This window comes from Hibiscus syriacus, unplaced genomic scaffold (assembly GCF_006381635.1).
Source record: "Hibiscus syriacus cultivar Baekdansim isolate YM2019G1 unplaced genomic scaffold, ASM638163v2 tig00111745_pilon, whole genome shotgun sequence".
Taxonomy (NCBI): Eukaryota; Viridiplantae; Streptophyta; class Magnoliopsida; order Malvales; family Malvaceae; genus Hibiscus; species Hibiscus syriacus.
The window spans coordinates 910,593-1,054,771 of record NW_024063168.1 but is presented as its reverse complement, the minus strand read 5'-3'; the positions used below and the strand labels follow the sequence as shown (position 1 = coordinate 1,054,771).

Sequence of the window (144,179 nt, the reverse complement as noted above, 5' to 3'; positions counted from 1 at the left end):
TGATACCCTCTCACAATCGATAAGAATATCCCGATGTCTCCCCAAGATTATGGGTGCCGTGGAATCAACCTCTCAATCCAATATTCAAAATTCTACTGGAAACACAAATTTGTGCACCTTTACAATGACATCGTCGACTCGCCCCTCAAGACGAACATGGGAGTGGTCGGCTAGTTGCAAGATAACAGAGGTAGGTCTCGTATTTCCTATTCCAAGCTTTACGAAGATTGACTGAAGCATTAAGTTCACGCTTGAGCCAAGGTCATATAGTGCCTTCCCAACATAATTTTCTCCTATCGAACATGGAATGATAAAGTTGCCTGGATCTTGTCGCTTTGGCGGCAGCTTGCTTAAGGAAGAGCAATATGCTTTTACTGTGGCAACTATCTCGTACTTCTCATATTTTTCTTTCTTGGTAACAATCTCTTTGAGGAATTTAGCATATATCAGCATTTGTTCTATAGCTTCAAGAAAAGGAACATTGATGTGGAGTTGGTCTAGAATGTCGATAAACTTCTTGAATTGAATTTTATCATTATGCTTCTTCAATCTGTATGGGAAATGAGGTGGGGGTCTAACTTTCTTTAATGAAGGGATGGGAACAACATTTGTCGTGGCATTTTTGTTTTCTCCTTCATTTGCTTATCTGGATGAACCCTCATCCGTATCTTCCTTCACTTGTGTCTCTTCTAGCATTTCACGCTCAACTTGCACGATTATATGGGTAAATCATTCTTTGGTCTTCCCCCAAACTTGTCTTATACATTGATTTGGGTGCCACTCCATAGAGTGAGTGCACTATATTGCTCATTTCTATGAAGTTTTGTGACTTCAGTGTCACTCGGCAGATAACCTGGTTGACGTTCTTGTAATGTCGTGGCAATTTGACCAACTTGACTCTCCAAAACCCTTAGAGATGAGCTATGGCTTTTAAGAAAAACTCTTGGTTTTTTATATAGGTCGCATGGTCTTGCAGTATGGTCTTCGTGGTTGCTATAAAATCTTGCATTATGGTGTTCAAAAAACTTATGTTGGATGAAGATGGCATTCCCTTGTTAGAATTATGTCATGGAATATTCGTTTGAAAACCTTAGGATTCATTGAAATTCTACTGCTAAATGGGTTGATTAGTATTAATGATTCCTTGATTTTCCCATGATAAGTTTGGATGTTGATACCACCCAAGATTATATGTGTTAGAATAGGGGTTGTTGTTGCCTCAATTATAGATGATTCCTGATTGGTCGGGAACTCGCTCTCATGGTGATTGCCATGGCATAATAAACATGCTAAATTGGTTGCCTTTACTTCTTTCACCTTACTTGGTCTTTGCAAATTCTTCAACATATTGGTGATAGCAACGAGTTGGGCTAACACATAATCCTTAGTATCTAACTTAAATGCCCCATGTGATTTTCACCCAATTTCAAGCCTTGTGGATGGGAATTGATAATCATTATTGGCAATCCTATCTAGAATATCGAATTCCTATGCATGTGATTTATCGAGGAATGTCCCATTTACCGAGGCAAATAGCATCATCCTCGTGGGCGCATTTACTCCATTATAGAACATTACCACTTGAGTTTAATCCTGAAAACCATGATTTAAGCTTTTGTGAAGCAACCTTTATACTAATCCCAACATTCATACATTGATTCATCATCAGTTTGACGAAAATAAGCAATGTTGTTCCTCAGTTAGGTGTTCATGTTTGGCGGATTATACCGCAGAAAAAACCTTTTGTAGTGCCACAATTCTTGGATTTATGTCATCCAAGATAGGATTTAACTGATCATAAATGGCACGAGGTCTAGCTCCATTCCCAGCATTCGAAATACCTCGACATTATGATATTCTTCATGACCAGTACCTTGATTTCTATTTTTATACATGTTTGGACATTGAAAACATCTTCTTCGCCTAAACAACCTCTTAATCTGAGGTTCAATTAGTTTTAATGGCTCGTCAGAGTGTCTTCTGGTCATACACAAAGAAAAACCTGAAAAAAGATAAGGAAAATATAAGTAAAACTTTATATAACAAATCAAAAAGTAAAATAAAAATACTATGACAAAACTAATCAACTTCCAATTGTCAATCCCCAGCAACGGTGCCAAAAACTTGCCTGCGATTTGTGACTACTAAATATGGTCTTGAAAATATGTGCAAGAATACACAATCGAACAAGTAATACAGTGCTGAGTGAGTATTGTATCCACAGGGATTGGAGGAAATTTATAAGTTCAATCAAAGCAATTATCTAATTTACCTAAATATAATTAGTAATGATATACACAAATGAGAATGTTGTGGCAAAATGAAATGGATTTTGGTGGGAATAGAATGATGTTGTAATGTAATATGGTAGCAAATGGAGATGTTGTGGAAAGGTGGATGGAATGTCTTGGCAAAACTAAATTGAGTGTAGTGGAATCAATTGAAAACGCAAAGGCAAAGCGAAATGTAAACACTAGATTTGATTAAAATGACTTTAGAATCCTCACACAACAAGCTACTATGGGAATGAATAATAGGGTCTAACTTCTATGCCTTATTTACCCGACAAAGTTTACTAAAGGTGCCCTATGCTATCTCTAGTCAAGGGACTCGATAGGTTGAGGATGCCATGGCAATACCTCTCGGCGTTAGCAGGTGTAGGGATCCTATTAGTTCAGATAATAAATTATGTCACGGTAATAACACTCAGTGTCAGCACTAGCATCTAACCTCTCGACCGAGCACTACTTTTAATCGATTGAAATCCTAGCCTTATGTCTAAGGTTGGATTAGGTCTAGTTACTATCTAGAACCATTTTTTATATGGATCCTCCCTAGTTTCTCTCGAACACTAAAGATATGTTAGTTAGTCATTCTCTCGAACACTAAGCATTCTCCTAAGAAATGGCTACTCTTATAGCTCCTAAAACCTTAAGACATTAAGTATCATAAGCAAAACAAATAACAGCATACAAAAACAACCATCCATTAAAATAGAACTTAAATATCCATAAGGAACTCCCACCAAATAAGACTAGTTCATGGTGTGGTTTGAATATTCCAAGCAACAATGCATGAAATTTAATCTATTCCATGCAACCCAACTAAGATAAATGAAAGCAAACAGCAAAGCAACGAAGGAAAAGCCTTCGACGTGCACTGTCAGAGCTCTCCTCGGCCACAACGAACTGCCCCAGGTCGCTAGCTCCTGTTGGACGCCTAGCTCGCCACTCCCTCTAGCTTGTTAATGGAAGAGTGCCACAGAAAAATGATTGAATGAAAAATGATAGACCTTTTTCTCTTTGAAATTAAGCTCAAATGGCTTTATCTCCTATTTATAGTGGGGAATAAACCTAGAAATTTGTGTTAAAATCCTACGATACCCTAAGCTGATTTGTTTAAAGTGAAGGGTAAGGTAGATGCAATAGTGGTCCCCTCCTAGGAAGCTGGTACTGGTCCTCTCCTGGGCAGTTTGCAACTGGACGTACGTATCGACAGGATCAGTCGACCCAGATGGCAGATGTTCCCTCCTAGATTTCTGGTAGCTGAAGACACGTGAAGACAGGGATGACTAGTTCTTGAAAACATATTCTTTTGTCTTTTTATTCTCTGAATTGACATCCAAGTTGGCATTTGCATTCTGCTTAGCATTCCCAGCATGTCATGGCAATTCTCCTCGCTTATCCTTGCTCTCAAATCTTGCACATCATTCGATAAAACACCTTCCCCATAACGCAACACCGTTTACAAAATAAAATGCCATGGCAAAATATATTTCCACCACATGGTATTATATGCTCCTAAATGATCTATATAATCCTATAAGAGAACTTAAAGATCAATAACTTAAGTGAAAAAAGCCCTAAATATGGCCTTTTTCAGATTTATCAAAAGACTAGTCACCCAGACTTGATGAAACCCTATGGGCTTATCGAACTACTTTTAAAACACCACTAGAAATGTATCCATTCAAGCTAGTTTATGTCAATTCATGTCATATTCTTGTAAAGGTTGAACACAAAGCATATTCGGAAATAAAGAAGCTCAACCTAGATGCCTAACTAGCTGGAGAAAGAAGTCTGATAGAGTTGAACGAGTTAGAGGAATTATACACCCAAGTCTATGAGAATACAAGGTATACAAGGAAAATACTAAGAGGTGGCATGAAAAACACCTTTTGCCACAACAATTCTTCAAAGGACAACAAGTGCTTCTTTATAACTCAAGGCTTAAGTTATTCCCCGAGAAACCTAAATCAAGATGGTTTGATCCACTCGTTGTAAACAAAGTCTGCCCTCATGGAGTTGTGGAGAATAATAATATTGATGATTGAACCGTATATTAAAGTTAATGGCCAAATATTGAAGACATACAATGGTGCTCCCATCCTACGAGACAAGTCTACTTTGACCCTCAACGATGCCTAACAGTTTGCTTATTTTTACCTTTATTTGTTTTGCTATAACATTTTATTATTTCCTGCTTACATAAATATTATTACTTACATTTCGTTCTTTTTGTCATAAAGTTCTTTATTTTATGCACTTTTTTATTTCATGTCTTTTTTTTTTCCTAAACACAATGTGCTAGAATATTTTAATTATAGGTGTCTCGCATGGGAAGTGTTTAAGGGTTAAGAAGTTTCTATCTCGGGTTAGGGTTTTATCTCAATACTGAAGAAGGAAGTCGAAATGGGTTCAAATTTTTTCCAACCCTTTTGGCAGTATAAATTAGGAAAAAGAAAAATTGTTTGATTTTAATATTTTAAAACCTCAATATCAAATCCACTTTTCAGATTCTCTTTCTTACTTTTTCCCTAAGCATTAACTCCCCATGACATTTTTTCTCTTCCCAACACCCTACAAACCATCAGCCCATTAACTGTTAGGATCGTCGACGCACCCCACGGCGCATCGGAAACAAAACTCGACGGTTTAACCAGTGATCCAAGTACACAAAACTGCAATTAGGAGGAAAGGATACAAATACTTACAATGGGTTCCTTGAAAAAAAATAAAGACAGCAGCGAGAAATGGTGATCACGAACGGTTCGAATCGTAAGCCTCCACGAAAACACGACTTGGCCTCTATTTAGTTTACCCAATTGAGAGCAAATTTTCTTTCCCAAAATCGGTTTTGAGAAAAATGGCTGAAGTAAAACGACTGCTAGACCTTACCTCATTTAAATATATCAATTACCTTACAATCTTAGGGGTTTTTAAAGTTATTTCGAATTATTAAATAAAATATTATTTAATTAATTCAAATTAAATATACATTAAAACTTATAATGTGAATTACAATATTTAATGTTTATTTTAAAAAAAAACTTATTTAATCATTTCGAATTAAATATCAATTAAAAGAGTTGTAATCTAAATTACATTCTTTTAATGCTTACTTACTATATTCGGGATAATTAAAATCATATGTATATCAAATATACATATTTTAACTCTAGATATATTTTAGTAACATACAACAAATTGTACATCTTTGCTCATTTCAATCCTAGGGTGTGACCCTGTAGCTTCTTGTAACGTTAGTAGCAAATATTAGAACAATTCTAATATTACATACAATGAGTGACATCTAGCAATATATCATTGTCACCTAAGTTACAAGAAATTATGATTCGACATATCATCTTCGTGATTAACTCTTTTATGTATTACATCCTTTTGTTTCTTGATATCTAGAATAGGCACAAGTCTTAGAATAATCACACTTGTATATCGCATCTATTGTTTCTTGATATCTAGAGTAGACTATAATTAATTAATAATTTATGGTAACACATATCAATTTATTTGAGGACGGCCATGCGTTTCTAGTCTCACTCAATTAAGTGGCCTGTGATATATTTCCTATTATGTAGGAAGGATAAATCCTATCTTAACCATACACACCCCACTACATATATCGAGATATATTCAATAACAGTCTTTATAGTGCAACCAGTTACGGAGCATGTTTAACTATATCAAAACATACAACAATATATGTTGGGACGACATTGATCTCAAGTCTTAGGATCATACATATAGTCATCACCATGAGCAATGTTATGACTGTTACATAATAATCCAAGACATATGCTCATGATGGGTCAATCCAATACATTGTTCTCTAACAATATAATCATTTATCAATTCTGACATCTCTATGTCAATGAACTCCTTGTCATCAATCAATAACATGTTAGTCTTAAGCGTATTATTATTGTCCATGACCAATAATAATACTTGACTATGGATATTTTAATAATGTTATTATATGGACTTTATTATCTTTCAGTTTATGTTAAACAAAGACATATAACTGAAAATAATATTGGCAATACCTTTATTCAATAAATTCGGTAAATAAATATATTATTACAATCATCATATGATTGGTCTTTGGGCATACTCTAACAATCTACCACTAGCACTAAGACCAATCACTCACATATCTAAAATCGAGCGACTCAGTGTGACGATCATGCCTCTGTTGTGTAAGAGGTTTCATCAAGGGATCAGCAATGTTGTCATCCGTGTGTACTCCACATATTTCCACATGTCCTCAATCTATGATATCTCTAATGAGATGAGAGCACCTAAGAGTATGTTTGGATCGTTCATGAGATATGGGTTCCTTTTCTTGTGAAATGGCTCCATTATTGTCACAACGAGTTCTACAGCATCTGATATACTGGGAACAACCCCTAATTACAATATAAACTTATTAATCCAAACAACCTCTTTTGTTGCTTCACTGGTGCAATGTATTCAGCCTCTGTTGTAGAATCAAGTTATTGTGTCTTAATTCGAAGTTTTCCAGCTCACAGCACCTTTATTAAGACAAAACACAAAACCCAATTTCGATCGTGAGTCATCCTTGTCAGTTTGGAAGCTGGCAGCAATATAACCTTTTACACTAAGCTCTTTCTCCCCTCTATAGACAAGAAATTTATCCTTAGTTCTTCTTAAGTACTTAAGGATATTTTTTAACAGCAACCATTGCTTGATACTGACTCGTCATGCTTAAAGCATATGATACATCTGGTTGAGAAAATATAATGGCATACATGATAGAACCAATAGCCAAAACATATGGAATCTTATTCATCCATTTTCTTTCTTGTGGAGTTGAAGGACAGGTTTCCTTCGAAAGAGAAATGACATGCCTCATAGCCAAAAATCCTTTCTTGGATTCTTCCATAGTGAACCTTTTCAACACTTTATCTATATATGTACTTTGACTCAGGCCTAGAAGTTGTCTTGATCTATCTCTATAGATCTTAACTCCTAAGATATACGCTGCCTCACCCAAATATTTCATAGAAAAACAACTACCTAACCAAGTCTTAACAGACTGTAAAGTAGGTATATCATTTCCTATGATGAGTATTTCATCTACATACAAGATTAGGAAAGAAACAATGCTCCCACTAGCCTTCTTATAAACACAAGGCTCATCTTAATTTCTGATAAAACCAAACTCTTTGATTGTATCATTGAAACGAAGATTCCAGCTTCGAGAAGCTTGATTTAGTCCATAAATAGACCTATCTAGCTTACAAAACTTTACAACATTTCCTGGAATGACAAAACCTTCTGGTTGTGTCATATACACATCCTCTTCAAGTTTTTCCATTAAGGAAAGTGGTTTTGGCATCCATTTGCTAGATTTCATAATCATGGAATGCAACTATTGCGAGCAAGATCCGGATGGACTTAAACATAGCTACAGGGGAGAATGTTTCGTCATAGTCTACACCATGAACTTGTCAAAAACCTTTAATGAGTAATCACCCCTTGTATGTTTGTACATTACCATCCATGTCAATTTTCTTCTTGAAAACCCATTTACACCCTATAGGTTTAACCCCTTCAGGTGGTTCAACCAAAGTCCATACTTGGTTTACTGACATAGAATCCATCTCAGATCTCATGGCTTCAAGCCATTTCTCAGCGTCTGCGCTAGACACTTCCTGTTGATAAGTCCTTGGCTCATCTTAATCCATAAGAAGAACATCTCCATGTGCAGTAATAAGAAATCCAAATCTCTCATGTGCACAGCGTTCTCTAGTGGATTTGCACAGTGGTTGTGTTTCTAAATATGTTGAATACTCCTCAACAACTTGTGAAACATGTTGAACTTCAGGTTCATTGATATTTTGTTCTTAAACTTCTCCAAGTTCAATATTTCTACCCTTCCCTTTCTTTGAGAGAAATTCTCTTTCGAGAAAAACTCATGTTTGAGCAACAAACACTTTGTTCTCGTTAGGGTTGAAGAAGTAGTATCCTTTAGTTTCTTTAGGATATCCAAAAAGATATACACTTATGAAATTTAGGTTTGAGCTTTGTAGACATTTGATGTTTTAAACAAGCTTCACAACCTTAAATCTTCATAAAAGGCATACTAGGACGCTTCCCAGTCCATATCTCGTATGGTGTCTTTTGAATCGATTAGATGGAACAAGATTTAGTGTGAAAACGGTTGTTTCAAGTACATGTCCCAAAAAAGAAGTCGAAATATCAATATGACTCATCATCGATCGAACCATGTCTAACAATGTTCGATTCCTTCTTTCAGAAACTCCATTCCATTGTTGTGTACCAGGTGGTATAAATTATGAGATAACCCCACATTCTTTTAGGAGTTCATCAAACTCTATGCTTAAGTATTCTCCACCTCGATCTCATCGAAGTGCCTTAATACTCTTGCCTGGTTAATTTTGTACTTCATTTTTAAATTCCTTAAACTTTTCAAGGGCTTTAGATTTATGGCGCATAAGATAAATATACTCATACCGAATGAAGACATCGGTGAAAGTAATGAAGTAATAGAATACACCTCTGGGTTGTGTATTCATCGGTCCACATACATCACTATGTATTAGCTCCCAATAAATCACTTGCTCGCTCACCTTTACTAATAAAAGAAGCTTTATCTATTTTCCAAATAAGCAAGATTCGTAAACATCATATTGTTTGAAAACAAATAAATCTAAGAATTCATCTTTATGGAGTTTTGATATGTGTTTCTCACTTATATGGCCTAAACGACAATGTCAAAGATAAGTTTGATTTGAGTAATTTTTTTTGATCTCTTAGTATTTATATTATAAATGGTTTTTTCTTGATCCAAATTATAGAGACCATTAACCAATTGTGTCGAACCATAAAAAAAATTATCAAGATAAAAAGAACAACAATTATTCTTAATAATAATCTCAAAACAAATCTTGTCCAAACAAGAAATAGAAATAATGTTCTTAGTCAAACTAGGCACAAAATAACAATCCTCTAAATTTAAATCAAGTCCGCTAGGCAAAGATAAAACACATGTCCCTATAGCTAATGCAGAAACTCTTGCTCCATTTCCCACTCGTAGGTTTACGTCTCCTTTAGCCAGATTCCTTCTCTTTTGCAGTATCTGAACGAAAGTACAAATATGATAACCATAACTGGTATCTCATACCCAAGAAGTAGATGTTAACAAATTAACATCAATAACATAAATACCTGAAACAAACGTTCCGTTTGTTTTTGCCTTCTTGACCTCTTCAAGGAAAAAGGGCAGTTTCTCTTCCAGTGTCCGATTTTATCGTAACGGAAACATTTTCCTTCCTTGGTAACTCCCTCTTTGGATTTCAATGTATTTTCCCCTTTCGGTTTGGTTACCATTGCCCTTAGACTTTTCCACTACCTTTTTCTTTCCCTTCCCTTTATCCTTGTGGACCATCAGAATGGGCTTAGGTCCAACATTTTTCATGTTACTTTCAGCAGTTCGTAACATGCCAAGTAACTGTGACAAAGTCTTGTTAATTTCATTCATGTTAAAATTAAGGACAAATTGGCTAAAGCTATCTGGCAACGATTGCAGGATAACATAAGTAGCCAATTCATCTTTGAGAGAAAATCCCAACTTTTTTAACGTTTGGATGTACCCCATCATCTTGATGACATGAGCTCCTACAGGAGTTCCCTCTGTAATTTTGCATTAAAATAGAGCTTTAGAGGTCTCATATCTCTCTTGACGTGCTTGCCCTTTATATATTTCTTTGAGATTTTGAATCATCTCATATACAACCATTTCCTCATGTTGCTTGTGAAGCGCAGGAGTCATGGATGCAAGCATTAGACATCCAACATCTAACATATCATCCATATGTTTCTTGAATTTGTCTTTGTCAGCTCTTGAAGCATTAGTTGCTGGTTCATCAGGAACAGGTTCTTCAATGACATATTCCTTCCTTTCCTATTTGAGAACAATTCCCAAATTACGAAACCAGTCAAGAAAGTTTATGCCATTAAGTTTATCCTTCTCAAGGAGTGATCGCAGTGATAAAGTGTTTTTTGCCATTAAATCTACAACAATGGAAATATTAAAGTAAGTAAATTTACCAAATTAAAATTTATAAATAGGTCTTTATTTACAAATTACTCCCATTATTTTATTCATTCTTATTTTATCATTTGATGCATTGCATACATAACAGATATAGCAATAAATAAGATGCAATGGTTATAACCCCAAAAAAAAATGACTAAGGTGGCCCATCCCAGGCCAATAGAAGAACCAAAAAACCCTAAAGCCTAAGACTGCTCTCTAGGTATCTTCTCGCCATTCTTCTGCTCCTTTTGAATCTTCATAGGATTACAATTTTAAAAAAACTTGTTTTACATACAAGGGAGTAAGATGAGAAGAGAAATACAAATGAGATATAGAAAGACATGGCTCGCAGACAGTATTTCAAATAAACATTATAAATTGAATATGGGATATAACCATGCATGTCGAACACTGTGCAAAACAAACATATCATATATATATACACGTTGTTACGCCTTTGTTAAAAATATTAATATGGTCCTTCAATTGTACTGTGATGAAGGGTCAAGGGGCGATCTGCTATCGCACTCCCATGATTTGACAACAGTACTTCCGTTTCTATAGAAAAACCTCAAAAACATATTAACAAATTAACATATTAATCGTGGCAGTTATTAATTCGAACAAATTAACAAATTAGCATATTTTCCAAAAAGATAAAACTAGAACATGCATCACATACATATCGCATCAACCAAGAATTTAACCCGAATTCGGATTGTACAAGTGGGTCTGACACAACTTTTGGGACCGTTGGTTCACCCTACGATGTAGCGGACACAAAACTCGACGATCTCACCAGCGATCCAAGTACGTAAAACTGAAATCGGGAGAAGATACAAATACTTACAATGGGTTCCTTGAAAAATAGCAAAAACAACAGCAAGAAGTAGTGCTCACAAATGGTTCGAATCGTAATCCTCCACAAAACACGACTTGGCCTCTATTTAGTTTACCCAATTAAGAGCAACTTTTCTTTTCCCAAAATCGGTTTTGAGAAAAACGGCTGAAATAAAACGACTACTAGACCTTACCTCATTTAAATATATCAATTACCTTACAATCTTAGGGTTTTTTAAAGTTATTTCAAATTATTAAATAAAATATTATTTCATAATTCAAATTAAATATACATTAAAGACTTATAATGTGAATTACAATCTTTAATGTTTATTTTAAAAAAAACTTATTTAATCATTTCGAATTAAATATAAATTAAAAGAGTTGTAATCTAAATTACATTCTTTTAATGCGTACTTACTATATTCGAGATAATTAAAACCATATGTATATCAAATATACATATCTTAACTCTAGATATATTTTAGTAACATAACAAATTGTACATCTTTGCTCATTTCAATCCTAGGGTATGACCTTGTAGGTTCTTGTAACGTTAGTAGTAAATATTAGAACAATTCTAATATTACATACAATGAGTGACATCTAGCAATATATCATTATCACCTAAGTTACAAGAAATTATGATTTGACATATCATCTTCGTGATTAACTCTTTTATATATTACATCCTTTTGTCTTTATATCTAGAATAGGCACACAAGTCTTAGAATAGTCACACTTGTATAGCCCATCTATTGTTTCTTGATATCTAGAGTAGACTATAATTAACGAATAATTTGTGATATCACATATCAACTTATTCGAGCATGGCCATGTATTTCTAGTCTCACTCAATCAAGTGGCTTGTGATATATTTTTTATTATGTAGGAAGGACAAATCATATCTTAACCATACACAGCCTACTACATATATCAAGATATATTCAATAACAGTCTTTATAGTCCACCAATTACGGAGCATGTTTAACTGTATCAAAACATACAACAATATATGTTGGTAAGACATTGATCTCAAGTCTGATGATCATACATATAGTCATCACCATGAGCAATGTTATGACTGTTACATAATAATCCAAGACATATGCTCAAGATGGGTCAATTCAATACATTGTTCTCTAACAATATAATCATGTATCAATTCTGACATCTCTATGTCAATGACAACTTGACAGCAATCAATAACATGTTAGTCTTAAGCGTATTATTATTGTCCATGCCCATAATAATACTTGACTATGGATCTTTTAATAATGTTATTATATGGACTTTATTATCTTTCAGTTTATGTTAAACACATACATATAACTGAAAATAATATTGGCAATGCCTTTATTCAATAAAATTGGTAAATAAATATATTATTACAATCATCATATGATTGGTCTTTGGGCATACTCTAACATTAACTCCATAGTCACTTTTTAGTTTTTTCACCATAACACTCCATTGTTTTATTTTTTTTCCTTATTTCTCTTTCATTAAAGATGTCCTCTCCTTTTTCTTCCTCTATACTTTTCAAACCAAAACCTCAAACCACATTTAAAGCTTCTTTTTCTTAACAATGGTGTGATGCAAGAATGTTACTAAAGTGTTAAGCAACTAACAAGCACAACCACCCTTCCAAATAAACAAGTTCAAATCCAAAACCGCAAAATAACACTTCCAAAAAATCAAGGAACGACGTGTTTATCCGGAGTAAGGATTGGTTTTTCCAATCGAGATAAACTCCTACACCAACACCACCTCATGATGCTTCAGTGAGGACAAGGCTTCGCATGAAGAGGACTTTTGGCATCTGATGACAAGGATACACTACCATAGGTCATTAAAGCATTGTGAAGACTTTCTCTAACTATGTAAGATATATATTTCATATTCTTTTCAAATTATAATGTTATTTAATATGTCAAATACAATCTAAAAATATAAAATATATTAATAATATTATATATTAAAGAATGTATTTTGATAGTAAAGATATTGATGAATGTGTAAAGGAGTCAAGGAATTGATGGGAAGAAAGAATTTACAAACAATTACAATCAAAATATCAAATTGAGTAAAATGCAAAATTAAGGGACTAAATAAAAGAGAGTACGCTTTTAGTAAAACAAAATAAGAATTGAAGTTACATAAGTATTCTATAGGGGTATATGAGCATGTGGTTTAAATTTCGTGAAAACGAACTTAAAATACATGATGAATTTAAGAAATAAGGAAATTATGAAGAAAAAAAGAGAAACTAAATTGAAAAATAGAAAACATGTTATCAAAAATGAGAAATTGAAAGTACATATGTATTCTCTAATGGTTTAGGGGAATGGGGTTCAAATTTGAAAAATAATTACTTAAAATAAAGGAGAAATTGATGGAATAATTAAAATCATGGACTAAATCATAAAAGTCAAAATACTTAGTCAATTTTTATATATTTTGAGTAACACGAAAATTCAAAAATTCAACTCGAATCAAACACAAAAACTGAATTGATAATTCGAGTTTACTCGAATAACTTGAATAACTCAAAATTGAAAAAAAAATCGATTATTTCGAGTCGAGTTTTGCTCACTCTTACGGGTGATATTGCATAAGGCTTTAAATTGATTTACATTATAGAACTACATTAAAGAACATCTACCTTCAACTCTTATCCAATGAACGCTCAACTTCCCTGGTGATGTCTGTGCTCGAATTCGGAACCTCTAAGAATAACAACCATTTCTTTAACCATTGAGGTAATTTGATTTATGCATATCAAGAATTTTTTTATTATCCATGCAATCTAGAAAACATGAAATGAATCACCTTGTCAACATCTTCATTGATGGGAGAAAAATGGATGATCCTTCAAGTAAACAAGATCACAATAGTATTTGTCTGGAATCAACAAAATAATTGTTTTACCACCGAACAATTTGTTATCAAATCTACAACTGTGAATCAAAAGATATCAATGTTAGAGCATGCCCAAAGACCAATCATATGATGATTGTAATAATACATTTATATACCGATTTTATTGAATAAAGGCATTGCCGCTACTATTTTAAGTTATATATATGTGTTTAACATAAAATGAAGATAATAAAGTCCATATAATAACATAATTGTTATTATTAAAAGATCCCTAGTCAAGTATTATTATGGGAATGGACAATAATAATACGTTTAAGACTAACATGTTATTGATTGATGACGAGTTATTCAGAATTGATACATGATTATATTGTTAGAGAACAATGTATTGGATTGACCCACCATGAGTATATGTCTTGGATTATTATGTGACAGTCATAACATTGCTCATGGTGATGACTATATGTATGATCCTCATACTTGAGACCAATACAATCCACATATATTTTTGTATGTTTTGATGTAGTTAAACAAGCTTCGTAACTGGTTGCTCTATAAAGACTGTTATTGAATATATCTCAATATATGGAGTGGGTTTGTATATTAAGATAAGATTTGTCCTTTCTACATAATAGAAATATATCACATGCCACATGATTGAGTGAGACTCGAAACGCATGGCCATGCTCGAATAAATTGATATGAGATATCACAAACTATTCGTTAATTAAAGTCTACTCCAGATATCAAGAAACAATAGATGGACTATACAAGTGTGAGATTCCAAGACTTGAGCCTATTTTAGATATAAAGGACAAAATGATGTAATACATAAAAGAGTTAATCACGAAGATGATATGTCAAATCATAATTTCTTGTAACTGAGGTGACAATGATATATTGCTTGATGTCACTCATTGTATGTAAATTAAAATTGTTCTACTAATTACTACTAACGATACAAGAACCTACAGGATCAAACCCTAGGATTGAAATGAGCAAAGATGTACAATTTTTTGTATGTTACTAAAATATATCTAGAATTAATATATGTATATTTGATATACATATGATTTTAATTGTCCCGAATATAGTAAGTAAACATTAAAAGAATGTAATTTAGATTACAACTCTTTTAATTGATATTTAATTCGGAATAATTAAATAAGATTTTAAATAAACATTAAAGATAGTAATTCAGATTATAAGTCTTTAATGTATATTTAATTTGAATTAATTAAATAATATTTTTGTAATTCGAAATAATTTAAAATCCCTAAGATGTTAGGGTAACTGATAAATTTAAGTGAGGTAAGGTCTAGCAGCCGTTTTAACTTCAACCATTTTTCTCAAAATTGATTTTGGGAAAAGAAAATTTTGCTCTCAATCGGGTGAACTAAGTAGAGACCGAGACGTGTTCTCATGGAGGCTTACAATTCGAACCGTTAGTGATGACCACTAGTCGTTGTTATATTTGTTGTTTTTCAAGGAACCCATTGTAAGTATTCACATAATTTCCTCCGGATTTCGGTTTTGGGTACTTGGATCGCTGTTGAGATCATCATGTTTTTGTTTATGCTACACCGTGGGGTGCATCAACAATCCTAACAGTGGTATCAGAGCCACTTGTACGATCTGAATTCAGGTTTAATTCTTTGTTGAAACGATATGTATGAGATGCATGTTCTAGTTTTATCGTTTTCGACAAATATGCATGATATCATTATTCGATTCGATAACCGCAACGATTAATATGTTAATTAGTTAATCTGATTTTACAATTTATGTGTTGTTGCAAGGATTTTACGAAATCCATATGTCAATTTTTGACATGATGATCCGTGGGTGTGCGATAACATATCGCGTTTGGTAGTGGAACAATAGTTGTTCCGATGCAGAAAACCTTCGAGATTAAAAATCCCAAAAACATGATTTTGTTGATAAGTGTTATCAAATCGTGAGGTTTTTCTATAGAAACGGAAGTACTATTTTGAAAAAGCCCACCGGTTGTACCGTGACGGCCGATGCGCGCTAGGGGCTCCGCCCCTTGACCCTTCATTAGTAGTATAGATTGTAGGCCCATATTAATATTTTTAACAAATGTGTAAAAATGTGTATATATGATATGTTTGTTTTGCACGGTGTTTGACATGCATGGTTATAACCCTTTTTACAATTTACAATGGTTGAATTTTAAAATACAGCTTGTGTGTCGTGTCTTTCTATACTTTAGTTGAATTTATCTTTCATCTTATTCCCTTGTATGTAAAACGAGTTTCTTTTAAATTGTAATCCTATGAAGATTCAAAAGGAGTATAAGAACGGATTGAGCTAAAGGTGAGAAGATACCTAGAGAGTAGTCTTAAGTTTTAAGGTTTTGGTTCTCCCGTTGGCTTGGGATGGGCCACCTTAGTTATTATTTTTGGGCTATAACCATTGCATCTTATTTATTGCTTATATTTGTTATGTGAGTAATGCAACAAATACTAAAATAAGAATGAATATTGATGAGATCAATAAGGGGTTAATATTAAAATGAAAATGATGAGATATTTACACAAATCTCTCTTTATAATCTAAGTTAACTTAATCATCCAATATTTACCCTCGTTAAGGCTTCGATCGATATTGTGTGGGCACATAAATCTATCTTGGTTAAACGTGAAGAATAAGCAAGTGATATTCACCGGTTGAGATATTCGTAATAACTTAGCTAGGTTATTCTAATAGGATTAGAAACCTAGAGGTTAAGTATTTGGATAAGTCATTAGATGATTTGAAGAAGAGTTGTTCACCAAAAGGAGTTACATGAGATGTAACTAGTAAGGTGTTACTTACCTAAATAATCATATCCTAAAACAAAAACCAAAGCTGATTTAGGAAATTGATGTATTATGGATCCTCACCCATTAGAAAAAAATTCGATGAATTTTTTTCGAAATTAAAGCAGAGAGGGTTTTTAATTTTGAATAAAATAGTATGAGTAATTTGTAAATAAAAACCTATTTATAAATTTTAATTCGTTATATTTACTTACTTTAATATTTCCATTGTTGTAGATTTAATGGCAAACAACACTTTATCTCTGCGATCACTCCTTGAGAAGGAGAAGCTTAATGGCATAAACTTCCTTGACTGGTTTCATAATTTGAGAATTGTTCTCAAACAGGAAATAAAGGAATATATCATTGAAGAATATGTTCCTGATGAACCAGTAGTTAATTCTTCAAGAGCTGACAAAGACAAATTCAAGAAACATATGGATGATATGTTAGACGTTGGATGTCTAATGCTTTCCACCATTACTCCTGAGCTTCAGAAGCAATATGAGGACATGGTTGCATATGAGATGATTCAAATTTCAAAGAAATATATAAAGGGCAAGCACATCAAGAGATATATGAGACCTCTAAGGCTCTATTTCAATGCAAAATGGTAGAGGGAACTCTTGTAGGAGCTCATGTCATCAAGATATGGGCTACATCCAAATTTTGGAAAAGTTGGGATTTCCTCTCAAAGATGAATTGGTTACCGATGTTATCCTACAATCGTTTCCAGGTAGCTTTAGCCAATTTTTCCTTAATTTCAACATGAATGAAATTAACAAGACTTTGCCATAGTTACTTGGTGTGTTATGAACTGCTGAAAGTAACATGAAAAAGGTTGGACCTAATCTCATTCTGATGGTCCATAAGGACAAAGGAAAGGGAAGAAAAAGGTAGCGTCAAAGTCTAAGGGTAATGGTAAGGCCAAACAGAAAGGCAAAAATGCATTGAAACCCAAAGGGTGAGTTAGAAAGGAAGGAAAATGTTTCTATTGTGATAAGACCAGACACTAGAAGATAAATTGTTCTGTTTACCTTGAAGAGGTCAAGAAGGAAAAAGCAAACGGAACGTTTGTTTCAGGTATTTATGTTATTGATGTTAATTTGTTAACATCTACTTTTTGGGTATTAGATACTGGTTGTGGTTCTTATATTTTTACTTCTGTACAGGGACTGCAAAAGAGAAAAAATCTGGCTAAAGGAGACATACACCTACGAGTGGGAAATAGAGAAAGAGTTATTGCATTACCTATAGGGACATATGTTTTATCTTTGCCTAGTGGACTTGATTTAAATTTAGAGGATTGTTATTTTGTGCCTAGTTTGACTAAGAACTTTATTTCTATTTCTTGTTTGGACAAGATTGGTTTTGAGATTATTATTAAGAATAATTGTTGTTCTTTTTATCTCAATAATTTTTTTATGGTTCAACACAATTGGTTAATGATCTCTATATTTTGGATCAAGAAAACACCATTTATAACATAAATACTAAAAGATCAGAAACAAATAACTTGAATCAAACTTATCTTTGGCATTGTTATTTAGGCCATATAAGTGAGAAACACATATCAAAACTCCCTAAAGATGTATTCTTAGATTCATTTGTTTTTGAACAATATGATGTATACGAATCTTGCTTGTTGGGAAAAATGACTAAAGCTCCTTTTAATAGTAAGGGTGAGCGAGCAAGTGATTTATTGGGGTTAATACATTGTGATGTATGTAGACCGATGAATACACAAGCCAGAGATGGATTCCATTACTTCATTACTTTCATCGATGACTTCAGTCGGTATGGGTATATTTATCTTATGCGCCATAAATATGACGCCCTTGAAAAGTTTAAGGAATTTAAAAATGAAGTACATAATCAACTAGGCAAGAGTATTAAAATACTTTGATCAGATTCGAGGTGGAGAATACTTAAGCATAGAGTTTGATGAACTCCTAAAAGAATGTGGGATTGTTTCACTGCTTACACCACCTGGTGCCAGGGATTTAAATAGCATTTTTGGTAGCTTCGCGTTTATCGCGGTTGCAGACATAACGGATGTCATCGCAGTCACTGCAAGTGTCGCGATCTTGAATTATTTTAAATTCCGTACAACTTATCATAAAACATAAAAATTATAATTATAAGGAGTAATTTTTAATGATTTTTAGAATTTTTTCTTAGCTAAAATGACATATATATATATATATAATAGTTTAACCATATAGAAGACTTTAAAACTCTGGTAATATGATAAGATAATTAATTCAGGATAACATTGTGAACACATTATTATTTAAATTACTGAAATTAGGAATAAATTAAACAAAAATTAAAGTTTACAATCTAAACTATAGATTAAATTATAAATTTTAAAAATTGGAAGGATAGCAAATTAATATATCCTAAACTCTATTCCCCCCCCCCCACGTTCTCTCCTTTCTTCCTCATTTCTTTTCTCAACACTCAAGTATCAAAACCAAGTAAAAAAAACTCCAAAACCATAACATGTTCTAGCCTAAATCCAAAGCGTGAATGCTTTTCTCTTTTTCTTCAACAATCTTAAGCTCCGACAAAGATTCTTTTCTCCGATTACAGTGAATTTCACTCCGGCGAGACCCACAAAAAAGGTTTGTTCTTCCTTTTTCTTTTCCATTTTCTTTTTCCTTTTCCTTTTAAATCTCCGCATACATATATAAAAATGTGAATTTGAAAAGAAAGAAAAAAAGAGCTTGGTGACGATGAACACAAAAAAAATCATCTTTCCTTAAGTTTTTTTTCAGTAACAGTTGGAATAACTATGATTGTGTCCCGTTAACGGCGCAATCGTCCATTTTAAATTGCGGGCGCAATCGGTGTGAATCCGTGACCCATAAAAAAAACCCTGAATAGCGGTTTCAAACGGTGGCGCGAACACAATATCACGGCCGCTATAGCGTTTTCGGAACGCTATTTGATACCCTGCCTAGTACACCATAATAGAATGGAGTTTCTGAAATAAGGAATCAAACATTGTTAGACATGGTTTGATTGATAATATGTCATAGTGATCTTTCGACTTTTTTTGGGGACATTCACTTGAAACAGTCGCTTTCACACTAAATCATGATCCATTTAAATTGGTTCAAAAGACACCATACAAGATATGGACTGGGAAGCGTCCAAGTATGACTTTTATGAAGATTTGGGGTTGTTAAGCTTATGTAAAACATCAGATGTCTACAAAGCTCAAACCTAAATCTCATAAGTGTATATTTGTTAGATATCCTAAAGAAACTAAGGGATATTATTTCTTCAACCCTAATGAGAATAGAGTGTTTGTTGCTCGAACATGAGTTTTTCTCAAAAGAGAATTTATCTCAAAAAAAGGAAGGGTATAAATATTTAACTTGGGGAAGTTCAAGAACAACATATCAATGATCCTAAAGTTGAGCATGTCTCACAAGTTGTTGAGGATCAATTAACAGATTTAGAAACACAACCACTGCGTATATCAATAAGAGAATGTCGTGCACCTGAGAGATTTGGATTTCTCGTTACTACACATGGAGATGTTCTTCTCTTGGATCAAGATGAGCCTATGACTTATCAAGAGGCAGTGTCTAGCCCAGACTATGAGAAATGGCTTGAAGCCACGAGATCTGAGATGGATTCCATGTCAGTAAACCAAGTGTGGACTTTGGTTAAGACTTGGTTAGGTAGTTGTTTTTCTATGAAAGATTTGGGTGAGACAATGTATATCTTAGAATTTAAGATCTATAGAGATAGATCAACACAACTTCTAGGTTTGAGTCAAAGTACATATATAGACAAAGTGTTGAAAAGGTTCAGTATGAAAGAATTCAAGAAAGGATTTTTGCTTATGAGACATGGCACTTCTCTTTTGAAGGAAATATGACCTTCAATTCATCAAGAAAGAGAACGGATGAATAAGATTCCCTATGCTTCGATTATTAGTTCTATCATATATGCCATGATATGTACTCGACCAAATGTATCGTATGCTTTAAGCATGACGAGTTGGTATCATGCAAACCCTGGTGAAAATCACTGGGTTGCGGTTAAAAATATCCTTAAGTACTTAAGAATAACTAAGGATAAATTTCTTGTCTATTGAGGGGAGTAAGAGCTTAGTGTAAAAGGTTATATTGATGCCAACTTATAAACTAACAAGGATGACTCACGATCACAATCGAGTTTTGTTTTTATCTTAATGGAGGTGTTGTGAGCTGGAAAAGTTCAAAGCAAGACACAATAGTTGATTCCACAATAGAGGCTGAATACATTGCAGCCAGTGAAGTTTCAAAAGAGGTTGTTTGGATCAAGAAGTTCATATTGAAATTAGGTGTTGTTTCCAACGTATCAGATGATGTAGAACTCCGTTGTTACTATAATGGAGCCATTGCACAAGCAAAGGAACCCAGATCTCATCAACGATCCAAACATATTCTTAGGTACTTTCATCTCATTCGAGAGAACATAGATCGAGGAGATGCGAAAATTGCAGAGTACACACGAATGACAACAATGATAATCCCTTGAGGAAGCCTCTTATATAGAAGAGGCATGATCGTCACACTGAGTCACTCGGTATTAGATATGTGAGTGATTGGTCTTTGTGCTAGTAGGAGATTGTAAGAGTATGCCCAAAGACCAATCATATGATGATTGCAATAATATATTTATTTACCGATTTTATTTAATAAATGCATTACCGCTATTATTTCCAGTTATATATATGTGTTTAACATAAACTGAAAGATAATAAAGTCCATATAATAACATAATTGTTATTATTAAAAGATCTCTAGTCAAGTATTATTATGGGCATGCGCAGTAATAATACGCTTAAGACTAACATGTTATTGATTGATGACAAGGAGTTGTCATTGACATAGAGATGTCAGAATTGATACATGATTATATTGTTAGAGAACAATGTATTTGATTTACCCACCACGAGCATATGTTTTGGATTATTATGTGACAGCCATAACATTGCTCATGGTGATGACTATATGTATGATCCTCAGACTTGAGATCAATATTATCCCAACATATATTGTTGTATGTTTTGATGCAGTTAAAAAAGCTCCGTAACTGGTTGCTCTATAAAGACTATTATTGAATATATCTCAATATATGTAGTGGGTGTGTATGATTAAGATAGGATTTGTCCTTCCTACATAATAGGAAATATATCACAGGTCACTTGATTGAGTGGGACTAGAAACGCATAGTCATGCTCGAATAAGTTGATATGAGATATCACAAACTATTCGTTAATTAAATCTACTCTAGATATCAAGAAACAATAGATGGGCTATACAAGTGTGACTATTCCAAGACTTGTGCCTATTTTATATATAAAGGAAAAAAGGATGTAATACATAAAAGAGTTAATCACAAAGATTATATATCGAATCATAATTTCTTGTAACTTAGGTGACAATGATATATTGCTAGATGTCACTCATTGTATGTAATATTAGAATTGTTCTAATAATTACTACTAATGTTACAAGAACCTACAGGGTCACACCCTAGGATTGAAATGAGCAAAGATATACAATTTGTTGTATGTTACTAAAATATATCTAGAGTTAATATGTATATTTGATATACATATGATTTTCATTATCCCGAATATAGTAAGTAAACATTAAAAGAATGTAATTTATATTACAACTCTTTTAATTGATATTTAATTCAGAATAATTAAATAAAATTTTAAATAAACATTAAAGATTATAATTCATATTATAAGTCTTTAATGTATATTTAATTAGAATTAATTAAAAAATATTTTTTAATTCAAAATAATTTAAAACCCCTAAGATGTTAGGGTAACTGATATATTTATGTGAGGTAAGGTCTAGCAGCCATTTTAACTTCAGACGTTTTTCTCAAAACTAATTTTGGGAAAAGAAAATTTTGCTCTCAATCGGGTGAACTAAGTAGAGGTCGAGACGTGTTTTCGTGGAGGCTTACGATTCGAACCGTTCGTGATCACCACTAGTCGCTGCTATCTTTGATGTTTTTTAAGTATTCACTTCCTTTCCTCCCAATTTCAGTTTTGCGTATGTGGATCGCTGGTGAGACTGTCATTTTTTTTTGTTTCTGCTGCACCGTGGGGTGCGTCGACGGTCCCAACAATCAATTGAGCCATTAGAGCATCCCATATTGTAATACTCATTTTCGATATCAATTAAGAATGATTGATTCCTTAATGCATATCACAACATGAGTTTTTATTGATCTTAACCAAAAGTAGGAAATTATTAATGAATAAACAAACAAGGATATCATGATTGTCCAACCCTTCTTCAACATGCATGCAGTTTATGTTTAATTCAAATTTTTACTTTCTTAATTTTTTTTATCTCCACAACTGTGAATATATTTGATGAGTTGATGTTTATAAAATCCATATTAGGCAGTGATGCAAACTTAAGCTATATACAGAATATTATAAAAAGGTTCAAAATAAAATATTGGAACTTACAGACAACATATCTGGTATTATTAACTTGAATTGTGTGCCTCGTTAAAAATCTCCCTAATCCTAAATGGTGGAAAAGGGTACAACACAACAAGACATTAGTTTTTACATAAAATAACCTGATAATAAACCGCAATATCGCCAAATAAAATTAAAACCATAGGAGAATGGTCTCACCGCCGTGCCTTAAAACAAACATCTCTTAACGTACCATTCACAAGTTAATCAGCCATCAATGAGCTTTAAAAATCATACAAACTATCTTCTTATTCGAGTTTTTCAACTTTCTCAACTTCTTCTCTATCTTCATATAACGTTTGTAGTCTCTCTGTTGTAGGTATCTTACGAGCTCTTTCAACCTCTGACTTGGACTTTGTTCCTGGGTTCAACTCATAAACTAGTGGTGCTGCTTCTGGCACTGCAACACCATAGCTCACCGATGAACATGATTTCTTGGGCACTAGTTCCATATCTAAATCAGCCTCCCTAACTTCCATTGATGATTGCTTCTTCAATGGTGATGGTGATGCCTTCTTCAAAGGAATAACAATTTTTTCTTCTTCTTAATACTTTTTAGTCTTGTTGAATATGGTTCGACTCCAACTTTCAACCAAATCCTTTGCAAGTTGTCTATTGGCAGTGATTTCCTTGTCCAATTTTAACAGAAACATGATGACTTTACCTAGCCCACTCTTTTTCAACTACTCCCTACGAACTTCTGTCCTTATATCCACAGGCATGACTTGTGTTAAGATATTCAAAATCAAACCTCGAACAGTGGCATTTGGTAAGCTTCCATCTAGAATAGGTTCGAGCTAATTCTTAAACAAACTCAAAACCCCATGATCCAAAAACTTTGGTTAAAGATGTTTCTTGGAAACTTGTTGTCAAATGACTTCCAAGCTAAATAATCCATAGGATGTCATAATAATTCATCATTGGTTCTTCCATCATGATGAAACCTCATAAACTCAACAGTCTTGGAGGACATAAAAAGTCTTTGAAGCCTAGGTATTAGAGGAAAATATCGCAAAATCTTTACTTGTTTCTTTCTTGATCGTGCTTCAACATCATCCTCACTCTCATTTTCTGCGTCCCTTGTCATCCATCGAGATTTTTCGCATGCATGACAAGACTCCTGAATTTTTCGATCACCCCAATACAACATACAATCATTCTGACAACTATGAAATTTCTCATAACCAAGACCCAAACCTTTTATCATTTTCTTCATATCTTTGCATGATTGAGGAATTTTTGCAAAAGGAAACATTTCTCCTAGAAACTCTAATAACTGCATAAAAGAGTTACAAGTCTACCCTCCCAAGCATTTTAAGTGGAAAAAACGAATGCAGAAAGAGAACTTTGAATATTTTGATCCCTCATAAAGTTGTTCATTCATTTCACTAAGCAACTTGTAAAACTTTGTCGCTTCTCCATTTGGCTCTTCAGCATATCCACTTCTTCTCATCTCAATGAAATCATTAACATCATTGTCACAATCATTTTCTTTAACATATTGATGATGACTATGCATATTAAATGCATCTCACAGCATACCTTCCATGTAATCTTCTCTAAGAGATCGATGGTGAGAATTAGAAGAATAAGTCCAATAACTCGTGGAATAAGAACTATAAGATGAAAATTGTCCATGAAATATCCATTTTCTATAGCCCCGAACAAAGTCAAAAACAACTAGATGCTCATAGACAACTTTACGAATGTGCAAATTAATGTTAGCACGCTTCTTACAAGGGCAAAGAAGCATATTTTCTTCACTTGCATTCACAAAAGCTAAACTTAGAAAAGTTTTGACTCCATTTCGATATTCGTCACTTACCCTTGACAAATCCATCCAACTCTTATCCATTTCTTATTTCTGGAATATCAATTTCAAATGTTAATTGCTAATATTATAGAGAAAAAGCGCAACTAAACGTAAGCATTACATTTCCTCCCTTATTGCTAACATAGTATACCTAACTTATTGGTGATACTTAAGTACAAAAGAGAGAATTTGCTTTTGTTTCAGCGATTACTAATTAAAATATTTTCATTAATGAAAATGTTTAAGTAATTAAACCTCCCTAATTTATTGGGTTATTTTTCATCAATTAACTAAATTAATCTTATATTCATTCATTTTAACTATCTAGTATTTCCATATTAATTTGTCAATATAAAATCTCAATAAAATCATATCTTTCATACCAAAAAAAAAAGAAAAAAAATATTAGTTGTCTAGACAATTTTCAGCACTTAAGTTTTCAACATTATGTTTTTCAGTCGGTATGTCAACCAAACAAACATGGTACTTCAGTTATACCTAAATAAGTATAATTCCGCAACCAAAAGACTTGATGATAAATAAAAATGAAGCAGGTTCAAAAATGATAAACGAAGGCACAATTAACAAAAGGGAAAACGAACATGACATGCAATTGAAGTTCTCCTTCATGATTACGTAAGTTATATGACACTTACAAATAAATTTGGCAACAAAAAAGTGCGAACTACCAGGAAAATGAGTTCGCAAACCCCGAGAAACATTCCCAATAGTTTGGATGGATTCAATCTGTAACAAGCTGCAAGCAGAAAAGATAAATTCGGCAAATCATGAAACCAAAGGCTTAACAGACATAAAAGTTAAAACTTAAAGAACAGTACGAAAAGCGAAGCTAACAAAGCATACGCTCACAAGGCTTAACATGAGGGAGCACTTGATTTTGTTGCTTGCCAATAATCATGCATTTTGCTTTCAAAGATCCATAGTGAACATTGTCATCCAACTGTGATAGTCAACAACTTTTCATTTAATATAACTCAAAATATTCGTAATATATATTTATATTGTTTTTTAGTGGTTAACCTAACTAAAAGTTTTTTTCTTTGTTATTCTCATTTGGTTAAAAATTCAACCATGATACTAAGCTACAATGATAGTTCCTAACTTTGATCTTTAAACCCTATTAAAAGTATCTTTTCGAAAGGGGGATTAACAAAGCATTTTAGCTTTTAACATCACATTTCATTTCGGTGGATTCACGTATGCATGCATTTGGTCGGTCTGAGATTTTTTAATTTTGGGTAAACTACACGGGAGACCACCAAACTATGGTCATTAATTAATCTTGCCACTGAATTATTTTGTCTCAATTCGACCACCAAACTTTTTAATTGATTCAATCAGACCACTCTCCGTTAAAAAAACGGACTTGCTGATGTGTCCGTTAATAAAACTGGCATAATTATATATTTGGTCCTTAATATTTACATATTCTATCAATTTAGTCACTATTTTAATTCAATTAAATAAATTTAACTATCAAATTAAAACATGACACGTGTCAATACATGATTGGAAGGTTTTATTTATGAATTTTAAATTATTTAATTAAGTTATTTTATACCAATCAAGTGGTGACACGTGTCACCACCTGATTGAAATGGAAAATTGAACAAGAAAGATGCGCCCGAGGAGATTCGAACATGCGTCCAAGGGGAAAAAAGAGTAACAAGGTGCCCAAACCACCAGGCCAAAGGTCCCCCGTGGTTCTAATTTACAACAATTTACATTTGACTTGTACGGTTAAACAAATTATTTGGTTAAATAAATTTTAGTACGATTAATGGTTACAGAAAAAAATTTCGGTTCGATTAACGGTTAAAGAAAAAATATTTTATTCAAAAATTATTAACCGAACCAAATTAACCGAATTTTTTTCTTTAACATTAATCGAACCGAAATTATTTGACCGTTAATCAAACCAAAATTTATTTAAAAAATTATTAACCGAACCAAATTAACCGAATTTTTTTTGTTTAATATTAATCGAACCGAAATTATTTGACCGTTAATCGAACCGAAATTATTTGACCGTTAATCGAACCGAAATTTATTTGAAAATTATTAACCGAATTCTTTTCTTTAACCATTAATCGAACCAAAATTATTTGACCGTTAATCGAACTGAAATTTATTTGAAAATTATTAACCGAATTTTTTTCTTAAACTATTAATCGAACAGAAATTATTTAACCGTTAATCGAACCCAAATTTATTTGAAAATTATTAACCGAATAAAATAAATTATTTTTTCTTTAACCGTAAATTGAACTAAAATTTATTTGAAAATTATTAACCGAACCAAATCAACCAATTTTTTTTCTTTAACATTAATCGAACCAAAATTATTTGACCATTAATCAAACCGAAATTTATTTCAAAATTATTAACCGAATTTTTTTCTTTAACCATTAATTGAACCGAAATTATTTGACCGTTAATTGAACCGAAATTTATTTAAAATTATTAACCGAATTTTTTTCTTTAACCATTAATCGAACCGAAATTATTTGACCGTTAATCGAACCGAAATTTATTTGAAAATTATTAACCGAACCCAAATCAACCAATTTTTTTCTTTAACCATTAATCGAACAGAAATTATTTGACCGTTAATCGAATCGAAATTTATTTGAAAATTATTAACCGAATAAAATAAATTATTTTATCCTTAACCGTTAATCAAACAGAAATTTATTTAAAAATTATTAACCGAATCGAATTAACCGAAATTTTTTATGGAACCATTAATCGAACTGGAATTTATTTAACCAAATAATTTATTTATCTGTACAAGTCAAATACAAATTGTTATAAGTTAGAACCATTGGGGAGCTTTGGCCCAACAGTTTGGGTGCTTGGTTACTATTCCCCCTTGGACGTAGGTTCAAATCTCCTCGGGCGCATTTTTCTTGTTCAATTTTCCATTTCAATAGGGTGGTCACCCGTGTCACCACCTGATTGGTTATAAAATTACTTAATTAAATAATTTAAAATTTATAAATAAAACATTCCAATTAGTTAAATTTCTTTAATTGAATTAAACTAGTGACTAAATTGATAGAATATGTAAATATTAAGGACCAAATATATAATTATGCCAGTTTTATTAATGGACACGTCAGGAAGTTCGTTTTTTTTTAACGGAGAGTAGTCTAATTGAATCAATTAAAAAGTTTGGTGGTCGAATTGAGACAAAAAATAGTTCGGTGGCAAGATCGATTAAGGACCATAGTTTGGTGGTCTCCCGTGTAGTTTACCCTTTAATTTTTATTGGTAGCTAAATGGAATAAACAAAAAATGGAAATTTTAAAGAGTTTAAACCGAATTAAAAAGAAATAGTTGAGGTTTTAATCAAAACAATAGTTTCCATTAACCGACTCTAACCGGAGCTTTGAATAGATTCCGTCAGCTTAAACAACTTATATTTGCAATAAATTGGTTGTTTTTCCACCTACACATAAAATTAAACGAAAATAGAAAAAAGTGGGTTAAACCGAGGGCAAGCTACAGGCTCAAACTTTGGAACTCATTTTATAAGGTAAGATGCAGGCTTAGTTGAAAGTAAATAACAAATTAAGACGAACCCTACATGATCCATAAAAAGAAGATACATTTCTTTGTTGCACATAACGTGAAAGAAGAAACAAGGTTTTGCATGCTTTTGGAGTATTACCAGTTAGCAGAAACCAACGAAAGAAAGATTTCTTCTTTGCTGCATGTGTTTGGTAAGACTGAAGCTAAGAAAGTTAGGAATTTGTAAGGAGAAAAAAGTTGCAAAGAGCTGCTAGGAATGCATATTCAGGGTGGTGGGCTAGCCAGCTTGATGAACGAGCAATTGATGCAGTTATGAGCAAGCTTTTCGAGAATTATAAAGCATGGTGCAAATTCTTACAGTCTGGTCGAATTAAAAATCGAATTGAAGCTAATATTGGATTATTTTATTTTCTTATTTCCTTCTAGGCTTCTACTACGTAATCAGATGAAAACTATTCAATATAGAGAAATGATAGACACCAAAAATTCAATTGAAACATAACATGCGTATAAAAATGAAACTTAGCTATCAGTTTCGATAAACGGATAGTCCGTATAACCAACAACCAGATCAGGAGTGCAAAAGGTGTTTTCATCGTACATGTTAAGCTCAGCATTGAGCTCAAACCTCCTTGGCAAATCAGGGTTCGTCGGAAACAGGCGGACGTTAAAGAAATTTTGGAAGGGACCAGAAACAAGGACGAAGTTTTCGAGGGCACCAGTTTTCATCGTACGCGTGATGCTGCGCTTGTGATGATGGTTTCCCGGGGGTGACTTCGCTGTGATGGCTGCCTTTGTTTAGGAAATTTCGCTAAATTTTGAATGAAACAATTAGGGATTTGGAACATGATGGATTAAGGGATTACACAATCATAGTTTTATAATAAAAACGCCACTAAGGTACATCACTATCGCGGCGTTTATTACAGAAAAAAGGCCACTAAATTACTTGATTATTGCGGCGTTTATTTAAAAAAATGCCACTAAAGTACATGACTATTGCAGCGTTTGAACAAAAATGCCACTAAAGTACAACTCTATAGAGGCGTTTGTTTACAAACACCACCAAAGTTTGAGTCTTTCGCGGCGTTTAAAGTAAGAGTATTTTACAGCATTTGATCAAAAAAACCACTAAAAATGACGCTATACAACAAATGTCACATTTATTTTAAGTCTATCATATTTTGGTCATCCGTTTTGAAAAAAATACATTTTAATCATTGTGGCGTTTGTATAGAAACGCCGCTAAAGTAAGAGTATTTTGCAACATTTGATCAAAAAACACCGCTAAAAATGACGCTATACAACAAATGTCACATTTATTTTAAGTCTATCATATTTTGGTCATCCGTTTTGAAAAAAAAAATACATTTTAATCATTGCGGCGTTTGTATAGAAACGCCGCTAAAGTAAAACTCTGATGCGGCATTTGTTAACAAAATGCCACTATAGATTAAACTTATTGTGTCGTTTGTATAAAAATGCCACTAAAGTACTACTCTCTTGTGGCGTTTGTTGAAAAATGCCACTATAGATTAACCCTATTGCGGATTTTGAATAAAAATACCACTAACGTACTACTTTATTGCAACGTTTGTTGAAAAAACGCTACTAAAGTACTACCCTGTTGTCGCGTTTGTATAAAAACGCCGCTAAAGTACTTCTATGTTATGGCAGTTGTTGTAAAAACGCCATTATATATGAAGCCTATTGCGACATTTGTATAAAAACATCGCAAAAATACTTTGTTGCGACGTTTGTTGAAAAAAACCACTATATATGAAGCCTATTGCGACATTTGTATAAAAACATCGCAAAAATACTTTGTTGCGACGTTTGTTGAAAAAAACCACTATATATGAACCCTATTGCAGCGTTTGTATAAAAACACCACTAAATTTACTATTTTATGGTGATTTGAATGAAAAACCCGCTATATGTTTAAAGTTAGTGGCGTTTACTCTCAAAATGCCACTAAAAACACCGCTGTAGAAGAGTTTTGTTTTCTTGTTCTTAGGTTTCAAATGAATGTTAATGCATGTGGTATTATTTATACATATATCTAATAGTTTTTCTAATTGAATTTGGATTTCATTTAATACTATTTTATTAAATCGTAATCAAAATTTTATTTCATATTAAATGATAAATAGAATTTTATTTCATGTTTCATGTATCATTTTATGCATGCAGTTTTATTTCATGTTTTAAAGATTAACTTATAAAGTTCTCGTAAATAATATAATAATATTATGTATATTCATCATGAAATATCTATTTTTCTCAAACAATAAAAGATTTCTTATCCCCGCGTTTAGGTTTAGGGTGAGATGGAATAGGGTTGACATATACGTCATGGTCATGATGGTAATGGCTAGAATTCGTTTCCAAGCATTCGAAAGTTCTCCATATAACTTTTAAAATAAGAATAAATCGAATTTTAACTTGATTGATAATAATATAATTTATAATATTTAAGAGGTTATAGATAAAAACGTACTTAAATGTATATTATAAATTTTTACCTAAAATTTCTTTTATTATGACAAACCAATATCTAATAATTTGAATACAACTATAACATAAAATATATCATAGACACAAAATTAAAAATTTTTAAGTTTTGAATTTAATAATTTCAAATACAACATGATTTTAGGACATGAAAAGAAAACAATTAAACATGTGAATATACAAACATATCAAATCACGATAAAACAAATTATAAACATATATCCACGTTTATATAAAATGCCTTGAATGTTAATACTACTAGTAGTTATCTACGTACCTATAGAAATGTGGGTTACCTCAAAGTGAGATGAGTTGTCTTTCTCTCGAGAATAGAAGTGTTGAGATACTTTTTTTATCGAACCAAATAAAAAGGGAGATGTTATATTTTTTAGAATAAATATCGTACCAAGTCAATTTACGATATTTCCTCGACTAAGGAAATAAATTGTTATACCTCCGAAGACAGCTTCTGAAAACTACCAACTCTCATTCAGCCATGATCTTCGAACATATATTTTCATTTATTAGAGCCCATGAGAAACCTATATCCTCCGACCTTCAAATACCATAGTTTATGGACTAACTATAGTGTATAAACAATGCCTTTAATAGACTCACATGATCGACTAGAGCGAAATCCATGATCTGACAATCATATCTATTTGGATTGTTAAGTTACAAATAAATATAATTACCTTATGTCTGACATCTTCAGATTTTTGTCATATAAATACCCTTCAACCAAAACTGAGAGGGGATGAACCTTCAACAATCTATACACAACATTCATCCTTTTACTTATGACCAACTCCCTCCTCAAGAAATCACCGATCAGTGACTGACATTTTTGTTAGAAATGAATATTTGTGCAGAATAGTATTTCATTCCTCAGAGTTTCAATTACAACAAATGGGTCCTTTATATACAAAATGATTTCCTATAACTAACTCAATAACAGAAATCTAACAAACTTAACAAACTAACAGATTATGCAACTATATTACAACAGTTAATACTTTCTACACTCCCCCTCAAGTTGGTGGTTATAAAGACATCTTTAAACCCCAACTTGGAAACTAGATAGTCATGTCAAAGTACACCCAAGGCTTTAGTCATTAAATCTGCTTGTTGCTCCCCTGTCTTGATATGTTCAGACTGTATCAAGCCTTCTTGAATCTTCTCTCTGACAAAGTGGCAATCAATCTCAATGTGTTTAGTTCTCTCATGGAAAACCGGATTAGATGTTATTAGCAAAGCTGCTTTATTATCACACATTAGCTTAGCTGGTGCTAAATGTTTCAAGCCCAACTCTGCTAACAGACCACTCAGCCAGACTGTTTCTACAACCGTCCCTGCCATGCTTCTATATTCTGCTTCTGCAGAAGACCGTGCAACCGTGTTCTGCTTCTTAGACTTCCAAGAAATTAAAGACATCCCAAGCTTAACACAAAAACCAGTTACAGACCTTCTGGTCATAGGACAAGCAGCCAAGTCAGAATCACAATAGGCAAATAATCTACACTCACTTGCTGCACTTAGTAAAATCCCCTGTCCTGGATTTTTCTTGATGTATTTTACCACTCTCAATGCAGCTTCAAGATGTGATTGTTTTGGTTTATGCATGATCTGACTGAGTAAATGTACAGCATAAACAATATATGGCCTTGTGTGAGTCAGATATATTAGTGTACCTATAAGTCTCTGAAAAATAGACTTATCTTGCAACAGTTGTTCATTGCTACAAACTGCTTCATCATACTCAACTTTAGTGAACTTTTTGTTTTGCTCAAGAGGAGTCAAAGCTGGTTTAGCTCCCCCTACTCCAGTCTCTTCAATAAACTCTAGAGCATATTTTCTTTGATTCAACATAATTCTTCATCTTAGAACCTCTAACCCTAGAAAGTATATGAACTCCCCAAGATCTTTCATTTTGAAACTCTTATTCAAAATGTGATTCAGTTCTGCTATCAATTTCTCATTACTCCAGTGATTAAAAGATCATCAACATATACCAACAAAACAACAATATCACTCCCTTGTTGCTTTGTAAACATTGAATAATCATACTTGCTATGCACATAACCAGCTGTAAGTAATGCTTCTGTTAGCTTCAAATTCCATTGCCTGGAGGCTTGTTTCAGTCCATAAAGTGATTTGTGCAGCCTACAAACCTTAGACTCCCCTTGGCTGCAAAAACCATCAGGAAGTTCCATATAGACTTCCTCAACTAAGTCACCTTGTAAGAATGCGTTGTACACATCCATTTGATAAAGAGGCTAAGAAAAAATGGATGCAATGCCAAGAACAGTTCTAACAGTGACTAGTTTAGCAACCGGAGAGAAGATATCCACAAAGTCAACTCCTTCTCTTTGGTTAAATCCTTTAGCAACAAGGCGAGCTTTGAAACTTTCAACATCTCCATTAGCCTTGTACTTGATTCTGTATACCCACTTACAACCTATTGGAACTTTCCCTGATGGTAGAGTAACTATAGACCAAGTGTTGTTTGACTCCAAAGAATCAATCTCTTCCTTTATTGCTTTGATCCACAGAGGATTGGTGATGGCTTCAATATAGGTTTTTGGTTCACTTAAGTGAGAAGTAGAAGATAGAAAACTTTGAGTTTTAAAAGGTAAGTGAGAATAAGAAATGAAATTGGAGATAGGATACTTACTTGGAAGAGATGAAGATTGGTAGGTGTGAACATAGTCATGTAGCCAATTGGGGGGTTTGATAATCCTAGTAGACCTTCTCTGAGGCAGACCTTGATTTTGAGGCAAAGGAAGTGGACTAGAACATGGACTTGATGATAGAATAGGTAAACTAGTTGAAACTTGAGGTGATGCAGAAGAAGAAGAAGTTAAAGGATAAGATAGACTAGGTGAAACATGACTTACTGGATTAGATGGTGCAGAAATTTCGAGAGTAAGAAAATCAGAATCATCAAATGAAGACTGAGTATGAAAAAAAGGAGAAGGCTTATTTGATGGAAATGAAAAAGGAAAAACAACCTCATGAAAAACTGCATCACAATTGACAAAAAAGGATTTTGTATGAAGATCAAAAAATAGATAACCCTTTTGAGTTGATGAATAACCCATAAAAATAGAATGTAAGGCATTTGGAGAGAATTTTTCCTTGTAGTTAGTTTTAGTTGCATAGCAAAGACAACCAAAAACTTTCATATTAGAAAGATTAGGGGGTTTTTTATAGAAAACTTCAAATGGGCTTTTCCAGTTTAGAATAGCAGTAGGAAGCCTGTTAATAATATAACAGGCTGTTAAGACACACTCACCCCAAAACTTGATAGGAACATGAGAATGAAACCTAAGAGCATGAGATACCTCCAAAAGATGTTTTTGTTTTCGTTCAGCTACCCCGTTTTGTTGGGGTGTATAAACACAAGAGCTTTGGTGAATAATACCGAGGGATGAAAAAAGTTCAGAACAATTGTCACTAAAAAACTCACCACCATTGTCACTTCGAACATACTTAACTAAAGTAGAATGATGATTTCGAACAAGAGTGAAAAATTGTTTGAGGAAGAGAATTGCATCACTCTTAAGTCTCAACAAGTAAACCCAAGACAACCTAGTATGATCATCTACAATAATCAAAAAAGACCTATGACCAATATGTGTTGAGATTTTGTATGGACCCCACAAGTCAATATGTATTAGATCAAATTGTTTAAGTGATCTAGAAGAGCTAATTGGAAAGGGAGAGGACAAATAGAACATTGCTTAACAAAATTTTCATTTAATGGAACAGGACACAAAAAATGAGTTTTATGCATTTTAACAGAATTAACATGCCCTAAACGTGCATGCCAAAGCATTGTATTATTATCAGAGGAAACAGACATACAACAAGATTCAATTTTGCAATGGAATGATGACAAATTAGAAGTAACATTTGTAGAAGACAAACCAGAAACAAGGTCTTTAGAATTAAACAAGTAGAGACTATGAGCTTCCCTACCAATCCCCCTCATCTTCCCAGTGATGAGATCCTGCAAAATGCAAAAATGAGGGTAAAAACTAATACTGTAAAGGTCTTTTATGAGTTTTGATACTGACAGTAGGTTATGGCAAAAGTTAGGAACATACAACACATTTGGAATGACATCAGTTGAGTTAAAATGAAAACTACCAGTATGGGTGATTGGAACCGTTTTACCAGTGGGTAGATGGATAGAACTAGGCTCACATGAAGTTAGAGATTGAAAACAATGGATTTCAGACACTATATGGTCAGTAGCCCCTGTATCAAGTATCCAACGAAATAAATTAGAAGAAGCAAGTGAGCACATAGAAGGAATACCTGCCAGGTTGACTGTTGCATCAACCGAGTGAGGTTTATTCAAGAGCTCGAGAATCTGATGATATTGAGCTGCTGTGAAAACTGGAGTAGAATTAACTGAGCTTGAACCTCGTGATTCATGAGTAGAATCGACCAGTAAGGGATTGGTAGAAAGAGCTGCTTGAGAATGCTTCTTCTTAGTGAATTTAAAGTCTGGAGGAAAACTGATTAAACGATAACAATTGTCTCGCTTATGGCCTTTGATTTTGTAGTAGTTACAAACGCCATTGAATCGCCTTCGATCTGAATTTCCAGAGGTATTGGAGTACATGGCAGCAGCACCCGAAACGCCAGATAGTTGAGCTCGTTGTGCTTCTTCTTGCACAATCATTGAATAGGCTTGATTCACGTTCGGTAGAGGTTGCATAAGCAAACCTTGACTGCGAATGGTTGAATAAGTGTCATTAAGGCCCATAAGAAATTGCAACAGTTTCTGCTGTGCAACATGTTTAGAATTTTGCTGAGATGCCTCGCAATTGCAAATTGAAAGAGGAAGTAGGGCATGATATTTGTCCCACATCAATTTCAATCTCATGAAGTAAGTCGAAACTGTTGAATCACCTTGATGTAGAGTAGCAATTTCACGATGCAAAAAGAAAATTTGAGATCCGTCTACCTTATCGAATCGCTCCTTCAAATCATTCCAGACATGAGCAGCACTTGAAGCAAACACGATTCCGGCAGAGAGATCGCTGCTTACTGTGTTGAGAATCCAGGACAGAACAAACGCATTACAGCGTTCCCATTGAGAGTGCAAGATCTCATCGTAATCTTCTTTACAGCAAGTGCCATCAACGAGACCTAACTTGTTTTTGGCCAGCAACTCGATTCTAATAGATCGGCTCCAGATGTTGTAATTGTCGATGCCAACCAAGCGATGCGAAACCAGAACGCCGCCCGACGTATCAGATGGATGCAAAAATAAAGGATGGTTGAAGTCGAGGATGGCGGTGGTAGTGGCGGTGTCAGGAGTATCCATTTCTTCGAAGAGAATCGCCCAAAACAAAAAACCTAATTGAGAAGAAAGGAGTATGGATAGAAGGCACAAGCAGAATGAAAGCGGCCCAAGAAAAACCTGGGCTAAACTGATACCATATTAGAAATGAATATTTGTGCAGAATAGTATTTCATTCCTCATAGTTTCAATTACAACAAATAGGTCCTTTATATACAAAATGATTTCCTATAACTAACTCAATAACAGAAATTTAACAAACTTAACAAACTAACAGATTATACAACTATATTACAACAGTTAATACTTTCTACAATTTTTAATAACATTTTTAATAACATTGAAGATGATGACATGTTAATTAATCAACGAGAGAGTTAACTTATTGAAATTTTATATTATCATACATGATTTTTATTTTTATTTTTCATTATAATTAAATACATAATTAAGGCCGTAGACAAATAATGTATTTAACAAATTAATCATGAATTGTTTATATAATATTTATTTATAAAAATAAATAAATAAATATGAATTACAATGTATTATTAAATAAATAAATTTGATTAAAATGATTTAATTTGTTTAAATTTACAAATAATTTTATTTATTTAAAATTAATGTTTTTCTAGAAGAGATAATTACAAATTATTTATATTTATTTATAATATAACTATTAATACTTATATATGACTTTGATCAAGTCTCTCAAAGTCCTTGATTTTTATTTATACTTTGTTTGACACATATTTTATTGATATAAACTTTAGAATTCAGGGTTTAAGGGGGAGATGAAGCATTATCGGGTTAGAAGGGCGACATTATCTTAAGAGAGAAGATAGCTTGCAAGCCAAGTAGCTTAAGCAACAAGTTCTTCCAAGGGACCCTCAAGACCTCAAGTTTCCACTCCACCATCTGTAATGAGCATCATTTACCACCATATTATTTGTGACTATGGAACTGCAAGGTATTATCAATGAATATTGTTAAACCTTCTACGCTTAATCTTTACCTGACATTTTCTTTAGCTTTCCCTGATTCTAACATAGAATAAACAATCTAAAACCCATTTGTATTAAGTTTGAATTTTTAAGTGCGTCGAATGGTAGTAAGTCTCTGTCGGTGGATACGACTGGAAAATTAGGAAATTCTGATTTTAATATATGTATATTTGATATACATTTGATTTTAATTATCCTAAATATAGTAAGTAAACATTAAAATAATGTAATTCTGATTACAACTCTTTTAATGGATATTTAATTCGGAATAATTAAATAAGAGTTTAAATGAACGTTAAAAAGTGTAATTCAGAATATAAGTCTTTAATGGATATTTAATTTGAATTAATTAAATAAGAATTTAATTAATTCAAAATAACCAAAAATCCCTAATAGTTAGGGTAACTCGGATATTTAAAGTTGTGTAAGGTCTAGTAGCCGTTTATCTTCATCCGTTTTCTCAAAACTGTTTTTGGGAAAAGTAAATTTTGCTCTCAATCGGGTGCCTGAGTAGAGGCTAGACGTATTTCCGTGGAGGCTTATGATTCAAACCGTTCGTGATCACCATTACCCGCTGTTATCTTTGTTGTTTTTTAAGGAACCCACTATAAGTTTTCGCATCATTTCCTCCCGATTTCAGTTTTTCGTACTTGGATCTCTGGTGAAACCGTCGAGTTTTGTTTCCGCTGTGCCATGGGGTGGGCCAACAGTCCCAAAAGACAAAGGATTTATATGCCAATCAATGATCAATATCTCATTGGTTGCAGCTCTTCGCTTAAATTAAAAGGGATGAACCGCCTACAACACCGTGAACCATTTGTTGACATCCATAATTTTAAAAGAAAGTCTATTTATTAAAAGTAGTGATAAACTACACCATTCATCATTCAAATTTACTATATAAACTACACCATTCATCATTCAACTTTACTATCTCTCTTATTTTACTCATTGTTCTTTTAATTTTTCCAATTTACCCACTAAACTTTCGAATTGCTCCTATTTTGGTCACTCTGAATTATTTTAATATTATTATTCTATGAAGTGACATTTTTATTATTATTTAGTATAAAAATTTAGAATATAAAATTAAAACCAAATGGTGGTCGTCCACTATTTAATTGATGTTTATAGATAATTACTAAAGACTGTTTAATTAAATATTTAAAATTTTTAAAATTTAGTTTATATTAAAATTTAGAGTAAGGTACTCAAATGGTCCTCCGGTTATAATGTATTGCTTTATTGAGTCCTCTTACTATTAAAAATTACAAAATGATTCTTTAACTATAGGGTGATGCTTTGTTGAGTCCTTCGACTATTAAATGTTATAAAATGGTCACCAGACTATCCATATATTCTAAACTCGTTATTTTCTATTAAAAATTTGAAGGACGTTTGAGTTGAACGTTAATCTGTTGATTGTGTTATAATAAAATCATATTGTAATAATGTCTACAAGCACTGTTGTTGCTTTCAAAAACTAGCTCGACGACATATTGTTTCAAGCACAAGTAGGACAATATAATGTAAATAGAGACTCTATCCATAAAGTACAACTCAAACAGTTTTAAATCAGATTTTATCATATATAAGTTAGCAGGTTAACACTCAACTTAGAATATCACTAATTTTTTAACGAAAATGATGAGTTTGAAACATATGAATAGTAAAATGACCATTTTGTAACTTTCAATAATCATAGGACTTAGGAAAACAACACCCTATAATGAAGGAACTATTTTATAACTCTTTTAGCCGGTCTTATGTTTCTGTCTATATGCAGAGATTCTTTCGCAGGGATTATTTTGCAGGGATTACTCCCCATTACAGAAGCACATATGATATTAATGACTGCATATGAATACTGTTTAGCTATGTATTTATGTAATTATTTATACATGCATTGCATTTTATCTATATTTTTAATTTTCTGACTGCCGGAGGTCTTTCACGGAAGCTATTCTCAACCTGGCGTTGGGGGCAGCCTACTACCCTACCTCCCCCTTACCCCATACATATGGGAATTGGGTTTTGTTGTTGTTGTTGTTGTTGACTCTCAATAGTGAAGGAATCATTTTATAATTTTTTTCGTAAAATTTAATCACTTATTGTACTTTTTAAATAATTAATTATTATGGAATAATTAATTTTAATTTTTCTTATTATCTAATAATTAATTTTATTTTTGAAAGTAAACACCTAAATTAAACTCCTTCAATTGGCCTGAACCTTATTTCCCTTTCCTTCTTTCTCTCTATTTCCCCTATTTTTAGCCAACTCTGTTTCTCTTCCTCTGTTCTTTGCCCTTTTAACTTTTCTTCATTCTCTTTCTTCCTGCATTGCCCTTTGCATGAAAAAGAAGAAAAGTTTGGTCAATAACCCTTTTGATTCTTTATCTCCTCCATCAGATTCTTTCATAATAATGATATTTGTTTCCTTTTGAAATCCCTTGTCCTTCTTCAGTTCTCTCTTTCTTTCCAATTCTTTAAAAGTTTCAACTTTTGCCTCCACATTCTCAAAAAAACAAGGTAAAAAAAATCTCTTTTCTGAGCTTAAATTTGGCTCCTTTCATTTATTTATTTTTTACAAGAAACTCTAGTCTTTCTGGGGTCATGTAGTGTTTTCAGGTCTGGTTGGTCACCTGGAATAATGGATTATCTTGTTTCTATTTTTTACGCATATATATATATATATATTGGTTCATTTAGTTTGGCTATGAAGCATGCTATTTGTTTTAGTTGCTGACTGAGTTTAGGGTTCTTGTTAAAGGTTGTTTATCTTTCTTGGTTGTATTGGTGATTGAATATAAAAAATGGCTTTGAATTGGGATGGTTTTGGGAATTCTTTGAACTTTTAGAGTTACAATTGGGATGTGGAAAATGATCATTTAAGTTACCATAGCTCTCTAATATGTTACCCCATCATTCTTCAATCTGAAGGGCATCACATTGTAGCAAAACGTTCCCACATTGTGACGAACGTGATCTTTTCCATGTATTCATAATGCATCTTAATCTGGTTATATCCTGAAAATCCGTCCATGAATAAGAAGAAGGCATTCCCGACAATATTATCCACCAAAGTGTCTATGTACGGCATGGGGAAGTTGTCTTTAGGACTTGCCTTGTTAAGGTCCCGGTAATCGACACACATGCGTACTTTCCCGTCTTTCTTCGGAACCAACACTATGTTAGCCACCCACTCCGGATACTTGGCCACTTGAAGGAAACCAACATTGAATTGCTTCTTGACCTCTTCTTTGATCTTAAAGAGCATTTCAGATCGTATTCTCCTTAGCTTTTGCTGCATGGGTTTGCATTCAGATTTGATTAGTATTTAATGGAGTATCATATCTGTGTCTAGCCCCGGCATATATTAATATGACCATACGAACACATCTTTGTATTCTTGAAGTAAGACTGTCAAGTTTTGTCTTGCTTCAGTTAAGACAATTGTGCCAATTTTGACCTCCTTTTTTTCCTCCTCGGTGCCCAAATTCAAGACTTTGATTTTCTCCTCATATGATAGTATTTGCTTGTCTTCTGTTTTTACCATTCTCAACAATTCGGTAGGTAAGTTGCACTTCTCTTCATTGTCGCATTCATCAAATTCCCCAAGACAAATTGATGATTCAAAATCCACCTCCAGATCAGGATCATCAGTGCCCGCATTATTGTTATCTTGGGACCTGAAGAAAAAGGAAATGTGTATACGTGAGAGGAAAATATCCCATACAAAATGATTGAAGATTAAATTCGAAAGATAATGAAACGAAGTAATTAATGAAAGAAAATTGAATTTGAAAGAAATGAAATAAGAAAATGTTTGTCATGAAAGAACTTGCATCTTTTATTAAATTTAAAAAAATGTTTATTCACCCTTACAAGAGATCACCTATTGCCCCGGGTATAGGCAAATAAGGAAAGTTTGAATATTACTCTGAAAGAAATTTGAAAATCATAGGCAGTTCTTCCGTCGACCAGCTGCTAAGCACAGACCCATGTGGTAGTGGGCAGATTCTGGATCTATTCACATCTTTAGCATTATGTGATTACGGTGTTGATACTCAAGTCTTTCAGAGCCACCTGACTTGAATGTATCATAAAGAGGTGGGAATACCATGGGTTCCCATTGAAATTCATTTCCATTTAACCTGGCCATTCTTCTTTCCCAATTCTTCTGAATTTCCCTCATCTTTTGTTGTTGACTGGATGAAAACCAAGCCCAAATTGATCTAACTTCGATATAGGAAAGACGGTATTAATCATTCCTTGTAGCATCTTCCCAAACCCTCTTCTTATTTTGGCATCTCTTCCCAAGGTCTGCTTTATTTCTATCTTGGTGCATTCGGAAAGCCAGGGTTTGGAAATATTCATTCTTTCAACCACGAATATAGCATTTACAAATTCTAAGGATCGGAATGAACATTTTACCGTCTCCTCGTCTACTTCGATGTATGGAGCCTCTGTGGTCACACTCGCCACGATATCTTCTTCAGTGTTAATAATTACTAAGGCTTCGTCAATGACAAACTTAACTTTTTGGTGAAGCGTAGATGGTACTGCACCAACTTGATGAATCCAAGGCCTTCCCAAAAGGCAGTTGTAGGAAGGTATGATATCCATCACTAAGAATTCAATATTATAGGTAGAAGGTCTGATGGTTAACGACACCTCAATCTTGCAGATTACCTCCCTTTTGGTCCCATTAAATGCTCGGACCACGCTCTGGCAGGTTCTCAAATGAGAGGTATCCATTGGCAGCCTTTTCAATGTGACTAAAGGCATTACGTTATGAATAGTTATCAATTAACACACTCGGTAAGGCGTGCCCCGTACAATGGATGATGACATGCAATGCCTTAGCTCGACCTCTTCCTCCAGACGGAATCTCATCATCTGAAAATGAGATAAGATTATCAGCTCAAATGTTGTTAACCAGTCGATCTAACTTGCTGACTGGAATGTTTTGTGGTACAAACGTCTAATTTAGGACCTTCAAAAGTGCCTCCAGGTGTGCCTCTAAGTTCAACAGTAGTGCCAACATTGAAGTACGTGTCGACAAGCTATATAGATGTTCTACAATGTTGTATTCGATGTGCTTTAAAAATTTGAGGAACTCTCTAGCTTCTTCATCCTTTATGGGTTCATTGATTGCCATCATATCCACCTTGAAGGGTTCAAGTGGTCTCTGGGATGACTTGGCCTCTTGGGAGTAGTATTTCCCAACATCTTTCCCCACTTTGCTATCATCTTCTTTTGAGGTTCTCACTCGACATTCGTACTTCCATGGCACTTGTCGACTGTCCTTGTAGTGAAAAGGTTGGGTATTGTGATCACCACCTTCGCTTGTGTCATATATGCTATCTTTGTTTTAGGGGTAATTATCAAAGGACTACCCTGCCGTATCTTTTTTCAGATGAGTCTCTGGTAGCGCAAACATCTGCTTCCAGAGAATCTTGGGCTTCTTCATAAAACTTCAGCTCCTTCCTATCCATCATGAGCTGGACCAAAGCTTTAAAATATGGGCAAACTTGCACCTCATGACCCTCTTCATTGTGGTAACAACAATGGTTACCATCTTCATTCCTCGATGTATTTGACTGTGGTGTGAGAAGCCCTGCTTTCACCATTTGGCTCCATACCCAAGCTAAAGGAGACTTTATTTCAGAAACACCAGTTTTGATTTTCCTTATTTTCTCGGTAATGACTGTGTTAATCCCAGTCTCCTGATGATTAGGCAAAGGATTTTGGGCAACATTTGGTGCTCCTGAGTTAAAGTGGATCCAATTCTTGTTGCGCATTCTTTGTGCAATCCTCTTGAATTCTAAGCAGTTTTCAATAGTGTGCCCGGCACACCACCATGGTATTCATAGTGAGTGTTCTCATCATACTATCTAGGGTATGGGGGCTTCATTGGTTCCAAAGGGTATGGTGACACTACATAAGTGTCAAAGAGCTATTGGTATAATTCCTTGTATGACATGGGAATAGGATCGAATTGCTCATTCTCTCTTTCTTTCCTAGGTTCCCTCCGATTTTGTCTAGAAGTACCTGATGATACATCTACAGTTGTTTTTGTGTTAGAGATCGTAACACCTTTTTGGCACTGTAGGTGTTGACGTTGTTGATCTCTCTATCTTTGTTCTTCATGGGAGGTTTCTTGCTTGATTCCCCTCCCTCAGTTTTGCCTTATTTTATGGCCAATTCAATCATCTCTCCACCCATAACTAAATCTAAGAAACTTCATGATGTGATTACAACTAGGTGCCCGAAGTAAGGAGCCTTCAGGGTCTGCATAAAGAGCTTCCTGATTTCCTTTTCATCTATGGGAGGATGAACTTGCACAGCCAAATTACTTCATCTCTGTGCATACTGTCAGAAGCTTTCCTTATGCTTTTTCTCCATACTTTGTAGCATAACCCGATCTGGTCTCATATCGTTTATGTGCTTGTATTACTCCAAGAAGGACTTGGTTAGGTCTTTCAAGGTCTTGACATGAAATCGGTTCCACTGATTGTACCACCGAATAACTGAACTGGACAGGCTCTCCTGGAAGCAATGAATAAAGAGTTGATCATTTCCTACATATCATGTTATTTTCTGACAGAACACAGTGATGTTGGCTGAGGGGAAACTATTTCCATCGAATTTCTTGAACTCAGGGACTTTGAATTTTGATGGAAGCACCAAATCCGGGACCAGGCTTAGCTCCAATGCATCCACTCCATAGTAGTCATGGTCCCCTTTGACTACCTTCATTTGGTCTTCCAGTATCTTAATTTTCTCTTCCATCTTTCTCGCCTTGTCTTCCTCATCAAAATCTGGAATGTGGTAATCATCCAGATTATTATCATGTTGGATATAGAAGTTTGTATCTTAACAGTAGATGAGGATTTCTCCTTAGCAGCAGATGAGTCCCCTTACAGTCCGGGTAAGATTTCGGGTGAGATAATCACATGTGGGGTTGGTGGTATAGTTACCCATCAGATGAACCTACCCCGAGTGCACTTGCTTGATGTAAACCAGATAACTTGGCCACAATCTGATCGACCAAGGACCCCTTCGTGATTGTATCCAGAGTACTTTGACTGTTATGGTTTATCTTTTCTTCCAGCTCTCTCTGTAACTTCAACATGTTTTCCTCGAGTTGAGTGATTTTGGCTTCCATTTGTTTTTTCTTTGTTCGAGTGTTGTGAGGATAATGCGTGTCTAGAGCTTGTGGAGGTCAACTTGGTGTTTGTTCTTTCTTCTGATGAGACATTTTATGTTAGTTAATATGAATTTAAAAATATGGAAAGTAGAAAAATAAACATGGAAAATAAATGCAAAGTATGAAATGCATGATGTATTAGATTTAGAGGCATTGATCCAGAAATGTGTCTGTTATTATAAATAATCCTTATTAAGACAAAAGTGTTTTATCTTTTAAGAGACAATAAACATATTTTAAAGGTACATCCGGACTAAACCCTCTAGACCCCAAACAACTTCTAATAGGTTGACAAGTCTTATTCCTTCATCTATTACTGGTTGAATGACTTGTCAAACCACTCCGGCTTCCCTTGATAAACCATGAAAATGACGAGCTACCTTTTGTACTTGCTCCAGAAAATCATGGATGACTATATCCCTAGCTTTCACACTTTGCTAAGCTTGTTCCCAATGAAAATGCCACTGTAACCCTCCATCAAAGGGCACTATCTGAAGCTCCCTTGCTTGTTTCTTGAATCCATCCACAATGGCTTCTACCTCGACTATGGTTTTATCATCTCGTTCTTGTTGTTTCTGAAGAGACATCTCTAAATCAGTTACCTGGATTCTTAAATGCTTGTTCTGATGTTGGTTGTCTATCAAACGCCTCTGAGCAGTCTTTAGCTGTTCTTTCAGAGTCTCTCTTTCATCATGCCCTTCAAACTTCATTTTCAGGTTGTTGGCTTCACCTTTTTAATATTCATAAGTCCTTTTCATATTAGAGTTACTTTGAACTTTTTCTCGGTATCCTTTTCTCAAGTCTTCAAGCTCAAAACAAGTTTTTCTTTTGTTCATTCTCTAACTTGTTTACCCGATCCTTCTGAGTATCGTCATCCAATTTCCACTGGTATCTTTCAGCCTCAAGTTCCCTTACCTTATGTTTCAGCTCATTCTTCACAGCTTTAAATTCTTCCCTTGCTATCTCCAGCTCGGAAGGAACATGCTTAAGATTTTCCTCCATAGTCCGAGTGTCCTCATGATCTGGCACTGGGATATTGTCATTTTTCCTTAGCCGTCGTCATTCCAAATAGTCTGGAGTAAGCATGTCTTTGGCAGCCACGACATCCATTCGGAACACTTTCTTCCATGCCTCAGCTACTTCCTTTATCATTTTCTTGTAGTTGTCCCTATGGTATGCAAATTCTAATCCATATATTTCGTATGTTGCTGGGAGGAACTCGCGTGCCCCATACTATCGAAGTGCCAAAAGTGGAGAATACCCGACTCCTCCCCATAATCCAAGTAATGTTATGGTGTCTGAATCCCCACATCAAAAGAGAATGTCACTGTGGGTCAACCAAGGAGCTCTCTAGGCAATATCCCTGTCCTGAATATGTGTGAAGACTTTCATCTATTTTTCTTTTGAGGTGTCTTCATGCTATTTCAGAGTAAGGAACTCCCCCAATGGTGAATAAGTAGTGTTGAACTGGTGGTAAGCAATCTCGTTAGTCTTCCAGAAGTGACTATGAATCCAGACTTGGAGGAGCTGGGCATACCCTATGAATCTTCCCCCGCGCAAGTCTTCCTGCAGTGGTTGAGAGAGCGAAAGGTCTCAACAAAGATTGTTGGTGTTGGATTTACTCGCCTTAGGAGTTGTTCAAAAAGTTCCACCACAGCTGCATCAATGCACCCCAAAGTCTTTGGGAAGATAACCAAACCATAAAGGCCCAATGCGAAAAGATCTATTATCTTCCATTCATCGGGGTAGTTCATCATAAGTTGTTTGATAAGGATCCACTCAATTCCTTCCCCGCTACCTTTTGTTGAAGTTAGTCAGTTACCCATTTTTCATCTACCCCTGTAACCTTTGCCAGTCCGTTCTTGAAAGGCTAACTTTTGATGTGCTTGATATAGGGCCGCTTCAATCTGATGCCCTCGCAATGAAGCAGTGTAGTATACTCCTCCATTGTGGGCACCATGTCCTCCTGGTTAAAGCTGAAATAGCTATACTCTGGGTTCCATAATTTTACCAAGGCTCTGATTAAGGGCTTATCGGTCTTGACATAAGGTAAGAGTGCAATATCACCATACTGATGGCTGAAGTTCCATTTCTGGTCACTCTTCTAATTTTCCCAGATGTTTTGTAGCTCTTGTACATTATTCTGCTTTAGGCTGACAGAGGCGTAGCTAACCAGTTCTGACACATAGCTTCCTTGAATATTGTCTCCCTTTTCTTTTTGAGATTTTCGGACCATAGTCGTACCTCGACATTTTTTACCTCTTGCATTACAACCCCTTTGTCCATTAATGCAGATTATTTATGTGTAACTAACATCTTTTTATGGATCAATGACCTTTTTTTATGATGCAAATGCTAAAAAGACAAACATGAAAGAAAACGTTAGTAAGATAAAAATATAAATGATGAAAGTAAAGATAAAAATGACAAACTGCATGAGTAAAAAAAACATCCTAGGTTTTGAAATGGAGTTTTGGGGTAGGCTCTATCTTTGTAGTCTCTCGGTTTAGGTTCTAAAGAAGGTACCCGAGTTATCCTTGTCGGTGCCCCCTTAGGCTTGCTAGACCCTTAGTCCTAAGCCCATTACAAGCTCAAGTGGACTAAGTTAAACTCGAGAGGATGCATTCCCTTATGCCAGCATGGAAAATAAATTCTCACGAAGACATAAGGTATATGAATCCCGAAGGTTATTTGCTAGGCCCGCACGGAGAATAAATTCTCACGAAGGTGTCGCTTTTACCCCCACTTAAACAGGGTTCAAAGCTCGGGTATAAAGACTTAGATGAAAAAAACAAGTTTGACAAGCTGAAACCATTGAAAGAAATCATCAGTACAACTATTTATTTGAAAAGATAATCAAAAGTAAGTAATAAGGATCGAAAAAGTTACCTTAAAATTAAAACTTACCCTTTTCATTAAAAAGACAACTGGAAATTAACCTTAGCCTGACTCACTTACCTGTCCCCAATGGAGTCGCCAAGTTGTCGCCGCCGATCATTTATTTTAAGAACAAATGGGTTGATCGGATACCTTGATTTCTTACCTGATATGCATCTTACCAAAGATATGTCAGATTCGGGAGTCGGTTACAGTCAAGGAAGGGTTACATCCTTGAACTGCCCTTCGGTACTAATTAATTTCCAGTTGTCTTTAATTATGAAAATTGCAAGTTAAATTAAAAGATAAAATTTGATCCAAATTGCTTACCTCCGATCTATTTAGACGAATACCCTTAAAAAGTTAAAAATGTTAGATTTGTTAAGTAATATGTTAAATCCAAAAGAAAATAAAGGTTAAATTATATTACTTTAAGAAAAAAATATACATGCTGAGGAATACAATAAATAAAATAAAATGCTCATACTCAATAACACAAAATAAAAAATGTAAAGAACAAAGGCTAATTAAAAAGTGATTCTAATTGCAATCTTAAATATAAATAATTACTAAAATAAAGAAAAGAAGTAAAATAGAAACATAAAAACCCCAAAAATAGCTAAAAAAACAAAAAAACTAATCTCCAAAAAAAAGAAAAATAAATAACATAAATAACATAAAAAAAAAGAAAATGAAATAAATAAAACAAATAAATAAAACAAAGTAAAATAAAATAGAAAAAGAAAATTAAATCAAATAAAAACATAAACAAAAAAATAAAAATAAATAAATAATAGAGAATAAAATAAAAAAACTACAATATATATAATAAGAAGAAATAAATAAAAAATATAAATAAGACGTTATGTAAAGAAAAATAAATTAATAATAATAATACATATATAAATAAAAATGTTAGAAAAAAGGTAAATAATGAAAAAAAAACATAAACAAAGAAAAGAAGAGAAAACAAAAAATAATAATAAATAACATATATATATATAAGTAAAAATATTAGATTAAATAAATAAAGAAAGAAAGAAAAAATAATTAATTAAAACGTGAGGTGAAAAGAATAATAAAGGGCGAAATTGTAAGAAAAAGAAAATAGTTGGTGAATTTCAAAGGAAATTAGGGCTAGAATTGAATTTAAGGGGGTAAAATGAACTTTACAAAAATGACGGGGGACCAAAAATGTAATTACCCTTTTTTAATTAAAACACGCAGATCCTGGAGTTGGATCGGGTCAATACGCTGGTCGCCCAGCGGGTTGGTGGGTCGAGTATAAAGCCCAACTTTCATAACACAAATTCATTTTCCATTCTCCCTCAAAACAGATCAAAACGAAAACCATAAAATCCTCTGAAATGTTCTTCATCTGATGAAGAACACCACCGTCCAACCCAGAAACCAGCTGGTCGCCGCCACAAATTTTTTTTAAAAAAAAATCGAAAGCTCTTTGTATCCTTGTTTCAAAAATCGTGTTGGTTTTAAAAAATAAGCCTTCGGGAGGGCTAGCTCTGAGATTGAAAATCTCAAACCCTCCCCCAAGTTCATCGGTGTTTCGAACCCAAAAAGAGAGAAAAAGGAAAACAACAAGCCACATGCAAAGACCAAAAACCGAACGAGGTAAAAAATACCTTCTTTATTTATTTTCGATTCGAAAATTACATGTGCTTCGCGTATTTTCTTCTGTAATTTCTTGTATGATATCTTGTGTATTTCTGAGTTGGGTTTACATCTATTTATAATTATAAAATATTCTATTTTTAGTTCGGCCTTAGTGTTTAATTCCGACTGAAATGCTTGTTTTCTTGCTTGTTTTGGTGTTCCACGAAATCACGATGCTGTATTTGTTGAGCCGAGAAAAATGGCCGGTGTGAGGCGTGAAGAGTCTTCGAAGGGAGATGCGGTGCTTAGGAGGTGGGGGAGTTAGGGTCTCAAACCCTAACAAATTTGGGTTACATCTTGGGGTTGGTTTGGGTCTGAACCGGGTCTCGGATTATAACTTGGGCCAACTGGTTTGTTGGTATTGGGCGGCAGCTTTGTAATGGCTTTGTGCGTAACATTTGTTGTAACATTGGACCTGATACAAAACATGTAATAAAAATAAATATATGATATATACTCTATAATAGAAACATAAATATAATATATAACTACAATGCATATGCATATATATATATATATATATATATATATATATATATATATATATATATATATATATATATATATATATATATATAAATATGTAATACAAAATGTGTAATGATATAAATCACATAACACAAAGTGGGACGAAATGGCGTGTCTACACCTAGTTACCTATGATAAATTCATAATTAAAAAATTCAAGGACTAAATCTAAAGAAACCTAAGTTTAGGGACTAAATCTAAAGGAGTCTAAACTAAGAACTAAACTCGAATATTAGTAATCCAAAAATAATTAAATTAAACTAGTATAAAATCTTAGACTAAAATTAAAATAAATACACAAAAAACACATCCACTTTAAAATAAACAAAATGGTTCAAAATAAGTACATGACTGAATAATAAAAATGCTAAAAAAGGAAATATAAAGATGGAAAGAAAAGGAACAAACATATAATAAATCAAAACACATGTCACATAATTATGAAGAAAATAAAAAAAAATATGCTAACAACTAAACTTAAGAGAAATGAGACTTAAAAAGGAAAAGGAAAAAACATCAAACAAATGCACATAAATAAAAGGTTGACTAAATTAAGGGAACAATTGCAAAACAAGTAATAAATAAAACATGGAAATAAAGGTAACTAAAAATCGTAGGAAAAAAAGTTTGACTGAATTAAAGTTATAATCTAAAAGTAAACAAAAAAAAACATGGAAAGGACAAACATGAATTAAGCTAATTTGAAAGGAAACCAAATTAGAATAAAAAAGGTAAAATTAAAAGAAACATATGTAATTAATTTGAATAAAATTTAAGAAAGAAGTCAATATGTAGAATTTAAAAAAAACATGCCTTGATTAAAATAAATAAAATGTAAACAAGTGACTAAAATAAAAACACAAAAATGTTCAGAGGACCTAAATTGTATTTAACCCTAAAACTATTGACCAAAATTGTAATAATCAAAACATATGGCTAAAATAAAAAAATGAAATAGAGTGCCAAAATCAGAATAAATAAAACTCGGTGACTAAAGTGTAAAATTACACTAAAGATACAGGGACCTACAAGCAAATTTACCAGAAATATATAACATGCAAAGAAAAGGGAAAATAATAGTTTTGGTCCTTTCAGGTGATCGAAATGTAAAAATATGCTGAAGTTAGAAGGACTAAATAGTGAATTTACCAAAAAAATAAAAAAGACATACATGGAAATAGGTAAATTAAAAAAACGACCCCTAAAGGTGACCACTTTGTAAAAACACGCTAAAAGTAGGGGGACCTCAACGTGATTTCCCCCCAAATTAACTATATATATCAACTTTTTTTTTTTTTTTTCATTTGAAACCAAAACAGAAAAAAAAAGTGAAAAAAACCCCTCTCATCTCTCCTCGGTAGGCCCACTATCGGTCACCCTGAACCCGCTCCGACTGTTATTCCAGCCGCCACATGCGGCGGTCGAAACACCCAAAACCACCCAAAATACTCAAAAATCCTAGATCTACTAGCCTATGTTCTTTTTAGGAGCTAAAAACACTGAAAACACTCTTAAACCCCTCGAAAAATACCCCTAAACCTTTCGGTTTCCCCGGACTCCGGCGACCTCTGACGAAGCCTCCCTGACTCAGGTAAACATCAGATCTAACATTCTTTTTTATTTCGTTATGCTTTACTATAAAAAAAGGCTTGGTTGTTGGTTTTTCGAACATAAAACACTATTTTTTTTACTTTTTCTTTTCGGTTGTTCCGAACTAAAGACCCCTCTTCTTTTGTTATTTACTGTTGTTTGAAAAAATGTTTTTTTGTTACTCTTCGAAAATTGAGAAAAAAAGAAGAAAATGCTTTCTACTAATATTCGAAACTAACACAAAAAACAAATTTATTAATACTCGAAATAAAAAAGGAGAATAACCTTAAAAATTGGTTTATTGCTTCTGGATGTATCAAAAACTGAGAGAGGTTTTACATCATTTTGTTTGGATTTTATACCCATTTACAGAGAAAAAATGAAATGACAACTTTTTGTTTCTTCCTTGTTGTTTCTAATGCAGTGGCGTAAAGTGTGGGTGATGGTGGCATGCTGTAGCTGTCTTCCCTTGTTTGGGGCAGAGAGCAACGACCACTTATAGGGGGATTATGGGTAGCTACCCTAGGGTTAGGGTTAGACCTAGTTGGGTCTAGTTTGGGCCTCGGGTCAGGTTTGATATTTAGGTATTTTGTTGGGTTTAGTTTGGTTGGGTTGTTTGGGTTCTGTTTGGGTTTAGGTTTGAGGCCTTGGTACAAAAATGGTGATTACAATTACAAAAAAAGAAAAAAGGAAAAATAGGGAATATCCCTAAGAATCTGGGGCATTCAATACCCTGTTGCTACCAATCCTACCCCGAGATGTTTTATTGCCAAGCATGCCCGATCAGCAACTAAACCGCTGAGCACCCTCGGCCAGAACACCACTTACAAGGAAAACCAAAAATCAGAAAAGAGGAAGATTTCCTCCCCTCAGCAAATCAGAACACAACAGCAAATAGAAAAAAACAAATGTAAAAGATAAAAACAAAAAGGCCAGGGGCATCTTTCGGGAGTGGGATTTTTTTTCCTTTTCTCTCAACAAAAACTATGTAAAACAGGGGGTTCTCTATTTTTCGGGGATAGATGTAAACAAATATTTGAACAAAAGAACCATGAATCAATACAAAACAAAGGGATCCATTTTTAATATGTAATTTGGCTCCATTTATGTTTATTAGTAACTTTTTTCTATTTAGAAATAGGGAAGAGTTTGTTTCATCACCTTGTATGTGAGTAATCCCACCGAGCTCATCTCCGAAGTTAGAGTGTTGCCTTCATCGGAGTGTGGAAGCCGAGCAGTCGGGTTTGGGTTCCATTTTTCATTAAAAAAAATCATTGGGTATTTAGGAATTAGTTTCGTTTAAGAATTTAAAGGAGGTAGACTTTTAGTCAGTTTACCTTACTCTCCGGAAACGTTGTCGTCGGTTTCGCTGGAGTAGAGAGTGGGGACCGATCGTGTGAGCCTTAGTCAAAGGAGAAGAGAAAGTTTAGAACTCCATCGATCAACTTTGGGTTGAATCAATCGGCATGGGTGCCGGGAAAGGCACGTATGGTTGTCGATTTATGGCTTTTATATAGGTTTTGAGGTTCAATTTAGAGGAGCCAAGGGAGTTTTAGGTCATTTAGATTTGGTTTTGGTGTACCCGACCCTTACTGGTTGTGACCAGAAAGAGGAGTGCGGCCGATTTACAGCCAAGGAATGACGGTAGAGTTGGTTTGTTTGGTTTTGGTTGAGGCTTTGTTGAAGATAGGAAGAATCTAGGAGTTTTAGTTTGTTTGGGGTAGTCTAGGGTTATCACATAAGTTCTTATAGGGAGGGAGAGGCCACCAGGGAGCAAGTGAACGGTGGTGGCCATGGGGGGCTTTTGGGTTTCTCGGCCGTGAGAAGAAGAAGTGGGGAAGATGAGAAAAAAAGAAACAAAGAGAGGAAGAGGCAGCCGATTTGTGGGTTTAGGTTAGAATTTACCTAAAATGGCTAAAATGTGGCATATATATCAAACTCTTTTTTGCTAATTAGCTTTAGCTCCCCCATAGTTTTTCGCGATTTTATGTTTTGATCACCTATCTTGCCCGTTTTTCATTACTCATTACAAAGTCAAGGTCCTCAAGATGCTATTTCCCACTTTTATTTCTATCTATAGTTCTATGGTTAATCCCTCTTTGACCCATCCAGATTTGCCTTGGTTTTGTAGATTGGTCACTGATTTTCACTTGTTATCATTTTGAATTTTGCATATTGATTTCATTTTGATTATATTTTAGTCACTTATATCCTTGTTTTTTCTGTATTTCTAATTATCTATAATTTTTTTATTTTTCATTTTGTTTTTGTGCAAGTTAGTCCTTAATAGATTAAAAAGATTAGTTTTTAGATTGTTTTAATAAAAATGAATGTATATATGTATGCTTTGATCTGTCTTTAGGGTTATTAGACTTTATAATTTACCCATATGATAAATATATTTTTGTTTTCTTTTACGTTTTGTATTTATACTTTATAATATATGTTTGTTCTTCATATTAAATGATTATGTACGTATAATTAGTTTTGTGCTTAGATTGTTGTTTTGCACCATTTCGTAAAATAAGACGACATTATTTTGTAAGGGGAATCTACGGAAACACCCCTTAACTGACTAGGAGTGTGTTCTCGAGGATTGTTCATACAAAATAATACCCTTTTTAATTTTCTTTTTAGGTTCATAATTTAAATGTATATTCAAGTTTGCCAATTTCAATTTTCAGATGACATATAATTGCTTAGGTACTGATTTTGGGCGCTGTGAGGGTGATAGTCCTTCCCTATGCATAATCGACTCCCGAACCCTTTTCAAAACAAGTTTTTGGTTAAACGCATATCAATTTTTATCTTTTAAAATTATTTTTCTTAAAATTATTTTAAAAGATATTTTTTAGGTATTCGACCTACCTAACCCAAAGGTCGATGGCAACTCCGAATCTATTTATTTAGTTTTTGAAACATAATATTTCCTAAAATTAAATTGGATCGCTCCCCATCATAGTCAAAAAAAGCTTAAGGACCGTTTCGACAGTTTTTATTTAGTTATAAGCTAGCATTAAATGAAAACTTTTTGTATTAATTTTTTATTGGGTCATTTTAATATCTAATGAGTTGTTTGGTATTCAAATTGGTATGTCTCTATCATTTATCGAGTGTCATAAAATGTTAGACACCTAAACTCGACCTGAAACAAAGGTGACCTAAAATGTCACGTTGGACTATTTAAGTAACCAACTGATTTAAAATATTTCTAATTTCATAATAAGACATTTAGGGTCTATTTATTTCACTGGAAATAATTTTCAAAAAAATAAATACTGAAAAATGAATTACATTTCCTGTAAACATTTTTCAGATAATATTTTTCATTATTTGGATATTGTGTTGTGAGGTATTGAAAGTTTGTGTTGTTAGTTAGTTAGTAAACCTATCTAACTGAAGAGTTGTTAGATAGGTTGTTAATCTAGATAGTGCATGTTATAAGTATTGTACCTGATTAGATTCTTGGATATGGTTGAAGAATACTTTCTTGTTACTCAAACTCTATTGTTTCCAATATGCTATAATGTAAAAAGTTTTTCGTTGTTTGGTTAATTTTTCTGAAAATAATTTTCAGAATTTGTTTTCACTGAAATAAAAATACATATTTCATGAATTTTCTCGATTTTGTATCTTTTAATTTTATTAAATTAATTTTATTGTTATAAAATTATTTTTTACAATCATTTTAATGTAAAGTATAATGTTTTATTTATATAAGTATGTAAAATTAAATTTATAGATAATATGAATATTTTATGTTGATTGCGTTATAAATACATTATTTTGGATTTGAAGTCTCCTTGATCCATGTTCATTAACATTTTTAAAAATTATATTTTGGTTTAAAATTAATATTATAAGTAGGTATAGTTAATATAATTTTAATAATTTATTAAAAATATATATTTCTTTTATACTTACATTGAAAAGAATAAATATTGATAAAGTAATGTATCAATCAAAATACATACATAATACTACATCACATTGAAACAATTATATTGTCAAAATGTATAAATTAATACTACACCACATTCAGACAACAATATTATTCAACCATAATAAGACAATAATATAGTCTTATAGTTAGCACTACAATACAACAACATAATAAACCAAAATTATTGTTGATGTTCATAATTAGTATTACATTACATTTAAAGCTAAAATATTGTTTAAGTGCGTAATTAGTACTACAACACATGTAAAGTTAAAATATTGTCTAAGTACGTAAATAATATTACATTGCATTAAAAGTACACATCTTAACCTTGAGTAAACTTTTGAAGCCAAATTTTTTTATGCTTTATTTTATTGGCCAAGAAAGCTTCGGCTTCCTGCTCATTCTTCGCTAGAAAGTCGAACACATTACAAAGAAAGTTGTCATCAAATCCTTCTTTCTCTATCGACATAACTTCTTCAAAAAGATGTAGCGTCTTATCCTTCGTAAATTTTTTCAAAGTTTCAGTAATCTCAGCAAGTTTCTCACCTACAAATTGAATGTGGTCATCCTTGACATTTTCTTGGATATTTTTTCTTTAAAATATGTGTAAAACCTTGGATTGCTTCTTATTTCAAGAGGAGTTGACTTATCGGGTAATCTAATGGCTAGTTTATATAATTTCAAAATAACTCTCAATACAATCTTAAAGTAACAGTGAATTATCTCAATTGATATGTATATCTTGATCCAATCACTCAATATATGACATTATGACCAATTATATGTAAAAATATGTTAACTTGTTCTTTAACATTCACCGATCTTGTAGACTGTAACAAATTGTTCCTAGTAAGGATGTCACAAAAATTAAAAAAACGCAATCGGTCGCATCCATATTATGTCGATGTAATTCTGGTCGCCTCTATATAAAATATTATTGATGTATTTTTCTCTTTCATAATATTGATTCACATGACATTCACGAATTATTTGCTTTCTAGATTTTATTATTTGAATCCAAAGAGCTCCAAAAGCTAATGCTGAAGCAACGACTTCAACTATTGTTTTATGAATAGAATTATGATTCATATACAAAGAAATGATAATAAATAATTTGAAAATATTTAAACTTTAAAATAAATAATAGCTAACAAATTAAATGGACAATCTACATCCATAGTATTTTTTTTATTTGTTATTTTTCCAAACATTTTTTATTTCATCTTATCTTTGTTGAAAGTCAAATGTTCTTTTATTGTTTTATCCCACCCTTTAGACTTGAGATAGTTGAGACTAGAAGTTTAAATGATTTTATTTTTCCATTGTTTAACAGGTTTTATATGTTTTTAAAATCTTCTGACCACTACAGTAAAATAGGTTTCCAGTGGTGTTTTATTTATCCCTATAGCAGTGTTTTTAAGTGTCGTACAATCTCTTCTAGAGTTAGAAAAACACTGTTGAATCAAACACCGCAACAGTTTACGACGTTTATGAGCAACAAATACGCAAAGGATTGAGTTATAAATACCGATGTTTTGGAAACAAACATCGCTATTTGTCATGATCTTTAACTGCGTTTGTAGAACAAACGTCGCTATATATAGTGATATTTAGTGGCATTTTAGATAAAAATGCCGCTATACATTTTGTAGCTTTTTTTGCTCATAAACGCCGCTAACTTGAGTGATATTTAGTGACATCTTTTATCACAAACGTCGCTATTGAATATGTATATAGTGACATTTTCTTGACAAACGCCGCATATATGTACGCCATTAGTGTCATTTTATACAAAGGTCGCTAAGATTAATTGATTTTACATATATCATTTTCGGCTTTGTATTACCTAAATTTAATATCATGTATTATTATCAAATAACAACAAACTTAAAATTTAAATACAAACAACAAAAATAAATCAAAGCTTATAGAGTGAAATGTAATGTAATTCAACATTGTTCACTAGAATAAACAAAGCATAAACCTAGAAATCACCTAAGATGGCGATTTCTACGCTTTATTCTTTTCTATAATCTTCTTTATATCTTGAAGTTGATTTTTGAAGTCTGCATATGAATATTTGGTTAAGATAACGAATACTCCTTGAAATGAAACCCTTCCATATCACTATTTGTTTCTTCCTTCGCTTGAGGAGCTTGAACAATTTTTAGATCACTTAATTTCTTCCTAGACATAATATGTGCAATAAACAAACAACCACAAATATGTTGCGATTAAAAATAATATAGTTATAAGTGCACCAAAAATCCCAACAATCAATCACAAGCTTTCTCAGCTTGAAAAGTGAAGCAAAAATAAAATGAATTATATTTAACCAAAAGCAACGGTGGAAGTTCATAAAAGTCTCTAATGATAAAAATGATTAACTTGTCTAAATTAAAATACACTTGCATGCATGCAGGTACACTTTCACTCTTACTGATATAAATGAATGCACATATACAAACAAATGCGCTTTGGCACTTTTGATAGTTATCTCTGCAAATGATTTTAAGAAGTCTATATAACAATCATGGAATTATTCCTTAGATTTCAGCGCTTTTCACTAAGGCCATTTGAATTATGATTTTGATGACGGATGTAATGAATATTATTACATAATAAACATCAAAATTACAAAATAATGGGGCTATTTTGATCCTGTTTGAGGATCTTCTAAACACAATGACTTGACAGCAAATTTTGAGAGTTGAATCTTAAAAATATTTGTACATGATGCTCTTGTCAGCTATTGATTTAAATTAATTACTGAAACCCAATCACTATGTATATGTTAAAATAAGCTTATAATTTCCTTCTAAATTCATCATTGCATGAATGAAAGACTTAATCTTCCATGGAAAAGCTTCCCATCCTTCTCATTTTCATCATAATTTCAAGATCTAAAAGAAATTCAATATCACGATCCAATTCAATCTATTTATATTATATATTTAAACACACATATTCGAATAAAAAGAAAACACAACTCCAATGATATATTCAAACACACATCTTCTAATACAGGATAAAGGAAATACAAACAATATATTAGTGATACGTGAATCAATACGGAGACGTTTTGTGACAAAGCGAGTTGCATTATCACCCTAGCACAACTAAAAGTTTGAGTAAAGTAACACCTTATCCAAGTATGATATTAAATGATTTGAACTTCCCTTATCGTGTATTAGTTGGTAGTGTAATTTCAAAATAGACTCAAAACCAACCCTAATTCAAAACAGTAAAATAACCTATTGATTTCCAAAATCAATAAATATTAAATCCACTCTATTACTCCAACATGCTTATACCTTTTTCAAATATCTCTGGTGGGAAACCTATTGATTTAATTCCTTCCAAGCTTTGGCACAAGTTCAACAGGGTCGGAATGTAATCTAAAGCTAACCGTCCCTTTAATGGTAAATCCACTCAATCAATACAATTTACCAGTATTCAAGTATTTGATTCGAATAAAGTGAATTATAAAACAAGCTCTGTTTACTAAACTCAAGAAGCACTAACAACTGTTTGGTTATATTCAACTCTTCAAAGTAGACTCAATTGACTTCCTAACCAAAATCAAAAGGGGAAAACGGAAAGTTTGAAACTTACCTTATTTTAGCGACAACCAAACAAACAAGTATAGAGAAGAAATCCAAGAAAACAACTAAGATTATATATTTCAATTATTCATATAAAAGATCACAACGCTTTAACATGACTAAATTGTAATATATATAATTAAAAAAATAATTTAGCAAAGTAAAAATAGAATAAGAGGAAATTAGGGTTAGAGAAAGAGTATAGTTTCAAGGTCTTCTGTAGCTTCAAAAACGATAGCAGAAATCAAACCAACAAGAACGATCAAAACGAGTGCAGAAGTAGAGTATGATTTTCTCAACCGACATTGAATTAATGAATTACGGCATTGAGAGCCAGCAATGGTCGCCTCCCAACACCATCTAGAACCAGAGCGGCCACGAAGGCCAAGTCTGTTGAGCAGAACCAGCTCTTGTGCTGAGATAAATGATTGCTAACAAATGGGGCCTCCATTTTCCGCGCGTGGGCTTCTATTGCATGAGGCGAGAGAGTTTGAATGTGGTAATGAAAGGGTTAGGGTTTCGTTGGTGGAGAAAAGAGGGAAGTTTGTTGCTGTAAAATTCATCGAGAGAAATCAAGCTTTGCTTGTTTAAAGATTCGGTTCGAGATTTTATGTGGAGAGAGCTTCTTTCAAGCACTCAAATCTTTACACTCAAGATGAAGTTCCATTTCAAACTCTTTGCTTCTTCTCTATCTTTTGATTTGCCGAGAAAAATTTTAAAGATTTTTATTCCCATTTCCCTCTCTTCGTTTGAATAGAGATTTAAAAAGGCTACTACAGTTTTGAAAAATTACGTTGTTTGTTTACACAAAAGTCACTAAAGTAATATACAATTGTGGCGTTTATAACAAAAACGCCACTATATACCAGTTTATAGCGAAGTTTGTTGGACAAACACCACTAAAGTACTTGTTTGTAGTTATTTTTAATTAAAAAACCACCATATATCACTCTATAACGCGTTTATTAAACAAACGTCACTACATTACTCATCAAACGATACATGAACACATATCTATTTTGATACATAAATAAACATCAAATTCTTATCATGCATATATACATATATGGATACTTATACATGCATATATATTTTGCTTCCATCATTTGTGCATAACATGAGTGCCATTGTGTTTCTTTTACATGTTGCATATACATTTAAAATATGTTCTGAAGTTTATTAACTTCACATTTTTCCTTTATCTTTCTATTCTAATTTATAAAATTAATTCTTTAGTCTTTGAGGTGTTGAACTTGTATCTTTGTTATTAGAAAAAATATTTGTAACTTGGTATATGGTTGAATCTTGTATTCTCTTGACCTGCTTCTGTCTAACATGTTTCTGGAAATGTTCCCAGTAACTGCTGTCTGTTTTACAATATTGTAATTTTTGAAGAACTTGAATATTGATGAGGATGAAAAAGCCTAAAAACTTTACTATTTGCGATTAATTTTGTGTTAATTTTCATTTTTTGGCGCTAGATAAGTTCAAGCAGAAAGAAACAAGTAGCACCGCCAGTATTTAAACAAGTTTGCTTTTACATCATAGACCAAAGGTGCTTTAAATTTTAAACTTTTGCATATTGAAATATCTAAACTTTCGACGATCTAAACTACTTTCAACGATAAACTTAGCCATTAGTGAAATCGGTGATGAAAAAAAAGTAACAGAGATGTAATGGTGTGCTTTCTTAAGATTCAAACAATCCCTAAACAGTATGTAAAGGCAGGGTGAATCTTCAGCGGGGAAAGACAACTGTTTTCTTATATATTTTTTCTATTTTCTCTGGAAACAAACACCAACTAACAAGAAAGTAAAAATCAAAATCACAACAAAAATAGGAAGAAGAAGCAAAGCAAAGAAGAAAAAAAACAGAATCTTTTCTCTTAGAAACAGAAGAGCAAAAAATAATGGAAAGTAAGATTACAACAACAAAAATCTAAATGGATTGGTTGGTTATAATACTGATAAAGACTAAGATTATGAAATCAAAGAAAAATAATTCTTTCCTTTTGAGAAAAGATAAAACAAAAAAATGAATGGAACTTTAGAAAAGGGTAACAAATATTTGTGGTTACCTGAGAAGATGAACGATCGCTTGAGTAATCGTCATCGAAGAGTCGCTGATGAGAGGGAGTTAGTGGTTTTTGGTCGGATGATTTTGGATGTGAAAGAGATGAGAAGTTGAAATTAGGATTTTAAAATGACTTCCCATTTTCAGAGGCTAAGTTGTTTTACAGGGAAAAAATGAGTGTTTTCCCTTTGACCATAAAATGTTTTTAGTTGATTATAGCATTTTCCTTGAACCAAACACAGAAAAATTATGAAAATATTTTCTGTAAAATGTTTTCCTCCTAACAATCAGACCCTTAAATGCAATAGTAAATACCAAATATTAATATTCATAAAGGTTGTAAAATTTGTATAAAAACTAAGATAAGATCAAAATAATATTAGATTTATAGATCAAATACAAATAAAGATTTTATGAATACACATGTCCTCTAAATTAATTGAATGTTATACTCTGGCGATGACGTTGGAAGTCCTTTAATGGTGGTGCTCCATAAATCAATTATTTTATACTAACATGCAAAAAAGAAGCATTTAAACGCGGAGCCTTATAAACTTAGTAGTATTCTTCTAATATATTATACTTCATAAAATTAAAAAAAAAAACATGAGTATGCTAGTAGTACAAGAGAGAAACGATGAGTCTAGACATGTTTCATCAACCATAGGTATGACATGCTTATTGTCAATCATTTATGAGTCATATATTATTGTTTTCATGCACATTTTAGTCCTTGTTTATAAGACTTAGTTATAAGATCATATCAATATTGATAAGTTACCAAATTCCACTTAGTATCATATAATACTAATAAATAGTTAATTTTCAATTAAAATCACAAGGATAACAACGATAATAGTACATGGTCTCACTAAATAATCAAATATGTCATAATTATACTAATAATGATATCAACATATGATCTCACTAAATAATCAAGTAGTAAATAGTAATGATACCTAGTCTCACATAAACAATCAAGTATCAATAAATAGAGCTGATACTCGATCTCACATAACAAATGAATTTTTGTCTCACTAAGTAATTAGGCTAAGAAATCACGAATATTGGATAATCTATTATAACTATAATCATCAATTTTATCGAGGTTTACCTTTCAAGCCCGTTTTATTTACAAACCCAAATAAATAAACCCAAAAAATTCATTAAAAATTTGTTTAGTCCAATTTATAACCAAACCAAATTGGTCCAAGTGACCCAAAAACTAAACCCTAATTAGCACACAACCTAAAGCATGGTAGCTAACCATAACCTTAAATTTAGGGTTAGCCATCACCAACCCCTATCTCCTATCAGCCATCACACCGCAGTTAACATTAGCCATTGGATTCAGTTAGGGGATCTAATGGTCTAAATCTATCCAAAGTCTCCAGATGATTCGGCTGCCAGATCGAACGCATGTGATGCACGTGCGATTCTTCAAATCATCTCAAATATTCATCTTTCACACGTGTGATGTAAGTTGAATCGACTTGTCCCTCCATGCTTACCTATCGTGTTTCCTCTTTGGTGCTTGTTGGTTGATGATGCGAAGGATGATTGGAGAAAGAATACATGAAGAAAAAGAAAGCCCATTTCAGTTTGACTCTCGATTCCTATAAAAAAAAGATGGTATTATTTAAGGGGGGAAATAGATTTGACAGGGGATCCTTTTTCGGTTTAAATAAATGAGAGAACTTTTTTTAGTTTAAGAAAAATGAAAGATACTCTAAAAAGGATAACAAAAAAAAGTAATCCAAAAGGAAGGCCCCATTCAAAGGTAGCTTGATTGAATCTCGATTTGCCTCAGATGCTAAGCCCAATAAGTCTAAGAAACGTGGGAACCAGAAGAAAAAAAGGTCAAGCCTCAAAATATTGTCAATTTGAAGAAGTAAGGAAATAACAAGGCCCAACCAAAGCTCTTCAATTGCTATGTGTGCGAAAGGGCTGGACATAAAGCCTACTAGTACCAAAAATGATCAGACAGCCAGAATCATAACAAACCACAACTGAACATTGCCAAGAATGCTGATGAGGTCATTACAGTAGTGGTTTTTGAAGTCAATCTAGTGGAGAACAATGATGAGTGGATTGTAGATATTGGCTCTTCCAGATATTACTACGCCAAACAAGAGTTGTTCATCAAGTTTGAGAATATAGAGAAAGGTGAACAAGTGTACACGAGGAACTCTAGCAACTTATAAGTGCTAAGCAAAAGGAAGATTTTACTAAAGTTGATTTCCAATGAAACTTTAGATTTGAATAGTGTTTTGTATGTACCTGTCATGCGCAAAATTCTGATTATTAGTGGGTAACTTAATAAGGTAGGCATTAAACCAATTTTATGAAGCAAATAAACTTATACTTTCTTGTAATGGTGATTAAGTAGTGAAATACTATCTAAATAGAAGTTTATTTGTAATTGAAACCTGATTTAATGAAAGTAATGAAATCACCACTTCAGCTTACACTGTTGAGACTCTTGATATTTGACATGCTAGATTAGGACATGTGAACATCCATTCACTTAAGAAACTCATTAAAATGAATCTACTTCCTAATCTAAACGAGAATAACTTTAACAAATGTGAAATTTATATAGATGCAAAGCATGCTAGACCTTCCTTTAAAATTGTTTCTAAGAGAAAATTCGAACTGCTATAACTTAGTCTTACTGATATAGTATATTTTAGAAACTCTAAAAGTAAGGGAAGAAAACACTACTATGTAAGTTTTAAGAGTAAAGGAGGAAAATATTAATATCATACCTTTGGACTAGACTTTATAACTTCCTTTATTACAGAAATAAGTGATTTATTCTCGATATTATTCCTATAGTTCAAACTTTTCCATTAGATGATGATCCAAAGTCATATGATAAAGCAATAAGATCTATTGAAGCTAGTTTCTGAAGAAGTGTAATAAATGATGAAGTAGAGTCGATAATGTCTAATCACATATGTAAGTTGGTTGATTTGCCTAGAGGGTTTAGACCAATCAATTCTAAGTGGATTTTTAGAGAAAAAACTGAGACCATATGGGTCAATTTAGAGATATAAGGCAAGGCTAGTAGTCAAAGGGTTTACTCATAAGTTTGGTATAGATTTCTTTGATACATAAGTTCCTTATTTACGATAGCGTCCATTCATAAGTTGTATGTACATCAAGTGGATGTAAAGACTACATTTTTTAATGGAAATCTAAACGAGGAGATCTATATAGAGAAACCACCAAGTTTTGAAGCTCCTGGTATAGAAGGCAAAGTATGTAGACTTAAAAAGTTTTTTTATGGCCTTAAGCAAGCTCCAAAGCAGTGATATGAGAAATTTCACAGAACTATTCTTAGTTTTGGTTTCATTGCAAATGGAGTGGATGGATGCATGTATTCAAAAATGTTTGGGACTAATTGTGTCATCATAAGTTTTTATGTTGATTATTTGTTGATATTCAATACTAACTTAGAATCCATTAACAAAACAAAAAATTGTCCACTAAGTTTGAGATGACAGATCTGAGAGAGGTGTGATCTTAGGAGTTAAGGTTACCAAAACTGATAAGAGATTTTCAATCAAACACACTATATAGAGAAGATGTTAAAGAAATTTAATAGTTTTGATGTCATCTCGGTTAAAACTCCTTACAACTCTAGCATACAACTCGTTAAGAATAAAGGGAGTATTATTTCCAAACTATAGTACGCTAAAATTATCAGGATCCTTATGTTCTTAATGAACTATACTCGGCTTGATATTGTCTACGTTGTGAGTAGGTTAAATAGATATACTCATAATCCTAGTATTGAACATTGGTTTGTTCTCATAGGCTTACTAAAGTACATTAAGGGTATTATGAATTGGAAACTCAAGGTTGTTGGCTATCCTGGGATATTATGACCCCAATTGAGTTATCGAATGTAGAGGTGTAAAAAGCTAACCCGACCTGTAAAACAGATTGAAACTGACACGCGTCAAGACTGTTTTTGACCTGCGTTGTAGCGATCTGAAACCGACTCAAGTCGAAACTGGTGTTGACCTGAACCCGAGTTGGACTTGGAAATTGTGTATCTGAACCCGACCTGATAACGACCTGAACCAGAATTGAACCGAAAATATGATACCCGAACCCGACCTGCATCTGACTGATATGAACCCGAACCCGAGATTGACCTGGTAAATAACTGGTATTACCCGACCTATTTTCAACCTGACCTGTTATGAACCTGACCTGTAAATGATCCGACTTGTTATTGATCTAATCTGATATTTACCTGACTTGACATTTACCTGACTTATATATCACCATTGATGAAATATAAGATTTTAATAAAATTGTGAGATTTTGAGTTTATAATAAATCATACTAATTAATATGATTAATTTTTAAATGTTATAATAAAATATGAATTATGAATCATACATGTATGTATGTACACACATCAATATATTTTAATAGATATTTTAGTTTAAAAATTTGTTCGTTTACATGTACCACATTTATAAAATTTTAAAATTTATTTAAATTAAAAAGCTTAAAATTTTAATACATGCATCATACATACATATATACATACATAATATATGCATATAACATATGTATCATACACACATCAATATATTTTTATAATATTTTTAAATTAAAATATCTATTAAAATATTACACTTTTAATCTTATTTACACGGTAGTCTATGTAATGCATGTATCATACATACATACATACTTGCATAAATATCATAAAATCATACATATACACATATTAATTATTTACACTAAAATCTAATTATTTTAATAAAAATCGCTAGTCTTATCAGAAAGTGAAGATATCCAAAATTATAATAAGGGTTTATAACGATCATTGTAAATTAAATACACAATTTAAACATTTTTTAATAACATTGAAACTAATCACTTTAGATCATATAAGAATCATACATAAAAAAGGTTAAGAACTCAATCAAAATACTCGAACGAAAAATAAATACAAACAAATCAGACTGAATTAATAAACAAATTACAAAAAAAAGTTAAACTATTAAAAAATCATCGAAAATCGTAAAATAAAGCCGAACATCCTATAATCCAATTTCCAAGTTTATATGTATTGAATAACAAGTATGAATATTATATTTGATGAAAGGAACCCAAGGCATGCGTGAGGCATGGCTGAATGTGTCACTGTTCAACCTTTATATTTACAAACCTTATATAATAATTGAACATGTTGGTATGTGTAGCTACGTGGACCAAGGGTTGTGGAGTACACAGGGGCGTGGCAGAGCCGACCCATACTGCGCGACGGCGTAGGGGCCCCATAAATATAGGGCCCCAAAAACTGTTGTAAAAAAACAAACATTTGACCTTTGGGAACACGAAAACGTCGACTTTTTAATATATTTGGTGTAATACAAATGTACTGCTGATTAATATAATACTGCATTTAATGCTTTGCTATTGTTCCAGCTTTTCAACGCATGTGATTTCCAGCTTTTAACTATTTTGCATGTGATTTTCAACTTTTCAATTGCTTTGTTTCCAGCTTTTCAGTTATAATATTGTTTAACAAAGGAAAAACACATATTTCCTTCTTATTATAAACGCATGTTTCCTTCTTATTATTCTTATTATTCCACACACTTCGATTCTTCGTTCTTAATTCCTACGTATTTTCCCAAATTCAATCTCTTTAATAATTTTAATTTTGAGAAATTAAAATTCCCATTTCCATGAGAAATTAAAGAGATGGGTATTACTTCTTTTTAATTTAATGGTTCAACCTTTTTTTCTTTGTTGTATTTGTAATTGTAAAAAAATAAATTTTGTGCTTTTTAGTTCTTATTATTGTATATAAATTGCATATTTGATGATGTTAATTTGAGGAGAGTTGCCGACTGCAAGTTGAACTCAGAACTCTGGTGCTATCTTATCTCACTCTGATTTGTTTTTTATTTGTGTTGATTTTGTGGTTGTTTTTGATTTGTGTTGACTTTGTTCAATATGATTCGAAAATATCAATCTGGATATAAAAAAGCGTCAAAAAACTAAAAGAGTAGAACAATTAATTCAGTCTCAAAAAGGTGTTTTGGATAAGTTTTTTTAAAGGATACCCAAGTAGTAGAGGAAAATGATGTTAATTCTCACTCTCAGGAATTAAATGGAACTAATGTTGATGGTGAGAATGTTGAACAAGAAGAAAATGTGGATGGTGTTGTTAATAAGGAGAATGCCAATATTTCCCATAATTCTGAACAAAATATGGACCATAATTCTGATCATACTAACCGCAATGTTGAACAAAATGAATCTGTTTATGTTGACATATATGATCCAAGAAAATGGGATTCTCTTGAGTAGGGGCGTGGCAGAGCCGGCGCATACTGCGCGATGGCGCAGGGCCCCACAAAAATAGGGCCCCAAAATATTGCTGTAAAAAACAAACATTTGACCTTTGGGAACACGAAAACGTCGACTTTTTAATATATTTGGTGTAATACAGCTGTACTGCTGATTAATATAATACTGCATTTAATGCTTTGCTATTGTTCCAGCTTTTCAACGCATGTGATTTCCAGCTTTTAATTGTTTTGCATGTGATTTTCAACTTTTCAATTTCTTTGTTTCCAGCTTTTCAATTATAATATTGTTTAACAAAGGAAAAAACACATATTTCCTTCTTATTATAAACGCATGTTTCCTTCTTATTATTCCACACACTTCGATTCTTCGTTCTTAATTCCTACGTATTTTCCCAAATTCAATCTCTTTAATAATTTCAATTTTGAGAAATTGAATATCTCATTTCCAGGAGAAATTAAAGAGATGGGTATTACTTCTTTTTAATTTAATGGTTCAACCTTTTTTTCTTTGTTGTATTTGTAATTGTAACTAATTAAATTTTGTGCTTTTTAGTTCTTATTATTGTATATAAATTGCAGATTTGATGATGTTAATTTGAGGAGAGTTACCGGCTGCAAGTTGAACTCAGAACTATGGTGCTATCTTATCTCACTCTGATTTGTTTTTTATTTGTGTTGATTTTGTGGTTGTTTTTGTTTTGTGTCGATTTTGTTCAATATGATTCGAAAATATCAATTTGGATATAAAAAGCGTCAAAAAACTAAAAGAGTAGAACAATTAATTCAGTCTCAAAAAGGTGCTTTGGATAAGTTTTTTTTAAAGGATACCCAAGTAGTGGAGGAAAATGATGTTAATTCTCACTCTCAGGAATTAAATGGAACTAATGTTGATGGTTAGAATGTTGAACAAGAGGAAATTGTGGATGGTGTTGTTAATAAGGAGAATGCCAATATTTCCCATAATTCTGAACAAAATATGGACCATAATTCTGATCATACTAACCGCAATGTTGAACAAAATGAATCTGTTTATGTTGACATATATGATCCAAGAAAATGGGATTCTCTTGAGTCTAAATTAATTGACATTTTGGCTGTAAATGGCCCCAAAAGAGACTTGAGCATTGTGAAAGGCCCCAAAGACAAATTTTCTCGTAGATTTTCTTCAACCTTTTATACAAGATATTTGTCGAATGGTGAAACTTGTGATAGGGAATGGCTTGTTTATTCGAAAGAGCTTGACAAAGTGTTTTGTTTTTGTTGTAAGATTTTTAAAAAGGGTCCTAGTCCTGAGAAAGGTAATTTAATAAATGAATGATATAATAATTGGATGCATCTTAGTACCAGACTTACAGAACATGAAACAAGTATTGACCATATACTAAACATGTCAACTTGGTGTGAACTTAGGCATAGGCTGCAACAAAATGAAACAATTGATAAAGTTGCTCAAGAACAATTCAAGAAAGAAAAAGAGTATTTGAAAAAATGTAATTATTAGAATTATTGTTATTGTGAAGTATCTTGCTAAAAATAACCTAGCATTTCGGGGGGGAAATGGAAGATTATATCAAAAGAGCAATGGAAATTTTTGGGTTTGATAGAAATGTTGGTTGAGTTTGATCCTGTAATGATCGAACATGTTCAGCGTATTGCTAGTGGTAAGATTCATCACCATTATCTTAGTAATGACATTCAAAACGAGTTGACACTTTTGTTTTCCTCCAATATTAGATCTATTATTATCAATAGAATAAAAGAAGTGTAATACCCCAAAATTTGACCAGTGACTAAAATGTAAGTTTTGAAAGTTTAGTGGCTAAAGTATAAACTTTGAAAAGTGTAGGGACTGAAGGTTGTAATTTAAAAGTTATATATTTTATGCCTGTAAATGAAAAATTTGGATTAAAACAGAGATTTTAGTGGGGATCATATTTTTGGTACGAGAATTTTGATAAAAGATATAAAGCAGTAAATTTCAGTATTGAAATCAGATATTCGGATCGAGCTGAAATTTTACAAAAATTTGAAGGATGTTAGAAAATGGTTGGAAATATTATTTTCATATTTTTTATCAGAGAAATTTGGCTCAGAACAGTGCAATTTTTCAGATTTGACCAAACAAATGGAATTTTAGTGACTAAAATGCAATTTTTAAAAATTGCATGGTCAATTTCGAAAGTCAAAGTCAAGTTGTATCATCTTTGACCAAGGAATATTTTAATAGAAGATAATACAATGGCATTTGGTAATTTTCAAGATTTATTAAGGGCAATTTTGGTATTTGGTTCAAAAGGAATAAAAAAATTCATTTAATTAGTTTTAAAGGTTAATAATTAGATATTTTTGGAGAACCATCGTGAAACTCTTCTCTCTTCTCCAGCTAGCTGCTGAAACCCATAGACAAGGTGAGTCAATTTGTTTTCTTCTATTTTTGATCAAATTTGGTGAGTTTTGGGATTAAATTGTGAAATAGGAAATTGTTCTATCCTATTTTCTCTACAAGATGGTATAATTATTTCTTGGTTTCATGCTTAAATGTGAAAATGGGTATTTATGGTGGATGAAGAGGAAGTGTGATTTTTATGATTAAAGATCAATTCTTGATATTAGAAGTGTTGTAAGAATTGAAGAAGAACCAAGGATGCAAATTAATGAAAACAGTTTAGATTTTGAAATCTGGCAGTAAGTTTGAAAATTCACCAGAAATTCTATAAATATTATTTGCAGATGATTTTTATATATTATGTTCTTATATCAATCTAGTTTTGTTTAAAACAAACGGAGATCAATTTCAATTTGTATACAGAAAGATATGAATTTTTAACTGAGGAAAGGTCAGAAAAACGGACAGTATATTCTGCACAAAACAGATTATGTTGATCAACTTTGAAAATTCACTATAAATTGTAAAGAATGAATTAGAAAGAGTTCTTTATATGGATAGATTCGTATTCGAGTATAGTTTTCAATGGAAGAAACGGAATTAAATTCCAGTGTGTATATCAACACAGAATACTGATTCTTTAAAGATAGTGCAAGTTGTCTGAATATGGAAATTTTAGAATTTAAGTTGAAATGGATTAGAAGATGAAGAGTAATTTTTAAATGTAAAAGTATCATTTGGGTGAGTTAGAATAATTCTGGAAAGTGTGCTGATTTTGGAGTTTAAGTATTAAGTTGGGATTGAATTTCAAGTTTATCAAGTTGTAAGGTTGAAATTGAAAAGCCTAAGAAAGTTTAGGATGAAATTGTAAGCATTTGAGTGTTGAATTATTGATTTGAACTTTTATTTTAGTTGCTGGAAATTTTATATATTTGATGGGAAATAATCATAATAGTGAAGAGCTATTATGAAATTAAAGGAAAAGTTAAGTTGAATTCTAGAAAGAATTTAAATATGTGGTTAGATTTATAATTCGTAAAAGTTGAAGAATCATGCTGAAAATAATTATTTATGGAATTGAATAAGTGTTTCGATAAGTTTGAAGTTATAATGGAGTTATGAGTATGGTTGTTATCGATTTAGTATCGATTTTACTATATAGATTTTCAAATGTTAAAACGAGCTTATATTAGTACGATACTAATATGTAGTTCGAACAATTTTTGTTTTATAATTTGGTATTGTCAGACTACGTTAAATCTAGCAATCCGAACGATTCGAAAGGAAAGGACAAAGCTCGTGACTAGGATTATTATATACAAGTTCTGTAGTGAGGCAAAGGTGAGTGCAATTATTTATTTAATTATTTTGATCGAGGATGACTTGCGATAAGTCAACCTCATTCCAATTTATAGTATGATTTATAAAGATTATTTTCATAATATTTTATCAGTTTTATGAATGATTTAGGGTATGAACTGCCCAAGCATGATATTTTGATTATGGATTTAATTATGACACATGAGCCCATTGTATGTATAATGAGAATTATGGGTACACTTGGCATGCCATTAGTTGAGTATTATCAGCTTTGGTACATTCGTGTATCAATGTTATCCTATCAGCTTTGGTACATTCGTGTATCAATGTCCAGCACCGTTGGTGCTTATTCAGGTTATGATGGCACTGAAGTGCATCATATCTCAATATCAGTTACGATTTGCACCGTGTTGTGCATAGTGCGCACCTTACTCACGTATCTTATGTTCTTATAAATATGCATTGGGCTATGAAAATGAATATGCAAGTTGTGAATGATTTTCAGTTAACAGAAAGCATGATGTGCTTATTTTATTAGATATGATTTATCAGAATTTTCATGAGTTCATGATTTAAAAAGAAATTTCAGGTCTCAGTGAAGAAATCGACTTGGATAAGTTGGTTTGCCAGTTTAATGTTTTAAGTTGAATTATTTTATTTACGTTTATGATAAATTTCAGATTTTACTCACCCTAAATTATTATTGCCTCACTAAGTTATACTTAGCGCGTGATGATTTTCATGCGTAGGTTCTAATAAGGATAAGTACGATCTGTAAGGAGCTATCAGAGCATCTTTCTGGAAAGACATACATATCATCAGTATCAGTAAGATGTCTATGAAGTTTCTTTTGACTTATAGTGGCATGTATAATTATGTCAGTAGTTTCTAATTATCGTATTTATTTTAAATAATTTGTAATAATAAACTAGAATTATTTTAGTTTATTTTACTTAATTTAGTTTTATCGGTATCTATGTATGACAAGAATTTACTACATTATTATGTTTTAAAAGATTTTACGAAAAGATATGGTTTAGTAAAATTACTGAATAAATAATAAATTTATTTTCCTGTAATAAAGAAATAAATTATAAGCTGAAATATACTTTAAAATATATTTTTAAATTTAGAACCAGAGTGTTTTCAAAAGAAACAAATTTTTACGAAAATTTTAGTTCAGTAAATGTTTTCAAGTTGATGTGACATCTTTGACTAGTATATTGAGACATATACGGGTTAAGGGTGTTACATTTATTGGTATCAGAGCTACAGATTTAGCCGATTCTCGGCCTAAACCGAGCCTATAATATATCGAAAATATACACATGCCACTAGGATGTCGAAATTACTGGTATGATATGGTATGATGATTTAATTTATGATGCTACTCCTTACTAACGTAAATTTGTGCTTTTGTTTAGATGTCGGGTTCGGAAGGCATAAGACAGGCCACCGAACAAGATGTTCCCGAGGGAACCGATAGTGGGAGTAGTAACGAGGTAGAGCACGTACCCCAACGTCAGGGAGAGCATGTACATCAAGGAGTACCCGCTCCAGATCAGGGAACTTTCTTACAAGCTCTAGAGGCTATACTGGCTCGATATCAGCCGGCAGCAGCACCTCCTCTTCCTCCGCCTCCACCTTCTCCTCCAGTTCCAAGAATATCAGTTCCGAAAGAACTAAAAAGTTTAGGAGCTACAGAATTTAAAGGTGAAGCAAATGAAGGCCCAGTAGTGGCAGACATGTGGCTGAATGATATAAAAATAATGTTGGACAGTCTTCATTGTACGGAGGATGAGAGATTGGGGGGAGAAGTTTCATTGTTACGAGGTCAGGCTCGTATATGGTGGACGAACGTGACGATACGTGTTCCTCCAGATCAGATCACATGGCAGTTTTTCTTAGAAGAATTTCAGAAGAAATATATCGGAGAGCAATTTATTACTCAGATGAAGCATGATTTCTTTAATCTGATCCAGGGTGGTAAATCTGTTTACGAGTATGAATGTGAGTTTAATAAACTTGCTCGATATGCCTCAGAGATGGTTTCCACCGAGAGATATATATGTCAGAAATTTATTCGAGGTCTTCGTCCCAGACTCAGAGAACTTTTGTTGGCTGCGAACTTAACCACTTTTCAAGAAGTGGTGAACAAAGCAAAAGATTTAAAAATGGTGCAAAATGAAAATTTTCTGATAGAGCGGAGACGACAATCTAAAAGATCAGGAGCATCATTCTCATCTCAATCTAAAAGAGGTCGAGATTCAGGTTATCAGCACCAGAGTAAATCCGAAGTTGGTACACCTAGTCGAAGAGGATCTGAGGCTAAGAAAAAGGGCGTCAGGTACAAACAATGACTACAGGAGTTGGCAGATCAGCTCAGTCTCAAGGACAACACCCATTATGTTCACGGTGTGGAAAGTATCATTCTGGTGAATGTAGAGCGGGATCAGGAGTTTGTTTTCGTTGTGGAGACCCAGGTCATTATATCAGAGTCTGTCCAATGGCAGGAGAGAGATCTGTTCAAACAGAGCGATCAGTGGTAATGCCTCCGAGAGGTGGTCGAGGTAGAGGTAGAGGGAGGGGATATTCAGAGACAACCTCCCAGTCTGATGTTCGTGCTCCAGCGAGAATTTACAACATCAAGACTAATGAGGATCATGACGATCCAGAGATCATAGCAGGTACTTTCTATCTTTATGATGAGCCTGCATTTGTTTTGATTGATCCGGGTTCAACGCGTTCCTATGTTAGTTCGAAATTAGTTAAAAATAAGAATATTCTGTTAGAACCCATCAATAGTGATATGATAGCTATAAATCCACTGGGTCATAGTGCTAGAGTCACAATGATTAGCAGAAATTGTCCGCTAAAGATTCAAGGGGTTATATTCCCTGCGAATCTTTTGGAGTTACCGTTTGATGAGTTTGAGATTATATTGGGCATGGATTGGTTATCTCGGCATTATGGTTGGGTAGATTGTCGCATGAAGCGATTATTTATAAAAGATGCAGAGGGTACCGAGATAATAGTAATTGGAGAAAAAGCAGGGTCTTTACCTAATGTAATATCAGCATTTACGGCAATGAAAATGATGGAAAAAGGTTGCACAGCTTTCTTAGCAAATGTGCTCGATACCCGGACATCTGAAATTCGATTAGAGAATATTCTGACAGTTCAAGAATTTTCAGATGTATTTCCTGATAATTTACCCGGATTACCTCGTGATCGAGAAGTGGAGTTTAAAATTGAAGTTTTCCCGGGTACATCTCCTATTTCAATGGCTCCATATAGGATGGCTCCAACGAAACTCAGAGAACTAAAGGTGCAATTACAGGAGCTATTAGATCGAGGTTTTATTAGACCGAGTGTATCTCCTTGGGGTGCACCAGTACTTTTTGTTAAAAAGAAAGATGGCTCAATGCGATTATGTATAGATTATCGTAAACTAAATAAGGTGACGGTGAAGAATAAATACCCTCTTCCGAGGATCGATGATCTGTTTGATCAGCTCAAGGGTGCTTCAGTATTTTCGAAAATTGATCTTCGATCAGGGTATCATCAGCTAAAGATAAAAGAGGAAGATATTCCAAAGACGGCTTTCAGAACTCGATATGGTCATTATGAGTTTGTTGTGATGCCGTTTGGACTAACCAATGCTCCAGCAGCATTTATGGATTTGATGAATCGAGTCTTTCAGTTGTATTTGGATCAATTTATGGTTGTGTTTATTGATGATATTTTGTATATGCTAAATTATCAATGTGAATTTTGGCTGTCGGTGCCTTTCTGGGTCATGTGATTCAGCAGAGGAATTAGAGTAGATCCCCACGAAGGTACAAGCTATAGTGGAGTGGAAACCTCCGAAAAATGTTTCGAAAGTCCGAAGTTTCTTGGGGTTAGCTGATATTATCGAGATTTGTGAAGAATTTTTCAATAATTGCATCTCCCCTTACCAACTACTTCGAAAGGATGTACCATTCGTCTGGAATGAAAAGTGTCAAGAAAGTTTGAGAAGCTTAAAGAGATTCTGACTAAGGCATGCGTCCCATAATGGTTTGGGATGTGTTTAATGCAAGAAGGTAAAGTGGTAGCCTATGCTTCAAGGCAGTTAAAGACGCACGAACGAAATTATCCGACACATGATTTGGAACTAGCAGCTGTAGTGTTTGCTCTGAAGATATGGCGCCACTATTTATATGGTGAGCGATGCTATATTATACAGATCATAAGAGTTTAAAAATTTACTCACTCAGAAAGAGTAAATCTAAGACAAAGGAGATGGGTTGAGCTTCTCAAAGAAGATGTGATTATTGATTATCATCCTGGGAAGGCTAATGTGGTAGCTGACGCACTTAGCCAAAAAACCTTTGCTGCTATGAGAGCGTTAGATGCACGACTATCAATGGAAGATGATGGTGCATTAATTGCATAATTGAGATTGAGACCTGCCCTATTGGATCGTATCAAGGATCTTCAGAATAAAGATAAGAAGTGTTTAGATAGAATGGAGCAAGCAAAGAAAGGCGAACTGATAGATTTTGAAATTAAGCCTGATGGATGTTTGTATTATCATAATCGAATTTGCATACCCGATGACGAAGAACTGAAGAAAGATCTTCTTTCTGAAGCTCATTATAGTCCTTTGACTATGCATCCAGGAGGAAACAAAATGTATCAAGATTTAAAGAGTCGGTATTGGGGGTAGGTATGAAAAGAGCTATCACTGAGTTTGTTTCTAAATGTCTAACCTGTCAGCAGGTAAAAGCAGAACACCAAGTACCTTCGGGTTGTTGCAACCTATCTCAATTCCTCAATGGAAATGGGAACAAGTTACCATGGATTTTTTGACAGGTTTACCTTTGACACCTAGTAAGAAAGATTCGATATGGGTGATAGTGGATAGATTGACAAAGACATCACACTTTATCCCGATTCGAGAAGATTATTCTATGAACAAGTATGCTGAGTTATATATCAGAGAAATAGTACGACTATATGGAGTACCCATTTCGATAGTTTCCTATAGAGATCCGAGATTCACTTCGAGATTTTGGAAGTCCTTGCATGAGACATTGGGAACCAGAGTAAATTTCAGCACATCTTATCATCCTCAGACAGATGGTCAATCTGAAAGAACTATTCAGATACTTGAAGATATGCTAAGGGCGTGTGTTATTGATTTTAAAGGATCGTGGGAAAAGTATTTACCTTTAGCAGAGTTTGCTTATAATAACAGTTATCAATCAAGTATCAAAATGGCTCCTTTTGAAGCGTTGTATGGAAGAAAATGTCGAACACCACTGAATTGGTACGAATTAAAAGATCGAGATGTAATTGGTCCAGATCTAATTAAGGAGGTGGAAGACAAAGTGAAAGTAATCCAAGATAATCTCAAAATAGCAGCAGATAGACAGAATCTTATGCTGATTTAAAAAGAAAGAGATTGAATATCAAGTGGGTGATAAGGTATTTCTTAAGGTGTCACCTTGGAAAAAGATTCTAAGATTTGGACGAAAAGGGAAATTGAGTCCAAGATTTATCGGACCATACGATATTGTAAAGAGAGTTGGACTAGTAGCTTATCAGTTAGCGTTACCTCCAGAGATGGACAAGATTCATAATGTATTTCATGTATCAATGCTTCGAAGATATCGATCAGATCCTTCACATGTAGTTACACGGGAGGAAATTGAGATTCAGCCAGATTTATCATACGAAGAGGAGCCAGTAAAGATTTTAGCACATGAAGTCAAGAACTAAGAAATAAGACGATTCCATTAGTAAAAGTACTTTGGCGAAACCATAAAGTTGAGGAATCACAAGCTTCACGGAACCCCCATTTCCGGCGTTTCTTACGCTTTCGGTAAATCTCAGTTTCCCCCTTTCCCCCTCCTCTCCTCCCTTTCCTTTTTGACTCAATCTTTTTGTTTGTTCGTAGATTATGTATTCGATGAAACTTGTTCTAATGGAAAGGTTTATGAGCTTCTTACGAATGATGTTATTCATGCTGCTGTCGATGGCTTTAACGGTTCGTTTTCATCTTCATTTTTCAGATCTAATTTTGATGATATGTTTAAAATCTGGACCGGTTAGTAAGATGTTTACCTTCTTTTTAATGTTTTAGGGACTCCATTGCTTACGGACAAACGAGCAGTGGCAAGACATTCACTATGAATGGTTCACCGAACGATCCCGAATCATTCATCGAGCTGTTAACGATGTATTTCAAAAATACAGATGGTGAGTTAATCGATTAGTGTTTTAAATTGATTAGATATTTCAAAATTGAAGTTTTGAATTTGATTTTCTTGGTGTGAATTGCACTCCCAGATTTCTGATCGAGAGTTTCTGATACGAGTTTCCTACATGGAAATTTATAATGAAGAAATTATCGACCTTTTCGCGGTAGAGAATCAGAAATTGCGATTCATGAGAGTCTGGAGGTCGGGCATTGATTAAACTTCGATGAAGTTTCAATTGTTCATATACATAAACCATGGAAATTAAATAACTGGGTTTTCCTGTTTTCTCAGCGTGGGATTTTTGTCGCGGGTCCAGAGAAGAAATTGTGAACATGCTGAACAAGTGATAAAACTTCTAGAGTCAGGAGAAGGTCCTTTAAATTGCTTATTTTACTCTTAGTTTTATATGGCAGAATTTTTGCTAATACTTTGTACTCTCTCACAGTTAATAGGCATTTTGGTGAACGAATATGAATGCACGAAGTAGTAGGTCTCATACAATATTCAGAATGGTATGCTCTTTTAATATTGCTGAGCATGAATATTTATAGCAGAATGAATTTTACTTTAATATTTGTTACATTTCTTTTCCATTGCCAGGTGATTGAAAGCAAGGGAATTGATTCACGCCAATCCGCTGATTATTCAAGCAGCGATGCAATACGTGTCTCGGTTTTGGTTTGTATCTCATCACACTGTATAACCCTTTTTTCTTTTTTGGAGCCTACTTCATCCTGTTAATCTATGCAGTCATATTTTCCTGGTAGAATTTAGATTTGGCTGGTTCTGAGAGGATTGCTAAAACTGGTGCTGGCGGAGTACGTTTAAGGAAGGAAAGTATATTAAGCTTAATGGTCTTGGTAATGTAATTAATAACTTAGTAATGGTGCAAAACAAAGGTACTGCTATCATCCAAGATGTAACTTTTTGTAGGATGGAATAACTATGTTCTAACCATATGACTTATTGTCAATTACAGGGCACATATTCCTTATCGTGAGAGTAAATTAACCCGCATACTCCAGACTGCTCTAGGTGGGAATGCCAAAACTTCAATTATATATATGCACTTTAGCACCAGAAAGGTAGTCTTCCTTTCAGTGTGTGTTTGTGGCTGTTCTATGGCCTTTTCTTATTCCTTATATTTCTCCGAAGGGGAGATTAAATATGTAATCAACAGAGCATTTGGTTTTAACTATGATATCACATGTTTAGGTTCACGTTGAGGAAACCAAGGAACTCTTCTGTTTGCTAGTAGAGCTAAACGCATCACTAATTGTGCCCAAGTGAATGAGGTTTGTCCGTCTTTCTTTTCTGGACCACATTATTGTCTAATATATGGATCCTCAAACTAGTTTATGATCCAAATTGTGAAATATTTTCTTATTTACCATATGACAAATAGGAGAAGAATCCACTTCTCTTCTCATCATTTTTTTTTTATTGGTTTGGCATGAATTTGACATAAAACAATCATAGTCCACTTGCTTGTAGATTGACTGATGCAGCCTTACTTAAAAGCAACAGTTAGAGATAGAGGAGTTGCGCAGGCTTCAGGTGAGGCTCGGGTCACATACTAACAATAGAGTCAAAAGCTATCTAACATAGTTAAACTTTGTTTCAGGGGTCTCGTTCTGAAGTGCGGAACAGGAGATATTAAAGCTAAGGAACGACATGCTTAAGGTTCATATTTTTTATAGAACTTGTATTATCTTCTTGTGCCACCAGTTTAGCATAGCCATATACATATTTATATCATATATATATTTTCTGCTGATGTTCCAATTGCAGTATGAACTAGAGCGTGAGACGCTTGAAATGGAACTGGAAGAGGAAAGAAGATCACACAAAGAACGAGAACAACGCATTAGAGACCAGCAGCTGAAGATCGAAAACCTAAGTAGTCTGGTTTCAGATGGTGATAGAAGTTCTAGTCAGGTATAACCACGGTCTGATTGTGGTTCCTAAACTACAAGACCAGCACCTCTATTTTTGCAACCCCAAGCACGTTACTTGGAAATTAAGGCATCTTTCCATCGTTTGAAACACTTCATTTATCTTTAAATCGTAGTTTTTCCTTCTGGCTTCTGCTTCTTGTCAGTAATTCATGTGATCGGATATCTTAAGCCTTTGAACTATATAATCCTGCGTCACATGACCTTCCTCTTCCATATGTTTATCTACGGCTAGTGCAAATGTTTTAACTTTTAACTACTAATGGGCAAATTTACAGAAGTGGTAAAAGGCAGTAACTGAATTCTGGTAGCAAATTTCATTTCTATTATAATCTTTTAGCTAGTCTCATGGACTTCTTTGTTCTCTAGTACTGAAGTATGGCGTCAAATTTGAAGTTGACTGTTAAAGAATTATTTATTATTTTCGAGTCCATTCTTTTCTGCCAAATATTTGAGATGCACTCTTTTATCATGCCCTATTCGAATTCTTTTTTCTTTTATCTCTGTGAGAGTGAGTTAATGAATTTTCTTTTGGAGAGGCAGGATTCCACAGCAAAGAAAGTCCAAAAGATGAACGCAACGATAGAGGGGACGATTTTAAAACCCTTGTTTTAAAGCTGCCGGCAACGGCTTTGTCGCCACGAGATCAAATAATTCACAGTTGCAAGATTTCAGTCCTCTTCCAGACTCTTTTAGCAATGTAGCTGATGAGGACACATGGTTCAAAATGAATAAAAATACATGCAGACCTTGATTCCCTTCAGATGTCTTCCGCAAGAAAGCCCAATCCTTTCCACCGCAAGATAGCTCCTGTGAGTTGATAATTCAAAGTCATTCATGAATGGTATTGGTCATATGAGCAACTGTATACATGATAGATGGTATTGGTCATATGAGCAACTGTATCTATGGCTGCATTTTCAGGATTACTCAAATGATAACTACAAAGAACTCCAAAACCTCAAGAGACAGCTAGAACTTGTCATCGAAGAGAAGAATAAACTCGAGGTCAGTATGTGGCTTACGTACCACTTTTTTCTTTGATAACTCTCATCTTTAAATGCATTAATGGGCGTCTCTGGTCAATTCTGATCTGAATATGAAAACTCGATGCAATCATTAAAAAAAGAGTCAACAACTCAAATTTGAAATGATCCGGACTCGAAATGACATGAATTATTGGATACTTCTAAATGATGAACCTATTAACCAGAATATGTAAGCTTTACACGGTAGCGAATCGATGTTTATTACCATTTCATTCATACTTTGGTGTGCATTTCTTTGCTGTAACTGTTTTAAGTGTGACATTCATAGAGAGAGCATGAAGAAGTACAATTAAATGGCAGATTAGTGAGAGAAAGATCCGAACTTAAACAAGAGTTAGATGCCAGTAAAAACATGCTGGAAGCTTCTGAAGAAAGATATGGTAGCTTGGAAAGGAAGTTTCAGCTGCTGAAAGAAGAACGAGTCGTTGTGGAAATCGGTCTTTGAGTCATCTCAGAAGCTCGTGGTTGTAACTGATCAAAAGGAAAACATTTTGAAGGACTTGAACTCGGAGGTACAAAGAAGGAGAGATCTGGAAGCGGAGATTAAACAATTCAGTGTTGCTTTCGCTTCAAGACAGAGATCGCTTGCGTCGATTCACGGCGAGTTCAAATCTAAAATCGAGAAATTGAGAGCTGAAAATCCAGTTCCCCTGCCCAAGTACTAAGGCAATTCAATTTCTATTTCTCCTTTGTTTGTCTGGTACTGGCATGGCTGCTTGCCATTCTCTTCAAATGTATCGAAACTGTTGTGATATTGTTATCGAATGCTGCATATGAGTTGTGATCATTGCGTGGACATTGGGTTTGATTCGGTCAAAGTTTGGTCAACACTTGAATTAAATAGTCTCGACTCGAATTATTAATAAGCCCAAGCGATCTACTTAATATTCGAATTGAAAAGCTTGCGAGTAACTCAAAAAATAATATCTTAAAATTTAAATTAAATTATTAATACATTAGCGTTTATATGTTGTTTTATTCTAAATACAATATGAGGATTTATGTATTTAATGTTTGAGCTTAAGTTGAACTTCAATAGAACTAAGTATTCTTGACAATTTAAAGTTCGCGAGTTTACAAATTGAGTTTAACTTTGAACTTTTCAAGTTGAATCGATGTCAGTAATACTCAAACTAATGTCATAACATAAATGAATTAAAACCCTCCTCAACAAGCTACACGTTCTAAAAATTGAACTTTGACACAATCTCTTGGTCCAATTTGTATTGTTTAGATATTCAGTCAATCGATGTGATCGATTTTAAGAATCTTGAAATTCTATCGTTTAAAGAGTAAACGTTAGTGTTATGCACTTTTGATGTTTGTGTGAAAGCCAAAAGCATATGGATCTCAATTTAATATTTATTTAAAATTAACAATATAATATACATATTAATTTAAATTCAATATGCAATTTTTTGATGATTGATAATTCACATTGTATCAATCACAAATTATCCAAGACAAGATGGAAAAAGATTATTACAAATTCCATTTCGGGGACACTTCCCTGTAGAAAAATAATGCATATGCCAGTTCCACTCTTTTACAAACTCCCAAACCAATACGAAGACTGGTTTACGGTAGAAGGTAGCTCATACGCCAATTACAAGATCAACACATGCATGGATGGACCAACGCCCCTGAAATTTTAAAATTACTATATATTTTAAGGTTTTTTTTCTATGTATTTTCTATTGAAAATCTGTTTTCGTCCCTGAAATATTGTAAGTTCAAGTTCATCCCCTAACCTAAAATCTTGAGTCCATCTCAGAACACACGATAAATTACATATAGAGAAACAATAGATATATTTTCAGGATAAAATTTCCAACCTTTCTTTTACCAACCAAAAATAGATAGAAAAAGAAATAATGACCGTGTTTTGTTTCTTGTATTCTTCTCTGTTCATATGCATGCGAATGATTTAGGGGTATAAATTCAACACGGCGACCTTCGCTTGGTGTTTCTCTAGATCTGTACTGATTCATGGCATCATCAGGGACACCGTTGTAAGTTATTAGGAATAAACGTAAGATTTTATATTAAAAGATAAAAATAAATTACTAATAGAAAAGATGAAAAGATATTTAAATTATGTGAAAAATTAAAATTTTAAGAAAGACGACCATCACGTTAAGTCCCATATGTTATCACTGGACTTGTATCATGAGTTTTGGTCCTTGCAGTAAGTACATCTTCAGATTATAACTTCTGGTTTATTAGAAATTAATGTAAATTAAACCTTTAACTACTCTGATGTGTGGGTGTGGGTTAAAAGTACCAAAGTCGAAAATTACTCTGATTGTCAAAAAGAAAAACAACAATGTAGCAATGAAATCTTTAAGAACTTGTTTCTTAGCCTTTTTCATGATAAAGGTAAATATGGAACTACACCATCCTCACCAAGTTCACCATCTTCGAGCTCCTCATAACCACTGTTTCTACGCGACCCATCACGATCTCTCTTGTGCTTTTTATGCCGGCTTTCACTCTCGGATTCAGGTGAATGGGCATGCTGACACGGGCACGTAGGAAGAACATTATGACTTGGTTGGATAAATACAAACATTATCATCATTTGATATGTAGGTAGATGTACCTTTCTTGATTTCTTACGGTCGCTGCCATGTCTCCGAGACTTCTTGGACTCCTCTCTATCATCCTTGTCCGAACTCTCATCATCAGCGGTGCTTTGATGACGTTTACGGTGTTGTTTCCTGTCTTTCTCCCTGTCCTTTTTCTTCTCTTCTTTATGGCCATAGCTGTCGGATATATCTAAATTCTCACCGTCTGTCTCATCCTTTTTAGTTCGATCCTTACCCTTTTCCCTTTCACGTTCTCTTTCCTTCTCCTTCCTTTTCTCTTTATCTTCTCTATCTCTCTCCTTTTTAGCCTGAAAACAACAACATAAACATCTTCTGATTTAGAAGAAACCTACAGCTTTATGCAAAATATGAAATGCAGATCACAGCTCTGGAAAATTAAATGGAAAGCACAGAAAGAAAATTCAATTGTTTAAGTGCTCATACTTGGGGTTTAAAACCAACTAAAGTTACTTCATAGCTATTGAAGGTGTTTTACGAATACGTGGGATTTTTAACCACCAACTACATAGAAATATTGTTAAAGATTTGCAAACCTTCTCCTCCTCTCGTTTTCGCTCCTTATCTTTAGCTTTCTCCTGTAAGTGTGCAATGTATTCCTCAAAAATCTCTCTCCTACTGCTCTCTTCTGCAATTGATCTAACAAAAAGCATAGCAGGAAAAAAAAGGGGGGGGGGTCTTAAAAGTGAGATGCTTAAGAATGATAAACGCGGTTTCTCATCTTTATTGGCAAAGATAAAGGGTGAAATACATGTATTCTTGACTTTCTTCAAAAAGTGGCTTGGAATCCTCCCAATTAGAAGATGCCGTTATCTCCTGCGAAGCAACAGAAGGAAGGACCAGAAGTTAAACAAGTTTACAAAAGCTATACTGCCTGTTTGTATTCAAAATACAGCATAACACACCTTATAGGTATGCAATAGTTTAGTGAAGTCATCAGCTAGACGTTGTCGTTTTTTAGCCTCTTTCTCCTCCTTCTCCTTGGCTCTCTCAAGTAACTCATCATACACAGGCTGCAAAAGAGTAAAGAATAAACTTTTCAATATTCAGCCACAAGATTTGTGCTCATTTAAACAAACAAATAAAGTGGGGGAAAAATACTAAATAAACCATCCAGCCTATAAACATCCTAACAAACACAGTTCTAAAACCCTAAAGCTCTAAACCTCTGACTAAAAGAAAAGGAAATAGGGGTCCAAACCTCTGATTAAATGATAAAGTATAAGAACTATAATCAGATGGAAGTGTTCATGGAGGGTTAACATCCATTTAAACAATGCTACCAGAGCCAATGTTTCTTTCTTTGTTTTCCTTTTTTGGTTGGAAGCATGTATTGCCTTGCAACAGAAGTACCTTTAATTTAATATCTGATATCAGCGAGGAACCAACTTCTTCTGAAATAGCAGCCTTGAAGTCTTCGAATGTCCATGAACAAACCATGGTAATCTGGAGGAAAGCCAAGAAGGTGTCGATAATGAAAATTCACCAAGCGACCTTGCAAGATAAATATAGTATCCTACCTTCCCCGACTTCATTGCATCTTTTATACGGGTTTTGTCTTCATGATACTATCAATGTACAAAAGAAACCATCAGAAACATGACACTCCTGCTTGAGCAAAAATATAACAGGGACATGACAAAAATGGACAACTCTCACAAAATATCTGAGGCCCACACCTGTTTTTCTAATTCTTCAGCAACATCCTCGAACAAATCTTTTGGTGTCGAACCAGATGTGTTTGATGCAACAGCAAGATATTGAGGCAAATCTTTCACCTAGAAATCATAAAACAGACTCAGCAAAAGCTATTGCTGAAAACAGAAAAACACATATTGATGAAAACCCACTCTTACTATAAAAACAAGTTAAAATAGATAAAACCTTCAAACAATAATCTCGCCAATAAGTTCTAGCTGTAAGAGTGCCATCAGCAACATGATCTTCCATTAGCTTACGAAATGCATCACGGTTTTTGCGCTCGGCACGTCTCAATTGTTCCTAAATTTCACCGGAAGACAAAAAGGTAAGAACACAAACTGGTTGCAAATTAATAATTATAGAAAGCATTTCCACCTTTTGCATCTTCTTTTTTTCCTCTTCTTCCTTCTCTAAGTCAAGAATGCAGTCCTGGAATATGAGCAGCCGATCAATTTTTTCAAGACGAGAGCATCTTTCATCATCCTCCAAACGATCTTGAACTTTCCTCCACTGGCTGTTTACCTGCAGATTGAAAGAAAAAAATCAGGAAAATAGAAATCAAGCTAATGATCCTTACAAAGGAAACAATTAAAAATCTTCTTTGTATACCTTAATAAAATCACAGGATTCCAGAAATTTTCTATATTCTGCTATATAACGCCTTTTTTCCTCTGCAGCATGTTCCCTTTCCTGCATTAAATAAAAAAGTAAAATTACGAAATTGAAGATGTTTTATTATTATTATTTTTTGCTTGAATATTTGCCAAGGAATAAAGTGAAATTACTACAATGCTTTGCATAAGACATGAAATATGCGAAAAGTACAAAACCATTACCTTCCTCTCAAGATCCACTATATAGCTTTCAAAAAGATCTTCCCGATCTCTGGCACGTTCAACAGTCTTAAACCGCTCATCATTTTCAAACAAACTTTGAGCTTTACTGAACGGGTAAAAGATTAGTTAGAATATTTAACAGTTTCCACATTTAGAATAACAAGGAAACTCTTATTCCCATAATATACAGAAAAATATCAACCTCCATCTCATGGATGATGTTAGTTCCTTAGACTCCTGGGATGAAGTCAAAGCACAAAGAAAGCATTAGGTCAAGTAAAAATGTATACATGGACAAGAAAAGAAGATGATATCAGCTTCATGCAACATACTTCCAGCATTTTTGTAAACTCCTCCCGAGCCTTCTTCTGTCTCATTCGCCTTTCCTCGGCTTCTAACTTTTTTCTTTGACCCAAATACTATTAATAACATTAATTTCATGTCAGAACAGAATAGGATAATGTTTTATTTAACTCCAAAACAATTATTTACAGAAGAATATAAATTGAGTGTTGAGTACAAACTTATAGCAATCCTACGACAAGCATGACAAAATTATACCACATAGCTGCTACTGTGAGATTTACCTCATTAAAGGCTTGCTTCCGCTCACCAAGTGTCTTCAGAGCATCATACCTTTTGTCAATAATTATTTCTCTCATTGCCTAGAGAAAGTTTTTAATCAGTAGAAATAAGCATGCTGAGAGGATAAAGCTGGGAGGAAGGCAAAGGATCAAGGATACCTGCTCCCACGTCCAATCAGATTGCACATTTGCAGATTCAAGGAGAGATTTGAAAGCATTTTTTGCCTCCTGAAAGAATGTGAGAAAATATAAAAAAAAACGCAAGAATTGCTATTGATCCAGTCGATTGCAGAATTTGCATCACAGTTCCCTGAGTTTAGGGTTAAAAAAGAACAAAACTTAAGTTCAAGTGATAGGGGGGAAAGAGAAGCGTCTAGAATGTTACCAGCTTATTTGCATATACTAAAGGCTCATCATCCAGAATTTTCTCTTCTACTGGAGTCACATTAACCTTTCCACCAGTTGCCATCCCCTTTCTCGCTTCCTGCAGAAACAAAAAACGAAATAAACCAAAATATCTCACTTACAATGGTAAGTATAGTAACTTTTTCCCTAAAATAGAAAAGAACTCTTTAAAAAGATTATTTTGTCTCTCAGAAATGGTTGATCGAAAGAAGAGAGCTTTGAAATCGAAGTGTTTCAAAGAGTATACCTCAATGTCTTGAGCAGAAGCTCCATCTGTGTCTTCAGTTGCCATAGGTTCCAAGCTTCTTCTGAAGTGAGGATAAATGAAGTGGTTAATTTCAACAACGTTATTGAAATCATGGAAAGATAAAATAAAAAACAGTGGAAGCCCATACGTGACTGCTGTGTTAGCATTGACAGAAGGAACAGAAACAGTGGAACCTCCCAAGGGAACAGCAGGTAAAGGTGACACAGACACTGCCCCAGGTGCATCTGTAGTAGCAGATTGTGAAACAGGAATAGCCGTTGGTCCAGATGCTGAATTGGGTGAAGAATTAACAACAGGCATAACTGAAGCCAGGCTTGAATCCTGCAAAGTGTTGGAGCTCGAAGAAATAGCTGTAGAAGGCATCTCAGCTGCAGAACCAATAGCAGCAACTGGAGCTTGAGGCACTCCTGAGCCTGATGGAGTTCCTTGGCTAGCTACCGCCTGAGCTTGCTCACGTGCTAACTGGAATTAATGATTAAAAATGATGTCAAAAGGGAAAAAACCAAGTAATCATAAATCACAAGGACGTACCTTCAATTCCTCAGGTATTGTCCACTTAGACTGCTTTGTAACCTTGTTGTAATAATATCTACAAAAGCAATCTCTTGATCACATATCAATCATGAAAAAAATCTAACAGAATAAAATGTGGATCACAATTAGAGGTGCAAAAAAATCCGATTTTGCGCAAAAAATATCCGAAATTGGATTTGGGAAAAACCGTTTTTTTAAACCGGATCGGATATTTAAAAACCAGATAGTATAACCGGTTTGGGAAAAATTAGACGATCGGTTTTTTTACCGGTTTGAAAAAAATCAGTTTTTATCTGAAAAAAAATCCGGTCTGAGGTTTTAAAAACTAGCCGTTGCGGGGTTTTTTGTGACAGTTTTTTTTCTAAAAAAATCACCATTTTACCACCCTAAACATGTATAAATAGGTTGGGATGTATTTGGTTAATTACAACTTTCTCAAATCTTATTACACAACACCTAAACATCTCTCAAATCTTATTTTTGTAATTTTTTGTTCATCATGGCTACAAATACCGACCCTAACACGGTTAAATCTTCTGTCGGGGGAAACCTTAAAGTCGTGAGAGTGATCGAACACACTCGAAACAAAGATATTTGGGATCACTACGATTTATGTGAGATGTCAAATGGCTCGAGGAGGACGCGTTGTAAACTTTGTCTAAAGTTTTTTGCATCGGAAGGAAACACAACGTTGAAGAACCATTTTACAAAATCATGCAAGGCACTTCGCTCAAGATCGGATCCAAGTCAATCGAATCTTACACCGCAAGGTGGTGTTTTTATTTACGACAACGAAAAATTACGAGAAGCGTTTACAAAGTTCGTGATTACAAAAGCATTGTCCTTTGACCACTTTGATGATGAAGATTTCACGGCAACAATTAATGCAACCACGTTATACTCAAGTAAGTCGTACTACCTTAGAAGAGATGCTATAAAAATGTGGCGTACGGCGAGGGAAAAAATGATTTTAGAATTCCAAGAACACCGTTATGGTGTGTCGCTTACATGTGACGTTTGGAGTTCCCCTCATAATACCGGAAATTATTTTTAGCAGTTACAGCACATTGGTTAGATCAAGATAATTGGCAAATGATAAAAGAACAATCGCGTTTGAATTATTCGGTGAGCCGCATACCGATGCTAATTTATTTACACTTTTAAAAAGGGTAATTTGTCTTTATAAATTAGAAAATAAAGTTTTTTCTATATCCTTTGATAATGCATCGAATAATACAAACGCGGTTCCAAGATTGAAAATATTACTTTCACCAATTTTAGACAGTGCGTTTTTTCATACCCGTTGCGTTGCACACATAATTAATTTATTCGTGCAAGCCGGTTTTGAGGTTATTGAGCCAATTAGAATTTAAAGCAATGATAAATCGGTTCTTTGTAACAACAACAAAAGACTAAATGATTTTGTAAGTCGGTTAATAAAAAAGCTTTGGGTCCTAATTTGGATTGTCTAACTCGTTAGAACTCAACTTGGATGATGATGCATACCGCCTTATGACAAAGGGAAACATTGCAAATATTTCACGATCGACTTTTCGAGAGGGGTCATGTCCCAAACATTTATCCGGATTTGAGTTGGAAACTATAGCCAAAATAACTGATTTGCTTGGAGTTTTAAAAAATGTAACAACTTTTTTATCCGGTGTTTATTACCCTACTAGCCCGTTGGTTCTTAATCAAATATTTTTGTTGGCTAACCAACTAAATGACTTTGAAACCGAAGTTTTTCAAGAAATTGGCTTTGCAATTAAAGAAAAACTTTTAAAATATTTTAAGGAGATTCCTCCCATTTTTAATTGTGTCGCCGCTTTAAACCCAACGTTAAATGTTGGCAGGGTTGAAACACTAATCGAACAAATTGCGTTTGCTTTTAATCTAACCGATGATGAACCCAACTTTGTCCAAAACCAAATAAATTATTTTAACAAATGTTTTCGAGACATGTTTGCAATTTATTTAACTAAATACAGATCAAGTAGTGTAATACACGATCAAATGAGAACGAATGCGGAATCATCTAGTAGACATCCAAGTAATATAAATTTTTCACTTTTTAACACTAGTAAATTTTCAATCCAAACGATCACGTACAACCACCTCAAGTAACGAGTTGGGAAATCTATCAAAAATGACATTTGAAGAGTTTGGCTTGGTGGAAAGAAAAGGAAACACAATTTTCGATTATAGCCACCATGGCCCGTGATTTACTAACCGTCCAAGCTTCTACGGTAGCTTCGGAATCTGTTTTTTCTGTTAGTGGCAGGGTTATATCGCAACGGATATCAAGACTAAATCCCGAGTCGGTGGAAGTATGCATTTGTTTGAAGGATTATTTGGATGGAGCGGCTCGGAAGCAACATATCACCACCCTAGAAGATGCAATTGATGTCGATTTGGAAGCAAACTTACGCATTGAAGAAGTCGAACTTGGAATATCCCCTCCAAACGAAGAAGGCGAAGATGATGAAGAAGAGATGGCAATGTAGTTTATTTTTAAACTTTGTTTCAATTATCGTAAACTTTGTTTCAATTATCGAACTTGGAAGTTTTTAAGTATTTGAATTTATCGAACTTGGAAGTATTTCAATTATCGTAAACTTTACTGCAATTGATTACGATGTAATTTTAACATTGAAATATTTAAGTATTTTAATTTATCGTTGATGAGTGTCTTGTGGATATGCTCTTCACATGCTTAAAATGTTTATAAACACACCTAATTTATCTAGAATAGTTGTGCTTTGATTAGCTTTTGATTTGTGATAGGTGTGCATGAAATGGAGCTTAAATGAGAATCTAATGTGATTAAGTGGAAGATAATGAAAGCTTACAAGAAATTGTGATCAATGTTCTTTGATGAGAGTGTTTAAGAAGGAAGAACAAATAAAACAGGACAATAGTAGTGCTGCTCAGCATTACTCTCAAAACCTTCAGGAGGAGGAGTAGAGATAGATTGCACAAGAGTAATGCTGCTTAGACATACACAAAGTCGGATAAAAAACCGATCCGGTTTTTTCACCTAGCCAAAAAATCGAATTTTAAAAAAACCGATTTGGATCCTAACCGGTTTGGAGGGCCGGATGGTGTAACCGGTTTCGATTTGAAAAAAATCGGATATAAAAAAACCGGTGGTGGTGAGCAGCACTACTCTTGTGCAATCTGTCTCTACTCCTCCTGAAGGCTTTGAGAGTAATGCTGAACAGCACTACTTTTGTCATGTTTTATTTGTTCTTCCTTCTTAAACACTCTCATCAAAGCACATTCATCACCATTTCTTGCAAGCTTTCATTATCTTCCACTTAATCGCATTAGATCCTCATTTAAGTTCCATTTCACGCACACCTATCACAAACCAAAAGCTAATCAAAGCACAACTATTCTAGATAAATTACGTGTATCTATAAACAATTTATGCATGTGAAGAGCATATACACAAGACACTCATCAACGATAAATTAAAATTCTTAAATATTACAATGTTAAAATTACATCGTCATCAATTGCAACAAAGTTTACGATAATTGAAATACTTAAATACTTCCAAGTTCGATAAATTCAAATACTTAAAAACTTCCAAGTTCGATAATTGAAACAAAGTTTACGATAATTGAAACAAAGTTTAAAAATAAACTACATTGCCATCTCTTCTTCATCATCTTCGCCTTCTTCGTTTGGAGGGGATATTCCAAGTTCGACTTCTTCAATGCGTAAGTTTGCTTCCAAATCGACATCAATTGCATCTTCTAGGGTGGTGATATGTTGCTTCCGAGCCGCTCCATCCAAATAATCCTTCAAACAAATGCATACTTAGTAAATCACAGGCCATGGCGGCTAGAATCGAAAATTGTGCTTCATTTTCTTTCCACCAAGTCAAAATATCCAAACTTTCAAACTCTTTAAATGTCATTTTTGATAGAAAATCGCATGACATGTAATTTCCCAACTCGCTACTTGGGGTGGTAGTACCTGATCGTTTGGATTGAGAATTTACTAGTGTTAAAAAGTGACAAATTTATGTTACTTGGACGTCTACTCGATGATTCCGCATTCGTTCTCATTTGATCATTTATTACACTACTTGATCTGTATTTAGTTAAATAAATTGCAAACATGTCTCGAAAACATTTGTTAAAATAATTTATTTGGTTTTGGACAAAGTTGAGTTCATCATCGGTTAGATTAAAAACAAACGCAATTTGTTCGATTAGTGTTTCAACCACGCCAACATTTAACGTTGGGTTTAAAGCGGCGACAAGTAAAAATGGGGGGAATCTTCTTAAAATATTTTAAAAGTTTTTCCTTTAGTGCAAAACCAATTTCTTGAAAAACTTCGGTTTCAAAGTCATTTAGTCGATTAGCCAACAAAAATATTTGATTAAGAACCAACGGGCTAGTAGGATAATAAACACCGGATAAAAAAGTTGTTGAATTTTTAAAAACCCCAAGCAAATCAGTTATTTTGGCTATAGTTTTCCAACTCAAATCCGGATAAATGTTTGGGACATAGCCCCTCTCGAAAAGTCGATCGTGAAATATTTGCAATGTTTCCCTTTGCCATAAGGCGGTATGCATCATCATCCAAGTTGAGTTCCAACGAGTTGGACAATTCAAATTAGGACCCAAAGCTTTTTTATTAACCGACTTAAAAAATCATTTATAATCATTTAATATTTTGTTGTTGTTACAAAGAACCGATTTTATCATTGCTTTAAATTCTAATCTAATCGGCTCAATAACCTCCAAACCGGCTTGCACGAATAAATTAATTATGTGTGCAACGCAACGGGTATGAAAAAACGCACCGTCTAAAATAGGTGAAAGTAATATTTTCAATCTTGGAACCGCGTTTGTATTATTCCATACATTATCAAAGGATATAGAAAAAACTTTATTTTTTAATTTATAAAGACAAATTACCCTTTTTAAAAGTGTAAATAAATTAGCACCAGTATGCGGCTCACTGAATAATTCAAACGCGATTGTTCTTTTCATCATTTGTCAATTATCTTGATCTAACAAATATGTCGTAACGGCTAAAAAAGAATTTCCGGTATTATGAGGGAAACTCCAAACGTCACATGTAAGTGACACACCATAACGGTGTTCTTGGAATCCTTAAATCATTTTTTCCCTTGTCGTAAGCCATATTTTTATAGCATCTCTTCTAAGGGTAGTACGACTTACTTGAGTATAATGTGGTTGCATTAGTTGTTGAATTGTTGCCGTGAAATTTTCATCATCAAAGTGGTCGAACGGCAATACTTCTGTTATCACGAACTTTGTAAACGCTTCTCGTAATTTTTAGTTGTCGTAAACAAAAACACCACCTTGCGGTGTAAGATTCGATTGACTAGGATCTGATCTTGAGCGAAGTGTCTTGCATAATTTTGTAAAATGGTTCTTCAACGTTGTGTTTCTTTCTGGTGCAAAAAACTTTAGACAGTTTACAACACGCCCTCCTCGAGCCATTTGACATCTAACATAAATCGTAGTGATCCCAAATATCTTTGTTTCGAGTGTGTTCGATCACTCTCACGACTTTAAGGTTTCCCCCGACAGAAGATTCAACCGTGTTAGGGTCGGTATTTGTAGCCATGATGAACAAAAAATTACAAAAATAAGATTTGAGAGATGTTTAGGTGGTGTAATAAGATTTGAGAAAGTTGTAATCAACCAAATACATCCCCAACCTATTTATACATGTTTAGGGTGGTAAAATGGTGATTTTTTTAGAAAAAAAAGTCAAAAAACAGCACAAAAACCCCCCAACGGCTATATTAACGGCTAGTTTTTAAAACCCCAGAACGAATTTTTTTCGGATAAAAATTGGTTTTTTATCCGGTAAAAAATCGATCGTCTACTTTTTTCTCAAACCGGTTATACTATTCGGTTTTTAAATATCTGATCCAGTTTAAAAAAAAAACCGATTTTTCCCAAATCCAGTTTCGGATATTTTTTGCTCAAAATCGGATATTCGGATTTTTTGTGTACCTCTAGTGCTGCTCACCACCACCGGTTTTTTTATATCCGGTTTTTTTCAAATCGAAACCGGTTACACCATCCGGCCCTCCAAACCGGTTAGGATCCGAACTGGTTTTTTTAAAATCCGATTTTTTGGCTAGGTGAAAAAACCGGATCGGTTTTTTATTAGACTTTGTGCATGTCTAATCATAATAAGACATTTTACAATAATTTAAAACAGAGTTCAAACATACTTTCTTCCCTCCGAAGTAGTGAATTCCTTCCAAACCGTGGATGCATCAGCTCTCTGTTTCAGAAAAAAGCAACAATTAAGCAATGTAATGAAAGTGGTAATTAAAAAAAAAGTTCAGAAAATATCATGATCATACAAAGGAGTGGCATTATATAAGTCGATGTAACTTCCCCAAGGAAGTTTGGGATGTTCAAATGAGAAGGAACTTGGTGGACTGGGAGGTTGAACAATGGTTGCATCTTGTCTCGTTGAATAATATCAATTTGTCTCCTTCTGAAGAAGATTGTTGGACATGGTTAGGGAACGGAGAGGGTTGTTTTTTAGCTAAATCTTCATTCAAGATTTTCTTTTACCAGGCTGGTAATAAGGGGATTGACTTGGGAAAGACATTTTTGGACAGGAGTTACACGCCCCCCCCCCCCCCGTGTGGAAACTTTTGTATGGCAGCTTGCTCACCAGAGAGTGGCGGTTAAGGAGGAATTGTTGAAGAGAGGAGTGGCTGGGATCGAAGACCCCCTATGTCTGATGTGTCGTAGATATGGAGAAACAGTTTCACATCTTTTTTTGCATTGTGAGGTAGTATGGGGTCTGTGGTCAAGATTTTTGAATTTATGGAATGTTTCTTTTTGGTTCCAAAGAATATGATTGATTTCATTATTTTATGGGATGATTTACTATCGAAATCAAGTATTTGGAAATTCATCCCAAGGGCGGTGATGTTACCTGTTTGGAAATGTAGGAATGAGGTAATTTTTCATAAAGGGAAGATGGATGCAGTATTGCTCTTCTTTCTTGTTCTATTTAGAACTGCTACTTGGTTTGGTGCTAGATTCAAGGATGTGCATATCTCGTTTGATTCCTTAGTGGGAGATTTAAAACTAGTTGATTCAGTGGGAAGACAGAACAAGGGTTGTTCTACTTCTTCGTGGTGGGTTCATCCTCCTGATAGTTTCGTTAAACTTAATGTTGATGGTGCGATGGTGAGGGGTTGGGATAAAGGAGGTATAGGTGGGCTGATTAGGGACAGCAGAGGTATGTTGATAAAATCGTTTTCAGAAAGGGTTGGGGGAGGTCCTCCTATAATGGCAAAACTATTGGTGACTAAGAGAGGACTGATTTTTTTTTTTATAAGAAAAGGGAGCCTCATTAAAAACCTCTCTCATAGTTGGCTCTTGTGAAGAGGCAACTAGCAAAGGAGGAAAAGAGTACCCCGATATATTAATAAACCAAAGTTACATAAGATTACAGTTTACATAAAACCACCCGAAATAAACATAACATCACCACTATAACACTAAAAACAATCAGCCTATCCCCTCCTTGGCTAACTTGTCAGCCTCCCAATTACATGCCCTAAGAATCTGCCTAACCAAAATGTCTCTAGCCGAAACTAAAGCCCTAATTTCCCCAACCAAAGAACTGAAAAACGAAGGGGCAGCAACAAGCCTCAAAATCCAATCCAGTGCTGTTTTACAATCACTCTCTAAAATAAGTCTTCCCTTCATCACTCATTCAGAAGAAAGAAATCAATGTCTTGTTTAATAGCTTTCAACTCAGCAAACAAAGGAGGGCCTGGTCCCATAACATTAGAAAAAGTGATTAAAGTAGAGCCATTCGAATCTTTCAACAATCCACCAATTTCACCCTGCAAACCATCACCTCGAACCACCCCATCCACATTGAATTTATAAAATTCAGGTGGTGGAACCCAACACTGATCCTTCTTATTTGAAGACATAACTGAAATCATGCATGCAAGCCTCGAATCCCCTATAAAAAGATCAAACTAAATATTAGCCTTAGGAAATTTAGCTAAAACCAAACCTGCAAATGAAGAACAGTGTAGAACTGTCAAAAATCCAGTTTTCAAACACCACTAAGTTCCTAGCCTTCCATAACGACCATAGAACCACTCCCGGGATAAAATTCCATATAGAAGAAGAAGCCCTTAAAAAAGACCAAGAGGCTAGTAATGACAGTGGATCTTTGGGCAAAACTATAGATAGATCCCATAACCTAATGAACCTATTCCACAGCTCCCAAGCAACAGGACATAATAAAAAGAGATGTTGAATTGTTTCATCATCCTTAAGACATATAGGACATATTAAATCATCCAAGGGAACACCTCTTTTCTTCAAATCCACTCTAACAACTAATATCATATGAGATAACTGCCAAAGAAAAGTTTCAACTTTTGGAGGTGCCAATCCAGACCATACCCACTTGTTCCACTGAAAACTCACTACTGAACTACGAGAAAGAGTAAATCTACAGGACTTAACCGAGAACAAACCATCACCTTTCCTTGACCATGTCAGAAAATCATCAATTGCATCATTCAAAACAATATTATCAATCAATGTCATTAGATAAATCCATTGATCCAATTCCCAGTCGCATAAACTCCTCCTTAGTTGGATATTCCAAACCCAACAACTGTTTTCATAACAACCAAAATCCGCAACTCTTCCCCATTTATTGGTCGATAAGGCAAAAATCCTGGGGAATTGTTCTTTTAAAGTAGAATTATTAACCCACACATCAATCCAAAATGCAATTGATCTACCATTCCCCACTTGGATCTTCGAATTAGACCTCAAACAATCCCCTATATCATCCTTTTTCACGAAATTGTTCAAAATTCCTCTCCAAATCCATGAATCTTGTGGATTAACAGCCTTATTAATTGATAAAGATAAGTTATTGATATTGTGTTTGCAGCAAATCATCTTCTTCCACTGGGGGTCTTTTTCGTTTGCAAACTTCCAAACCCATTTCCCTAGTAACACTGTTAACCGTAGTCAAATCCAAGACTCCCAATCCACCTCCTCGTAAGGTTGACACACCGTTTTCCAATTAACCCAATGAATCCGTTTCTCCGTGAGACTATCCCCCAAAGGAATTTAGCCATCAAAGAATTCAACTTGTGATTTATCTTTAGTGGAATTTTGCAAATAGAGAGGATTGATTCTTATTGAAGAATTAGGATCTGCCCTAAGTCAGAGGGTTATTTTAGAGATCGAATTCGAGTACAGCATTGAAGTGGATTAAAATTCCGAACTTATGCATCCTTATGTTTCAGTCCTTGGTGAAGGATATAGCTACTCGTATGGAAGGATAAGATATCATTTCAAGGCATGTCCTGAGAGCTGCTAATTGGGAAGCGGATAAGTTAGCTAAACATGGTATAGGTTGATTAGTAGGTTATGTTTTTGGTATGTTATCGTGTACGGAAATGTTTGTTTTCCGTAAGGGGTTTGCTTTCAATCTTATGTATCAGTGTTATGTTGTAACAATACGTTATGGTTTTGGTTGTGTATTATTGTTCTGATTAATAAAGTTCATAGGCACTCTTTTCCTCTTTCTTATGTCCTTCATGTTACTGTTGCAACATGGAGGGTATGAATGGGGGTTTTAATGAGGCCTAATTTCCTATAAAAAAAAACTTCCCCAAGGAAGTTGCCAACAATGAATCCATACATATGAAGTTGGAAAAAATAGTTAGAAATGGAACAAATTATATCATGACCTTGTTAAGAAAGACTGTCAGTTTCATCCATTCGATCCCCCAAAAAGGGAGAGGATGGGAGTATAAGCAAGTGAAAACAGTGAAATACGCTATTCTACTGTGGTCAGAGATAACGACAGTAGTACATACAAAATGGTTTTGCTTGTAAAAGTCCAAACCTGAAAAGGTCAACTAAACAACTCAGTGGTGGCTAGGAGTAGGCTTTTGTTCACTAACTACTATGTTATAACCACCCCTAGACAACTTCACCAGGCCAAGGATGAATGGTGGTAAAATAACTTGTTCCTAAATTCTGCACCATGATCCTAATATCAAAATTATCTAACTTTATTCGAAACTAACTGGAGGAACGGTTATCTCTAGGTGAGAATTTGGACAAGTAACCTCCAAATTATTCTTTACTTGACGAATGCTAGATTTCATCTTGAAGTCTTAACTTGCATACAAATAACATCATCCAAAATTAGAAGGTAACATATCTCATTTAGATAAGCAAGTAACAAAATCTCTTTTCCTTAAGGTGCAACTGTGAACCAAGTCTAAATTGGACTTTTTGAATACAAATAGCAAAACCTTTCACTGAGCCAAATCTTGGAACTGGAAGATGATTCCATGCCAAGTAAAAATCTTAATGTATTTTCCAGGAATTTTTTAACATCCTAGGCAACTCACATTACTACCTCCTTTGTGCCTCTTAAAGGAGAACAAATTCTAGGGCCAATATGAGAAAAAAACATATACTGAACATTAAATTCCATTCCAAAGCAATCTGTACAGAATCATGGCAACAAGTATGAAAATAAATACAACTGATAAATTACAGCAAGAGCCTTTGACCCAGCATCTCATACCTCCAAAATCAATAGCCATTATGTACTTGTGGAATTCTTTACAAACCTTTTCAAACATATGCTTGCAACAATGAAACCATAACAGAGCAAATACGGAACAAGTAACACCATTATCAAATGAGAAGAGGAGTGAACAACAAAGAAGTTTTGATTGGATACAAATACAAAATGAATAGCATAGCAAATTCCTTTACATTAATTCAGAGAACTCATTACAGTACAAAGTATAAACCACATTTATCCAAAATAAGATAAATGATTAGATAAATACATGGACTAACAAAGAGACGAGAGAAGAAATAAATATATAGATGCAACAGAAGTGTAAAAGTAGATTAAATAACTTTGTTAAGAGAGGGGAGGGAGAGATTATTACCATCCTAAGTTTCACTAACAGAGTAGGAAATGAAAAAAAAATGAGAACAGTTAATCAAGACACCTAACTAGCATGTCCATATATCTAATCATTCCTCATAAAATTATTTCCCCGTATAATAAACATGTAAATAGCAAAATATTGCATGCCTTGAGAAAAGTGAAGGGCAACCTCAAAGTGACCATTTAGAGCAGTCGTTAAATTTCTCCAACTTGCCATGACATCAACAAATCAATTCCAAAACACGCAAAAGAAAGAAGAATTCACATAAAACAAATTTGTAGGTAAGAATGGCCACAGTCTGAACATCCATTAAAGCGGGCAATTTACATAAATTACATATCGCAACAAATTCAAGGTTAACATATCATGGAGCATAAAACTTTAACAGAGGAAACAACAACTAGATGCTAATATGCCTCACCTCTATTGGTGTCATCAGTTCCAGAGGCTTTTCCCAACTAGATTGCCTTGTCTTTTTGTTGTAATAGTATCTGCAGACATGTCACAACAGTTAAGACACAACAAACAAAAACCAAGTCTACCTCATCAAATATAATTGTCCTAATAACTTTAAATCTAAATACATAGAACAATTTGAGCAAAAATCACAATGATGAGGTACTATGTAAAGTTACCTTCTTCCATCAGCGGATGTATGCTCTTGCCAATCAGAAGATTGCAGAGTAAGGCTAGCAACATTTGCAACCTGGCATGCCAAAAGTGAAAAAACAAAAACAATAAGATTTAAAAGAATGGAAAGATTAGTAAAGAATATACAAAATATAATGGAAATTAAGTTCCATGATGCTAACTGATTGAAGGTGTTATATTGTTAAATTTGGATCAAAAACAGTTCAAGATTGTGCAATGTATATACAATGTCTATTTATGTACTCATTGAAGATAAAGTCATTCCAACCTACCGTGACATAAGCAATTTCTATACGACAACAAAAAGAACAGATATATGTATTTATTATCCAATTGATCAAATCTCAAGGAAAAGATGAAGGTATGGCAGGTTCATTAGGGTTTAAGTATGTTGTCTTTCCTTTTTAAAGTTGTCTTTTGGTTATTTATGTCCTTTTTCTTTCTTTTGATTCTCCTTGTTCGGTCTTTTCTCAAGATATATCAACTTTGTACGCAACTTGAACTTATTAGGAAAGTTCTCGCCCAAAATTCAATTTCTTAATTAAATAAGTTTCTGACGGACACAGGAAGTCAACATTAAGGAGAGCATAAAGCATTTGAACTGAACACCAAAAATTACACATGGCATAACCTCGTTAAATTCTACTTAGTATACTATATTTATGTCTCTAAGAAGAAGCACTTACCGCATCAGCAGAAGAAAGGGGAGGCTGTTGGCTAGTCTGCTGTATAGGTGTAGCAAGTGAAACACTCTGATTTCCGGTTGACAACCAAGGTTGCATGGCAACTGGGGCAACAGATGCATGCACCTGAGATATAGGCTGAAACTGGGAAGGTGTGCTAACGTTCTGAGGAAGGCCAAAAGAAGATGGCGCAAACTGGGAAACCATAAAATATCAGAGAAGGTGCAAAATATCCCTGATGTAAAGACAACAAAGGGAAAAATAAAAACATAGGAATAAGGACGTACACCATATGATGAAGATGGGGGCATTCCAGGGGCTCCTACACCAGGCATATGACTATTCAAAGGGGGAGCAGATTGATGTGCCTGTGGCGGTTCAGATGTAAGAGGCCTGTTTGTTTGACCATATGGTACTTGTACAGGCTGTTGTGAAGGCGTAGAAAGACCAGGTTGATTTGGCCGGGGTGGATACTGCTGCATTGGCTGAGAAAACTGCATCTGCGAATTTTGAACAGCTGGCATCCCAGCATTTGGAGAGGGAACCTGCCCAACAGGTCGGAACTGCTGGGAAGCACCTGGAATAAAGTGTAGTCCTTGCTGCGCTGGGGCCACTGGTCGAAACTGTGATAGAAATTTCACGCACAATGCGTTTAATAAGTTGCTATCACAAGATGAAAAAGCAGCCACTAAAAAGTGGAGGAATTACCTGTGAAGATAAGGGAGAGCCATAACTTTGAGGACCCATGGATCCAACTGAAGGAGGCCAATGTGGCTGGGGAAGAAAAAGGATAGCAAAAAAGTTCTAGACATCTTAGGCATTCATCGAAAAGCTAGAATAAAGGAGATTACTTATGTATGTACTTTAGGCCAAAAGCCAAAAGCATCCATTTCTCATTAATGTTAAAAACAATAATGCCGGTGCCACCAAGAGAATCTAATAAAAGTTAGAGCTAGTAATGGCTACACTCTAGTTATTTCTAACTATTTCCAAGAAGAAAAACAAACGAATGATAAAAAAGCCTCAGCCCTCGGGTTATGTTCATAAATTTTGATAACTTTGGACGAGACTTGGCAGCAGCAACCAAGATTTAACCCCAGAAGACAAACATAATCTTAAACAATAATCCATATTATAGAAATAAAGAAAAAAAAACTAAACCTACTCAGCAGGCTACCTGGGCACTAGATGGTTGAGAATTGTTGGCCATTCCAGAACATGCGCAAAGTTTACCTCAAATACCTGCAAAAAGAATCAACTAAGAACGATTATAAAAGATTTAAAAAAATGTTGAGAAAGCATCCAAGTCCCATGGGTTCCCGATATAATCAATCGCATAAAGTAACTGAAATAAAAAAAAATGGATTATTAATATTTACGGATATCAAGTGTAGACGAAAGAGTTCCAATCTGCGGGATTGCTTAGATCTCAGTAACGAAATTTCAGGTGCTAGGGTTTAAGAGAGGAATAGGTTGAATTGAATTGAATTGAGAGGGGAAAAAATCTATTTCAGGAAAATATACTAAAAAGTTATTTTGTTTTTAAGTTCCGGTTCTGCCACTTATACCCTTTGACGGGTACAGCTTACTTCGACAAGGTTCTCCGGGTCGGTTCCGAAACAAACCCGCTCACTATTTCTTTCGGGTCAACTCAATTTCATTTCTAAGACTACACAAATGATCATCTAATCTTAAACAAATTTTCATGTGGTAAATTACGCGATTAGTATTTAAATTATTAGTTTTAGTATATTACAGTACTTAAACTTTTTATTTATTTTCAAAATCATGCTTAAAGTTTAGTTTTATTCATTTTAGTATCCATATTCAAAATTCAACATTAAGTTTTGAAATAAAAATTGAAAGTTTAAGTACCAAAACAAACCAAAATTGATAGTTTAGGTACTAAATGAGTTAAGTTTTTAATTGTGGGGTACTAAAATGAAATAAAAACTAAAGATTAGGTATGATTTTGAAAAAAATTTGAAAGTTTATGTACTAAAACGGGTCAAAACTAATAGTTCAAATACTAAATGTGTAATTTACCCATTTTCATTATGTCACTCAATTATGAATCATTATGTTTTAATCACTAATGTTATGATACTAGATTTTTATCATCCATCCATTAATTTTGCTATTACATCACCTTTTAAAAAAATTCACACCTAAACATTTAATTTTCTAAATTAACTTTGTTTCACTTTTCACCCTCCTTCTATCAAGAGACCCTAACCTAATATTTATTGTTTCTAAACTCTTTTTGTTCTTAATTAGATACAAAAGTTGTGAAGCTTGGAAGAATAGAAGACGAAAATGAAAAGAATGTAGAAATGGAGGTATAGAATGTCATACACATGCTATGTTGGAAAACTTAGTATTAGTTTAATATTTTTGTTTAAAGAAGCATTATGAGAAAATATTAAAAAAAGTGTTTTTAAATTGTTAGTTTGAATTTTATATGCTTGAGTATAAGTATTTATTATAAGAAAAAAATACATAAATGGTCATCTGACTATTAAAAGTTATAAAATTATTCATTGATTATAGGATGTTGCTTTATTGAGTCTCTCAACTATTAAAAGTTATAAAATGGTCATCTGATTATTTATTATGTTCCACACTCGTCTTTTTTTATTAAAAAAACTGATGATGGTCTAAGCTAGGCATTAACTTGTTGATTGAGATATGATAAATTCTTATATGAAACATAATGAATAGTCAATTGATCATTTTATAACTTTTAATAGTTGATGGACCCACTAAGTAATATCCTATAATCGAAAGATTATTTTATAACTTTTAATAGTCGAATAACTCAACAAAGCAATATCCTAAAATCAGGAGACCATCTATATACTTTACCCTTATTGTAATTAAAAAGTGCTTTTAAATATCGTCAAATGAATCAACGAGATTGATTAAAAGGATAAGCAACTTGATATCGTTTAAACAATATTTTTGGTTCGAGTTATTGTGTATGCAAAAAATTATCATTTGAAAACTCACTAACTAAAATTAAGTGTATGACGCGAATCAATCCAGATTATAAAAATAAAACCTTAAAACTGGAGGAAAAAAATTGTCAAATGAAACGAGCTATTCCTCCCCTATGATACTCATAATAGATTATTAAATGTTTCCACGCACCTACATTTTCTATATATATATATATTTCTCTGCATACATTATTTATATGACACAAAAAACAAAAATTAGAACCCAAATGGGCCATAAAAAACCGGGATCCGGTAATTGTGCCCCAAGGCAACAAGAAAGAGCGGAACTATAGATTGTAGTTGTCAAGTAAATTCATCTTTTGGCGGTTCGTTCCTATTTCCAAAATTATTCCTAGGGTTTTTTTTAGCTCGCTCTTCTTCCGACGACTTCCTCTCCCAACAACTTCTTCTGAATAACTTATGAACAGCCTCAATATGACCGGATCCGGTGCCGGAGAAGGTCCGGCCCTTATAAAGCAATTAGCGGCTTGCGACAAGTCGAGCCGAGACAGAGCCGTACGGTCTCTCCTCAAATCGTGGCTTCCTTCACAGAGTGAAGTATCTGACGAGGAGATGAAGAAGCTCTGGAAAGGTCTCTTCTATTGCGTTTGGCATGCCGACAAGATGCTGGCTCAGTCCGACCTCATCGAAAAGCTTTCCTCGGTTCTTCCGGAGCTCGAATCAGGTCTATCTCTCCAATATTTCTCTGTTTTCCTTCTTACAATGCGTCGCGAGTGGACCGGGATTGATAAGCTAAGGTTAGATAAGTTTTACCTCTTAATTCGTAGGTTCTTGAATCGCTTTTTTGTACTGTTGAAGAAGTCGTCGTGGGATTTGGAATTTACGCGCAATTCGATTAGGATTTTAGTTGACGGAACATTTCTAGCTGACGATAAGTTTCAAGGGAATGGCGTTAATTATCACATTGCTTCGGTCTTTCTTGAGGAAATTAGGCCCTTTCTTCCATTAAGAAAGGAGATTGTTGAGGTTCTGTTCGAACCATTTGTTGGAATCTTGGGGAAAGTGGGTGATAAGGTTTTGGTTGGGAAGATAAGAAGTAACGTGTTTGATGTGTTTGTTAGAATGGGAAGGAGTTTCCTGGAACTTAAGAGGTCTGAGGGCGAGGTTGATGATGGTGATGATGTGGTCGTTTTGGGGACAATCAGCTTGTTGATGGGGTTCTCCACAAAGTTTTATGAATTGGGTTCTTCAGTAGATTGCGGTCAGGGCAATAGGAAGACTGTATTAGCTCTACATGAGGAATTCTTGAAGTTGGAGAAGGATTTGATGTCATTGGGTATTTATATTTCAATTCCCGAGGGTGAAGAAGAAGACGAGGTGCCTGAATTGATACCTATTGCTAGTGATGTTGATGTTTCAAATGATGGTTCAGAGCCAATTGAAGTTAATATTAATGATTCTGCAAAGAAGGCAGTGAAGAAAAGCAAGAAGGGCAAAAGGTTAACTGGGGGCAGCGGTAAAAAGACTAAGAAAAACAAGAAAACTGAATGTAGCCCTGCAGATCAAGAGAATGATGTTAAGTTACCTGTGGAGGTTGCCAGTTCTAATATCGAGCAGAATGGTGATGGGGATTCATTAACATTTACTGAATCAGTGGTATCTAACCTTCAGCTCCAGTTCGAGAGGGTTGCGGCGGAAGTGGGCTTTAATGGTGATGCCGCAAGTGCTTGCGATTTGCCAAAAGTTAATGCTGCCGTCTCCAAGAAGAGAAAGAGAGCAAAAAGTATGGATGGAAAAAAATCTCAGAATGGGGAGCTAACCAGTGGAGCTGACGGTGAAGGTGATGGAACTGCAAAAACATGTGAGAATAGCACGAAGAGGGTAAGATTTTCAATGAAAAACAACTTGGTTTGGAAGCCCCACAGTCCTTTACCTCCATTAAGTTTGAGGTTACCTCCCTCCGTTACTCCTAGAGGAAGTGCACTTAAGCAAGGGATACCTCCAGGTCCTATAAGGGAAATGCCTGCTGTGACTAAGAAGACGAAGAAAGCTATATCTGTGAAGAAGGCTCGGAAAAAAGTAATAAAGAGTATGCATCCTATGGTCAAATGCACAAAGAAATTGAAATCTACGCCCTCTTAGCAGATTCCGATTTGTGAGTTTCTTCTAAATTTGGTAATCGTTATCTCGTGTTTCTGAGTTTAAACCTTCTATAGCTATATTACTTGGTAGAGATTTTGATCTTTGAATTCTGAAGTTGGTTATGCTGAAAAGATGACTTTTGATTGAATTATATTCTTTGCTTTCTGGTGGTTTTATAGCATTGATTTGTTGCTTTATATTCTTTCTTATCTGTGATATTTTTTGTGACTAATTTAGGAATCCAGCTATTCATCGATCATTGATACGAACCTTCTTTGTCTAATCTATCTCCTAAAGTATGCTACCCAGTAATTAATCTTGTCCCCTGCTTCTGGTCAACCTGTCATAAAGATAATCCGCAAAAGGGGAAGAGTAGCAACTTGCTTGGGAGAGAGGTTCCATTCTATTCGGGTATTAATTCTAAAAGGAAGCACCGTAATTAATACCTAGTCTATAAAAAGTTTAATGGTAGCCCATTAGACATAATATAATAATACATTGTTTCAAACATACTAAGCTAAATCCATGGAATGATCCACGGAAAATGTCCACTTTTTTCCATTGAAGCCCAGCAGAAACATATTAGTTTTTGGTCGGTACACTGTCAAAGGAACACCGAACTGCAAAATTAGGACTATTCTTTTAATGTTTAAAAAACTAGGGTTAAGAAAAGGTTTTTGATTTGTCAAGGGAACATCTTCCTACTTTCCATAATGAACCAAAATCATGGTATACAAAAGATGACACAAAAATTGTACCTACCTTTGTCATGTACGTGTGCCGGGAGCAAGGCTTTGCAGTGTTGAACCATGGGAGTTACGACAAAAACTTCAATATATCGCCACGATCACTTCTTGAATCAAATGCAATCTTCGCACCCTTGTCGGGTTTTCTCTTGCTTGACAACAAAATGGTCTCTTTTTGAGTTCAAAGTTAAAGATTTGTCATTGTATTTTGAGTTAAGAAAATGTTCGCGACGTAAAAGGGAGCAGAAGAACCATTGTTTGTGTGTTCGATTGTGTATCTTGACTATCTTTCAAACGAAAGTTTTCATCAATCCACTGTTGCAAATCTTTTTGTGTGCATGTGGGATGATTACTCTTGTACTCACATAGTGTTTTACGTATTTGATTTGTCATGATTGATTTTGGATTTTTTTTATATGTGAAACCATGACTGATTTTGATTTGGATTGACTAATTAAAAAAACGTTCGATGTTATTTTTATAGTGGTTGATCCTTACTATACATAAACTTGCATTAACTTTAAACTATTACTACTACTAGTACTACTATGTATATATGTCATCATATCAAATAATAATATCATCACGTTAATTTTTCTGCTTTTATAACTAAAAACATTTAATTATTTTGTATAAAAATATATCATTATTTATAAGAATTAAAAATAAATATATTTTAATTTATTAAAATTAGGATCAAATTGAAAGAATATATAAATAACATGGACTATTTGTATAATTATACCATCCAGGTAAGCATGTTAATTGTTGTTAATAGGCTACGTGTGTTTTTCGTCATGCCTGTTAACGACAAGTGACCAATTTGTAACAAAAGATAATGGTAGTGATCGATTTGTAAATTTTAAAATATCAATGGTGAAAACGAAAACTTACCCAAACATTAGTGACTATTGGAGTAGTTTACCCTATTTTTTAACTAGTCAAATGTTATTATTTAAAAATCTCATATTTTGCATGAACTAACTTACTTTATCAGTTAAAGGAATAGTTGTTTTTCCTAAAGGTCACAGGTTCAAGCACCAGCGATTGTAGTAGGGTGATTGAGCGTTCAGTGTTAAATGATTAAGAGTATTTAGAATAAATATTACTTTGTAATCACTTTAGCTTAATAAAAAAAATCTCATATTTTTTACCTGTTGATCAATTGAGTCGTTGCATGATACCAGGATGTACCGAGGGGGTAGGTGGGGCAGTCGCCCCCTGAAATTTTAAAATTACCTTATATTTAAGATTTTTTCTATGTATTTTCTATCCAAAATCTATTGTTGCCGTTAAGTTCTATAAGTTTAAGTTTGCCCCATAGTTTCAACAATAAAAAAAGGGTAAATTTTACTTTTAGTACCTAAATTGTTACTCATACTCCATTTTAATACCTAAACTTTATTTTTTTCAGACCATATGTAACGTTTAGTTTAAGTTTTAATTTGAGACTTCAGCATCAAAAGATTAACATAACTGTTGAGGGACTGTTTTTATTTTTTCAATGATGTTGTGATAAAGTACCTAAACTAAAGTTAAGTACGATTTTAAAAAACTAAAGTTTTGGTATCGGAATTAAACAAAAATAATAGTGTAGGTGCCAAACGTGTAGTCTACCCATTAAAAACCCAATAAGGGGCTGGTCTAATGACCTGTCTGGTGAGTTGTGGGCTGAGATGGGGATGAGTTTCAAGAGAAGAAGCGATGTTAAAAGCCGCAGAGTAATAGTTTTCGAGGCCCGAAAGACCTAACTTAAGGACATGGCAAGCTTCCCAAAGCTTGGAACTCTCGTCCATGTACTCATCGAGCCACTTATCGCCGACGGGAAGGTGGAGCTTTTGGACGAGGAGGAGTAGGTGGGAATGGAAAGATCGAAGAAGGGAGAGAACCCTTTGAAGGAACTGGATTGACAAGAAGTTGTTGGAGAGGTAAGCACGTTCGAGCTCGTCTATGCTACGACTCAGGAAGCTGTAGAAGCCATCGACGGAGCTTGTGGAAGATGGCTTCATTTGTGGAGGAAGGGGAAGAGTTTTGAGAGTGAAAATTTGTGGGCAGAAAAGAAGGGTATGCAAATACAAATATATGCATTCTCCATATTTAAAATCTATTTAGATACTTCAGTGTAAAAGGTTGAATTTATCGAGCCATCTCAATTGTTCGAAAAATTGTTCTTCTCTTTAAAACTTCTAAGTTCGAGTAAATGTTTTGTACAATGTGTATTGTCGGTTATTAAAAATATTATGAATAGATATTATCTTATAATTATCTAAATTATTTTTTTTTTCAAAAATCCCGAACTCAAACAATTATATTCTCAGAACATATATATACTCATTACTAATGATTAAAATATTATTCTAAACAATATATTATCCAGAGGAGAGCCACAGACTCTAAATATGAACCATAAATTAGACATAAACTCTACTTAGAAAAAAAAAGAATAAAGTGTACGCCTAAATGTTAATTTATAATTATATGTTCATTCTTTTATAATTTTAAATTTTTATAAATTAAATTAACGGTGTTCATCGTTAGTGGTGCTTATCAATACTCGTAGAAGACCTATCCCTAAAAGTTTATCTATAGTTTAGATCAAATTATAGTTTTAGTCCTTTTAATATACTCAAATTTAAGATTTGATTCTTACATATTAATTTGACATAATTTATATTTTTATAACTTATAATTAATCTAAATAGTTAATAATACTAATTATTCTCTTTAAAATGCTTACGTATATTTTTTCATAAAAATATTTGTTCTGATAAAAAAATCAAATTTCAATTTTTAACTAAAATAGTTATAAATAATTAATGACATTATTTCTTAAAGTCAACATTAAAGTCCCGGGTTCGAGCATCGGAAATTTCAATTGTGTGAGCGTTCAACGTCGAAAAAGTTAGAAGTTATCTTTGAACAGATATTGTCATGTACTTACCTTATTAATAAAAAAAATATAAATATTAAATATCCGAAATGCGAAGGCCAAAATTATAATTGGAGGGTATATTTTATGAAACATTTGAAATGGAATAGGAAGTGCATTTGAAATGAATATAATTATTTGAATGTTGTTTATTTAATTTAAATAATTAAATTATTTAAATAATGTAGGAGTTGGATTTGGAGGTCTCGTGAACGGGACAAGCAAAGTGGATGTTGGTCTTTTGAGATTTTCATTGGAGAGGGAAGAGGAAGAAGCGTTGCATTGATTTAAACGCCCATCCCTTAATTTTATCTTCCATCTAGAACTAGGGACTAGCAGCACAGCCTTTAGTTATGGAGTTTATTATGAAGATTATAATCCACTTGTAGGGGTGTTCAAATTTTCGAACTAATTCGGTTAATCGATCGAATCGATTTAGTTTGATTAATTCGATCGATTAACGATTAAGAAAATTTTTAAAATTCGATTAACGATTAATTCGGTTTGAAATCGATTAATTAACCGAATTAAATATATATATATAACTAGCCCATCAGACAACCCACTGCTCCATTCCATTTGAAAGTTAAAACCCATTTAAATTTTAAAACTCAAATGTCCAAATCAATTTTAATTAAATGTAAACTTTTACCTTGCAATCTCATCTCACGATTCTCAGTTTCTCACCACCCGAGCTTTCGCCTTTCATCAAACCCTCATTCCCTCTCTCTATCTCTCTCTCGTTCTCTCTCAGTCTCTCTAATCTCAGTTCTGCTCTCTTAATCTCGATTCAGGTTAACTTTCTAACTTAAAAATTCTAGATTTTTTATTTGATTAGTTTACTTCTCCCCTAAAAATTTTAATCACTTGTTTGATTTAGGGTTTGTGATTTGATATCATTTTTGTGTTTGAGATTTTTACTCTTTTCTTGTTCTGGGTTTTTAAGGTATCCGATATTTCATGATTACGCTTTCCTTGTTCTATTAGTTTCAAGTATTTATATTTTCCTGGGTACGAGAGATGTTAGGTTAATATGTTTTGTTTTAGCTTCCTGGTGAGTTTTGTAGTTAGCTTAATTTATTTTGGGTTCATGTTTTGTTTTCGTTAGTTTCATTTGTGTGGGTCGAAGATCAAAAGTAGCATATAGATTTTTTTATTAGGCTGAATTTCTGTCTAGGTGTATATGCTGCAGCATTCCTAGTCTTTTCTTGGTGGTTGTCATCAAAAGTTTTTGAGTTTTTGTGTGCTGTTGAAGGTTTTAAATTCCAGCTGTATGGGTAATTGCTTGTTTGTTGCTTCTGGAGGGGTGAAATTTATAGGTTGGTAATGGTATGGGCTGCTGCTCTGTAAAGTTGTGTATGTTTGTTAATTGTTTAGGGGTGTTTACTTCATAGGGAGTTCAGGTGATATGTGTCGGGGGCCTAGCGAAAATGAGAACCATAGGTGTTATTCATGGTTGTTTAGATCGTTTGATTGACAAATTTTCTAGGGAAGAAACTAATCGTATAATTTGATTGGCAGATCGTTTGATTAGTATGCATTAATTGTAAATTGCATTATTACAATGTATTTTTTAGTTTATATATATGGTCTTTTATACTGTATTTTTAGATTTAAAATAATATATTTTTCTTGTAGAGATAATACAAATGGAAACTTTTTGAGAGGATTCAATTGGTGCAAAAGGAGTATTTTGAATACTGTTTTTTTGTGGTAATTTATTCCCTTACATTCATTTTAATTTCATTAGCCAGATTAGTTATTAGTTAGCACAGATCTGATGAAGTGATGATGTTTACTGAATAAGATTGTATTACATTAGATTGAGTTAGCTTAGCACTTATAATTTTAGCATTGGTTGATACTTAATAGATATATTTGATATTTATACCTTGGATTGTTTTTGATGGTTCGAATTGAATTTTGCATCTCTTTATTTCTATGCTGTGCACTGTGCAGGTAATATGTTCTCTTAAGATATGAATAATTCTGCACTTAATAGAGAACATCTTGGTTGGTATGGCAGCAACAGCAAACAACTTAGTAGTTAGCACAACCTTCTTCATGCACAAACACTTAAAGTGTAAATTGTTTGTATGCTAAATTATGCTTGGTTTGTATACTGAATTATGATTCCAGTTTTGCATTATGCACTTTGTTCTGATTTATTTTGTAGAAGTGCAGTATTGTTGGTTTTTTGAACTAAATTGATATATACAAATATCTTATTTTAATATAATGTTTAAATCAAATTAATTAGATATTGTAAACTGTTTTTTAATTAAAAAATATTAAATTTGAAAATTCTAAAAAATTTCGGTTAATTCAAAATAACAGAATTAACTGAAATTTATTCGGTTCGGTTAATACTTTCATAAAAAAGTTCGGTTCGGTTAACGATTAAAGAAAAAAATCGATTAATTCAGTTATGGTTAATTCGGTTCAGTCGGCCACAGTTTTAACCGAATGAACACCCCTATCCACTTGTGTAAATTTTTAGGTTAAATTACACGGCTCCTCACTCTATTTTACTCTCTCTTCTATTTTGCTCGTTGAACTTTCAAATTTTCTAATTTGCTCACTGAACTTTGTAGATTGAATCATTTTGCTCACTCTGTCGTTAACTTTTTAACGGCGTTATGATGTGGTACAGGAATCAAAACGATTTCGTTTTGAAAAACTAAAATATACTCTAAAACGATGTCGTTTTGGTGAGTAAAATACGAGATAGAGTAAAGTTTAATGACTCATGGTGTAATTTGCCATTTTTCATTCTCTTCTCCATTTTCTCTTCGACGGCCACCATGTCATTTTCATTCCGGCCACCGTTGACCACCGTAGATGGTGGTCGTTTGGTCCTAAAACGGGATGGGTCAGTTCGTCTCGACCCCTGAGTTCAGATCTGGTGGTTGTTTCACCGGAAAATATCCAAAAACCCGTGAATTTGGACTGAAACATTTTGATTTCCTCACTTTCAATTTCATATTTGTGGACTTCGGAGCAACTTCTGACAAAATAGAGGTCAGATTCGAACTCACGACGTCGAGACGAAGCGATCCATCCCATTTTAGGACCAAACATCCACCATCTACGACGGTCAATGGTGGCTGACAATGGCATTCAATTACCCTCCATTTTTATTTTATTTTTTAATTTTTATATTAAATAATAATAATAAATGTCACGTAAGTAGCCGTTAGAGAGAAAACGGGGAGAGTAAAATGATTCAATTTGTAAAGTTTAGTGAGCAAATTAGAAAAATTGAAAACATGATGAGTAAAATAATAGAGAGAGTAAAGTAGAGTGATGAATGTGTAATTTACCCAATTTTATAAGGGTAAATTACACATTTAATTCCTAAACTATCATTTTTTCTATTTTAGTACCTAAACTGTTAATTTTTTTCAAAATCATACATAAACTATCAGTTTTAGTTATGGACAAACTACATTATTAGTCCCCCAACTTCTAAATCATAAAACTCTTATCACTTGACCACAATTCCCTTGGACCTCAACTCAATCCCACTAACACTAAACTTGGTCTAACTAATTTATGAAGTCTTTTGGGCTGAACTTTGGGTCTCGGGTTGATACAACTACTGACCCAGGATTCGGGATGTTATAGGAATACTGATCACAACGAATTTTTGGCGCATGAAACATAGCTCAGAATGCAAATAGAGTACTAAACAACGTAATTTGTCCTCAAACTCCATTGCAATGAAAAACAAATAGATATGCAGGGATTACCATTGTTCTTGTCCGACAAAGGAAGGCAAAGAACGACATGCATTGTAATCGCCCCCCTGGAAGTTCACCAACCAGAAGTCTGGACTCAGCAAGTGTCCTGCTGTTTTCAAGTATCTTTCCGGCATTAATTAGCTTCACATCCTGTATTGTCTTGGGGCAATTTTCTTTTTCTGCAAACAGAGAAGAGTACTTTCATATGCAAACAGAAGCCGATTACACGAAATCACAATATTACAACCAACAATACCAGGAAGTAACTGTGTTCGACATATGAGTTCAATCATAGTAGAACATGAGGAAGGTATAATCCTTCAAAAGCATGAAAAACTAAGCAGCAAATATATAGCACCTAGCTGCAGTAAAAACGTGTTTAGAAGAACCCATCAATTGGTCTAAGTAGAGTTAAATGGAACGTTGTTCTTCCTAGAGGTCTTAGATTCAAGTAGTTGCACACAATAAAATTATGAACATGCTATTAAAAAAATCAAAAATTTAGATTACACAATGGAATCTGTATAACATAGGCGTTCTTGAAAGGCGGACAACAAAATAAATCAGAGAAAACTTTGGTACTCAAGAAACCAGTATGCAATAAAAGAGGTGAAAATGGAAAAATTAGGGTAACCTTTAGGCCAGTGGGCAAGTATTCTCTCTTGAGAGATGCAACAGTTGTATCTGGACTATACTTGCTTGGACCAATATCAGTTCCATCTGCAAGCCTGAATTTGAGCTCCACTAAATCTCCTCCAGCCATTGATGTATTCTCTCACCTCAATCTCTCACGTTAATCTGGGTTTCCCCCCCCCCCTCAACCAGATTGAATTAACCCTTCACTGTAAAGCCTTCTTCTTTTTCTGTGCTGAAGATGTTTAAGAAACAACTGGAATTTGCTTCTTGTCAAGAAAAACTAAAACTTTCCAGAAGAAACGAGCAATAACCCATATTTTTTGTGCAAAATTCCCTGCAAATAGTTAATCACTTGAAGCTTGAGGAGATCCCAAACTCCAAGAAGGGAAAAAAAGAAGAAATTTTTAGTATGAACAAACAAGAGTATGGAGAGGAGGAGAGAGGTTTGCAGTTTGATGAAGAAAGAGAAGAATGATACCACCCAAATAGGAACTTTTCAACTGAGATTATTGCCTGAATCTAACCGAAAAATCTAATGACATGGAAAGCGACACTTTTACATTGCCACTCGTGAATAAACCCCACTTAGGTAAAACTCCATTAATGTATGTAATCTGATGAACACAACACTCATCTGTTTGAAATGGAAAACATGTAAACACCTTATTAATTTTTTATTAATTTTGATTATTTAATTAAATTTATTTTTAATCTAATCAAATCTTGACATGTGTCACCTTCTGATTGGATTGAAATAAATCAGAGATGAAGTGTGTTTTGGGAGGATTCAACTATGATTAATGTATTCAATAATTCTAAAATACAACTTGTTAATATAAGATCAAGAAAGGCATCAATCGATTGCAATAGAAAATCTTATCAAATTGTAACTCTTTAGGTTAGACAAAATAACATTTTAGGTTGAAAACCGAAAATATTATATTTTCACAAACATTTTCAATTGTAAGTCCTAAACCCGTGCAATATAACTCTTTGATTACAACAGAGAATGTTACAAATTTATATAGTTTTTTAAATTTAATATAATAATATGTTAAACTAAAATTACTTTAAATTAATCTTAAATTAGATTGCTACACAGGAGAACTACCCTAATATTACTTAAAATCAATTTCTGTAACATGTTCAGGACACGTCTCACGTTCATGTAATTTTGAAAATTTCATTTAAAATAAAAAAAATTTAAAATTATATTTAAAAAATCAAAAAAATTGGAAATTTTAAAAAACCCCTAAATCTAATCCATGTACTCATGCATGTTTTCGCCCTTACTGTCATTATCGTCGATCGAACCTCCACTCGGTTGTGTCTCCGCCAGAAGATCATTTTTGATTGATAAAATTAAAAATCGATGGTAAAAAAAAGACTAAATAGTTGAATGACCCTTAATTTTGATCGCATCAAATCCATAATTAGCACGATATGATGTATATGTTATTTGTGTAGTCTATTCGATTATCTCTTAATTAATTTATGTAGCATCAAATCCATCAATTATTTTTTTATTATAAAATACTATAATTCACACGTGAATAAAACTCTATAAATATTTTTTTTTACTTAAAAATATTATTCTTCACTTGCTGTAATGATTGAAATACTTATAAAAGAGCTAACTGCTCATATTATACAGGAGATGACGATATTGGTATGTTCCTTTCATCTGCTACAATTCTCTCTTCTTCACATTGACATTACTAAGATCCGATTAAATTACCCACAATTGATATACCTATATGTCGAGAACCACACAACTGACAAGTTCAGCAGAGCCGAAATCTCCGGCGGCGATAGCCTTCCAATTAACCGTTTCCGATTCGGCCAGGGAATCGAAAACTTGGTCACAAGAACCATCCGAAGAAAAAGTTAAACTCGACGGGAAAGGACCGGAACCATGCTCTGGCTCAGCCTGAAGAACGGCAATGTTACGTTTGGCGTCGTTCGTGATGACATGAAGCCTCCCATGAAGTCCAGCAAGTAAAAACGGGGATTCCGAGTTACAAGATTCGTTAATGGGGACATTTCCTATGACAACTTTCCAAGCATCTTCTTTTCGATCATACACCTGTATTTTACCCCTGTCCAACGAGCTGGAAGCATCGCAGGCGTATAGCTGACCGTCGATCACGACACTCAACTTTGTACCTGCTTGCTTAGCAGGCCAGCCCTCTCCCATTCCACTTGGCATATCAGCCCAAGAATTAGTTTCGGGATCGTAAATCTCGCCCCCGGCATCGACGATGAAGGGCCAGGAATATAAACTCTGGGCTACACATAACCTACCCATGTATGAAGTCATGCCAGTAGCAATAGGCTTCAACACATCCACCAAAAAGGCATTGGGTAGCTCATTAGCTCTCGAGAATGGCATACTTGGGACTTCAGACCAAATGCCGGTTTGGGGATCGAAAACTTCGGCAGATTGAAGAGGAGTCAATCCGCCACGGCCTTGACTAACTCCTCCTACAACATATAACTTGTTATTTAAAATGCTCGTCTTGCAGTAGGCTCTACCTGTTGACATGGGAGCCATTTCACTCCAGGCATTCAGAATAGGATCGAACCGCCAGACGTTTTTCACGGTACAAGCTCCAGAGAATCCCCCCAGCACATAAAGACATCCATCGATAGTACCGATGCCGGAACCACAAAACGGGGCGTGATCTGATCCATCCTTCTTCCCGAGCCAGCCTTTTACAAATTCAACAATTTTACTGCTATGTTCCGCCATGTTCCATAAACTCTTCCTCGACTCTCCTTCGAAAACGGTACTCGGAATCGACGGCAGCCTCTGCCATTTCCTTGACAAAGGGTCCAAACCATACCATAGAGGCTTTTCCTCTTCGACCTTAGTCAACACATACAACCACTCCTCCGTCATTCCAAGTTCTTTTCTCAAACTAAACAGTTGAGGGCTCACAAGAGTCGCTTTCCACTTCCGCGAAACCGACCTCATCTTGAAGTAGTCGATTCTAGGAAGTCGAGCAAGGATATGCATCGATAGCTCGTCGGGAAGAGAAGAAATCAATCTCGAGTTATCTTCATCGAAGTATGATAACTTCTTTCTCTTGCAGGTTTCACTTTGTAAGACTTCGTTGTAGTCATTCATTGAACTCCTTGGTGCAGCCAAGCTCAGAACAGCCCCCATGAATCTCAGTCCGCAAGCTGCAATGCCGATGTCAATTCGCTTCCATTGATCAGTTAAAATGTCGCAGATGAAAGAATCGAAGTAAAAATTACAAGATTCAACGTGCATTATCAGACCCCCAAAATACATCTCCAGGCCATTCTTTCAGCTGGCACGAGCTTAATATCAATCAAAACCTAACCCTCTTTCTTCTCCAGAAGTTTGGCCATCACAAAATCAATAAGATATTAAAGCTTGACCCAATTTTTTTTTTAAAAAAATTGTTCAATTCATGATATAGTACTTAAAGAAAAAAATTGAACAGACAAACACCATCTTCCTCAATTTCAACCACCCATCAATACAAAGAACAAAGACAATAACGCATCCAGCTCAATTCCCAATCAACCCAACAAATTACTTTCCCAAATTTAACCATTCCACCTTATACTCAAAAGAAAATCAACAAAACTGCAATTCAAAAATCTAAAGAATCGAAGCAGAAACTGCATGATTAAAAGAGAAGGGCAAGTGAAAAATTACCTATCAAATCAAGAAGCGATTGCTGTTCAGAATGTTTTTGCAACTGTGATTGCAATTATTCTTTTGGTTAACTTCGAGTTTGGTTACTTGAAGTACATGTATATATGTATGTATATATATAAATCAGAATGAGCAAAAGGATAATTATAGTATGGTTGTTGTTTGAGGCAAGATACGTATTTTTAAAAAACAATGGCAACGTGTATCACGAACGCTGGGAGTTTTTGTTTTGTCAGTCAACCGGACTCTACTATGGACCAATAGTCTGTGGTGGTTGTTATTAATGAACTATAAGGTTGTTGAAGTTTCGTTTTCACATTTCATAAACTCCTTAGCCTCAAATTCAGCCCTTTTCGATTTTAGTTTTTTTTTTTTTTTACTTTTTCAAGGATAAATTATTACACAATGAGGCTTTTTCAAGATAAATTACATCGTTTCTCACTGAATTTTACTCTCTCTATGATTTTGTTCACTCAACTATAAAATAAAAACAGAAGGTGGTCGGATTCTACAGTCGACTGTCGTATATGGTAGCCGTTCGTTATCAAATTTCATAGGTCGCTTCATCTTGACACCTTGAGTCTGAATCTGACCTCCATTTTTGTCGGAACATGCTCCGAATTCCGTGAATTGGAGATTGAAAATGAGGAAACCGAAACGTTTCAGTCGAGATTCACGGATTTTGGGACATTTACTGTGAAACAACCACCAAATTCGGAGTTGGAGGTCGAGAAGAACCGACCCATGAATTTTGAGACCGAACGACCATCATCAACGATGGTAGACGGTGATTGGAATGTAAAATGACGTGTTGACCAACGGCGACAACTTGTCACAAGAAGAGGATTCGAAACGACATGGTTTTAGTGTATATTTGAGTTTTTCAAGAAGACGTCGTTTTAATGCTTGTGTCATGTCATAACACCGTTATAAAATTAACGACAGGGTGAGCAAAATGATTTAATCAGTAAAGTCCAGTGAGCAAATTAAAAAAATTGAAAGTATTGTGTGTAACCTAAGAGAGATAACAAGTTTAGTGAAGAGCAGTGTAATTTACTCTTTTCTTAATTAAGTTGGTCAAACTAGTTTTGCTGACTTTCTCGATGTTTAAGATATAATTCGCGTGCTTAAAAAAATAAAGGCTGCTTCTACCAAAATAAATAAATAAATAAAGGCTGCTTGGTTCTAGAAAACACACGTCATTTTCATTTTTATTTTTTTAAAATAAAATAATAAAAGTGCTCCTGAATAAGAGATTTTAATATTTTAGAGATTATTATAATACTAGCATTTAAAGAGGTTGATATGATGATTAATATAAAATAAAAACATAAGTCAGTCGGACACCATTGGCAGTTGTTGTCGACCGTTATAGATGATTGTTTTTTTGTTCTAAATTTCATAAATCGCTTCACCTCGACACCGTGAGTTCAAATCCGACTTCTATTTTGTCAGAACTTGCTTCGAAGTTCACGAATTGAGATTGAAAGTGAGGAATTCGAAATGTTTTAGTCGATTCATGAGTTTTAGGACATTTTCCGGTAAAACAACCATCAGTTCGGACTCAAGGAGTCCAGACGAACCGACCCGTAAAATTTAGGACCGAACGACCATCATCTATGACTGTCGACAGTGACGTTCGACCACCTTCTATTTTTATTTTATATTAAATTATAATAATAATGTCATATCATACCAAAATAATAATGAGTGATCAAAACATGAGCAATTTCAAAATTCAATGAGTAAAATATAAAATTTGAAAGTACAATGTGTAAAATATAGAGAGAGTATAATTTATTGAGAAATGACATAATTTACCCAAAAAAAACAAGAGGTTGTTAATTGTTCGATTTTAATTGAATTGAAATGACCAGTGGAATCAAATTTTAGTTCAATTAGTCGGTCAAATAATTAAATTTTGTGTCGGTTAATGATTATTTTCTTTTAAAGTTCAACTATCGATTAATTCGCGCTTCAAAGTCAATTAATTAACCAAATTAATCGACATACCTGAAACTTTAAATATTTAATATATTACATATATATTTTAAGACCAAACTCACAAAAGAATCAAGACTCAATTATTTTTTAACTAAACTAGACTCGTTAAACTTTCAAAACTCAATCAAATTTTAACTCAAATGAAAAAATACAAATTAAATCCAAATTATTCTAACTAAAAAATTATAACAAAATTTGGTTAATTTGAAGACAGAACGAATTAGCCAAACTTTGTTTGATTTGGTTAATAATTAAAAACACATTTTGATCAACTGTTAAAAAATCAATTAATTCAATTTTAGTTAATTCGATTCGATGACCGACCAAATTAACCAATTAAATACCCTAATTAATAAGGCTTAAGGGGTCATTTTACCCCATAAGTAAACCTAAATAAAAATGTTATCCCTACTTTTTCAATTGGAACAATTTTGCCTTTAAAATCATTTAATTACATCGATTTTACTCTTTGGTAGATGTTGATAATTATGATATTGATATGACAGTTAACACTGTGATGTGACGGTTATATGTTAATGATGATGGTGGTAATGGGGTTTAATTGAATTTTTTCACCGACTTTGATGACATAATTGATTTTTTTGGCTAAGATCAAAGACATAATTGATTTTAATTGAAAGTTCGATAGTTTATTTAATTTTTAAGAAAAAAAAAATAAAAATCTAAGAAATTATTAAAATTTTAAAAATGTTCATAATATTTATTAAAAAATACTATTTATTAAAAAATCTTAATTTTTTTCTTAAAATTAAATATGGCCTCGAACTTTAAACTAAAATAAATTATTCCCTCAAACTCGATTAAAAAATCAATTTAATTTTTTTGTCACATCATAATTCACATGTGAAAGCACTTTAGCATTGTGGACTACTATGTTAATACAATGAATCATAGTATCAACACCGTTTATTATCACGACAACACCATAATCGACGTGAGTCAAAAGAAAAAAATAGCATAATTAAATGACTTGAAGAGTAAATTTAATATAACTAAAAAACATGAACAATATTATTGATTTCAGATTATTTCATGGGCAAAATAACCCCTTCAGCCTATTATCGATAAGTAATATAAAAGTTATGCAACATGGATACTATTAATTTTTTAAAAAATATATAAATAATTTTAATAATATAAAATTTAACAATATCTTTATATTTAAATAAAATAGTATTTTGAGATTTAAAAAAATAATTTTATATTTTAAACGCAGTAAATGAAAAAAATTAGGGTTTTAAAAACAATCTCTTTAGATGAGATTTGAAAAAGGATTCAAATTACGAAAATCCACTTTAATAATTATTTTTTTAAATTTGAAGAATTTTCATTTAGTAGTGTTTTTATTCACTTATTTGTGATGAAAACGTGGTTATTTTTATAAAATAATATATAAGATTAGGAGCTTGCTTGTACTAATTATAAACTTAGATGGACTTGTTATGACTTCAACAACAGGCTACAAGATTGACCACTAAACTATTATATATTTATGAATATTAAAATTAAGAGTAAAGTATATAAATGGTCTCTCGACTATAGAGATTACTTTATTGAGTCATCCGACTATTAAAAGTTACAAAATGATCTCCTGACTATAGGACATTGCTTTTTTAAGTCCCTCGACTATTAAAAGTTATGAAATGATCATTCGACTATTCATTGTGTTCAAAATTTGTCATTTTTTGTTAAAATATTGATGGTAGTTTGAGATTGACATTAACATGCTGACTGAGATATGATAGTCGTTTGAGATTATGGGTTCATATTATATCATATCTCAGTTAGCATGCTAATATCTAACTTAAATTGTCATCATTTTTTAAACAAAAAAAAGAATGAGTTTGAAACACAATGAATATCTTGGTGACTATTTTTTATCTTTTAATAGTCGGAAGACTCAATAAAACATCACACTATAGTCGGGGTACCATTTATGTACTTTATCCTAAAATTAATTAATTAACTAATAAAAAACATATGGTCGATTTTTATATTTAATGAAATTAAATGTTTCTTCTTCAAAATACAAATCCATACATGGATTCGGTAGTTAAACTAGAGATTGCATATGTATTACAAAAAGTTGAGCGTGGATCTTTTTATTTTTTTGCATAGATTTAAACAATAAAATTAAAATTAAATAATTTTTCAATTCGATGAAAGAAAAAGTGTGAATTAAAAAATAATGATAAAAACAGAGGAGTTATAGTTATTATTAAATTCGATCATTAAAATATGGAATTATAATATTATATTAAGTTGTTTAAATTTTTTTTAAAAGTTTTTAATCGAATTAAGTTAAAACTCGTTAGATACTGATGAAAAATAATGAAAAGATGACCAACCAAGAAGAAAATTGGGAAAATAAAGGAGGGAAAAAGGAGTAAATTTGTATTTAATCATTCATCTATTGTTGTAGTTCTATTTTGGTCATTCATATGAGGCAGAATCCACTTACACAATATAAAACTTTTTAGTTTTACATAAATTTAGGACCGTTGAGTGATAATAGACGGCTGAGATTAAAAGTATAAAATATAAATATATTTACTAGAAAAAAGAAGTAAATCCTAGTCATTTATTTTCACTAATCCAACGTTCCTAAATCTTTGTAAAACTAAAGAGTTTTACATTATGTAAGTAAATCCTAACCCTATATATATATATATATATATATATATATATAAAATCATACATAACATTACATTTTGATGAAGTTTTAGTCATCTTGCATTATAAATAAATAAAATTATTGACGTGATAATTTTTTTTTTATATTTTCCAATAATGATATAACATTACTCTATAGTGATATACCATCATCACCGTTAAAATTTTCATTGAAAAGTGATCGAAATGAAACTGAGATATAATATTTTTAAAACAAAAATAATTAGACAATTAAAACAAAATTAAAGAAATAGATGTGCCACTAAATACATAGTTTACCCCTTGTCATAACCATTTTTAACGAATTAAAATTAATCTATACGAATTTTTAATGAAATTAACCAAATCAATCCATATATAACAAATTTGGGGTTATCAGTACTTATTTAGAATTTATTTACTAGCCATTAACAGTGATACACATTCAGTAAATATATTTACTTAAATTTGAATTCTCTAATGAGATCATCATTTACTTTTGGGGTAAAAAACGCATTTAGCACCTAAACTATCAGTTTGGTCCGTTTTAGTACCTAGCATTTTATTTTTTTTCAAAATCATACCCAACGTTTAGTTTTCATCTCATTTCAGTACCCAACTGTTAAAAATTTAACGCATTTAGTGCATAAACTATCGGTTTTAGTTCGGTTTAGTACCTAAATTTTCAATCTTTTTAAAGCTTAATGTTAAATTTTGAACGGGAACAAAAACTAAATTTTTAACGGCGGGTACTAAAATGAAACAAAAACTAAACTTTAGGCATGGTTTTGAAAAAGTAAAAGTTTAGATACTAAAATGAACCAAAAATGATAGTTTAGGTACTAAACACATAATTTACCCTTATTTTTATTATCGAAATCACTAGATAAATTTTACTTTTCCCTTAAAATTCAGTAAAAATAATTTTTATAATTTAAAAATAATAATCAAAACATCCATGAATATAATCAAATTTAGTGGAAATTTAGGTGAGTCTCAATCTGGTTTTAGAAAGTATACGTAATTTTTGTTTTCATTTTAATTTTTTTAAAGATAAAATATATTGAAAAATGTGTTTAATTAAAATATTTTAAAAATATATGTGGAAAATAGAAAATAATGTTCTTTTCATTGAAAATGTTATATAAAATTTAACGAATTGATTCAATTTTTAATTCACGTAAATATAAAACTTTTTTTTTCACAACTTGATTATAGATATTAAAAATATTCTTTATTCTGGTATCTATTTCAGATTATTTTTTGAATTAACACTTATTTTTGCTATATGAAATAAAGACGCCTAAACATATTTGACTAAAATGAAATAAAAATGATAAGAAAGGACTAAAAATATGAAAAATGAATTTTGTCTATAAAGATCAAACAAACACACACGATGCATGTCTAGAACATGTAGTTACACGAACACAAGTTAAATGCAATAATATGTGTGTATTAATCTCATGTTCAATTACTCAATAAGTATATGTTCAGGAGGTTATATTTAAACATTTGAAAATCTTTATATCTAAACAATGTGAGATTTGAGAAGCTCGATAGTATTTTAATTATGTATTGTTTAGATATCAAGTTTTCAATTGTTTAAATGTAAACTTTTAAATAAGGGTGTTGAATATTCGGTTTTAACCGAATTGGTTTGGTTAATTCGATCGACCACCGAATTAGTTTGGTTAATTCGTTCGACCACCGAATTAGTTCGGTCGAGAAACAGTTAATATTTTTTTTCAATATTGGATTAACGGTTAATTTAGTTTGAATAAGTTAATTAACCGAATTATCCGAAATTATTAAATATTATATATACTAACATATTTTAACTCAAACCCATTAAAAATTAACCTCTGTTATTTTTTTAATCGCACTAAACTCATTAAATTATCAATACCTAACTAATTTTTAGCACAAATAAAATATATACATTTATTATATTTAAATTAATCTAATTATAAAAATTATAAAAAAATATTAATTCGATTAACCGACTGAAATAACCGAACTTTGTTCTGTTTGATTAATTCGATTAATGATAATTTGATTCAGTCGACTACCGAATTAACCATTTGAACGCCTCTACTTTTAAACATGCATTTATTAATGGTTGAACATAAGGTTAATACATGTCTATTTTTACCGCCACCTGATTTGTTGTCATGCTCGTACAATTATATGTCTTCGACACACATCGTGCGTGCTTGTTCCTTTTAGACAACACCCATTTTTTTATGTTTTAGCCCCAATTTTCCTTTCCTTTTTATTATTTAATGATGACATGTCAATATACATATACATATCTATACGAACCAAGTAACCTCAATAGTAAAGTAATTGTCATTTCTTGAGGTTTCGGGTTCCAGATCTAGGAATGCTACGGGTGAGAGCTTTCGATGTCAAATACTAAGAAACCCTAACAAGAAGAGAATTGCATGCTTAACAAGTTCATCAGTTATTTTATAATTGAAGATCAAAGAGCAAATTTGGAAAGGATTAAACAAGAAAAGTTCTTATCAAAAGGATACATTAAATTAACTGAAAGACAAATCCATTCAACAGAAGTTTGAAAAGGCGCAGTGATACATTTGAGGGAGCTCTACTCAACTTCATATTACTAACTAAAACAGTCAGCGAGTCAGCTTACAGTCGGATCATCGTACCTTATTACTGCAGCCAAAACACGACTCGAGCTTCGATTTTTACTGGAAATGAGGCTTTCTGAATCTTAAACATGACTGGGGGGACCATCCACCTTGCCATTGTCAGAGGCATTAGAATCTGAGTTTGGATCAATAGAATTCAAGCCAACGGTAGATGTAGGCATGGGTTCTGGTGGAGCTGTGGATTGAGTATTCCCCCTAGTCCAAAAGGCAGGTATCCTCTTGTCGTCTTCCCTCATCCTCTCGGCATACTTATTGATGTTGAAACCTGAGTCATCGTTTCCGCCAAATGCAGACTCTAATTTCTCCGTATCAAAAAGATCCTCCATTATTTTCTTGGTATTGAGATCATCGGAGTAGACGAATTTTACTTTGTTTTGAGTCTTGGGCTCGAGAAAGGGTTTCACAAGCTGCCAAGGAGCGTACTTCCAATATTAAATCAATCAGACGTAACGCATGGACTAATAACAACATAAGCAGAACAATAACGAATCTGGGTGGGTTACCGTCCAGAAAGGTTCGAAGAACTTGGGTGGGTTGTATAGTATCGCCACACCTAGACGCTCTGGATAATGTTCTTGTAAAACGTGTGCCGTTTCCCGTGTCACCTTCACTGATATATGTGACAAGTTAAAGCCATTGAAGTCGATCAACCAGACCATCTGCTCCTGGTAAGCTGGAAGATTTAAAATTGCATTCTCCATACAATAAACCAAATACCTAATCTGCCCTTTCGTTGATTTTGAGTTCTGCAATCAAAACAAACCTAACTAAGATGTCATCGCCAACTAATGCACAATAGTACATGCTTACTAATCCAAATGACAATCAAACATGTCATTAGCCTAAATTCGGCAAAGGATACTGGTGCAGCGAGCTGTTTTTGGACTAACTAAAGGTGTCGGATATAGAGGATAATCCTACTGTTGGAACGAAGATGAACGGCACCATGACCATTAATCTCAAACCGTTAGATTGGGATCTAATATGTTATATGTTTCACCAGTTTCTCTGATGTAGTACAAGATTTGAAAATTGCAAAGAAATCGAAGGAACTCGGATGAAACCTGGCAACTAGGTCTCATGACAAGAACGGTTCTTCCATGCTTGTCTATATAATTTGATCTGTAGATCTTTCCTGTCTCAGCTTCACGAGCAACCTCTTCCTACATAGAAAAATCAGAATTAAAGCACCATATGGCAAAAGAACAAAAGTTTGACCCGAACCAGCTATTTGTTCACACAAAAAAGGACAAAGTCCCCGAGCTGCCAAGTCACCAGAATTCAGCCCTAATAAGTAGATTGGGCTTGAGTTTCTCTCAAGGGTTAACATCCAAAAGAAAGTTCCTAATTCAATGAACCATGCGGAGTGCATGAAAAAAGAAGAATGCTATGATTAAGAAAGATAGTAAGGCCTAGGATTGACAATTCCTAGTATCCTTAATGGTCAAGTCCTTCATGCATTTCATACTTTAAGAAACTACAGATAAATTATGGGAGGCAGAATTGTAGCATACCCAGCGAATCTCTTCTGGTTTGTATTCCGCTCTCCATTTCAAGGTTTCTTTCAGCATTTTAGATGCCTTCTTGACATTCCAGTTTCGTGCCCTTAAATATCTAGCGATGGCTGCATCAGAACAATAAATTGCTAACTTCTCAGGCAACGGTCCTATCAACTTTCTCATTTCAGTAATCTGCAAATATCGAAAGGTTTGAAAACTTTACTCCGCAACATCCAAGTAGCTTTGGCTTGCTTCAACTATCAAAATCTATGATGGGCCAAAAAGTTAACATATGATAAATTAGGTATATTGAATCCAATAAAGAAAATATACCTTTGTCTGCTGCTCTTCACATGTTAGCGACTTCTCGGAGCTATTTGAAGAGGATTTCTTTAAATCTACACTCATAGTTTAACAGATGTCTCCCTGTATGTTAACACTTAAATCCTGCACAACTGTAGTATCATTAATCTCAATGCCACTACATGAACATCTGCACTTTGTGTTCCAAGTGCAAGCTTGTTAAAGGGAGAAAAACAAAAGCAATATCTCATTTTCTTGAGAAAACAAGAAATTGCATAAGATCATGAGGGATAGATGTGCGAAATGATTTCCTTCCGCAGAAGCCGCATAAAACCTATGCACTTTTTTGTATGAATGACATGCAAATTCAAAATTACTTCTTTATTACAACTCGTCCACCTTTTAGTATGAACGATCTGCCTCAACTATTCATAACAACAGTTAGCATTTTACAACTTCTTTGTTGGTTTCGTTTTCTTTATTTTTCTCGTTTATGTCCTTTTAAAACAACCATCTTTGTCGGAGTACGAAAGAGCATCCCAGGTTACGATAATGTTGCCAGAGACAGAAGAAAGGAACTATTTTTTGTTCATTTGCTTCCTTCATTCCCATCCAATAGTAACCAGGAATTCTTCTGCAAGTTTCCTTTATGGATCATAGTAATTTCTACTAATCGAACTCAGCGGTAAAAAAGAATGCTGTTTTTGCTAAGCCTACAGGGCGGGCGTCCGTTGTCAATTAACTAAACAAAATTCTAAACGGATACTACCTGTAATCGCCTAGACTATTAATAATTTCTACTGATCGACCCTCATAGGAAACAAGATCAATGAAATTAGTCAACGATCCGTTTGATGAACCAAATGACACTTGACTTCAAAGTGGACTGCAACTATGTAAAACCAGATTGAAACCCCCCAAAAAATAAGACATAAGCATCTAGAGATCAGTCTAGAATTGGATCCACAATAACATAAGGTTCCCTTATTTTAACCCAGACCCCTTTTTCTCTTGTTGGTCAAACAATAATCGAATCAAAGAAGGAAACGATTCATCTAGCATAGAGTTTTGATACTGGAACTGAATTCTTCAGATAAAAAAAAAGCCCAAAATATAAATGAAAGACTAAAGAAAACATATGAAGATCCAAACGCCAAAAGTAAGCCGTATTTAAGTTGAAATTGAACAAGTTACCTGAGTGATTTAAGGAATAAGAAATGGGTCTTCAAGAGGCAAGCAAAGAGAGAACTTGTTGGGATTTTCAGATAAAGATCAAAGAGAAAGGTCAACCACAGAAAAGTAGGAATTATTTTAATGAAGTTTGAATTGAATCACACTCGTATGATGAAAAGCAATTGAATAGAATAGGGAAATTTGGGTTGCTTCCATTTCTTTTCAACCCCATTTTCTTATTTACTAAATGGGTTTGGCTGTTGTTTTTGTTTTCTTCACTAACCTTGGGCTCCTTGTAGGCAAGAAGTGACCTTTCCAACCGGGAAAATGTTGGGGCAAGCAGACAAAGCTCAAATCTTTGACAGCAAAGCTTGGGAGGAGGAGACATTATTTATGAAACCCACAGCTTTGCATATTACAATACTGTCGGCAAGGAGAATAAGACACGTGGATGAGGAGTAAAATTACAAACAGTATCCAACAAGATAAATTATTTGATAGATATGGTTAAGTGGGTGCAAAAATATTCGATCCGGTTGATTCGATTTGTCGACCGAAATTAAAAGATAAAAATTATCCGACCGGGTCAGGCCTGAGTTACAAAATTTGTTTTTCCGGGTACCCGAGTACCCGGTCATTTTTTATTATTTATTATTATATATATAATATATAATGGATTATTTATATTATGAATTATTAGATTTTATATTTCGAATTTTAAATTTTATGTTCGGTTGTTGGAGTATGTAATTCAAAATTTTGAATATTTAAATTTGTGTATATTTTTTTAAATTAATGATTTGAAAATTAAAAAAAAGGTATCGAGTACCCAGCAAAATTCGGGTACCGCAATATCCGGATCGGGAAACGGGCCGAATCACAAATTTTAAATAACTACCACCAGTGAGGGGACAACTTAAAGTTTTTTTTTTTAAAAAATCAGATGTTTAAATTAAAATTTGTAAAAATTTTGGGGTGTTTAGTTTACATTTTTCAAAAAAGTAGGGTCTAACTAAATTTTTTGAAATTTTGATAGGTTTAATGAGAATTTTTAAAGTTTATGGGAGGGGATTTAATTAAGAATATTAAAAAATAAAATTTAATCTGAGTTTTAAAATTTTTAAGAGATGTTAAATTAATTTTTTTGAAAATTTTAAGGGTATAAATTATGATTTTTTAAACCCCCAATAGCCCCTCTTTAGTTTCACTACTTACTTCTGCTTCTTATTTATAGGAAAGATGTGAAAATTCGCCTTAAAAAAATTGATATCGATAAATATTATTGATTGATACTACAGATAATTTTTTGTCCAACAGAACTTATATATTTGAGTTTTCTTGATAATGGTTTAGGTTGATTTTTATTTTCTTCAAAAATTATGATAAATTGAGGTATGTGGATAGCTTCTTTGTTGATTTTTTATGAGTAAATTGTTAGTTTAATCACTTACTTTTCATATTTATTTATTTTTGTTCATAAAATTTTTTAAAAATATATATATTTTGGTTATTTATGTTATCGATTTATTGAATTTTAGTCACTTATATTACTGATTGTTATATTTTAGTCATTAAATAGTTTTTTTTTGTGAAAGGGTACTTTGTATTAAATAAATTACAAAGTAACCACTCCAAGTGTCTCGTTAAAAACCCTCCCTAAGCCTAATCGAAGGAAAAAGAGTGCACCATGGAGCGGAATGAATACTAATAACAGGCTGTAAAATAGCAGCAGTAAAGGATATCCTGGCAGTGAACACATGCCATAATACCAGCCTTGTCCAACACTGAACATACAGAGGCGCCAAAACAAGAGCAAATAATAGCAACATGAATCAATCATATGAAAGAAAACAGCAACCAAAACAGAATCTAAACATTCAAACCAACGTTAGAACGAACCGCAGAATAAAAGCAGAAGAACAGCTGCAGCAGGAAAGCCATTAACAGAACCCACGAGCAAAAGCTGTCGGATTTCGAACAAAGTCCGACACCACAAGATACAACCTCGGCCATAAATAATTTGCCCAAATTCCAATCAGCAGTAAAGCTTTAAAAAAGAACTGATTCGCCGTAAAAGAAGCCCCATTAAATCTGGTAAGATTTCTGCAGATCCATACTGTCCAAATCAAACCGAAGAATCCCAGACACCAGAGCGGTTTTACTCTCGTTCTAACCCTTTGCGCGAACCAAATCTCAATCAATAATTTAACATTCTTAGGAAAAACGAAATTAACATTCCACACATTGCACCATCTTTGCCAAGCATTCCAAACTACATAACAATGACAAAATGCATGATTTACCTCTTCCGGCGCAAGCTTACAGTGGAGGCAGCATACCTGATCGGAGCAATTGACACCCCTTTTGAGCAGCTCAACCATAACCGACAGTCTTTGATACACTGCTTTCCACACAAAAACGGAGACTTTGGGAGGAACAAGCTTAATCCAAACGAATCTCCACACATGGTCTTCCACTAATCTATCACAGGACACCTTATGACAGAAAGCTTTTGGGTTATATAAACCATCTGATGAACCAACCCAAATCACCCTATCACGATCTTGATTGACTATAACCACTCTATTTAAAAACCTGGATGAATTCATTCCAGATAGGCTTTTCCCATTCAAAGAAAGGTCTTCTCAACTCAATTCTCCATTCCCAACTATCAAGGACCCTACAACCGAAGTCTTTAATCTTTCCGGTTTTGTTAACTGCAAGACTGAAAATTCTTAGAAAAGATAATTTTAAAGAAATATTATCAGTCCAGACCTCTATGTTGTGACCATTCCCCAAAACAAACCTCAAGTCAGTAAGAAAAACAGACAGAAAATTCCCAGCAGGATTCACAAGACTACGCCACATCCAAGAAGAAGTTCTATAGGAAACTGCTTTAGGCAAGATGGCATCTTGATCATAATTATACTTGGCAACAATAATCTTCCTCCATAAACTATCATTTTCCACACTGAACCTCCAAATCCATTTATTAAGTAAAGAACGATTTCTAATTTTGACATCAAAAAAACTCAGCCCCCTATGAGAAAGAGATTTACAAATACAGTCCACCTAATCCAATGGATACTCCTCTCCGACTTACTATTCCAGACAAAATTAAATCTTGTTAGTTTGACAAAGACAAGCAAGTGAGAGTTAATTTTTAATTTGACCTATGAACTTCATATAGAATATTCATTTTTCTATAAGCTATAGAGGAAATATCATTTTAACTCTTAAATTCTAGATAAAATATCAATTTAACTCTTAAATTCGATCAAAAACCTCTTGTCGGTGGCCATCACTCACCATTGTGGTTGCCGATCACCATAGTATCGGCTTCGATTGTCATCGCCATCGACTGTTAGACCTAAAATTTTTAGTCAACTCCTTTTTGACATATTAAATGCGAATCTAATATCTATTTCATAAAAAATGCTATGAACTCAACAAATCCACCCTAAAATTCTTATCTTCTTTTAAAATCAAATAATAATAATATTTTATCAATATTTTTTAAAAAACAAGACACCAAAAATTTAAATATATATCAATAATCACATGATATATATTTTTTGTTCATAATAATTTTATGTTATTGTAATTTTTAATAATTTTATGTTATTGTAATTTTTTAATAATTATAACAAAATTCGTAACTCACACAAGATTTTATGATCGTACTCAATTATGGTTTGGATTTTGTTTATGAAGTATATGACTTGGTCAAACTCGAGGTTTGGTAAGGAATTGCTGATATGCAATACATAAAAAGAATCTTGGAAAATTTGATGTATAGGCTACCATTATTGATCATTGTAGTATATATTACATGACCAACCTTACATCATTTTTTTAATTAATTATTAGTATCCGATCTATTGACCGACTAATCTAGGTCGAGTATTGTAGAGGCGAAAGCAACCCTCTTAACCCAATTTACTCCATTCGCAAGCGCCTCTGTACATCAAATTTTAAAATTTAAGAGATCTCAACTTTAATTTCTCAGTACTCCCTTTGTTCCATAGAAATGTCTTTTTATTGACTTTTTAAAAGTCATTTTTCTAAACTTCGACTATGATTATTTTAAATAATTAAATTTTACGAAATATATATTTAAAAACTAATTAATTGAAAGTTTTTAAAATGTATTTTTACATATTTTTATCAATAATAATTAATCAAAGTTTAAAACTATTCTACAATATAGAATTTCAAATTCTTGTCACGGACTAGAATCTCCAATCTAGAATGTTAGAATTTAGTTTGTAAATAATAAAACTATTCTACAAGCGTTTGTGGAATGCAACATGTCTCGAGAAAAGTATGAATCCATCTCGTGAATCCGTCGTAATATTCTTTGTCGTTACTTAATCTTAAATTAAGTTGTCATACCGTAACTGATCGAGGAAGAAGTAGTCGGAAGCAATTGATTCTTAAATTTTTTTAATTTGTTATGTATTTTAGATATTTTTTTATAATTTTTATTAATAATACGTATTTATCCCTTGAAATTTTATAAATTTATTCATTTCTAAAATTTTAAAATTTCGTTCCTGATAACATAAAATTTTATGTGCTTCCACGTCATCATGGATCAACTGTGCTCGAATCATATCTACTTCTAAGCTTCGAAGTCCTCATTGTCATAACCATTTAAAAAAACAATTATTAAATTATTTTAGAAAAACAATTATGACTTTTTATTTGGAAAATTGATGTTTTTAAATTGATTTGAAAGGGAGTCGCCATCGACCTTTGGGTTAGATAGGTCAAATACATAAAAACGTCTTTTAAAATAATTTTAAGAAAAAATCGTGTTTTAAGACAAAAAATTTGTCTGCGCTTACCAAAAATCGGATTTAACGGGTCCAGGAGTCGATTACGCGTGGGGAATGATTAGCACCCCACAACGCCCAAAATTAGTACTTAATTGCTTACACATAGTCGCAATGGTGAAAATTATGAATCAAATATAAAATTAAAATATGATTCATTCATTAAAGTTTAATTAAGTTGCTTCAAATTATTATTAGGAAAAATTCTTTACTTGAAAAGAAATCTCGAGATTAGCAATCCTCCATCGGAAAAGTTGTCTCGCCTATTTCTTATATGTAAAAGAATAATCCCTCCCTATTGATTTTAAAAAAAGGCCAATCGAATATAAAATGAAAATTGACATTTGCATAAAATAAATTACTATATAAAAACACATTGAATCGTTTAAATAAAAAAATTAATTAGTAAGATAAACTATATTTATTTCAAGTTCCCATGTCATTAAAAATGTCTTATCGGATAGCACCACTTCGACCAAGTGATGCTTTCAACGTTCATTCTACGCATACGTGTTCTTGAAAAATTTCGAATATCTCATCAATAGATAAAAAATACAATGGAAATAAATGTAATTGGAAATATACGAAATAAATTATTTACAGTAAATGGATCTAGGAACATTTATTTAATATAATACATATAACTACATACTATGTAAAATATATTCATACATGAAGGACTAAAATAAAAATAAATGAACATTACAAACCAAAATGAAATCACCAAAAATAAATATTTACAAGACTAAAATAGAAGTAACATAAACTTGAAGGACTAAACAGTAAATATAAATAAACCAAATCCACAATAGGCATTTTGAACAAATATAGGTACCAGAAACTAAAATAACCCATAAATAATGTTTACGGACTAAAATAAACTAAACCAGAAACATAAAGGAGTAAATGATAATAGTGACTAAAATAAAAGGTTTGCAAATATCATGATTGAAATCAAACATTAACTAGGATAACATAATATATAAAAAGAGGACTAAAATACAAATATTGAAACATCAGTGCTCGAAATAAAATAGGGTAAAACTTTATTAAATGGCTGAAAGATTATATTACAAAAGCAGAGCGACCCAAAGTGGGATTTACCCACGCGCAAAAAAACAAAACTATCCCCCTCGAAACTACGTCGTTTCGTGGGGATATATAAGCCTAGGCCCAATGATTTCCCCTCCCATTTATTCATTTTCTCATAGTTTCAGAAAACCAAAAAAACTCTCTCAACTTTTCCTCGTCGGGGAAGGAGTCGCCTTCCACCAGTGACATTAACGGTGGCCCATGTCAGCGCTCACGGCGGCGCACGATGGCCGGCGGAAGCAAACTACCCAAAAAGGTCCCTCTCATCTCCCCTACCAAAAACCACCCCTACTTAGCCTAAAAATCACTTTAGCACCCTAGATCTAGGGTTTACCTCTCGGGGGAAAACGACTCCAGCGACCTTTAAGTTGCCTGACGCTTCGAACAGAGGTAAGTTATCTCTATTTTTTGTTATTATTTTCTTTTGATTGCTCTCAGATTTACCATTGTGTGTGTGTTTTTTTTTGTTTTTGAATATGTTTTTGTGTTGTTTTCCTTTTGATTTTCTTTCTTTCTTTGCTCTGAATCTTTTCTCTCCTCTTTCTCTATATGTTTCTCTTCTTTTTATCCCCTTGCATGTGATGGTTTGGTGATTGATTTGGTGGATTGACAGCCGGATTGCCTCGAGATAATGGGGATTTCTTTTTGATTTTTTTTCTGCCATTTTTATTGTTGACGTGGATAGCTTGTCTCTGTAGGTTAAGCGGCGAGAGTAGTTGATGGCAACATCATATGACGACAGTATCAAACCCTATGGTTAGGGTTTCAGAAACCCTAGGGTATGGTTATCGGGTCGGATCATGGTCGGCTGCTAGGTTATCTGGGTTGGGCTAGTACTGCTTTGGGCTTGACACAATGTAATTGGGTCTAGGTTGAGTTTTAGGCTGTTTGGGCTTCGGGTTAGCCTCAATTGGGCCTCAGGTTAACTTGTACTGGGGCTTTGGGTGGACTGGTTGTAACTTAGGCCTGCAAAAAGTGTAATAATAATAATAATAATAATAATAATAATAAAATAAAGACTCGAACAAAAACAGGTGTCTACACTCACTATAATTGATAATCTCCACTTTTTCTTAGGATTTTAAGGATTTGAACAACTGGTTTGCTTCTTCTTTGTGGGGAAGAAAAGTCTTATTACTTCATTTTTTATTTATATTTTATTATGATGTTGTTGCTTATTTATGTTTTACGTTTTTATTGATTTCTTGGTTAAAGACGGTTGTTAGTTTTATTTACCATTTTTTTTTCATTTTTTTATAAAACAGATGTAATTACAAAGTAGTATCTATTTTAAATACTTTCAATCATTTGACAATAAACACTTAATCTCATTACTGCAGCTACTGGTACTCGAACTAATAACCTCTAAAAATAACGATTCTTTTAACTACTAAAATAAGTTAGTTCGTACTATTTTTCTTTCATTTTTAAATAAAAGCAATTGACATATATACTTTTAACAGTGAAGTGTGAACTTTAGTGGGAACTTCAAATAATGATCCCTTGTGGTGGAAGTAATGTATTTTGTCCCTTCATATTGCTACAATAGATATTAAATACCTTATATTATACAACTTTTAGTTATATATATATTCTTTCTCCATATTTTTTTATTTTTAATTACTAATATAATATATATAATCAACTCTTTCAAATTAAATTTTATAAATAAGTTCATTATAGGGCTCATCTTGTTAAATTCTTTTATTCCCAAATATCAAAATTAAAACTTTTAACTTTATTTAAATATTTTAATGTCTCACATATTGTATCAACTAATTATTTGTTTACATATCATAGAAGTAGATCTGATTCTGTAACATCCTCAATACCGGGATTAAATTGCAAGGAATATAGAATTGAAGGATAAAATGGTCATTACAAGGAAAATAATTAATTTGGTTAGATATATATATGGAGGCCACGTGTATGTGAGGAAGCAAATATCGAAGCTTCCAGACAACTCTTCTCCTCCTTTCTTCTCTGTGCGTGTGAGCCAAGGTAAAGATATAGAGCGTAATTTTGTTCCGAAACAATCGAAGGATTAGAATCGAGTCAAAGCAATGCTAAGGTGAGTACATATCCTAGATGAAATTGTATTGAGATAAGACTTGTGATGAGTCTATCTCCTATAGTTAAACTTATAATTTCATATTCATGCACACGCATATTTATATAGGTATTAATGTTATAGTGATTTTATGCCTAATTCATTCATGCTTTAAAATGAACTTATATGAATGAATGCAATTATATGAGAACCCATTCAGGTATGGGAAATAATGTAAATGAACATGTGTATTCATATGAAGTAAATTATGTACTATGTGAAAAGTGATAAAAGAGACATGGAAATGAGAATTGTAATTATAATTAAGCCCATGTTATTTAATGTGAGAGTTGTAGGTATAATTGGCATGCCAAGAGTCGAGGGATTATCAGTGGTCCTTCGGGACATAGTGGTCCTTCGGGACATAGTGGTTCTTCGGGACATAGTGGTCCTTTAGGAAAAATATTCAGTGCCCCTAGTGGGATTTTATTCGAGCTGTGGTGACAGCATTGTGCACAACCTCAGTGTACTTGTGTACCTTCTGTTCTCAATAATGTACATGAGCAATCCAAAGATAAATTAAAGTGAAATTAGCATAAGAATATATGTTTTATATGTGCATGTCACCATCATATATGTTATAGTGTAATAGATGTATGCAAATTAAAATGTCATGATCAGAGGGTAAGAATGCATGTTTATGAATGCATTGTTATATCGATATATTTATATTATGCATCACTAAGTATGTGACTTAGCGTGTAAGTGATTTACACATAGGTACCAAGAATTCAGAAGAGCAGAAATAGGGGTGGCAAGAATAACATCATTGTTAGAAGATCAGATCAGAAGTAAATGATACGTATGTATTTTGTTGTGTATAATGTGTTGACATGTAAGTAATGTGTTAGTTACGAATGCTCTGATCGGTTTTTTATGGATTTGGTCAAATTTTTGTAAGTCAACAACTTTCATTGCAATGAAAGTTTCAAAATTTCTTTGGTTTTCATTAAGAGTCAAGGTTTGAAAGGTCAACGTGACACCTCATACTTGTATCCGGGTCAGGTACGTATTGGGGGTGTTACATTTAATGGTATCAGAGCTATAGTTTAGTCGATTCTCGGCATAAACCGGAGTCTAGAGTGTCCTATAAAGTATACATGCCAACAAAATAGTGAAAACTTCTGATCTGATATAATAATAAGTATGATGTTTTGCTAATAGAACGATATAGTTAATTTTTTTATATAGATGTCCGGACAAGGTAGTTCTAGAAGTGAAGCGGGAGATGATAGACCCATTGAAAGTAGTAATTCACCTGCCCTGGCCAGGTAGAGTGAATATCAGGCACCCTCTGGAGTGCATGTGAGTGATCAAGATGTGTTATTCAGAACATTGGACGCGGTATTGGCGTGTTTCTAACCTCCTGCTACTTCAACTCCAAGAATGAATATTGCAAAGGAGTTGAAGAGCTTAGGAGCACCAGAGTTTAGAGGTGAAGCCGAAGAAGGTCATGTTGCTGCGGACCTTTGGCTTAATGACGTGAAAATTATGCTTGAGGGACTTCATTGTTCTGATGTTGACAAGCTGAATGGAGTAGTATCTTTGCTCCGAGGGTAAGCCAGGACTTGGTGAACCAACATTACATTAAGAATGTCTGGTGATCAAGTAACTTGGTCCTTGTTCCTAGAGGAATTCAAACATAAATACATCGGAGATCAGTTTATCTGACAGATGAAACAAGAGTTCATGAATCTAAAGCAATGAAACCGTACAGTTTATGAATACGAGTGTGAATTCAACAAATTGAGTCGCTTTGCTGCAGAGTTTATTCCTATAGAGAAGGATGTTTGTGATTGGTTCGTGGAAGGTTTACGTCCAAGATTGAAGGAAATGCTAATTATGTTAAATCTATCCTCATTTTAAGAAGTCGTGAATCGTGCTAAAGCTCTGGAAAGAGCTCAGAATTAGAGGTTCAGAGATTCCCGGGTTCAGACATAAAAAAGAACAGGTGTATCATCGAGTTCGACACCATCAAAAAGGGGCCAAGATACTGGTCCTCGACCTCAGCCTATATCAGAGTCAGTGGCATCTTCCGCGAGGGGATCAAATCCAATGAGGGGATGATAAACTCAGTCAGTGGGATTCGAAGCCGGGAGATCTAACCCGAGCCAAGTCAGACAATGTCCACATTGTGGAAAGAATCACTCGGAGATTTGCAGGATGATTTCTGGAGCCTGCTTTAAATGTGGGGATACCGAGCTTTTTTTTTCTAGATTGTCTCATGTTAGCTAGTGAATCTGCTCAGCCAGAGAGGTCTGCCTCGGCTACCCAAAGAGGAAGAGGTAGAGGCATAGGAAGAAGTCAATCAAAGTCATCAGCTCCACAAGAGATATGTTCTACAGCTCGTGTGTATAATCTCAAGACTAGTGAGGATCAAGATGACCCAGAGATAATAGCGGGTATCTTTCAGTTGTATGACAAGAATGTGTTTGTATTGATTGATTCGGGGGTTTTATTTATTCTTACATTTGCAGTAAGTTAGTGAAAGAATTGAATATTCTGTTAGAATTTACTAGCAGTGAGGTAATAGTGACTAATCCGTTAGGGCATAGTGCTCGAGTCAATATGGTGTGTTGAGGGTGCCCCATACGGATTCAGGGAATTGAATTCCCTGCTAATCTTATGGAATTACCTTTTGACGAATTCGAGATGATACTGGGAATAGACTGGTTATATCGTTACTTTGCTAATGTTGACTGTAGACTGAAAAGAGTAACGTTGAGAAGTCCAGAAGAGGTAGAAGTCGTGGTATTTAGTGAAGGATGGAATCCATTAGCAAACGTAATTTCAGTAATATCGGCAAAGAAATTATTATTACAGGGATGTCAAGGGTTTATTGTTAGTGTGTTAGATGTTAGAGCTAAAGAGAAGGGGATTGAATAAATTCCTATAGTCAGAGAGTTTTCCAAAGTTTTTCCTGCAGAATTACCGGGTTTGCCTCCAAACAGAGAGGTAAAATTTTAGATTGAGGTAATTCCAAGAACTGTACCTATCGCCATGGCACCATACATAATGGCCCTAAAAGAGTTACAAGAATTAAAGATCCAATTACAAGAATTACTGGACAAATGGTTTATCAGACCAAGTGTTTCACCATGGGGAGCTCCAGTTTTGTTCGTCAAAAAGAATGATGGATCTATGCGTCTTTGTATTGATTATATGCAACTCAATAAAGTGACTATCAAGAACAAGTTTCCCAAAAAGATTAAAGCTATTTTAGAGTGAAAAGTTCCAAAGAATGTGTCAGAAGTCCAGACTTTTTTGGGGTTAGCTAGATATTACCAAAGGTTTATTAAAATCTTTTCGATAATAGCATTACCCTAACTAAATTATTGAGGAAAGAGATAAAATTTTTGTGGACTCTAGAGTGCCAAGAGAGTTTTGAAAGGTTAAAGAAGATTTTGACAGAAGCTCCAGTGTTGATTCAACCCGAGTCAGACAAGAACTTTGTAGTGTCCAGTGATGCGTCTCATAATAGTTTAGGATGCGTGTTAATGCAAGAAGGCAAGGTGGTGGCCTATGCTTCGTGGAAACTAAAACCTCATAAGAAGAATTATTCAACACATGATCTGGAGATGGTTGTTGTAGTGTTCGCTCTTAAAATCTGGCGTCACTACTTGTATGGTAAACGATGCTACTTGTATACAAACCATAAGAGTTTGAAATATTTAATGACTCAGAAGGAGTTAAATTTAAGACAGAGAAGATGGGTGGAATTCTTAAAGGATTATGATGTAGTGATCGATTTACACCCGGGGAAAGCGAATGTGGTAGCGGATGCCTTAAGTCGAAAGATGTTTGCAGCCTTATGAGCTTTGGATGCTAGACTATCATTAAGAGAAGACGGTGCCATATGTGCGAAATTGACTCTCAAGCCATCATGGCTAGATCAAATTAAAGAATTACAAACTAGAGATGAAAAATGTTCAAAGAAGCTACAGTAGATAAGAAATTGAGAGGTTACAGATTATAAAATAAAGACTGATGGGAACCTATATTATCAAGGGAGGCTAGTGATTCCAGATGATAATGAGTTGAAGTAAGACTTATTAACAGAAGCTCATTGTAGTCCATTGACCATGCATCTGGGAGGAAACAAAATGTATATGGATCTCAAGAGTCGATATTGGTGGCCTAGAATGAAGAGGGATATTTCGGAATTCGTATTCAAATGTTTGACATGTCAACAAGTTAAAGCTGAACATCAGGTTCCGTCATGATTATTGCAACCAATGTCTATTCCTCAGTGGAAATGGGAGAATGTAACAATGGATTTTGTAACGGGGTTACATTTGACTTCGAATAAAAAAGACTCCATCTGGGTGATTGTAGATATATTGACTAAGTCAGCTCATTTTATTCCGGTACGAGTTGACTTTTCTATGGTTAAGTATGAGGAGTTATATATTAGGGAGATTATACGTCTACATGGTGTACCTATTTCTATTGTTTCGGATCGAGATCCTAGATTTACTTCAAGGTTTTAGAAATCATTACATAAAGCGTTGGGAACTCGGTTGAACTTTAGTACAGCGTTTCATCCTCAAACCGATGGGCAATCCGAGAGAACAATCCAAATTTTGGAGGATATATTGAGAGCTTGTGTTATCAAGTTCAAATGATCATGGGAGAGGTACTTGCCACTTGCCGAGTTTGTATACAAAAACAATTATCAATCAAGTATCAAAATGACACCTTCTGAAGCTCTTTACGGAAGAAGATGTTGTACGCCTCTAAATTGGTTCGTGCTTAAAAATAAAGAAATTCTTGGTCCTGAGTTGATCCAGGAAGTGGAAGAAAAGGTCCAAGTAATTCAAAGTAATCTCAAAGTAGCAGCTGATAGACAGAAATCATACGCGGACCTAAAGAAAAAATAGATAGAATATCAAATTGGAGATAAAGTGTTTCTCAAAGTTTCTCCTTGGAAGAAGGTGTTGAGGTTTGGTCGAAGAGGGAAATTAAGTCCTCGGTTTATTATACCTTATAAGATCGTAAAGAGAGTTAAACCAATGGTATATCAATTAGCGTTGCCACCTGAAATGGAGAAAATTCATGATGTCTTTCATGTTTCAATGCTTCTGAAGTATCAATCTGATCCTTCCCACATTGTGACTCCAGAAGAGATCGAGATTTAATTGGATTTGACGTATAAAGAAGAACCAATTCAAATCTTAACCCATGAGATTAAGCAACTAAGGAACAAGATTATTCCCTTAGTTAAAGTCTTATGGAGAAATCACAAGATAGAGGAAGCAACGTGGGAACGTGAAGAGGACATGAGGATTCAATACCCCCATCTCTTCGTGTAATGAAAATTCGAAGATGAATTTTCTTAAAGGGGAGGTTTGTAACATCCTCAATAACGGGATTAAATTACAAGGAAGATAGAATTAAAGGATATAATGGTCATTACAAGGAAAATAATTAATTTGGTTAGATATATATATGTAGGCCACATGTATGTGAGGAAACAAATATCCAAGCTTCTAGACAACTCTTCTTCTCTTTTCTTCTCTGTGCGTGTGAGCTAATGTAAAGATATAGAGTGTAATTCTATTCCGAACAATCGAATGATTATAATCGAGTCAAAGCAAGGCTAATGTGAGTGCATATCCTAGATGAAATTGTATTGAGATAAGACTTGCGATGAGTCTATCTCCTATAGTTAAACTTATAATTTCATATTCATGCACATGCATATTTATATAGGTATTAATGTTATGATGATTTTATGCCTAATTCATTCATGCTTTAAAATGAACTTATATGAATGAATGCAATTATATGAGGACCCATTCAGGTATGGGAAATAATGGAAATGAACATGTGTATTCATATGAAGTGAATTATGTATTATGTGAAAAGTGATAAAAGAGATATGGAAATGAGAATTGTAATTATAATTAAGCCCATGTTATTTAATATGAGAGTTGTAGGTATAATTGGCATGCCAAGAGTCGAGGGATTATCAGTGGTCCTTCGAGACATAGTGGTTATTCGGGACAAATATTCAGTGCCCCTAGTGGGATTTTATTCAAGCTGTGGTGACAACATTGTGCATAACCTCAGTGTACTCGCATACCTTCTGTTCTCAATAATGTACATGGGCAGTCCAAAGATAAATTAAAGTGAAATTAGCATAAGAATATATGTTTTATATGTGCATGTCACCATCATATATGTTATAGTGTAATAGATGTATGCAAATTAAAATGTCATGATCAGAGGGTAAGAATGCATGTTCATGAATGCATTGTTATATCAATATATTTATATTATGCCTCACTAAGTATGTGACTTAGTGTGTAAGTGATTTACACGTAGGTACCAAGAATCCAGAAGAGCAGAAATAGGGGTGGCAAGAACAACATCATTGCTAGAAGACCAGATCAGAAGTAACTGATACGTATATATTTTGTTGTGTATAGTGTGTTGGCATGTAAGTAATGTGTTAGTTACGAATGTTCTGGTCGTTTTTGTATGGATTTGGTCAACTTTTTGTAAGTCAACAACTTTTATTGCGATGAAAGTTTCAAAATTTCTTTGGTTTTCATTAAGAGTCAAAGTTGAAATGTCAATGTGACACCTCAGACTCGTATCCGGGTCGGGTACGTGTTGGGGGTGTTACAGATTCGGTGGTAAAAGAATTGTTATTATTTCTTGAGGATCCGTGTCCAAGCACCATAAATACAAAGAGTGTGCAAACAACATTTAGGCTTAGTTTGTTTTCACTGTACAACCTCTTCAAACCTCTTCTGTTTGCGCCGCGCAGACCATGCGCAAACATTAGGTTTCGCAGACCGTTTATTTTTTAGAAGACATAAGCTCTTCTAACGTCTGCGCGAGCTCTTCTTGGTGCAGGCATGGTTTTATGTCTTCAAAGGTCTTCAAACCTCTTCAAGAACAATTATAAAATATGATTATTTATTAAAATAATTTTAAATAATTTAATAAGGTTATTTATTTTAAAATAAATTATTATAAAATATGGATTGATTTATTTTAAAATAATTTATTTTAAATAATTTATTAGTATGGATTGATTTATTTTAAAATATGGATTGATTTATTTTAAATAATTTATTAGTATGGATTGATTTATTTTAAAATATGAATTGATTTATTTTAAATAATTTATTAGTATTGATTGATTTATTTTAAAATATGGATTGATTTATTATTGTAGTTGTATGGATTGATTTATTTTAAATAATTTATTAGTATGGATTGATTTATTTTAAAATATGGATTGATTTATTTTAAATAATTTATTAGTATGAATTGATTTATTTTAAAATATAGATTGATTTATTTTAAATAATTTATTAGTATGGATTGATTTATTTTAAAATATGAATTGATTTATTATTATAGTTGTATGGATTGATTTATTTTAAATAATTTATTAGTATGAATTGATTTATTTTAAAATATAGATTGATTTATTTTAAATAATTTATTAGTATGAATTGATTTATTTTAAAATATGGATTGTTTTATTATCGTAGTTGTATGAATTGATTTATTTAATAATTTATTATTGTAGTTGTATGGATTATTTAAATTTCAGTATTGTAAAACTAAAATTATTTAAATCTCAGTATTGTAAAACTCTTTTAGGTTTAAAAAATCAATTTATTTATATTTCAGTTCATTTTAGTAGTCTGCAGACGTTAAAAAATAAATAATCTTCTTCTTGTAGACTACAGACTTTTGGTCTACCTTTTCTGCTGTAGATGCCTGCAGATGTGATCCACAGACTGTAAACCTTTTACTCTGTAAAAACAAACACCACCTTAATGTCAAAAGATTAAGAATGATTTTTTAACATATAATAAATTTGAGTTTGACCAGTCGTCAACCACCACCGCTAACTCTTATTTTCTCTACTCCAATGGCTGCCCCACCGCGCACTCTCTAGACAGGATCTTCTTAGTGGAAACATTCTGAGATCATCACAGAAAATACCCACTTTTTCTTCCTCTTTTTTATACCTAAATAACCTTTCCTTTCTTTTCCTTCTCCCAAAAAAAACCCTAATTCATATCACAGAGAGTGAGAAATCAGCAAGGTTTTGGAAGCTTTGCCATGGATTCCGGTAAGCTACCAGGCTCGTCTTCATCAAGCGAGCCTACGTTTTTGGGTCCACAAGGACTCAACCGTGGTTCATTCCCGAGCTCATCGTCGGTTCAAACAAGGCCACCTCATGACAACAACCATGGTGTAAGATCGTCGACAAAGAATCCCAAGAAGCGAACAAGGGCATCGAGGAAGGCACCCACTACAGTTCTCGCAACCGACACAAGGAATTTTAAAGCAATGGTGCAAGAATTCACTGGAATCCCTGCACCACCACCATCGTATTCTCCAAGGCTTGACCTTTTTGGTTCTGCAGGCTCAGGTCATTTGGAACAATTAGGTTCTCTTTACCCTCTACGTCCCTCGGCTAAAAGGGTTCAACCAACTCCATTTGCATCCTCATCATCTTCTCCTTCATCCCTAAATAATCCTTTACTCGATGCTGCTGATACCATTCCGATTGACTATCAACTTCACCCTTCGATTAATATGCCTGGTTTTGGGGTCGAGTCCCATGGAAGTTCAGTCCCATCACTTGATGAACTGTGGTTGAGCCGTGGTCAAGTCGATGCCAACCTGGTTAGCTCAGCACGTCATAGAAACTGGAGAGATGGGGTTGGATTGAACCAAGATCATTGGAATTATGGCAGCACTAGCTAGCTAGTAATTCACATGAAAAAGGGTTGGACTTGGGCAACGTTTGTCCTAGAGCTGAAGGTTTCTTTTTTTTTCTCCCTTAGTTTATTTCCCACTTAGTTTTCATTTTACTAATATTGTATACAGACCCTTTGTATATAGCTAATGATAATAAACCTATTAAGTCAGGTCAGTGATAAGTATAGTACTGTTTTCTTTAGAGATCTCAAATTCGAATAACTGCGTTTGTATATGGTGCGTATTGTCATTAGTTAAAAAATATTTTGAATAAATATTATATTATAATTACCAAAAATCGGTTGTCCTGGATATTATCTTACATTTAGATCTCTAAACCCTAATCATTGAAATATACACTATAAAGGAAGAAATTATTATACGCGAATGGCTTTTAGTTCTTCAGTCGATTTAGAATATGTTTGTCCATGTATTCTATTATCGAGTTGTAGTTTTACCTAATCGTATTGTACTCTTTTCCTCTGATTAAGTCTAGAGAGAT

At 33.6% G+C, this 144,179-nt stretch overlaps 7 protein-coding genes and 2 pseudogenes across 13 annotated transcripts; 4 read left to right on the top strand and 5 right to left on the bottom strand.

Annotated features, from left to right (window-relative positions):
- The first annotated feature begins 67,532 nt into the window (after positions 1–67,532).
- LOC120169062 (zinc finger MYM-type protein 5-like) lies at positions 67,533–68,822 on the top strand. Its single transcript, XM_039177282.1, has 2 exons — positions 67,533–67,574; positions 68,403–68,822. The coding sequence occupies exons 1-2, from the start codon at positions 67,533–67,535 to the stop codon at positions 68,820–68,822; spliced, it is 462 nt and encodes a 153-aa protein (XP_039033213.1).
- A 2,375-nt stretch (positions 68,823–71,197) lies between these two features.
- On the top strand, positions 71,198–80,907 carry LOC120169061 (annotated as a pseudogene).
- A 1,811-nt stretch (positions 80,908–82,718) lies between these two features.
- Positions 82,719–101,232, bottom strand: LOC120169098 (pre-mRNA-processing protein 40A-like). Its single transcript, XM_039177318.1, has 28 exons — positions 101,104–101,232; positions 100,902–100,966; positions 100,433–100,498; positions 100,012–100,347; positions 99,728–99,919; positions 99,026–99,096; positions 98,812–98,881; positions 93,630–93,682; positions 87,394–87,451; positions 86,990–87,324; positions 86,842–86,902; positions 86,575–86,673; positions 86,349–86,417; positions 86,193–86,270; positions 85,938–86,024; positions 85,808–85,842; positions 85,606–85,711; positions 85,379–85,459; positions 85,145–85,291; positions 84,953–85,069; positions 84,748–84,846; positions 84,589–84,636; positions 84,422–84,514; positions 83,974–84,081; positions 83,820–83,884; positions 83,605–83,707; positions 83,065–83,358; positions 82,719–82,980 (listed from the first exon to the last, which is right to left on the bottom strand). The coding sequence occupies exons 2-28, from the start codon at positions 100,932–100,934 to the stop codon at positions 82,831–82,833; spliced, it is 3,054 nt and encodes a 1,017-aa protein (XP_039033249.1). The 5' UTR covers positions 100,935–100,966; positions 101,104–101,232; the 3' UTR covers positions 82,719–82,830.
- Positions 101,233–103,077: 1,845 nt separating this feature from the next.
- Positions 103,078–104,887, top strand: LOC120169099 (ribosomal RNA processing protein 1 homolog). The gene has a single exon (XM_039177319.1). The coding sequence runs from the start codon at positions 103,144–103,146 to the stop codon at positions 104,824–104,826; it is 1,683 nt and encodes a 560-aa protein (XP_039033250.1). The 5' UTR covers positions 103,078–103,143; the 3' UTR covers positions 104,827–104,887.
- Positions 104,888–107,185: 2,298 nt separating this feature from the next.
- LOC120169060 lies at positions 107,186–107,581 on the bottom strand. Its single transcript, XM_039177281.1, has one exon. The coding sequence runs from the start codon at positions 107,579–107,581 to the stop codon at positions 107,186–107,188; it is 396 nt and encodes a 131-aa protein (XP_039033212.1).
- A 4,384-nt stretch (positions 107,582–111,965) lies between these two features.
- Positions 111,966–113,422, bottom strand: LOC120169092 (annotated as a pseudogene).
- Positions 113,423–114,507: 1,085 nt separating this feature from the next.
- On the bottom strand, positions 114,508–116,673 carry LOC120169091 (F-box/kelch-repeat protein At1g22040-like). Of its 2 annotated transcripts, XM_039177313.1 has the most exons (2): positions 116,572–116,673; positions 114,509–116,066 (listed from the first exon to the last, which is right to left on the bottom strand). In XM_039177313.1, the coding sequence occupies exon 2, from the start codon at positions 116,047–116,049 to the stop codon at positions 114,634–114,636; it is 1,416 nt and encodes a 471-aa protein (XP_039033244.1). In that variant the 5' UTR covers positions 116,050–116,066; positions 116,572–116,673; the 3' UTR covers positions 114,509–114,633. The 2 variants fall into 2 exon arrangements, with proteins under 2 accessions (XP_039033243.1, XP_039033244.1); XM_039177312.1 differs by lacking the exon at positions 116,572–116,673 and having other exon boundaries at positions 114,508–116,547.
- Positions 116,674–123,726: 7,053 nt separating this feature from the next.
- Positions 123,727–129,250, bottom strand: LOC120169064 (phosphatidylinositol transfer protein 3-like). 6 transcript variants are annotated; one of them, XM_039177290.1, is made up of 6 exons: positions 129,241–129,250; positions 125,759–125,864; positions 125,441–125,692; positions 124,991–125,089; positions 124,430–124,672; positions 123,727–124,333 (listed from the first exon to the last, which is right to left on the bottom strand). In XM_039177290.1, exons 3-6 carry the CDS (start codon positions 125,606–125,608, stop codon positions 123,989–123,991), a joined length of 855 nt encoding a protein of 284 aa, XP_039033221.1. In that variant the 5' UTR covers positions 125,609–125,692; positions 125,759–125,864; positions 129,241–129,250; the 3' UTR covers positions 123,727–123,988. The 6 variants fall into 6 exon arrangements, with proteins under 6 accessions (XP_039033221.1, XP_039033219.1, XP_039033217.1 ...); XM_039177288.1 differs by having other exon boundaries at positions 125,441–125,617; XM_039177286.1 differs by lacking the exon at positions 129,241–129,250 and adding an exon at positions 126,923–127,190 and having other exon boundaries at positions 125,441–125,617; positions 125,759–125,880.
- A 13,782-nt stretch (positions 129,251–143,032) lies between these two features.
- On the top strand, positions 143,033–143,683 carry LOC120169059. Its single transcript, XM_039177280.1, has one exon. The coding sequence runs from the start codon at positions 143,033–143,035 to the stop codon at positions 143,681–143,683; it is 651 nt and encodes a 216-aa protein (XP_039033211.1).
- The last annotated feature ends 496 nt before the right edge of the window (positions 143,684–144,179 follow it).

Bases quoted from the DNA above. Each gene is read 5' to 3' on its own strand.
- LOC120169091 (XM_039177312.1), bottom strand. From the start codon at position 116,178: ATGTATTTTGGGGGTCTGATAATGCACGTTGAATCTTGTAATTTTTAC.
- LOC120169064 (XM_039177288.1), bottom strand. From the start codon at position 125,833: ATGAGTGTAGATTTAAAGAAATCCTCTTCAAATAGCTCCGAGAAGTCG. The intron at 125,618-125,758 runs GTATATTTTCTT...CGATATTTGCAG, and splicing joins GTGAAGAGCAGCAGACAAAG to ATTACTGAAATGAGAAAGTT. The intron at 124,673-124,990 runs GTTTCATCCGAG...TTTTGATTGCAG, and splicing joins TCATGAGACCTAGTTGCCAG to AACTCAAAATCAACGAAAGG.
- LOC120169060 (XM_039177281.1), bottom strand. From the start codon at position 107,581: ATGAAGCCATCTTCCACAAGCTCCGTCGATGGCTTCTACAGCTTCCTG.
- LOC120169098 (XM_039177318.1), bottom strand. From the start codon at position 100,934: ATGGCCAACAATTCTCAACCATCTAGTGCCCAG. The intron at 99,920-100,011 runs GTACGTCCTTAT...ATGGTTTCCCAG, and splicing joins CCCCATCTTCATCATATGGT to TTTGCGCCATCTTCTTTTGG. The intron at 86,674-86,841 runs GTATACTCTTTG...TTGTTTCTGCAG, and splicing joins CTTCTGCTCAAGACATTGAG to GAAGCGAGAAAGGGGATGGC.
- LOC120169059 (XM_039177280.1), top strand. From the start codon at position 143,033: ATGGATTCCGGTAAGCTACCAGGCTCGTCTTCATCAAGCGAGCCTACG.
- LOC120169099 (XM_039177319.1), top strand. From the start codon at position 103,144: ATGAACAGCCTCAATATGACCGGATCCGGTGCCGGAGAAGGTCCGGCC.
- LOC120169062 (XM_039177282.1), top strand. From the start codon at position 67,533: ATGGCGCAGGGCCCCACAAAAATAGGGCCCCAAAATATTGCT. The intron at 67,575-68,402 runs GTAAAAAACAAA...GTTGATGGTTAG, and splicing joins TAGGGCCCCAAAATATTGCT to AATGTTGAACAAGAGGAAAT.